Below are 131,242 nucleotides of genomic sequence, written 5' to 3' on the forward strand. Positions count from 1 at the left end.
TGCAGGACCGGGAAGGGTGGCTGGGACGGCCCATGCAGCGGACAGAGGACCTGCTCCTGAGCACCACTTGCAACGGGCCGCTGAGACCGGTAGGCCTGCTGCTGTGCGTGGGGGGGGGGGTTCAGGGTGCTGAAACTCAACCTGCGTTCCTTCCAGGCAGGACCTTGATCATCCCCGCCTGGTGCCCGCCACTGCCGCCGCGGCTCCCAGCCATCCGGACCAGCCACCTCCTGCCAGCCGTGTTTGTCCGAGCGGCCCTCAGGCGGCGCCGCCTCAGACGCCGCCGCCGGTTCCAGGCCAGGGTGCCATCCCTGCTCCTGGGCGACATGACTTGCCTGGACCGCTTCCGCCTGGACAGGGCAGCCATACAGGCTCTGTGCGAGGAGCTCGCGCCCGCCCTTCAGGGGCAAGCTGCGGCTCCCCGGGGCATCCCCGTCCTCCAGAGGGTCCTGCTGTCCCTCCGCTACCTTGCGACCGGCTCCTTCCAGGGAGTCATGGCTGAGGCCTTGGAGGTCTCCCAGTCATCCGCCAGCCGCTGCCTGCATGCCTTCCTGGACGCCCTAGTTGGTCGGATCCGCGAGCACATCCACTTTCCCACCTCGGAGGCAGAGTTGGCACCCATCCGGGCTGGCTTCTCCTCCTTTGCAGGCTTCCCCAATGTGATTGGAGCAGTCGACTGCACGCATGTGGCCATATGCGCTCCCAGAGAGGAGCCGCAGGTCTACAGGAATCGGCACCGGTTCTACAGTATCAATGTCCAGGCAGCCTGTGACCACCAGGGGATCTTCACGGACCTCGTTGCCAAGTTCCCGGGAAGCGTCCACGACGCACAGATCTTCACCACCTCCGGCCTGAACAGGCTCCTGTCATCATGGCCTGAGGGGAGAGGCTGGCTCCTAGGTCAGGAGTTGGTGGGGGAGCTGTGAGGGGACGGGGATGGGAAGGGAGATCCTAACTCCGCCTCCCCTTGCAGGTGACCGTGGCTATCCATTGCTGCCTTACCTCCTGACGCCATACCCTGCGGATGAGCCCGCCGACAGAGCCAACTACAACCAGGCCCACCGGCGCACGAGGATGGTGATCGAACGTGCTTTCGGTCAGCTGAAAATGCGCTTCAGATGCCTCCATCACACGGGCGGCCGCCTGGCCATGCAGCCGTTCACCGTCGCCAAGCTCGTGGCTGCCTGTGTCATGCTGCACAATATTGCCGTGCGCCAGCAGCTCCCCTTGCCAGCCACAGAGGGCCCAGGCGAGGACCCCTGGCTGCCGCCCGCCGGTCGCCTTTCTCCTGACGCCCCGGCAGAGCCCCAGGAGCATGACCGAGCTGTGCGAGACAGGGTCGCGGAGCACCTGTGGCATGCTGCGCGCTGAGGGCCATGCCTGGCCATGGGGGGCTCGGCCGGCCAAACACTCGCCCTTTACGCCCCTATGGTGTCCCAGGCGGCCCCTCCGAGTCCCCGCTCCCTCAACCCCTGCATGTAGAGAGCATGGGAAAGCCGCCCCGGCCAGCAGCCACCGCCCCCCATGGACGGGCTGCACGGGAAAAGCGGTTAATGAACTTGGCTTTATTCCCAATCGATTCCAGGGCCGCATCAGGCGCCCAGAGAGCAGCTTGCCAACCCAGAACCCCGGCCTCAGCAGCCAGGAGGGTGAGGGCTAGGTAGCGCGTCGGAGCAGGGGGAGGCCAGCGACCCCGCCACGGCATCCCCGTTACAGAGCAGGGGCCCGGCTGGGGTCCAAGATGCCTGTGCCTGGGATGGCATATCGGCAGCTGCCCGGCCGTCTGCGGGGACGGGCTCCAGCTTCGGCCGCTTCCTGCCAGGCCCCTCCACTGGGTCACCCTCTGGGTCTTCAGCGGGTGGCGGGTAGCGGGGTGGAGACCAGGCGGTGAAGCCCCTCCCAAGTTCCTCCTCATCTGGCGAGGGGCTCCGGGCGGGCGCCGCTGTGGGGGCAAGAGGTGGGGGATGGGAGCGTCAGGGCCCCTGTGGGCTCTGGGGTTGTTGTCGCGGCCGCAGGCCGCCCCACCCCACATGCCCGTGCCCCTCCTGTTGGCGAGACTCACATGGTGCCGCTGCCCGCGCCTGCTGGAATGCCCCGTGAACCCGGTCCATGGCAGCCATCCACCTGTCATTGATGGTCCCTGCAGAGGGGGGAGAGAGGGAGGGGGGGCACCCGTTGGTGGCAGCCCGGCATCTGCTGCAAGCACCTGCAACCTGCGCCTCGACGGAAGTGGCTGGGACGCCTCCGGGCCCTTATGGCCTGCCCTCTGTGGCAGCGGAGGAGGCTCCCTGGATGGCGCCGAGGACCCTGACTTACTGCGCGCGGGGCCCGCAGCCACCTCCTCTTCCAGGAGGTCATGCTCCACCTCGCACAGCGCCGTGTCTAGCCACGCTCGTATGAGGTGGGCCTCCTCCGCACGGCCAGGGAAGAGCTCCTCCAGGTAAACTGGCCGTGCAGTCATTGCACCCTCATCTGCCAGGAGGTCATTCCCGGCAGCCTTGGCAATGAGCTGGGCCCCGAGCCTGGCCGCCCACTGCTCCCGCCACCCGTCGCCCTCCATGCAGCCGGGACCGCTGTGGGTATAGTGTTTCTGTGCTGCCCACCGAACTACACCGCCCACCGGCATGACCTTGGAGGGTCTGAGATGTAACAATTCCCTATCTTCTGTCTGGCAGCTGCATAGTTCATGGATAGGTTCAGCACAGGCCCCCCCCCCGTCTCAGACCTGTGGGTTGGAGGGGAGGGGGCCGTGGTGGTTGGCTTCCTATGGCCCCAGGGCCCTCTTCCCTTGCGGGGATGCTGTGCTGCTCAAGTGCATCCTTGCGGGACGTGAACCCTTGGGCCTGGCTGTACGTTGCACCGTGGGACTGGGAATAAAGCTCATCTACACATGGACCCGTGTCTGCCTGCGATAGTTTGGTGAACTGCCAGCCATATCCTGCCCTGGCACCATGAGTGCATGACCAGGCCCGCGGTGACAGCGCATCCCTTCCAAGGGGGGGGGGCTTAGGATGCACAAGGACTGGCCAGGGGCCGCTCTGGCATGTCTTCCATATTGCCCTAACGCACCTGCCCTGCCTGGCATGCCGCCCTGAGCTGGGGCAGTCACGCAACCTGCCATCAGGGGGCCCTCCCGGGCCTGGGGTGGCCACCCAGCCTGCATGGCCCGGCCGGGGAAGGGGCACGCTGTGGCAGCCAGCCGGGAGGCCTCGGGCTCCCGCATTTTAGCCACTTTGCGCAGCTGATGCGCTCTTCCACTGCCCCTGTGGGCGGGGCCAGCGGCCTTCCCTGCAGGATTGGCGGGGCTGGCAGCCTCGGAGTGGTTCCCCCCCCCCGGCAGGGCAACGCGAGTGGCCACAATTGCTGAACGCAGGAGACGGCGCCGAGCCAGGGCGGAGCCACGCGCAGCCTCGGACACACCCCACCCCTCCCAACAACCATGGCCTGTTGGCGTGGGAGGCTGGCAACTGCTCCACGGGATTGGATGCGAGGCAGGACGCCCTGGGGTGGAATGACCAATGGGGCTGCTGCAGACGCCCGAGGGGCTGGACCCACTCTGGGAGGCGGCCGCTCATGGGACTGTGTTGCTGGGGCTGCGGCTGCGATGGGGGCGACCCTCCCCAGGCGCGCGAGACCTCCTGCCCGGGATATGGCATCCGCCTGCCACCACCCTGGATTCTCCATTGGTGGGGGCTAGGATTCCCGCGAGTGGACCGTTTCCCCTGCCATCTCCCGCTCCCTTGCAGCGGCAGCTCGCACCACCCTCTCCCTTGCTTATCGGGTGCCAGCTATTCTCCCCACCGGGGATTGATCCCCCTCCCCGCTCACATGCCCCGCCCCAACCCTCTACCTGGCCATAGATGCAGGGGAGTTAGCCGTGTTAGCCTGTGGTAGCGAATTCAAAAAGGGTCCCATAGCACCTTTAAAACTATCCAATTTTATTGTGGCATAGGCTTCTGAGAATCAAGTTCTCTTCAGCAGATGGGTGGTACAGACACTGGTCAAATACAGAGGAGGAGGGGGGGAGGAGGAGGGAGGGGGCGGGGAGGCAAGACGGGGTGTGTCGGATACATTTGTGGCAATGTGCAGGTGGGGAGATGTGACGGGAGTGTTGGGGGAGGGGCGGAGGACGAAGTCAGACTCGCAGACACAGAAAACAGTTGTTGTACATCTCGTTTTATTGCACTGGAAAGAGCGGGCTTGCGTTTAGGCTGGCGAGGGAGCCGGAGCATTCCACACAGCCCTCCTTCCCGCTCGGAGGGGCGGGGCTGGGATGCAGGCCGCGGCGCGACGGTGCTTCCTGGGCTGCAGCCAACCGTCCGTCAGAGATGTTTGGGGAGGGCGGGGCGCGGGGGAGCAGCCATGCCCTGGACGTGCCTGTGGGGGAAAAAGACACGTGTGGGCTTTGCCTCGTTCCACTGGCAAGGCAAGCCCCACACTCCGCCATCCGGGGGGGGGTTGCACATGGTCGAGGGCAGCAGCTGATGCATGACGGTCTGGTGAGGATGCACTCGGCCTTGGCAAGCCTTTACCTTTAAGGGAGAGAATGAGCTGGTCACAACAAACACCTGGCCACATGTGGTTTTCGAGGCGCCTGCCTCTGAGGCAGCCAGGGGCGGGCATGGTTGCCCCCCACCCCTGCTGGGCCTCACCCAAAGCGGCAAGTGAGCGGGTGGGTTCAGGTGAATGGGCGGTTTGCACTAATCTGCGGAATGCCCCCCCACCTCCTCCTTACCTGTCAGCGCTCTGTCGGTCATCACCAGGTGGGAGCGCAAGAGTCAGGGCACCTGCAAGGAAACGGGAGAGCATGCGGTTAATTTGCAAAGTGTCATTCCCTTCTGCCACGGAAGGGTTAGTTTGTTTGTGCTTAGTTAGAAGCAACTAGCATGCATCAGTTAGCTGTGGAGTCATTCTTTCTATCACGGTAGAAAGAGAGTTAGGCAGTTAGGCACCTCTTCCCCTTTATGCGAAGTTCCCCCAGTTTTTCGCAAAGTCCCCTGAGTGCATTCTGCGCCTGCCAATGTGAATGCCCTCAGCCCGTTTCGGTTTTCAAAGGGGCAATGCCACTCAGCAGACGGGCAGAGCCTCCGGCCGAGTGCTCACTTACCTGGGGGTTTGGGCGGTGCTGGCCGGATGTTTTGTAGGACGCGGTCGCAGGTGATTGGGTGCAGAGAGGGGGGCTCGTCCATGCCGGGCGCGCACGCTGATTGGTCCCCGGGATAGTTCTCATCCTATGCTCCTTCGGGCCATAGGGGCGGGGCGAGGCGCTCAGAGAGGGGGCTGATTTTTCGCCGTTCCATGGACGCCTATGGGCTACGCCTTCTTTTTCCGTGGCGTAGCTTTTTTGCGCCGCTGTGGGCGTTCCCGCTTCTGGAGGAGCTTAGGGAGCGGACTAACTCCGACCCCGCCTTGCTCCCCGCCCCCCCCTGCGTCGGCGTAGGGCTCTACGCCACTTCTGCGCCGCCGCCCGGGCGCCTGTGGCTTGCACCGGTGCTGGCCCGCCGGCGGGCCAGCGCCGCGTCCCAGCGCGGGCGGAAGGCCACTTACGCGGGCGTACGGGCTAGATGCGCCCTCGCAAGCCTTAGTTCGGTTCCTGTTCACTTTCCGTGCCCTTCTTAGGATTGGGCTGCCCATGCTCCAGTAACAGAGGAAGAAATCATACAAGCAATAGAAGCAGCAAAGATTGGAAAAGCACCAGGACTGGATGGGATCACTGCTAAATTTTACAAAGTAATGAAGGAAGACCTTGTACCGATATTAAAAAGTATAATGAATGACACACTTCAAGGAAAAGGACTTCCAGATACATGGAATGAAGCGAGTATTGCTTTGATCCCGAAAGAATTACAAGATTTGACAGATGTGAAAAATTACAGACCAATTTCGCTTATAAACAATGACTATAAAATAATGGCAAGAATATTAGCAGAAAGGCTTAAAATATGGCTAGTGGACTTTATAGGAGAAGACCAGGCTGGATTCCTACCAAACAGACAACTAAAGGACAACTTGAGAGTGGTTATAAATGCCATGGAATATTTTGATAAGCGACCAGACAAAGAAGTTGGCTTTTTCTTTGCAGATGCAGAGAAGGCCTTTGACAACTTGAACTGGGACATTATGTTTGCATCAATGGAAAAGATGGACCTAGGTAAAGAATTTATAGAAGCAGTAAAAACAATATATAAGGAACAAAGAGCGACAATCTGTGTCAATGACGACCTGACAGAGAAGTTTGAAATAAGAAAAGGTACAAGACAAGGATGTCCACTATCACCGTTGTTATTTGTGATGGTCTTAGAAATATTACTAAGGCAGATCAGAGAAGATGATGACATAAGAGGAATAAAAATAAAGGGATCTTCCTATAAGTTAAGAGCATTTGCAGACGATGTGATGTTTATAGTAGAAGATCCACTACAAACTCTGCCAAGACTACTGGAAAAAATTAAGGAATTTGGAGATTTGGCAGGCTTCTATATAAATAAAAAGAAGTCAAAAGAAATAACTAAGAACATGACCAAGAAGAAACAACAGGAACTAAGTGAAATAATAAACTGTGAAGTGGTACACAAGACTAAATATTTGGGAATAGAGCTGACAGCTAAAAATATTGATTTATTTAAGAATAACTATGAAAAGCTCTGGATACAAATTGAAAGAGATATGATAAAATGGAATAAACTAAACTTGTCGTGGTTAGGTCAGATTGCCACAGTCAAAATGAACATGTTGCCTAGAATGATGTTCCTAATGCAAACAATACCAATTGTAAAAGACAGAAAACAATTTGAAAAGTGGCAGAAGAAGATATCGGAATTTGTGTGGGCAGGAAAGAAACCAAGAGTAAAGATGAAAGTTCTTTGTGATGCTAAGGAAAGAGGTGGAATGCAATTACCTGATCTTCGACTTTACCATGAAGCGATATGTTTAGTCTGGCTAAAAGAATGGGTGTCTTTAACCAATCACAAACTACTAACTTTGGAAGGTTATAATAAACTATTTGGATGGCATGCATATATGTGGTACGATAAGTATAAAATGGACGCAATGTTTCAGCACCACTATTTGAGAAGAAATTTATTGTTGACTTGGCTAAAGTACAAAAAATTTATAGACCAGAAGAAACCACTTTGGATTGTACCAGCTGAGGTGATCAACCCAGAATATAAAGGAAAAGAATGGCTTACTCTCAAAGACTTAACAGAAATAACAGATAATGAGCTGAACCTTAAACCAAATGAGGAGTTGCCATTCAAATATGGTTGGTTGCAATATAGACAAATCAAAGACTTATTTGATTCAGAACAAAGAAAAACAGGCTTTAGAACCAAGAATTCAGAGCTAGGAGAATTACTGTTGGGAGATAACAGTAAAATAATTTCGAAAATGTACAAATTATTATTGAAGTGGTTTACAGAAGATGAGACAGTCAGGGTGCAAATGGTAAAGTGGGCTATAAATTGTAATAATGAAATAACGATGGAAGCATGGGAACAATTATGGAAAAATACTTTAAAAATATCAACATGTACCAGTATTAGAGAGAATGGCTATAAAATGTTATATAGATGGTATTTAACTCCGAAAAAATTAGCCATAGCCAACAAACAGCTATCTAATAAGTGTTGGAAATGTAAGGAGCATGAAGGTTCTCTATTTCATATGTGGTGGACTTGTCGTAAGGCTAGAGACTTTTGGACCAAAATATGTACTGAGATGTCTTTGATACTTCGTTATAATGTTGCAAAAAATCCAGAAATGTTGTTATTATCATTGCATTTGGAAGATGTTAATAGAAATGATAAGATATTGATATATTATATGATATCAGCAGCTAGAATAATATATGCTCAGTATTGAGAGAAAAAATACCTGAAATTGAAGAATGGACAAGGAAATTGTTGTACATGGCTGAAATGGATAAACTAACAAGAAATTTGAAGGAGCAAGATCCAGAAGTATTCTTGGAAGATTGGAAAAAGTTGAAAAAATATATGGAAAAGAAATGGGATGTTAAGGGACAATTACGGTCTTTCAAAGGGTTCTAAAGAAATTAAGTAAAATAAGATATAATTAAGATCTTTACTAATAATAAGAAAAGAACAACTTTAGCATAGAAATAAGGTATCATTAATAACGGGGGGTTGGAGTGCTGTTGGAAGTCATTATCGAAAAGGGGGGAAGGGGAGGGAGTGGGGAAATATACACAGGGGAATTGAAATGGAATGTATTTGTATTTGAAATTGATTACATATTGACCCATCCAATAAAAATCTATTATATATAAAAAAGTAAATATTTGAATGTTTGCATGTATAAATCCATATTGATTATTCTCTTTGGTATTTATTGATACCTTTGATATTCTTCTGGCTGTGGGTATTCACTTTTTGTAATTGTGCTTTGCTACCGGGGGAGCCTCCTTGTTGGTTGTTTGATGCAGCCACAGAGGCATCTCCTACCTGTTCCTGTCTTGGTTCCCCTCTATACTCTATACTACTGTGTACTGTCTGTTGCTGTTAAGTATGCTCCTACTGGATAGTTTCTGCATCGTTTAATATGTCATGTTAATCTGTTTATGTTTTGTTTCAGCTCTGTATTGCATTGCTGCTCATTTTCAAATGTATGCAATCTTTACCCTATTGTATTATTTATTGAGTGTCCCAGCCGTTGATCCTATTGACTTATATTGTATAATCCACCTTGAGTCTCAATGAGAAAGGTGGACTATAAATAATGTTTTAAAATGACATGAATTCAGAAAGTCTCCTTTTTATCATAATAGAATGCAGCTAAGAAGCAACAGCACCAGTAATGGTCAGGAAATGTATGACTTGGGGTCCCAAAGGAAACTTGGAAGGAGCTCGGTGACCTCTTGGCCTTGGAGTTCATTAATAAGGCACTGACTTTCCTTGAACAAAATCCATAAAGGGACTTCTTGGGGCAAGATGCATACTGCCTGGGACAAAAAGAACAATTGTGTCAGAAAAAGCTGGAACTTCATGCAGCTCAATCGGCCACCCCATAGTTTAACAAACCCTATCTGCTGCCTCAAAGAATCCCCAGTGGTTGGGTGGGCAACTTTTTTCAAAAGCCTTCAAAACAAAAGATACCACAATTACTTTAGCCTGCTAGATTTTTGCAAGGAACATCACGCTGTCCAATGAGCCAATTTCTCCCAAAATCTACAAAGAGACAAGGAAACAGGGCTAGTCCTGGCATTCTAGAGGGCGAGACCCAAATGGCAGTTTATGGAGTACTGTTTAAGGGCAGTGCATTACCAGTTATTTATTTTATTATTATCAAGGCATTTAAAAAATAGTTGATTGACCATATCAGTTTCAGTAAATAATAAACTGATGGTGTTTGCATGCATTTATGAAAAAATAGCTTTAAAGGAAAAAGCATTTCTTCCATCACAAAGATGTATCGACTTGATGCCCATATACGTCCCAGCAAATAGAAGAGGCATTCCTCCTTCTCTCAGGGAATGCCTCTCCTAAGATGGTGCTTCCCAACTGCAATTTTAATAAGTACTCATTTTGAATTTTTTATTGCTGCGGATTAATCCAGACCCTTATAGTCAATCAAAATGGTTTCGATTGATTAAAAAGGATTATACTTTTACCATCTGGGGGCAGCATTCTTTTGGCTTTCTGTCTGATGCGCAGAACTATCTCTGGCTGCCAGTGAAGGGAGGGTAACTTTGCTGCCACTGACATACAGTTGTGAAGTGATGGAATGTTGAAAAGGAGCGTGGAAATGTTGTGATGGCTGTCATTGGTAATGTTATTTACTGTTTTTATTTCCAGGGCTTGTAATATTTTAAGTTGTTGTGTAGTGCTGAGGGAGGCAACTTTTTAAACGGAGAAGGAAGACAGGGCATTCACCGTAACACTTTCTTTTTTCAAATTGCAGGTTTCTTTTAAATATATATATATATATATATATATATATATATATATATATATATATATATATATATACGCACACATGCACAGCTAGAATTTATTTATGAGCGCACAATTTGTCACAGTAAAGCTGCTAGCAGGATTTGCCTTTCAGTTTTAAATTGGAGGGTTGGACGGCTTGCTGTCTTTTCCCCTCTCTGTATTTGCAACCGTGAGCAAGCCCCCCCCCTCCCACCCCCGTCTTTTAAAGATTGCATTCCCTAGCTGAATGGCTGGGGATGGTGTTGCTCTATTTGTGAGGATTTCACAGAAATCCTTTGAAGCAGCCTTGGCACCAATTAGGGCTTACAGTGGCTTTGGAGGATTCTATAAATAACATTTCTGATGAGCCGGGTTTCTAATGCTCTGACATATTTTTTTTCCTTAGGTCTATATCGCTTGGGCACCTGGAATACATTTTGCAGTGCATTACTCATTTAATTTATTGATTACAAAGGTAGCCCACTCTTCATTCATGAGGATCAACACACACACACCCTGCTTATTCCCACAACAACACTGGGACGTAGGTTATGGTTACGGGGTCAATCGTGGTATCCCTCTGGACAACCTTTTGGAGTTGGTACTGGGAGGCCCTGTTCTGAAGTGACTTTGGTCTCTCTCAAAGGCAGGTCAGAGTGTAGTACTGGGGGAATGCTGCTCTGCCCCTTGGCCTCTATAGTTCCATCTCCCCCCCCCCATGCTTATTTACATAAAGCTGCTGGGAGAGACCATGCCAAGATTTGGACTGAGTTGCCACCGATATGCAGATGACATTCAGCTCTATCCGGGGCTTTTTTTCAGCAGGAATGCGGTGGAACGGAGTTCCGGAACCTCTTGAAAATGGTCACATGGCTGGTGGCCCTGCCCCCTGATCTCCAGACAGAGGGGAGTTGAGATTGCCCTTGCGGAGATTGCCCTTGCCCTCTGTCTGGAGATCAGGGGGCGGGGCCACCAGCCATGTGACCATTTTCTCCTAGGGCGACCCACTGAGTTCCACCACCTCTTTTCCCAGAAAAAAAGCCCTGGCTCTATCTAACGCTTTCAGTAGATCCCAGGAAGGCTGTGGAAACCATGGACAAGTGCCTGGAGGCAGTTTGGGAATGGAGGAAGGCTAACAAAATAAAACTAAACCCCAACAAAATGGAAGAGCTGCTACTGGGGGAGAAAGGCTTGACCCAGGAATAGGAACATCTCCTGTTCTGGATGGGGTTACATTCCCCCTAAAGGAGCAGGTTTGCAGCTTGGGGGTGATGCTGGACTGGGGCCTCCTGTTGAATAAATAGGTAGCAGCACTGGCCAGGGGTGCCTTTCACCAGCACCACCTGGTGAGCCACCTGCAGTCCTACCTGAGCAATAAAGTTCCCCATGTGTCCCAGCATAAGTTTGGTGCAGTGGTTAAGAGCAGTGGGACTGTAATCTGGAGAACCAGGTCTGATTCCTCACTCCTCCACTTGAAGCCAGCTGGGTGACCTTGGGTCAGTCACAGCTTCTAGGAGTTCTCTCAGCCCCACTCACTTCACAGGGTGTTTTGTCGTGAGGAAAATAATAACACACTTTGTAAACTGCTCTAAGTGGGCATTAAGTTGTCCTGAAGGGCAACTTAACAAATGTTGTTACTACCTTTGCAGGGATTTGAATGCAAATATGATATTAAAATTGACACTGAGAGCCAGCGGTTAGAGTGTCAGACTAGGGTCTGAGAGGTCCAGGCTAAAATCTTCATTCTGCCATGGAAGTTTGCTGTGTGACTTTGGGCCAATTGCATGCACTCAGGCTGACCTGCCTCATAAGTTTGTTGTGAGGATAAATGGACGAGAACAGAATGATGTAAGCTACTATGGGTCCCCATTGGAAAGAACAACAAGGTAGAAATGAAGTAAATTAAGAACTGCAAATTTTGAGATCAGCCAGGAATTCCAATTCTGTGTCTTCTGTGTGCCAAGTTTATGCTATGAAGGCCTACTTCGTGGCAGCCCCAGAAATGTGGGACATTATTCTCCTGTGGATTCCTGTCCTCTGGAGACTGTAGAACCTCTGCTGCAGGGCTGCCAAGGTTTCATTTATCCCCACCACCATTGCCTATGCTGCATGCCAGCAGTGAAAGAAATTTACATTTCTTACTGAGAGTGTAGCCCTGTTCACATGTTCCAGAGAATGCACATACCTCCTGCATGCACATGCAGGGCTTTTTTTCTGGGAAAAGAGGTGGTGGAACTCAGTGAGTTGCCCTCGGAGAAAATGGCGGAGCAGAGGGCAATCTAAACTCCCCTCTGTCTGGAGATCAGGGGGCGGGGCCACCAGCCATGTGACCATTTTCAAGAGGTTCCAGAACTCCGTTCCACAGCATTCCCTCTGAAAAAAAGCCTTGTGCATATGCATCCACATGTTCATAAGAAAGAGCCAAGGCATTTCACAAATGAAATGAAGGACCAGTACCTGCAAAAAATGTGGGATTTAATCACGTGTTCAGCTGCACATGTGTTGAATGCCACACGAGAGCTACTCAATGCACATCCAAAGAACAAACAAGTGTGTGCTGTATGTGTGGTCGCAGTAACCTGTGAACAAGACTTGTCTCTCGGGGGCTCAAAGCAGACGCTGGGAATGACTTCTCCAGCCACATTCTTACCATTATTCTTTCACTCCTGCTGCACACAGAGTTTCACCGGATAGCCTCATGCTTTCAAAGTTGGAGATGTCACAAGAAAGCCATGGCTGGAATGTTTGCTTTTTTTAACCATCCTTCTCAATAAAGCTAGTATGAAACATGAACTCACGTAGCTGGTAATGGGCTTAAAACCAGTAATGTAACCAAGGTGGAACTAAAAGGTCACCTGCCCTGGCTCTAAACTCAGCAGGAGTACAAAGTGGGCATCATCTCAGAACATATATTGAATTACTAGGAAACATTGTTAGATTTAGGCAAGGGGTTTCTTTTCAGTATGGAACAATTCAGCACGTTTTGAAATTGAAATGTTAGATCAACTTGCTCTGAGGCTTAGTGAGAGCAGCAGACCAACACTGTTGCTGCTGTATACAAATCGAATGTTATTATTCTATTTTTTCTTTTTCTTTTTAAAAATATTTTAATTTGTTTTAGTTCCATCTTATTCTAATAACAAAATTAATCAACAGTCTTACATTCTTTGGATACATATTATAAATCATACATTCCATTTCATCTCTATAGTTCCATCATAATTATACTATTTTCACTACGCTATTATCACTATAAGTCTGCATTCTTTAATTCTAGTACTTCTTTACCCTGTTCATTCATTTGATTGTATTCTGCAAACATATAGTCTCTATTTTATAGTTCTGTTTAACCCATCTATAAAACGAGGTCCATTTTTGTTTTCCATTGTGTCCGTTTATTTCTTTTATTAATTCTGTCAGTGTGTCCATTTCTGCCATCTCTAAGATTTTCTCTATTAATTCTTCTTTTGTTGGTATATCTGTGTTTTCCCAGTATCTGGCGTATACTATTCTTGCTGCTGTTATTATATGTATTATCAAATATCTATTTTCCCTATTTAGCTCCTCCGGTATTATATTTAACAGGAGCATTTCTGGTTTATAGGTATGTTTATTTCTAGCACCTCTTGCAACAGCTCATGTATCCCTTTCCAATATCTCTTTGCTTTTTTACATAGCCACCATATATGGAAAAAGGTGTTATTATTATTATTCTTAGTGACTTGTTACTGCAAAGAGGAAACCTACACGAGATGCCCAGGTGCGTGTCAGGTCCTGCAAGGTTCCCTGGGTAATGTAGTCTTTCAAAAAAACAGCTGCTCCATGCAGTTCTTTGCTGGGGGAAGAACAGTGGGAGGAGGGATTCTCTCTGTCTCTCTAGCAAAAAATCTCAGCTCAGGTTTTCCCCTGGGAGCTCAGGGGCAGGGGCTGGTGGTGGACATAACAAGAGGTAGGAAATTCAGGGCGGCCTTTTGCAAGAGAGAAAGAGCATCCACTATGCAATTCTCCACCAAGGAGAAGAGCTGAGGGGAGGGTTCTCTCTCCCCTCTCTCTTGCAAAAAGCAACTCTGTATTTCTTGCCTCCTGTTACATCCACCACCACCCCGCCCCCCAAGCTCCTGGAGGAAAACCCGAGTGGAGGCTTTTTGCAAGAGACAGAGAATCCCCCCCACACACACACACTGCTTTTCCCTTGGCAGAGAATCACATGGAACAGCTATTCTTTGTAAGACTACACTACCCAGGGAGCCTTGCGGGACCCAACACATAAAGAACACTTGTCAGGCGTCTCATGTAGTTTGGTTCACAGTCAAGCACATTCAGCCAGTGTGGTGTACTGGTTAGAGCAATGTTTCCCAACCTTCTTTTCCATAGATGAACCCGTAAATTAATTTTTCAAATACTGAGGTACCCCTACCTATGAAAATGTTTACAGGTCAGAAGTTGATGGCAGATGGCACAATTTAAGGGATATTTGGATTTTGTGTGTGTGGTATTTCAAGATTTTTATTTATTCCTTGATTTCTAATAGAACCTGCACAACCCTTGGGCTTCATGGGTTAGAGTGTTGCACTAGGATCTGGGGGACCCAGTTTTGAATCCTTGTTGTGTCACAGAAGCTCATTGGGTGACCTTGGGTCAGTCACACACACTTTCACCCTAACCTCCCTCACAGGGTTGTAGTGAGGGTAAAATGAAGGAGAGGAGAATGAGTCCCCAGAGACAGTGAGTGTAATGGCTAGAGTAATGGACTAGGATCTTAGACACTCATGTTCAAATCCCTACTCTGCCATGGAAGCTCACTGGGTGACCTTGGGCCAGTCACACACTCACAGCTTATCCTACCTCACAGGGCTGCTGTGAGGATAAAATGGAGGAGAGGAGAATGATGTAAGGCGCTTTTGGTTCCCATTGGAGAAGAAAGGCAGGGTATAAATGAGGTAAATTTTAAAAATAAAATACATGTAAGAGGGAAGGAGAAGAAACAAGGGCTGCCTCCTCACTTCGCTGGATAATGCACCATAGCAGCCAGCCACAACTGCATTCTCCTGTGTGTGCATGCAAATGATTGCTATAGCGCACCAATAGCATACATGGATGCAGCCTCAAAGACCTGTGTAACAGCTTTGAACAGGAGCAATCCCAGTAGTGAGCCTTTCAATTATTAAAGTGCCCCCATGTCAGATTCTGGGTAAGGGATATAGATATGGTCAGGTAACGGCACTGTTTTGGAGCTGGGGGGAAAGAGGATCTTAATGGTAGAGTGAATGCTTTGTAGGTAGAAGGTCCCAGGTTCTGTCTCTCACATCTTCTTTTCACCTCCCAATATCTCTTGTTAAAAGGAGGGCTGGGAAAGATCTGAGAGCCAAGCCACAAGTGACGCCTGACACAGGTTGGACACTTGTCAGCTTACCTCAAGTTTTGATGGGAAATGTAGGCATCCTGGCCTTGCAGCTGTAATGGAGAGCCAAGCTGTAAAACCAGGACGCCTACATTTCCCACCAAAACTTGAGGTAAGCTGACAAGTGTCCAACCTGTGTCAGGCGTCACTTGTGGCTTGGCTCTTAGAGAGCTGTTTAGAAGACAGACAATGGGTTGCATACAGACAGGGCTTTTCCCCCACTCAGGGTTTTTATTATAATAACAACAACAACAACAACAACATTTGATTTATATACCACCCTTCAGGACCACTTAATGCCCACTCAGAGCGGTTTACAAAGTATGTTACTATTATCCCCACAACAAAACACCCTGTGAGGTGGGTGGGGCTGAGAGAGCTCCAGAGAACTGTGACTAGCTCAAGGTCACCCCACTGGCTTCAAGTGGAGGAGTGGGGAATCAAACCCGGCTCTCCAGATTAGAGTCCCAAGCTCTTAACCATTACACCAAACTGGTTCTCAGTTTCCCCTCCTTATTACAGCCCCCTCATAGCACATTGATTTGTCCCTTTATACCCACCACTGTCTTTTTATTTTTTCACCAACAGGAAAGTTGATTGAAGCCAACCCATTGGTTTAAATGACTTTGTATAAGGTGACTGCATGGGTTTGTATGCAAGAGGCCTTCCTTCCCTCCTTTTTTGGCAATATGCCTTACCCATCTCTGGTCTCCAAAAACCCAGAAGTTCTGCTGAGAACATGGTATCCTCTAGTGGAAGACGGAGGGATTACAGATGTCATACTTGGGGCTTATGGACCGGGTAGGTACATAGGTTGAACAAACTTCTTTCTGGGTTATCTTCTGGGTGAATGGAAGTAACATCTGAACTCTTGCCCTTATATTGCACATCTCTTCCCCCTCTTTGGAAGCTAGCAGTTAATCAAAAACATAGTTACTGCACAGCGAATAAAAGGAGGTGTAAATGGAGCCTCATAGCCTCAGAGTTGGTGTAGTTCCACTGGTAGATTTGGAATAGAAAACAAGATACATAGAAAATCTAAACAGAAGTCTCATGGTACCTTTAAGACTAGCATGTTTTTATTCTAGCAACAGCTTTCAGGGACTGAAGCCCACTGCAGCAGATGCAAGTCCTCATTGAACAGGCATTTCTATACTTATTTACTTCATTTATACGCAGCCTTTCTCTCCAATGGGGGCCCAAAGCGGCTTTCATCATTCTCCTCTCCTCCATTTTATCCTCACAACAACCATGTGAGGTAGGTTAGGTGGAGCGTGTATGACTGGTCCAAGGTCAACCAGGCAGAATAGGAATTTGAACCTGTGTCTCCCAGATCCTAAACTCTAACCACTGCAAGACACGGGTTCCCTATGAGGTTATTCAGGAGGGGGAGTTAATAACAGGGTCAAAGTATTCCGAATACAAGTAATTGGTGATAACACAATTTCCCTACTTTTCTTATGCTAGTTTGTCATGACTGAAGTATCTAGACTCTGAGTTCCAACTTTAGGAGCATGGCACGGATATGTCTCTGTCTTTGCCCCTTCCAATAATACCATGCCCTTACAAATTAGGGTCTGAAAAGCCTTTCACAAACATAACGACACAAGATATATGCCCTCATGTGCCAACAATGTCCATCTACTCTGTACATTGGACAAACCAGCCAACCTCTGCGCAAAAGAATAAATGGACACAAATCCGACATTAAAAATGGCAACATCCAGAAACCAGTGTGAGAACATTTCAATCTACTAAGACATTCCATCAAGGACTTAAAGGTCACCATAATTCAACAGAAATATTTCAAAAACAAAATCCAATGGGAAGCTGCTGAATTGGAATTTGTATATAAATTTGCCTCAGACTTGGATTGAACAGAGACTATGAATGGTTATCTCATTATCAGAAGCAATTGATTTCATTATTAAAAGCTACTGATTGCATCTACTCCCCCCCTCACCACCCATATATATATCTGACCAGTTTCTTCATACCCTCCATGCATCTGGCGAAGAGAACTGTGGTTCTCGAAAACTTATGCTACAGTAAAGTTGGTTAGTCTTAAAGGTGCTACTGGACTCCTTTCTATTTTGTTACTGCAGACTAACATGGCTAACTCCTCTGGATCTATACACAAGATATGACATACTTTGCTAGGTACAACCCTCTTCACTTTACACTGAATGCATGAACAACCTGTATGTACATACATATGTCTGTTTGTAAGAAAGAGCCAATGCAAGTTCATTTTACAAATGGAACCAGGGACCAGTTCCTGGATAAATGTGGATGTTTTAATCACACGTTCAGCTGTACATTCCTTGAACGTAACATGAGAATGACTCAATGCACATATAAAGAAAAATCAAATGTACAGTGCACATGGAATTTATACATGTTCACTATATCTTGTAGACAGATAAGATGGATAGTCGTGTTAATTTGTCTGTAGCCGTAGAAAAGAGCAAGAATCCAGTAGCTCCTATAAGACTAACAAAATTTTGTGGTAGGGCATGAGCTTTCGTGAGTGACTCATTCATGGTAGGCTCATACCCTACCACAAATTTTGTTAGTATTATAGGTGCTACTGGACTCTTGCTCTTTTCTACTGCATACTGCAAATACATAAAGAACATGCTAGGAAATCAGCATTTTTATACAGTAACATATGGATTCAGTTAAACACAGGAAGCTATGTTCTACTGAGAATCAAACTACACGAGAAGAATTACTCACAAACAATATACGAATGGACTTACACGTGTCTCCCCGTTGCTTTCCTGTACACGCGCCAGCGCAGCCAGGCTGCACTTGATCCTGTGTTCATGCTGGCATGGGTTTCTTCTGCGCTCCTCCAAGATGCAAGAATGCTATCCCATCATGCAGTGCCAGTTTGTGCATACTTAAACCATCCCCTGTAATCATCCCCTGTCCCCTATTGCCCTTTCTGTGTGGGAAGAGGGAAGCGGAAGCAAAACAGAATCATCACTCTGCAACAATGACTTGATGATATGGTCCACGGACACTCACCAATATGACCACATGTATAGCGGACTGGAGCTAAAGGACGCATGTTCACCTCAGTCCAAATGGACACAGGCAGTTAAGAACAGACATGATTCTAGACACTCGCATAGACTCGTGTATTTTGTCTTGTCTAGTTCAGCTCTGAGTCAGACCACTGGGGCGTCAAGTTCAGTACTGTCTATCCTGGCTGGCAGCAGCTCTTCAGAGTCTTAGGAACAGGAGGGCCTTTTCTAGCAGCTGTCATGTGAGCTCCTTTTAACTGGAAATGGTAAATGCAAAGCAAGCGCTCTACAACTAAGCCAAAGCCGTTCCCCAAAAGGTATGTTCGTGTAACAATTGCTATATACCAAGCCAGTTTGTTGGCTAGCCTCCTATTGTCTCTTTAGAGTGATGGCTGCTCTCCTGGGTCTCAGGCAGAGAGGGGGAGCTCTTTCCTTTCTAGAGAAGATGCTCCTGTTGCTGGAGATTGAAGTTGGGGCCTTCTGTGTACAAAGCACATTATCTACTGTCTACTGAGCCACGATGCTTGCCTAGTTCAAACAGTAAAGCAAAACAGACTCCAGCTATTTCTCTAAAGGTTAGCTTTGCTAAGAATAGACTACTTATTTATCAAAGACATCTCCGATATCATCTTCATTTAGGACTCTATTACTAGACATATTTCAGGAGTCTACAACCTATGGCTCTGGAGCCAAATGCAGCTCCATATGGAACCAAATAAAGCTGTTTTTTTTTTAAAATGAAAATTTTAGGTTAAGATATATTGCAGGGGTAGATGAGATGCTAGAATAATCAGAACAGGAAGGGAAAGACAAAGATTTTTATGGGTCTAAAAGGCCTACTAGAGATGCTCTGCAGAAAAGGAAACGATAGAGGGAAACAGCTGCCAGTAAAGAAAACTATATACAGGGTTATCTAGTGCACTACGACAACTGTGCAGAATACTTATTACTTACCGTGATGCCTCTTGTGAACTTTATAAAGGACTTGCAACAACCAGTGTTTAAGCTTCAGAAACTTTATGGATTTTTAATCAACTTATCCACTTTCCATAATGTTAAACTGTATCATTTCAGTTACGCAAATGGCCTTTCTCCTACAGGCTCTTTGGTAAGCACTTGCTTTGAATTTTGACATAATTTTGCTCTTCCATTATCAAAGGTTACTGACCCCTGCCATATTGGTTTCTATCCTGCCACTCTGATCAAAAAATTTTACGTCTTTCTGCAGACTGAAAAGTCTTCCTCCAACTCTAGTGGCTCTTCCTCTAACAAAAGAGCCACTTAAGTAGGAGGAAAGCTTCAGACATAGCTGTGAGGAGTGGTAGGATACAGGCCATTCACCGCACAATGCATCCACAGGGCACTTGTGCAGGCATCTCTGTACGAGGCAGGCTGCCGATCAAACGTTCACAAGGTGGTCATTGCACAAGCCCAGCAGATTAGCTGCAGGAGCATGCACCACACTGGTGTGATCAGCCCAGACTTGCGATGTGGGGAAGGTAATTGCGTACAACCCACTCTGTCACCTAGAGGTCATATTAATTGCCGATTCCCAGAGAGCAAGAGTTCAAGGAGGACACAGAGGGCAACAGCTCTACTGCATAGGAATCAATCTCTCTCTTCTTGCAGCCAAAGCATAACAGCTGCTCCTAGAAATAAGAGGGGAAGAGAGGGCTGAAGTGCAGAGCCTGGAAGGATCTCAGGAGAACAGTAGCTGCAGTGTTGCAGGAGACCAGGTGACCTTCTGCTCCTCCTCAAGCCAATCATGACATTATATGACCTTCAGTTCCAGGAGTCGGAAAGTCTGGTCTGATATCTGATGTGCCATCTTTCGCCCTCAGAGACCATCTTTGGCCCTCAGGCTAGTTTACAAAACCAGAGGCCTCCTTATTTGTTTTCATGTCCATTTTCTCCCTGAGACATGAGTGTCCGGGGTCTGGGTCCCAGCCCCCAGACTTGGTAGGAGGGAACAGCAGGTCAGCCGGGCTGACGGGCAAACAGAGGGGGCAGCCAGCAGCCAGCAGGTCAACTGGCCAGCCAGCAGACAGCAGGTCAACCCCTCCCATGGGCAAATGGAGCCAGAACTTGCCGGTGCCAGGGGCAAGGGGCAAAAGCCCAGGGCCTCAGGAGGCAGGGGGAGACAGAGAGAGGCCAGCGAGTCCCACTCCCCTAGGGAAGGAAAGGGGACTAAGCAAGGCGGAAGGGGGCAAGGGCAGAGGGATTGGGAGCCCAGCAGTCACCCACCCAAAGACCTTACCTGAGGAGGAGAAGCAGCAGCAGCCCCAACAACCCAAAGCCACGCCCCAGCTAGAAAATAGTAGCCTGGCCCAGGAGTTGCCAAAAGCCAAGCCACTCCAGGTGGGGCTATTGGAGGCACTCTGCATGAAGCCCTGGGCAACCAGCCAAGGAGCTGCAGCTGGACCCACCTTCAGCCATCAGCTCAGCCAGGGAGGCCGGGCTGCTAGCCAGGGGACTGCAGCTGGACAGGCCTTCAGCAATCAGCCAAGGCAGGGAGGCTGGGCAGCCAGGGAACAAGGCACAGCTGGTGCTGGTCAGTGGGGCCAGATCAGCTACCCCAGCTGCAACTGCTTGGTGCAGCCCAAGACCAGGCTGGAAGAGGGGTGGGGCAGTAGAAGGAAGCCCTATAAAAGCTGGCTGGGAAGAGCCCTGTGGTGGTGGGTGTGAGTGAGGAGTGATGATGTGGAGTGAGAGCAGTAAGATGCAGGGGTGGTGGCTTGGAGGAGAGTTCTGGAAGGAGGAGATGAAGGAGGATGCAGAGGGTAAGCAGGCCAGGTTGAGCAGGCCAGCGAGTGGACTGAGAGGGAGTCTGGGTGAGGTATACTGCCCCTCCTTCCACAGAGCAGGGTCCTGCAGAATCCCTGGCCCCCCTCTGATGTCAGGAGCAGACCGCCCAGTGCCACGCCCAGCGGCAGCGGTGGCAAGCCCTGACAATGAGCAAATGGTTCTTTTCCTGCCCACAGTAAACAGTGCTTTATTATAGCTCTCCTGTTACCATGTACCCAAGTTGTTCATACAATGAAGTGCTCAGAGCTGGATAGCAGGGGAGGAAATTTGGGAACATCTCCTGGCAGCTGGATGAGATCTGTACCAAGCGTCTATTTGTTACTGGTATTTAAGTCTCTGTGTGACCAGAGGCGCTGTGGAGGGTGAGGAAGTTTAGGAACATCTTTCTCGACTGAGATCTAGAATCTCTCTACATAAGACATCAGGCACGTGTTCTTCAAGTGTTGGGTGATTGCAATGTTTTCTGGGAACTGTAGTTTTAAAAGAGCTGCTTGGGATCGCTTTTCAGAGGAAGGTTCAAAATGCAAACAAAATTAGGTTAGAAGCATTTTTCTAGTGTAGTTTATAGGTGCAAGCAGGGCTTTTTTTCAGGGGGAATGCAGTGGAACGGAGTTCCGGCACCTGTTGAAAATACTTGGCAATAGTGCTTGAAAATAATTTTATTTCAAAGAAACCCGTGTGTGTGTTCCTCATTTCCCTCTTGAGAGTTCCGCCACCTCTTTTCCCAGAAAAAAACCCCTGGGTACAAGCCTTTCCTCTCCTCCCCCTCCCCTCCCCCCGCCACTCTGGGTAGAATCGGCCCGGTCTTAAAATAAAAATTTTCAAAGATGGAGCAGTGTGAGATCACTGGGGGAGAGGAAGGTTGCAATTCCACCCAGAGTGCAGAGGGTGGTGGTGGTGGTGGTGGTGGAGAGACTGGGTGGCCATGAGCTAGCAGAGGGCCGACAGCCAAGCAGAGACTCTTGGCCGATCTGCTCTCACCAGGCCATGGTCCCACAGGTTGCCGTCTTGACAATCTTCTGTTTTCTGGTCTGAGACACTTTGGAGCTTGAAGAGCAGAAAGAGAGAGGACGAGGCACTGTTTGTGGGTGCGTATGAGAAGCCACCTCACCTATAACCTGAGGCTCACAAGAAATGAAGGATTTCCGTGGCTGTTAGTAGCAAGTCAGTGGGAGTTAAGGAGTCCAGTGTCACAGCTCTTGCGGAAGCAAGTTCCTAAACGCAATGCAGGAGATCCATGAGCAAGCTCCTTTAAAAAAAAAAAATGCAGGATTCAGGGTAGGCTTTGATTTGCACAGCAACACTGGAAGAGCAGGGCTTATCCCTCCCCTTCAGTCATTATTGTGATCAAACTCTCCCTGCTGCACCATCAAAACCTGCTTTCTTCCCATACTTTCCCGAAGTTCCCATGCTTTTTTCCTCCATTTGTGAGAATAATGCTCGGAGTGTTGATCCCCAAACGGCCCACAAGGAAAGAGTTAGATACCCTGTGCCACTGCTGCGATCAAATCCATGCTGTCACAGCCCCCCACTGCACATTTCCCTTTAAAAACCATGAAGAGGTCACAGACCTCTGGCAAAGCCAAATGTCACTGGTCCTTTGGCCTTTGCTCAGTTCATAACATGGCCTCTTCGCAAAGCATTTGCCACCTGGGGCCACAGAGCTCAGCCAAGCCGGTTCCTGCTAGCCAGAAGGCAGCAGATCAATCTGATTGGGGAGTTATGAGAAAATTAAGCTCCCATCTTGTCTCTCCATCATAACAGAGTGTCTTTCTGAAAATTAAAAAAGGCTTTACTATGCTATAATTAAACCTCATAAAAAAGACCGTTCTTCTGACAGATATATTGCAAATTTCCAACTGCCCAGGGCCGCCTGACCCAGCAATATGAATCCCCATAATAATTAGAGATTAAACCTATTTGCCAGCTTGTCTGCTCTTTCTCCTGATTAACTGTGAAGCTAATGTGCCCCTCGGAATTTGCACCTAGGCTGGGAAGCAGCCACAGACGCTAGGGAAAGGATTATTCTCCACTATGGTCTCAAGTTGCCCCAATGTGGAAATGCATTTTTTTTAAAAAGATGGAGATTTGCATACCTAAGAGAAACACAGAAGAATAGCATCAGAATATAAAAGTAGTCCTTCTGAATCAGACCAATGTTCTGCTTAGTCCATCAACTTTTCAGACAGTGGCCAACCAGATGGCCCCCCAACAGGGCTGCCATTTGCCCACCACCAAATGGGGAAATCCAAGAGGCACTCACTTCCCCATCCCCTGTCAGCACTCAGTGGGGCTGCAGGAGAACAATCAGGGAGTGGAATAGCATCCTGCAGTTTTAGGTGACTCCTAGAGTATCCTGTAATGCAGTGATGTCACTTCCTGGTTGGCATCTGGAAGTGACGTTGCAGCATCATATAACACTGTTAGGATAGGTCCTGTCTCCCAAGAGTTGCTAGCCAAGGAGCCTACAGGCTGGACAAAGGGGCCAAGACCTCTCCCTGTTGTAGCCCTCCAGCATTCACTGTTTTACTGGCTTTGAACACAGCTGTTCCATTTAGCCACTGATGGACTTGTTCTAGGCGAACTGTTCTAATCCCCTTTTAAAACCATCTGTATCTTTGGTCCTTACTGCATCCCATGACAGCAAAGTTAATTCCTCATGGAATGAAGTACTTACTTATTTGTTTAGAACATTTTATGCCACCTCTCCAGGGAAGCTGGCTGAGGCAGCTTACAAAATAAAACATCATAAAAACATAACACATTAAATGTTGTTAATTAAAGCCCAGATTTAAAACCCCAGCCAGAGCATAAAAACACCAAGCAGCTTTAAATGAGTTTAACCATTTGCAGGCTAAACACACACTGTGTTGGAAGCAAGTCTGCATTTCTCTTCTAGGGCCCAAAATAGAGCACTCTTTCTCCAAAATATATTGACAGAGCCTTCTTGCATATTCTACTACTTCCCAAATACTATCATACCGTATCTTCGACATATAGTCCTTTCACTCTCTAGAGTACTCCAAAATTCCCAGCCCGCTCTCTTATTTATCAGTATTGGTTTTTGCCACAGTTTCCATTCTCTGGGTTAGATCATACATCTAATTTTGCAGTGGATTCAATGAAGTTGGGCTACGAAGGGGCAGGAGAATTTTATGCCCATGTAATCCATGGGTACCACTTTAGGGATCTGGTCTAGGAAATGCCTGGTTTTGGGGGCGGGGATCATGCTAAAGGCTTTGTACATTCTATGGCATACTTTAAAAAAAATTAAAGTACAGGCCAAAAAGCACAATTCTGAAACCTGAATAAATTATGTAAATTAGAGGAGTTTGTTCTACTTCAGCAAGCCAAAGAAAGGAGCCACATTGCTATGTGTTCAAGCCCTGTCCCCTGAGCACCAAATATAATTCCTCTCTGTCTTCTCGGGCTTCAAGCTCAGTGGTGGCTTCAAGCTCAGTGATGGCCATGAGAGCTAGAAACCTGGCATTTTGCTTTTAAAAGAAAGCCAAGGTTCTCAGCATACCACATTTGGAAATCTGAACAGAACAGATACAAAATACCCAGAGCCATGCTGGTGGGCTCCTAGAAAGCTCCAGTTCCTGAATGCTATTGATTGTACTCAAGGAAAGATGTCTCAACAAAACCTCATTTTTGTTTCAGCCTTTAAGAGCTCAGGGCAGCAGCTCTGCCGCTTATCACCAGATGCTTCCATAATTCAACAGCAGAGGCGTTTATGAGCCGAGGCCTCGTCTAGACACTTGCCATAAACGTTCCCGAGCACAGCTTTGCAAGACAACTCCCCATCCTGCCTGTACTGTCAACTGACAAAAAAGCCCACGTTAAAACTCCATAAAGTTAATTGGATCCCACCTCTTTTAAGCGTCTGATACAGGCATTTTAGGGTGATTTAATTAAAAGACAAAAAGCTGTACAGGATAAAAGCAAACCAGACAGGAGCCAAACTATGAAAAGAAGCTTCATTGACCAGGCAGGAAGGAGTCTGCTGGAAAGAACTAAGTAGGCACTGTGAGCTAAAGACATCCGCAAAGAGAGAAGCAAAATTCTTCTTAAACGTATGCACCATTTTTTTTCATTGTCTTGCCCAATGGTGAGCATGTGGGCGCTCTTGGAATGCTGAGAATGCAGAATGGGTACCACCAAAATCGGTTTCCCGGGGTGGGGGGTGGGTGTCACAATATAACTGCCTGGGGCCAACCATAAAATGTTAGCAGGTTGCAAGTCCATGTGTCCACCTATGAAGCCGACAGCAGTTTCTGACCAAGTGTTCCCTGTAGAGCCCCTCTGAAGCATCTCATGGAGGAAAGTCAGGACTGGCTCTTTGCTTTAGTGAAGAGGGTTACCAGGAAACTCATTGGCAGGCATCATATTGTCCACAGGCACCACCTTGGGGACCTGGCCAAGGAAATGCATTACTAACTTGCTGTTTCCTTCTCCATACATTTCATGACCTCAACAGTACCTGAAGGAACAAAAGGTCACCTGGTTTAGCATCCTCCTCTGAAAATAAGCAGCCTTAACATCAACCAGTGCCATCTAAGCCAGAAGCAGCATCTCTGCAAGAGGGGCTTACTGAACAATATCTGCAGGTGACTCAAGTTGGGTACAGCAGGAGAAGCAAAATTCCCACCGCTCCACACTGTCAGTCACCGTGACGTGGGCAAGAAGTTCTTTTCATCTCCAATTCCATGCCAAAACAGTGTAATAAATTCTGAAGTAAAGCAACTTAGGTTCTCTGCTAAGCTACATCCTACTACATGCATGTGGTGGAAAGGGCCATCAAGTTATGGGTGACTTATGGTGACCCCTGTTGAGGCTTTCAAGGCAAGAGACTAACGGAGGTGGTTTGCTACTGCCTGTAGCAACCCTGGTTTGCCATTGCTCTCTGTAGCAACCCTTGGAGGACTCCCATCCAAGTACTTACCAGGGCCGACCCTGCTTAGCTTCTGAGATCTGATGAAATCAGGCTTGCCTGGGCTGTCTGGGTCAGGGCCCCACATGCATAAGTCATGCAAATAAATAAATAAATCTTGTAAATATTTATTTTGCACAATAGATTGTGCTTTAGTTAGTTAGGGGGGAAAGGTAAAGGACCATATAGGGCATTGTTCATTTCACCATTCATTCCCGCCACATCATTCATGGTGGCTACTGAGATTTCATCTGTATCCAGGGCTTTTTTTCTGGGAAAAGAGGTGGTGGAACTCAGTGGGTTGCCAGCACAGGGGGCAACTCTTGGCAGGTGGTAGTCGTGCCCCTGGAACTACATGCACGTGCACAAAGTGTGTGCACGCTCCCAGGACTGCACAATGACGTCAGTTTGGGTCAGGTGGAACAAAGGGGTTTTTTAAAAAAATTTAAAATGGTCACATGGCTGGTGGCACCACCCCCTGATCTCCAAACAGAGGGGAGTTTAGATTGCCCTCCACACCAGCGGGCAATCTAAACTCCCCTCTGTCTGGAGATCAGGGGGTGGGGCCACCAACCATGTGACCATTTTCAAGAGGTGCCAGAACTCTGTTCCACCGCGTTCCCGCCGAAAAAAGCCCTGCCTGTATCTGTCATGTACTTTCAAGCTTATATTTGCAATCTTCAGGACTAGAAACATGCCCTTTAAAAAGTATATGATAAAATCTTTTCAAGATGATATTTCACACCATAAAAACTTTATTATTGTAAAGTAAAAACAAATCCCAATTGCTAGAAAGCCTTGTGGCAACATTGGATCATTTATTCATTGCTGGTGCTCCTGTCCACATGTACAAAATGCTGGAATAAAATTCTAGAAGTTATAGAAAAGATCACAGGACACAAAATAGAAAAATGTCCAGAAACTATCTTCCTCAACTTATGGAACGATAATGGTGTTTCAAAACTGAGAAAAGATCTTGTTTCTTTGTTGTCAGCAGCTAAGACTGCATTCGCTCAAAATTGGAAGACAGGCAAGATCCCCACTGTCAAACAGGGGTTGCTGAAGGTTTGGGAACTGTTGATAATGGAGAAAATAACTGATCAGATAACATCTATGAATAATCCCAATGATCTACCTTTGAATATAGAAAAAAGGTCCCCTTTTTTTAAATATGTAACCAACTATGCTACAACTGACAACTCTGTACCAAAAAAAAAATGATTTTCTTTTATATTAATTTTATATGGTATACAAATCTGTATATCTGGTTGTTCAGCTCAGTATCTTAAATGTTCTATACATCACTTGTTTGGTGTTAAAAGTTTACATTTTGTTAATGTTGGAAAAATATAAAATAAAAATAGTTATTAAAAAGCAGGGGTCATTTCGTAGAAAAAGAGCTGGAGGAACTCATTAGCATAACTCATTAGCATATGCCACACCCCTTGACATCACCTGTCCTGGCTGTTTTGGACCCAATCCTGGCCATTCAAGACCAAAATTGGGCCCAAAAGGGCAGAAAAGGGCTGAAAATGGCCAAAAAGGGGCCCAAAATGGTCAGGATCGGGCAGCTGCTCAGTGGGAGAGTGATCCACCACCCCTCAGAGGCCGAATCCAGGCCGTTTCGTCCCCAGTCCAGGCTGAAGGGCCCCAAATGGCCGAGACTCAGGTGGGCGGGGCCACCTGACATGTGACCTCTTTGGGGAACTGCCAGAACTGTGTTCCTGTGTGTTCCCCCTCGAAATGAGCCCTGTTAAAAAGTATATGATAAGTTGAGATCCAGTGCTCCAAACTCAGTTGGATACTCGCATGGGGGACAAGCCTGTAATTGCAGGATATATTCAGCCCTTCATTAGAACACTCTGCTCCCAAGAGCATATCCATGATCCCAGGGCAATGTACACTAATTGGAACTCAAGAACCACACTAACTGGAACCAAAAACCACACTAATTGGAAAAAGCAGGTATATTCCCACCTCTCTTTTCTTCACTAGTCTAGTTGTCCAATTGCTACTTTCACACATGCTGACAGGCAAGAGCTCAGAACTGGCAGCAGCCTTGGGGACCAGAGGGGATCAGCAACAAGGTACCAGGGGTATCCACGCTCCATAATAATGAGATAGAATTGTGCCCAAGGCATGAATTTGCATTGCTTGTTTGCATTTATACTGCCCCCCCCCACCCCGCAAATCCTACGTGCGTGAAAACGCTGCCACCTTCTGCCCGCTAATTGTAGTGACAATGAGAGACCTCAGCTAAGATTTCCTTTCCCTCCAAAATATGCATCCTTGGCCACGCCGCAGAAATCTGCTATTTAGCAACATCCTGATTTCTCCCATTCCAGAGTAGATGGCAGATCTGAAGCAGAGAGGTTTTACTGACGATATTTTGGGCAGATCTGAATCCATCTGGCACTGAGCCCCAGAGCAATGCTAGATAAGCTTTCTAGAATGCCTGGTTCGCTCAGCTGTTCTCACCTCTTTTTTTCCCCCTTTGTGCTGAAACACCCAAACCGAATCAGAGTCCATCTCAGGCCTCCTTTACTGCAACTCAACTTCACTACTAAAATCTCAGTCAGGAGATAAATTGGGCTATTTTGTTTTTTTACTGTTCTTCACAATCAATCTTTACCATGTACATTTTAAGCCAACACTATTCTGGGAGGGGGCCTAGATAATCCCTGAGTGGGCCAAGTCCCCTCTGATTATGTTTGTGCTTCAGACTACTTCTCCCTGAGTAAACTTCTTCACCCTGCTTGTCTGTTTATAACTGCTTAATCTAATCAAGTCATTTACACAATGAATTTACATCTGAAAGATTCAGGACAGAATTCACACCCACCTCTCTGTCTCATCCCTTCCCTTTGTAGCCCCTGGACACTTCCTTAAGGAGGCGGCCATTTTTGGGTCTCCACTTTGGTTCTAACATAGGCTTAGAGATAGAAAATGGATTTTGCATCCTGCTAAAGTTAACAGAAGTGGCAGTGGACCATGCCAAAGACAAAGCAGGGAGTCGTAAAACAGCAATGGAATGCAGGCCTGCCCCCCCCCTAAAGCCCACCTCAGGCTGATTAAACCAGAGGGCCATTCTCCCCAACGGCTTTGTAGCCCCCTCCCTGAATAATCTGACCCTAATGAACGACCCAGTCTCCAAGACAATGAGCAAGGGACTGCCCTATCTAGTTCCGCCCCTTATCTTAGTGATACAGGAAGATCCCTACCCTCTCCTTGATCTTGTTATTCACCACCACCTGTGTTTCTCCAAACCTCCTCTAGGAAGCATTTTAACTTTTATACAAACTAGGAAAACTCCCATTGTCAATATCAGCTTCCTCCCTGCTTTAAACTTGGGTGATTCTCCAGAATTAGGTTTTCTGATAGCCTTAATGCAGGATGCTCAGCCTTATTATAGACTCATCCTCCTCCGGTCTTTTGTTCACTTATCATTGCCCCACCTTTTGACCAGCACATTCTAAATCATGAACATCTGTACTATAAATGTAGCCTCCAAATCCCCAATACTTTGCAGCAGTTTTTCCTGCTACTGAGCATGCATAGCAAAGGTTCCTTGGAGACACAAGCTGGTCTCTTGTCTCTACACCCCACTCTTCTGCTCTCCACATCAGGACTCTACAGGATTTCCACACTCTACAGGACAGGTTGTATGCCTCCCATCCCCGCCTTTCTTTTCCCTTATAGGTAGGTAGCTATTAGAGAAAGGTTTTTGGTTTGCAACTTTGCAGTCTCTCTCTCTGTTTTCTGGTAACGGTTGCTTAATTTGGCTTAAGTTATCCCAATAAAAACCCCATTTCAGTTTGAGCCAGTTTGGTGTAGTGGTTAAGAGTGCGGGACTCTAATCTGGAGAACTGGGTTTGATTCCCCACTCCTCCACTTGAAGCCAGCTGGGTGACCTTGGGTCAGTCACAGCTTCTCAGAGCTCTCTCAGCCCCACCCACCTCACAGGGTGTTTTGTTGCAGGGATAATAATGACACACTTTGTAAACAGCTCTGAGTGGGTGTTAAGTCATCCTGAAGTCGTCCTGTTGTTGTTGTTATAAGAGTGCTTATTCCCCCTAATTATTCTGAGTTCTAGGCTGGATCTAGACTTTGGTATACACAGGTTAAAGATCCCAAAATATTGTTTTAAATACCCTGCAATGCATGTTTTTATTCTGGGCCAGCGAGGAGATGCCTTTGCCTGTTATAGGGCCTCCCCATGTATAGCAATTCAGTTAACACCCCTTTGTACCCTTTCCTTTAATTAAATAGAATTCCCAGTTAGATTTCCCTCCACACATTTGAGGAAGTGAGCTGTGACTCACGAAAACTCATATTGTCATAAATATTGTTAGTCTTTAAGGTGCTTCTGGACTTTTATTCTCCTCTGGTTATGCCTCTGACCCAAAATTTGCTCCCATCTTGGCTGCTAAACAAACAATGGGCAAAGCAAACCCTTGCATAGCTGTGCTAGTGGTGGCGAGAGTTTCTGTGCGCAGTGGAACCTAAAACAACTTCATTCATATTCATGGGGCCCTAATCTCCAGGGTCGCTGGAGCGAACAGATGAAGCCGAAAATTTACTCCCTGGCTGCCATTGGTGATGGAGCACTTCGGCTACCCATCAGCAGTTATAATTAAACAGGAAATTAAAAATGTTAACTCTGGCTGTTGCCTCTGGAGGCTTCTTCAGGCATAAACTGTACCTCCTGTAAGCTGAAGCAGGCAAAAGAGAAACCATTACGACCCCACAGAATGCCATCTGAGAAGCATCTGGGTGCTTGTAGCCCAGCATGTGGTTTTATGGGACTTCAAAAGCACTTGAGTGATCCGCTGAGATTTGCTTTTGAGGGCAATTCTGCGAGTTCAAAGAAAAGATTCCATAGCGATCATCAGACCTGAGATTTATTATCCTGTATAAACCTACTCCTGGACAGAGATCATATTTTTAACCCATCCTTCCTCCAAGAAGCTTGGGCAACATACAATGGCTCACCCTGTCTCTATTTTATCTACATAACAACCTTGTGAGGTAGGCTAGGCTCAAGGGAGAGTGACGCTTTTTGATTTTGCTACTACAGACTAACACGGCTAACTCCTCTGGATCGATGGCTAAACAGAGATGTGAACCTGCTCCTAGTTTAATGCTCTAACCACTATGCTACAATGGACATTTGAAGGTCATCACCCTCATTTCCTAATTGTTTATCTGCCCCCGTCCTCACAATTCCTCACAGTCCCCCACCTTGTCCCCTCTGCTATCAGACTTGATGGGTGAATGCTGTCATACCCAAAGGGTCCAGCTTGTATGAAGCTGCTTTCTTTAGGTTCAGACAAAGCAGGGTGGGGATTAAGTAATAATAATAATAATAACATTAGATTTATATACTGCCCTTCAAGATGACATAACACCCACTCAGAGCAGTTTACAAAGTACGCTATTATTATCCCCACAACAAAACACCCTGTGAGGTGGGTGGGGCTGAGAGAGCTAGAAGCTGTTGACTGACCCAAGGTAGCCCAGCTGGCTTCAAGGAAAGAAAATGCTTTTAAAGCTACTACATCAGTTCAGTGTAAGAAAACCTGAGACAATGGAGTAAAGACTTTGTAGGCTGTGCCTACAGTGGTTAGTGTATCAGGCAAGGATAGGAGACCGAGTTTGAATTTCTTTCAGCCATGAACTTCAGTGGAGGCCTCTGGCCCAGCCACTCTCAGCCTAGCCCTAACATACACCACAGAGTTGTGAGGATAAAATGTGAGGGAAGTCCATTACCCTCAGATGAAAGGCAAAATGGAAATGTGATAATACAGACTGTGATTCTCACAACTCAGGGCCTTGTAAGAAACTAATTCAGAGAAGGGTTGCCAGCCTCCAGGTGGTAGCTGGAGATCTCCCGAAATGACAACTGCTCTCTAGGCCACAGAGATCAGTTCCTGTGGAGAAAATTGATGTTTTGGAAGATGGACTCTATGAAATTATACCATGCTGAGGTTGTTTTCCTCCCCAAACCCTGTCTTCTCCAGACTTCATGCCCCAAGTCTTCAGGAATTTCCCAACTTAGAGCTGGCAACCGTAGTTCAGAGGCAAAGGGAAAGCTGCAGAGAAACACCACTTTGTACGTGGCCATAAAAGAAGGTACACAACCCTTCATTTTGTTGGTTTATATTATATTGTGAATATTTCATGGGGCGTGTGTATAAGTGTACAAGTATGGCAAATTTAAACCTTTTTTATTGCAATAATGTTATATCCACAACCCTAAATAAAAACCCATCTGAAGTTAACATTGACAAAAATGCTAAACACAAATATTTATTGTAAAGGAAAATAACATAAAAGGAACAACCATGCTAAGAACCACCTAGTTTTCACCTTCCAACAAATACTGTGTAAACGCATTTGTTCCGCAGAGTCCCATTACAGACTTCCATGCTTATTTTAAGAGCAACGTCCAAAGGTGAAAATGTGCCTTGTGCATCAGAGGGGAACGTGAATTGTGAATTTAATACATTTTAAAAACAATAATAACAACTTGACATGACAGAATTGCAGCACAAGAAAGGGACTTATTTTGATTTCCTTCCTGTCATGCTATGAATCTTTACTGCTCATGCACTGCAGGTATAAGGGAACAGAAATCCCTTAATTTGTTCAGTAATGATATAAGGTGGGAGCCTACAAGGAATGCTAGGAGGGGAAAACTATTTGGGAGCCCCACTTCACCCCCCATTATCTTCTGGAGTCTATAACCTCTCCAGGGCTTGAGCATTCTTCTCTCTTTCCCCCCCTTAACGGACTCTTAGCTGCTCACAACAGTCTGTTGCCTCCTAGAGCATACTCAGTCCTGAATATACCCATCTGCCTTTTCTTTTCTTTTTTCTTTTTCATTTCAGAGCAGCTTCTCCTTTTATATAAGGAGACGATGTCAACTTCAGGGCTTTTTTTCTGGTGACCACTATGAGAAACATTCTACAAACTCTGTTTCTGCTCATGTGGGAGTTTGGAAGTTCTGCAGCTGTCCTGAGGTTAAATAATCTCCCTGTTGCCCACTCCTCATGGATTGTTGTATCTTTTCCAGTCCCTGAAAGGAAGATCTGTTCTGTTCCTTAGATTGCCCCCTGCCCCAAGTTTTGTGGCTTAGCTATGATTCTAGTCCAGGTAGGACCCTGGCTGACTTTGTTCTGGGTCATCTACGAACCTATGGTGCCAGTGCTTGATGGCTGTGTGCTTGGAAAGTGACTCGTCTACACCTGTCTTTCCCTTGATGTACCTACGAACCTGCAAAAGGGACCTTTGAAACATCTGAGCTTATACAGAGTGCAGGCACAATTGTTGCCACCCTTGGAATGAATTCTGGAATGGAAGGCATTTCATCACAGCTGCTATGTTGTGGAATAGGCTGTCATTAGAGATACTCAGTGCGTCCTCCCTGCCTAGCTACCCAAACCCCGTCCTCTCCAGGCCCCACCCCTAAAATCTCTAGGAATTTCTCAACTTGGAGATGGCAACTCTACTTTGAACCATCATTTTGAGAAAGGAGGTTTTATAAATAAATATATAAGGCAAAGGGGCCTTTTTATTTTGTTTAATGTGCATTGTTTTGTTATCCTCCATACGTGAAGATTCCCAGTGTGGGTAGAGAATGCTAGCTTGTCTGTGGGAGGCCAGCTTTTGCTATATTGGGGATGGACAGAGGGGGCAACCACTTGTTGAGTTGCTGTCTGTCGGGAAAATGCCCTGTCACGTTAATAGAGGCTTGCTGAGATATAACAGCATACATACGGGACATATCATGATACACCTTTGATGTACCAGTTCATGTTAGTTCATGTTATTTATCTCCATGCTGTGTAAAGTTTCAGCTGCCCATACGCATGCCTTAAGCCAAAATTAAAGGGACATTTTTCTCTAGGCAGTTGGCAACCCTTTCTTCCATCTCAATGGTTTCCCAGAGCATCCACCTTCTCTTTCTCCCTTGTAAGTGTAAAAATCTCTTGTATAGGTTCTCACATAGAGCTATGGTGCATTTCCATATGGTGTATTGAATATAGTTGTGGTTGCAGTTTCTCAGAAAGGACATTGCAGAGCTGGAAAAAGGGCTGAAGAAGGCAACAAAAATGATTAAGAGATTGGATCACCCAGTGTCTGGGGCTTTTAACTTGGGGGGGGGGGATAGCTAAGAGAGGCCATGATAAAGATTTGAAAAATTAGGTATATGGCAGAAAAAGTTAATAGAAAAGGCTTTTGCTCTCCCAGACTAGAACTGGAGGGCACCCAGTGAAACTTACCAATAGGTTCAGGACAGACAAAAGTTTTTTACTTAGTAAGTAATTAGAATTGTGGGATTCACTGCCAGTAGACATCATGACTCCCGCCTGCACAGAAAGCTTTAGAAGGGAATTAGACAGATTTGTGAAGGATAGGTCCATCAATGGCTACTAGCCATGGTGAATAAAGGGGCAAGCAGATCTCTGAATCTGCTAGGAGTAGAGTTGCCAGCTCCAGGCTGGGAAATTCCTGGAGATTTGGGGAGTGGGGCCTAGAGAGCATGGGGTCTGGGGAGAGGAGGAAGCTTATCAGGGTATAATGCCACCAAGTCCACCCTCCAAAGGAGCCACTTTCTCCAGGGGAAATCATCTTTGTGGCTTGGAGTTCACTTGTAATTCCAGGAGATCTCTCCAGCCACCACATGGAGGCCAGCAATCCTAGCTGAGGCAGCATCAGGGGAAGGCCTTGGCCTCTGTGCCGTTTGTTGGACCACAAGGGCAACTGGCTAGGCCACTATGCAAATTAAGATGCTGGACTACTCGGACCCCTGGTCTGGTCCAGCAGGGCTTTTCTTAGGTTGCACACTGCTGCATTTGAGGATGGGATGTGTGTTTGCTTATACAATGTGCACTACAGCCCCCCGGCACCCAGCAATGCTCACAAAAACAAGACTTGCTTCCACCCACACCATGAAGGATGTTGATATCAACAGCGGTGGCCAAAGATTAATTTTAGTTAGCATACAAGAGTCAAAGGAAAGCCAGATGAGTATGTTACCTCGTGTTGCGGCAGGGGAGCCCATAAACGGGGCCTTTTCACGGGTTCTTTCTGTGTTGTTAATGCAATGGCTACCACATTGTTTCCTCTCTTTGCTGCCTGGTATTAGAGAGGTATTGGTTCAATGCTGGTTTGGGGATTTTCAATGGGACGTATCTGTTTCTCGTTTCTTCCTCTCAGAAGGCCAAGGTACTACTTGATACCAGCAGCGCTATTTTAAAGAGCTCTGGAGAATCCAAATGCTTGTACACTGTTCTGAGTATTTGGTTAGGTCTTAATCAACATTTATAATTTTTATCTTAAATTTATTTGGTCCCAGTAGAAAAGAGCAAGAGTCCAGTAGCACCTATAAGACTAACAAAATTTGTGGTAAGGCAGCTTTCATAAGCCACAGCTCACTTCTTCAGATACAGCTAAAATAGGAGTTCACCTGTCCTTATATCTTGGAGACTGGAGTGATTACAGAAGCTGAATGATAATAGCCAGTGAGTGACAATAGCAGGCATGATTGTATGGGTTGGGGTATGCAGAGGGGTAGTAGGTGTGGGGAAATCAGCATTGCTAATGAGACAGGAAGTCTAGGTTTCTATTCAGTCCAGTCTTCAGCCTCCTCATCAGTTGCAATTCAGCAGGCTCTCTTTCTAATCTCCCTTTGAAATTCCTCTGCAGAGTAACTGCTACTGCTACAAACACAACTACCTATCTTTATTTGCTCCCAATACAAGATATACCACGGTTTTTTTTAAAAAAATCCTTTAGACTAATGTGACTACCTCATGCGTAAAAATGCTTAAAATTGCACTGACTGGAAAGGTCATACAATAAATAACAACAAGATGTTGTAACAGGTAAAGGCGGTGCTGATTTTTGCAGGGGCGCTCCCTTCGTCCGGGTCGGGGGAGACCCCAGAGGCAATCTCCTTGGCTACAAGAACGAATTTTTGGCACTGCAGCTGCTGTAGAATTACCTTGGGTGCCTTTGCAAAGAATTTTATTTTTTAAAAATAGTTGCAAGCGGGGAGCCTCGCCGGTCTACGGTAGAAAAGCCAGACTCGAGCCCAGAGGCAGCTTAAAGACCGACAAGGCGGCGGCCTCCGGCCAGCAGGGGGCAGCAGAGCGGACGGAGAGCCGGAAGTAGCTCCGCTCTGTCCCCACCCCCGCGGCCTGCGCTCGGCTCCTCTTTCGCGGCCTCCGCTGTGCGCGCGCCCGAAGGTCGCCGGGAGAGCGCGCGCGGTGGGGCCCCGAGGGGAGCGACGCCTCCCGCGCCCCTCCCGCTTCTCAGTGGGGCCTGGCCGGGCCATGGAGCCTGTCGCTCGGCCTGGGAGCAGGAGCATTGCCGTATCCTTGTGCTGGAAGGGCCGGGAAGGGGTCGGGGTGTGTGTTGGAGGGGGGAGACTGCTTGAGGGGGCTCTTCAGGGATCCCCTCATTGGCTGGTCCTGGAGTCGCCGGAGGGGGGATCCAGGAGGGAAGGGGCGTCAGTTTGCCAGCCTCCGGGTGGTGGCTGGAGATCCCCCGGATTGACAACTGATCTCCAGGCTAGAGGAGTTTTCCCCTGGAGAAAATGGCTTCTTTGGGAGGGTGGACTTTACGGCATTAGACTCTGCTGAGGTCCCTTCCCAAACACCCCCCAGGCTCCTTTTCCAAAAATCCCCAGGAATTTCCCCATCTAGATCTGGCAGCCCTGTGAGAGGCTAAGGGGAGCAATGAGAGGCGTGGGGTCCTTGCTAGGATGGAGTCAGTGTTGTGTAGTGGTTAGAGTCGGTGTTAGGCGTGGAAATGCTTGGTTCCTGCTCTGCATTCGGCAATGAGTGCTGTTTAGCCCAGGAAGGACTTGTTTGTCTCTGGAATCTACTTTCAGGATTTGGCGGGTTGGGAAGATGCTTCATCGACTTTCAGTGATGTGGAGTTTCAGGAAGGGCTTCCTGTTTCATTAGGTTCAAATCCCTACCCAACCATATAGTTCAGTGGTTGATTTGGGCCTGTCACAACCCTGCTGGGAGGAAAAACTGCAGAGGAAAGGAAGATCCATGTCACTCTAAACTCCTTGAAGGAAAGGAGGGATTAAAACGTGTGTGTGTGGGGGGGGGGATGTCTTTTGGAGCACTCTGCTGGTTCAAATCCCACCACTGTCATGAGCTCTGCAGGTGGCCTTGGGTAAGCCCCTCCCCTGATCCCCAGTTCTCCTGCTGTATTGAGGGGGTAATGATAACACTGACTTAGATTAGTGCCCCACTCAGAGCAGTAAACAATCTAGAAGAGGTATATAAACTCAGTTATTATGGTGATTTGCTACAGGCCAAATCGTTTTTCAGTTTGCAGGGGATGTTGCTTAGCTTTGTGTGCCATTACATGTTTAACCTTGTGATTTCTGCTTAGAACCAGGCTAGGCTGGGTTTTTTCCTAATTGGACAATGGCAGGTTGCTATGGAGGCTGGGGAGGACATAATGTGAGCCATGGTTTGGACCTGGGAATGCATAATTAGTGTTTGGAAAGTGGTGCTGTGCCCTGGATCATCCTGTTGAAGACAAGAGAGCTGCTGACCATGTGCAGAGTGTCTTCTCTTTTCTGCTTAAGCAGCTGTAGTTCTGTGAGCTGGAGTTTTGGGATGGGCTTCCTTTCCAGGTAGCTTACAACTTGTGCCTTTTACACAGATACATAACTTTGGTGTTTCCTGGTTTAGCTAGTAAACTTGGAGAGGAGGATAGGGTAGAGGAAAAGGAAAGCTTGAAGGAGACATTAGAGCCACAGAAAGAGGGATTAATATCTCTGAGGCTACAGAGTAGCATAATGCTGCACAGTGCAGGTGGGGCGGGGGGCTAATCATGTCAGACATTGATGCTGAGAAAATAGATGGCTGGAACCATATCAAGTCCTTTGAGAGGGCTGGCCTTGGAGTAGGCTTTTCCCTTCCCCCTCATTCCTTAACTGGCTCTCAGGGTGTGGAGGTGACTGCGGGCCAGCGAGTGCTATGTGAGCTGAGTCTGGTCCAGCGTGGTGCGGATTATGAGTAAGTTTGGGTTGGATTGTGGGGATTCTGCTCCCTGCCCTTTATATTTACAGCCCAAGAGGAGCAGCTCTTCCCACGGCCTCTGCTTTTCCCCCCAGACTGGGGGGGGGGGAGGATGTATTGGGAGCAAAGTGCTGGACGGACAGGACTTGGACAGCTCCCTCCCTGCATGTTCTGTGTTGGGCTGTATGTTGTCATGGAGCTCTAGCTTGACCAAAAGGCGGATGTGGAGACACAAAGGGGAGACACAGGCACCCTTCACAGGGCTGGCAGAAGTAGCTTTTCCCGAGGCAAGCCAGTTACAGTGTTGACTTCATCAGTAGCTGCTTGTCACTTTGGTAGACAGCAACTTTTAGGGTGAGAGTTGGTGCAGAACCACTTCCTGGGCTGATTTGAAGAGGGGATGATTGTTATTTCTTGCCTGATCTATCGGGTTATGAAATGTCATTTGGCAACCATCAGGAGCAGTGGAAGATTTGTGCAATTCCTGCTCTGCCGTAATGCTTCCTCAGTGATCCTGGACTAGTCTTTCTTGTCAGCTTTCCTCACAGAATTGGTGTGAGGATAACGGAACAAACCGCTTTTCCAAGACTACCCGTGGAGATCCTGGATTTGAACCCAGTGCTCTCATATTTAGATCCAGCACTGTAGCCATGATATGTGTTGCGAAAGCACCTTGCTGCATTCCTGGAGAGCTGCATGCATCCTCTGCCTTCTAGTTTGAAATCAACATGAGCCTGATTCTCTCTCCTAATTGATGTAATGAGATGGAACTGTCAGCAAGTCCACCTTCAAACCAATTGTTTTGAAGGATTCCCAGTGAGACCTTGCCCAGAGACTGCAAGGGGAATGCATTCCTGTCTTTATGTAGAGATTATGATATCTGTAGAGTTGGATTTCATCATTATTTTTGCCTTCTGGGAAAGGAGAAGGGTTTGTTCTCCCCCGTCGCTTACTTAATGTACTGTTATTTAAGCCTTTTGTTGTATTTCCAGTTTGGTTATCCATTCCCGGGAGAAGGAACCACCTGTCCAAGAGAACATTCCCATCAACAGCCGCTTTAAATGTGTGCAAGGTATCTGGCCTCTTCATCCCCTCCGTCTTGGCAATTCTTTGCTTCCTGGTAGCCAGGAGGGAGAAGCCTCAAATGGACACTGTGCCTCAGTCACTTGGGCTTCTAGACTGGCATTCTGGGTGGACTTAAGACCCCTGTGCAGAGTTTTTCTTATGCACTTTTTGGCAAGAGAACCAATTATTTGCACCCCATTTTTACACTCTTTTCCTGCTAGATAATTCAGTCCTCCAGACTTCTTGCAGCCCAAATTGCTCCTCTAGCATGGTCTCAGTATTGAACTTTTGTAAAAACAAGAGCTGTGCTGTGGTCTCTCTGTTGTGGAGATCCCAGATCTGGGTGCTGTGCTGTGCCAGTACTTGGGGGTCTCACTGCAGCTAGGTCAGTTGTGATGTTTCCTAATTTGCACCTTTCAGCTCTGTAGGCACTTAGCAGCTTCCTGATCCTCTTTCCTCTTCTCTTCTAGAGGCTGAAGAAACTCTGCTGATCGACATAGCAGCAAATAGTGAGTGTCCTCCTGCTGGATGCGTCTGAAATAGATTCTGCCCATCACTGACATGTCGTCTTTCCCACTTGACTCATCCTAGTCTGGATGTCTCAGGGTGGCTGTTCTCTGGCAGCCACTGGGCAGGCTTTATGTTAGTTGAGGAAGACAGAGAGGTCCTACTGCTGGCCTCTTTGGTCTTGAAGTGTGAGGTTTCTTCTAAGGCTTCTTTTTAAAAAACATAAGAGCCTGTTCACAAAATGCACCGCTTTCTAAGGCCCAAAGTGCAGAAAGCATTCATTCATTGTTTCTGTCATGCTAGATACATGCACTGAAATTCTGAATTACATTTGTTCGTGCGAGAAAAGCAACCCTTTGGCATTTGTTAGTCCTGAGCAGGGCGTTTTTTCTAGGAAAAGAGGTGGTGGAACTCAGTGGTGGAACTCAAGACCACAGTGACGTCACTTTGGGTCAGCTGGAACAAGGGGGCGGGTTAAAGTTTAAATTGCCCTCAGCAAAAATGATCAGTGGTCCTGCCCCCTGATCTCCAGACAGAGAGGAGTTTAGACTGTTATCCGTGCTGCTGGAGTGGCGTGGAGGGCAATCTAAATTCCCCTCTGTCTGGAGATCAGGGGGCGGGGCCACCAGCCATGTGACCATTTTCAAGAGATGCCAGAACTCTGTTCCACTGCGTTCCCGCTGAAAAAAAGCCCTGGTCCTGAGTCCTCAACAGCCTGTGTTTGGTGTAGCCAGGAGTTCATGGCTTCCTTGTTGCAACCACAGAAGAGAGGGGCCTGCTTATTGGACGGGTGTGCGCACACGTTGTTTGTTGATGTCTGCACTGCTCTCTCCCAGAAAAGTGCACAAATTCTGGCAAATAACTGTTTGCGGGTTTCTTGGGATGTGTGACCAGGTCGTGGGACAGGCTTGGATTGTGATTTACCTTATTTCTTGGAGAGAAGCAAATACAAATATGTGGAATTACAGAGAGAAAACAGTGAGTAAAACCAGAAATGTAAGCCGTGTTGCATTGGTGGTCTAGATTTTGGTGCCCTGCCCTCCTGTTACGGGATTTCTAAGATCTGAAATTCTACATATCCCTTTAAAGGATCAAATTATTGTACAAGGAACCTGGAGCAAAAGAAAACAACTTCAGACCGAGTTGCTGACAGGCCTAAGCTGCTTCATACTTGGTTTCTGCTGACCCTTCTATGATTTCTAGGGCTGGATTTCATTTGACTTTGAATCTGGCCTTTGTTACTGTTACAGTGTCCCAAGTGTTTTCTTTTTCTTCTTACTCGTTTTGGTTTGCCGTTAGTGCTGCACCTGAAAAGACCTGCAGTCCTTGAGATTTGCAACTTTGCAAGGGAGGAAAGGGCTAGTTCCATCCAGTGTGATGTACTGGAGGAAAAGAAGCACCCCCAATTTAAACTTCTTTTATGTGAGCTGCTTTGTTAAACGTTCTGGATTGAAATGTCAGGTGGCAATCAAATAAATTCTGCCATGTGCAAAGGACTTGGAAGCTGTGTTGTATTAGGCACTTCACTTCAATAGCCAGACCTTCACAGGGGGTTTGCAGTTGTTAGGAAATGTTCCTTGTGTTATTCCTTTTGCTGCATAAAGGCCCATGGAACAGTTGCTTGCAGTGCAGTTCTAACCAGAGTCTATGTCCCTTGAAGCAAGTGGCGTAAGAGGGGTGTAACTCTCCTTAGGACGATGCTGTTAATCTCCTATGAACTCTCACTCCACCCCAAGATGGAACTTATGCTGTGTCCTCCTGGCCCCCGTATGTTCTTTGCAATTTTTTGGAAAAAATGGGATCCTGAAGCTTCCCATTGTGTCTCTTGTTTTAAGATGTGGTGTTAAAAACATTTTTAAATGTATTGTTGTTTGATTGTTTATATAGGACTTTCGATATGTATAGCTCTTTGCAGAGCACAGGAAGACTGGGTCTCTGCCTGAAGGAGTTTACAGTATAAAAGTTGCCATGGGAGGATGAGGAGGGAGACAGAGACATTATTAATTTTGGTAGGGTAGGGGAATTAGGGTGTTGTGTCCAAAGATTCAAAGGGATTGATGACGGATTGGAAAAGTGGTGTTTGGCTGACATTTTTGGAAGCACTTTGAGATATTTTCTCTAAGGGTGTGTAAAACATTATTTCCTTTTATTTGGGAAAAAGTAGATAATTTCAAGCAAATCTGATCACTGTTGGAAGGGAGTGTGGTTATCTAAATAGTTTCAGATGGATAGTCATGTTGATCTACAGTAGAAGAGCAATATTTTGAGTCCATTAGCACCTTAAATGCTGACAATATGTCCAGGGTACAAGCTTTTGAGAGTCAAAACTCTGATAAAGGAGCTTCGACTCTCAGAAGCTTATACTCTGGAGATTGTTGGCCTTTAAGGAGCTATGGGACTAGAATCTTGCTTATCTAGGTGTGGCTGTTTCTCAGACCAAAGTCCTCTTGAATAACATTCCATTGTCTCTAGAACTTGATAGTTTGCTGTTGGCAATGCTTCCTGAATCAGTGGTTTTTGAAGCAAGAACCCTCTGCTCTTTTCTGTGTTTATACACCGAAAGTTTATCACAAGCTTTCAGGTTAACATTCATCAGGGCAAATAAAGCCTTCCAACAGCCAGCGCTTCTGCTTAGGTTGGTTGATATTCATGACTGTCTCCCATTGCGAAGTCTGGATGTTAAGCCACTTGAGCTCTTCAGCTTAAGAGTGCGGTGCCGTATTCCTGGGCGTCTGTTTTTCTTGTGTGTGTCTGAAGCTGGCTGCAAGATCCGGGTGCAAGGCGACTGGACAGCAGAGCGGCTCTTTGAGTTCCCAGACGAGGAGCGATGCTTGGGGTTCTTTGCTGAGGTTCTGAGAGTTCAGGAAGGTAATCAGCTCCCCCAGTCCCATCTTGGATGCCTAATGCAGCAGGTGGCCACTCTCTGACCCACATGCTTTTTTTTTTTTGCAGTTCGGGCAAAAGCTCCTTTCTGTGATCTTGTGGACCATGCCTCCTGGCAACAAGTAAAAGGCCTCTCTGGGCCTGCCGAGCCTCCTGCTGCAGGTACCAGCCAACAGCCTCCTTACATCTGTTATGCTGTGTAACTTCTGATTGGCAAATGCTTGGAATTCAGTGCTTATCTTATGGGAGGGTTGGTGGGGGGGAGTTAATTGATTGTGGCCAAATAATGTGCCCCCCTCCCAGTCTTCTACAAACACCAGGTCTGCATTTTTCTGTCTTCGCTGGATCGGGAAGCTTGTCCCTTACCTTTCGACCCACAACCTAGCTGCAGTGGTCCATGCAATGGTCACCTCCAGATTGGATTACTGTAACTCGCTCTACGCTGGACTGCCCTTGGGCCTGATCTGGAGGTTGCAACTGGTCCAGAATGCAGCGGCACATTTCTTGACAGGGACTCCATTCCGGTCACACCTAACACCCGTCTTGCACCAGCTGCACTGGCTTCTGGTGGAGTTCCGGATCAGGTTCAAGGTTTTGGTCTTAACCTTTAAGGTTCTTAGTGGAGTAGGACCAACATACCTGTGGGACCACCTCTTACCTTATGTTCCCCGGAGGGTACTCTGTTCAGCAAATAAACATCTCCTGGTGACCCCTGGGCCCAAGGAGGTTCACTGTGCCCCGACCAGAGCCAGGGCTTTTTCAGCCCTGGCACCAGCCTAGTAGAACTCCCTGTCTGTGGAAACTCAGACCCAGCAGGACTTGTTACTGTTCTGCTGGGCCTGTAAGACGGAGATGTTCCGCCAGGCTTGTGGTGACTGAGTCTGGCGAACTCTCCAAGTGGCTCCTGCTGAGGGGTGGGGCTTGCATCCCCTCCTGGTTTTGTTGTCCAGTTAACAGCTCTACCCCCCCCCCCCGCCCATTCCACAGGATTTGAGATAGGAGTTGTGCAATGTAAGTGCTGTAGCAGATGCTGTTTTATCAAATTTGAAATACTGATTTTATTGTATTATTTTATTGTTGATTTTATCTTTTTATGTATATTGCTTATTGTTGTGTTCCGCTCTGAGCCCGCCTGCGGGGAGAGTGGAGTTCAACAAAATAAGTTGCTAAGAGGACATCACAAAAGATCCTCCCCCGTGCCTCTCCCTGGCCTCCTGCAATCTGAGTACTGGTCTGGACACTGGCCTCCTTCTTGCAAAGTAAAGTCTCTGCTGGAGAACTTCCAGACTAGTCCTCATTGAACCAAGAGGGCATTCTCCTAAATGAATCTAGAGCCAATGAATCTGCTGCCTTTCTTGTGATAGCTGTTTTTCCACATTCCTACCATGAGGTTTCTCCAAAGGGTTCTAAAGTGTTTGAAGTGAGGTGGGAGGGAAACCGGGATAAGGTCTTTTTGGTGACAGCCCCCCACCCAAGGAATGCTCTTCCAAGATAGAGCTCTCTGGCACAATCTCTTTTATCTTTTCGGTGGCAAATTAGAATGGTTTTACTTACCAGGCCCTGTGAAGAATGAATGTGATGTTTACTTTGCTGCTGTATAGCCATCCTATATCTACTGTTTGCAGTTACTTGCTTTGGTTTTGCTGTAAGCTACCTTGGAGGAACAGTGGACTATCAATATTGTAAATAAGCAAATGATCCAGGAGTCTTTTCCTGTGTCAGGAATTCTGGGATTTGAGGATAACTTCAATGCCATGAGTTTGGAGAAGAAACGAAACTTGCAGAATCAACAAATGAGTGCCCGCCGAGAGCCTCCGCCGCCGCCACCAAGCAGGCCGTAAGTGTCCTTGGAGATCTGCCGTCTCCCCCCCCCACCCCCCGCATCAAGATCTACTTGAGTTCCATCCTCATCTCTCTTTAGGTGTCTCCGAGAGAAGGAGGCTGTTGTGACCAAGGACCAGCCCAAAGTCAGCAACACCATGCGCATGCTTTTCGTACCCAACACGCAAACCGGGCAGAGGGAAGGGCTCATCAAGCACATCATTGCCAAGAGGGAGAAGGAATATGTCAACATCCAGAACTTCAGGTGAGCATTTTTCCAGCCACCATCAGCTCTGCAGATGAGAAAGCATCTTCCTCACCTTTCTACCATGTAGCTTGCAACTTAGATGGGTTTGCGCTGTGGGGAGAGATGGGACTTCATCTTTCAGAACCTGTGGCTGTGGCTCAGGGGAAGAGCCTCTGCTTTACAAGCAGAAGGTCCCAGTTTCAATTCCTGGCATCTCCATTTAAAAAGAACAAGATAGTAGTTGATGAGAAAGAGAAGAGCTGTCCATCTGAGTGGACAATACTGACCTTGATGGACCAAAGGTCTGATTCAGTATAAGGCCACTTCATGTGAACAGTGGACTATGGAAAGACCAAGAGAAACCTGTGCCCTGGCAGGGTCTCAGCAAATCCATTGAGGCCTCAGAGTTATCTGTGAGCAGCCAGTAGTTCCTAGTGTGGGGTCTTGCCTTCCGAGTTGTGGTGGCCTTTTGTTGCTCTTGGTCTTGTCCTTCTGACTCTGTGGTCTGATTTGCTGGCCATCCTATTACAGCAGCTCGGTGCCCTCCTTTGTATTGCAGGTTTTTCGTGGGGACATGGAATGTGAACGGGCAGTCTCCAGACGGTGGCTTGGAACCCTGGCTAAACTGTGACCCTGAGCCTCCAGATATCTACTGCATTGGGTGAGGCGCAAAGGCCTTCTGCACTGCCCCATTTTTGCAGGCTCCCCCTTTTGTTCCTTTGTCCATAGTTGACCGTCAGGATTCTTGCTAGATAAGTTAGCTTTATACTATAGGGAGGAGAATTCCTAGAGTGAGCGTCTTTAAGAATTTTAAGCCAGGAAGCATCTCTTTGTCATTTTGAATGCCGCAGCGCCAACCTGTCATCCTCTGGGGAGCCAGTTACTCCCCGGAGCATTACCCAGCACACTTAACTCCAGGTGTCGTGATGTAATTTACTTCTTCATTTAGAAATTATTCTTTGCTTGAAGATCTGGTTAATTTCAGTGATTTGCTTAAAACTATCTACCCACTCTCAAATCCAGAGAAATTTATTGTTTGCACAGTGGCAAAATGTGTAGTAACAGCTGTGAAGTTTGTACAAGCCTACAGTGCTGAATGTAAAAAAAAAATTGCACTTGCAATAGGTTGCTCCTAGCTGCTCATCTTTTTACAACTTGATTTATTGCTTTCCTTTATATTGTGATGATTTATATCGTGTCCCAGTTAAATAGGAAACTCGCAGCTACCCTGATTGCGCTGAGCAAAGAGAGGAGAATGCTTAAAACTGGAGTCTTAAAAACAGGGAGCACTCGTTCTGCCATCTGCGAGGTGGCAGATAGCCAAGGCCTCTCGATGACTCTGAAGGGGTCAGCCCCGGGCCAGTGCCCGTGTGCCGTGTCTTGAGAACTCTTTGGCTTTTCAGGTTCCAGGAGCTGGACCTGAGCACAGAGGCTTTCTTCTACTTTGAGTCAACCAAGGAGCAAGAGTGGCTGACCGCTGTGGAAAGAGCTCTACATGCCAAAGCCAAATATAAAAAAGTAAGCCCTGCTTTTCTCTTCTCTGCCTAGGATTTACCAGCAGGTCTGAAGAAAAACGTCTTGTCCATTTAATAGAAGCTTAATTGCAGGGTATTTACCAGGTGACGGTAAATTCATCTCCATGCTATGAAAAGTTTCCACTGTTCATTTCCACACAGTATACCTCCACTGATGAGACAGGTCATTTTTTTTTCTCCAGGCAGTTAGGAAGCCACACACATCACACCCTTTGTGTGAGTGTGTGTGTGTGTGTGTGTGTCTCTTTCACATATGCGCACACACACACACACACACACACACACACACACCTATCACTGTTGTTTTCAGCAGGACAGAGCCAGGCTTATACACCGAGGCACAGCCCTGCTAGCATGTCTCTTGCATCTTGCAGGTACAGCTAGTGCGTCTGGTGGGCATGATGCTGCTCATCTTTGCCAGGAAAGATCAGCTCAGCCACATCCGGGATGTGATTGCCGAGACGGTGGGCACAGGCATCATGGGAAAGATGGTAAGTCCCCAATGGCAGCGCTCCTTTAGTTCTCTTTGTCTTTGCCTTCCAAGCTCCAGTTTCTTCTTGGCTCCCCCCTTTGCAGGGTAACAAGGGAGGCGTGGCTGTGAGGTTCATCTTCCACAACACCAGTTTTTGCATTGTCAACTCGCACCTCGCTGCCCACGTGGAAGACTTTGAGCGCCGCAATCAGGACTACAAGGACATCTGTGCCCGGATGAGTTTCCAGCCCCCAGACCAGGGCCAGCCGCAGCTGACAATCATGAAACATGAGTGCGTCTCCAGGGCTTGGCGGGAGGGAGCCCTGGCTAAGCTGTGCTGCTGGCCTCCACTGTTTGAGAAAATGGATGAAGTCTTGCCCCTGCTAGCCCCCTTGCCTGCAGAGGTACTGCAGAAGTATCAACTGAGTAGTTGTTCTGCTCCTGGCAAGGGGTTCCCTGCATAGTAGCTTCTGGCTTCAGTTGAGGCAGCCAGCTGTAAGGGGGCAAATTCAGCACTGGAATTCTTATCGCAGCCGGTGGGCAGCACCACTGGGCTGTTCTCAAAGCTTGCAAAGTGCATAATCTTGGGGTTTTATACCTTGTGTTCTCAGCATTGTCATCTGGCTGGGAGATTTGAATTACAGGCTTTGCCTTCCTGATGCCAATGAAGTGAAAGTTCTGATCAGCAAAAATGAGCTTCAGCAGCTGTTGATGTACGACCAGGTGAGACGACTTGGTGGCGGGGCAGCCACATTTTGCTCTTTCTGTTGCACTTGAAGATCCCGACTTGGGCAAGCCCTCGAATCGGTGTTTGTTTCACAATACCTCACCAAGGGTGATTATGTCATCTGGAAAAAAATTTTAATTACACAATTGCTAGATTCTTTCAGCACTAGCCACACCTTTTGCTGCAACCAGGAACTTTTGCATTAATTGTGTTTCCTGCTCGCAGCTTTGCACTTTCTGTTTTCAACTGATTCTACCCGAGGTTGTGCATTTGGTCTCATCCTTCCCAGAATTGTTTAGTCTCTTTCTCTCCCATGTGCTGCTACGAGGAGATGATGGAACAAAAGAAGATAGATTGTTCTGTGTGTGTATGTGAGTGAGAGGGAGAGAGAGTGTGTGTGTCTGTCCCCACTTCTCCGGTTCCCTGGCTCCTAGCACCTGCAGGATTTTGCATTGAAAAAAGAGCATTTAGGAAGTTGCAAGGAGAAGCAAGGACTTTTGAGAAATCATTGGGTCCCCAGCTATATTCAGCATCACGTACTGCTGGGATGTTTCCGCCACAGCTCTTACCAGCCCAGTTGTCTGATCTGTCTCCCATTATGTGTCAGCCAGTGTGGAGTGCCGTCCCTGCAGCTGGTTGCTACATATCCTGTTTCCACAGTACAGCCTGGCACCTCACTGTGGTGTCCATTGCTGTGCTGGCTGTGTATGGGCCCAATGTTGGAAGACAGAGAGGCTTGTTTCCATACTGATAGGCTTTTAAAAACATTTTTCTTCAGCTGAATATTCAGCGCACTCAAAAGACAGCTTTTGCCGATTTCACAGAGGGAGAGATTAAGTTCATCCCCACATACAAATTTGACTCAAAAACGGATCGCTGGGATTCCAGGTAACCATCTGCATGGGAGTGGCTGTAGTTCATCCCTGATTGGGTTCTCCGTGTCTCTCCACGCAGGCCCTTTACCTCTGCAGGCTTAGAAGCCAAAATAACATTTCCCAAGCCACCAGCTTCTCCCTGCTGTGGCAAATGAGTGTTACTGTGATTAATGCCACAGGAAGTGGTCTGGGGTTGGGTGGGAAACCTTTTTGTTTGCCACATTCTTACCCCATCCTTCCTCCTGGGAGCTCGGGTTCTGACATGCTTCCTTCTCCTCTTTCATCTTCTCAGTAACTTTGTGAGGTCATTTTGGCTGAGAGGGAGCAACTGGTCCAAGTTTCATAGCAGAGTGAAAACTTCAACCCCAGTCTTCCTAGTCCAAGTCCAGTGTTGTAAACACTACACTGGCTATTTACTAGCAGGAAGGCCTAGCATAAGATTTGTTGTATCTTCTTGGGTAACTAGCAAGAGATCGTTGCAGGCTTGTTGCTCATGACCTAGGAGCATCGTAGAGGTCTGTGGACAACCAGATGAAGCGTTCCTTGCTATAATCAGAACCAGTGGAAGGAGCAGACAGGATTTGAGTTGCTGGAGCATTATTTATTTATCTAATGCCATTTATAGTCCGCTTTTCTCACTGAGACTCAAGGCAGATTACACAGTGTGAGATTAGTACAATCTATTTCAAGAACATTTCCATAAACAATGCCATAGGGTAAATAAACACAAGTTTACGAAGACATAGCATTAGCAAGGATCCAATACAGAGGTGAAGAAATGCTGAAACATAAGCAATTCTAGGGCTGACATTAGACCACATGAGGCACAGGTAGCTCATAGAAGCACGTATTTAAGACAACAGGTAGTATGTAAGGCAACATAGTGGTGAGGTCTATGGTCCCTAACTCATTAGCAAAACATCTGAGAGCCCCACCTACAATACAAAAGCCTTTTTGAATAATTCAGTTTTGCATTGTTTTCAGAAAGCTAGGAGACTCTCCTGACCTCCTCAGGCAAGTTGTTGCACAGGGTAGGGGCCACCACAGAGAAAGCCCGTGTACGGGCTGCTGTTGATTTCACCCATGTGCAGGGTGGCACCTGCAAGAGAGCCTGTTCAGATGAGCAAAGCTGCCGTGGAGGAACATAGGGAGGGAGGCGGTCCTGTAGGTATGCCGGGCCAAGGCCATGACGAGCTTTGTTATGTGATAACCAGCGCTTTTTTTCAGCAGGAATGCGGTGGAACGGAGTTCCGGAACCTCTTGAAAATGGTCACATGGCTGGTGGCCCCGCCCCCTGATCTCCAGACAGAGGGGAGTTGAGATTGCTCTCCGTGCCACTCTGCGGAGTTTAGATTGCTCTCTGCGGTGCGGAGAGCAATCTCAACTCCCCTCTGCCTGGAGATCAGGGGGCGGGGCCACCAGCCATGTGACCATTTTCTCCGAGAGCAACCCACGGAGTTCCACCACCTCTTTTCCCAGAAAAAAAGCCCTGGTGATAACCAATACCTTGAACTGAGCACGGCAGCTGATAGGTAGCCAATGGAGTGACTGCGGAATGGGGGAGATGTTCATGCTCCTGCTCGCTCCTGATAACAGTTGTGCCACAGCGTTTTGTACCAATTGGAGTCTCCTTGTTAACTTGGAGTTCTGGTGCCAGTTGGGGATTGGTATAGTTCCTGAAGCCCGCAGAGTTGAAGGACAGCGTCTGAGAAAATGACTTGGAACCCAGGGCAGCCTGTGTGCTTATTAGCTAGCTTGCTAACACGATAGTATGCATGGTGGAAACAGGTAGTGTGTGGGGTCTGAACAGGCAGCAGGAGCATTCTTTGCAGAGGCAACTGGCCCAGCAGGTGTGGCATCTACTCTTCTCTCCTTGCAGTGGGAAGTGCCGTGTGCCAGCCTGGTGTGACCGAATCCTCTGGCGAGGAGGCAGCGTCAATCAGCTCCAATACCGGAGCCACATGGAGCTTAAAACAAGTGACCACAAGCCCGTCAGCTCCCTCTTCCTCATTGGGGTAACTCTCCTTTTGTTTTCACAGCTATGTTAAGTTGCTAAGTGGCCGCTATATGGTAGTTCCTTGAGGCTGGGCTGTCCTCTGTCAAAGAGGCCTCAAGCCCTTCCAAGCTGCCACACTTTTCAGCGGCATTTGGCACAAAGGATGGGCACGTCCTGATTTTAGTTGTACATGTTTCAGGAACAACTGTACATGTTGTGAACACATCTCTTTCCTCCTCATGCCACATGAAGCAGACAGAATTGTCTGTGAAAAGTTGACCTAATTCTCGCAGCAGGCTTCTGGGCTGCTGTGGGATGTCAGCATGCAACTGTTGCACCCGTTTTGTGCATCAGCCGTCATTTCTGCATTCGAGCTGCTGCCTTGTGTTGCTCAAGGAGCTGTGAGGAGCCGCCGCCTTCAGTGCTGAGAATTGGGAGGTGGCCAGATGTCGGCTTTTGTCGCGTACTTTTGTGCGTGCTGGGAGGGGGAGATCCAAAAGTAATGGTGCCTATTTCTCATAGGTAAAGGTTGTGGATGAACGACGGTACCGGAAGGTGTTTGAAGATATTGTTCGGATGATGGACAGGATGGAGAATGAGTTCCTTCCATCTCTGGAGCTCAGCCGGCGGGAGGTGAGGCTTGAACAGGTCTTATCCCTCCCCTTGCAGAGAAAGGGCTCCGCAAAGGCTGGGATTCCTCTCGAGGAGATCACTGCCAGTTGAGTGGTCGTACGTAACAGTGCTTTGCATCAGTTCTGTGTAGCATCCCCCTGCTGAGGGCAAACCCTGGCAGATGTTCCCTCGCCAGCCACCGAATGCCTGCCCTTCTGCTTTTGTTCTGCAGTTTTCATTTGAGAATGTGAAGTTTCGGCAGCTGCGGAAGGAGAAGTTCCAGATCACCAACAACGGGCAGGTCACCTGCCACTTCTCCTTTATCCCCAAGCTAAACGACAGCCAGTACTGTAAGCCGTGGCTCCGAGCCGAGCCCTGCGAGGGTTACTTAGAGCCAAGTGAGTCTAAGGGGGGGGAAGTGCCTTGGATCCCTTTCCCTCCCTCCCATTCCCTTTTCAACTCCCCCATCTTGCTTTCATGACTCTCTCGAAAGTGGGCCTTCCCAGTCTTTGCCCCGTCTCTTGCTGTTTGTGGACAGGGGCAACAGTCTTAATGTCTCCCTGCTTCCTTCCCGTTTCAGATGAGACTGTGGATATATCCCTTGATGTGTATGTCAGCAAGGACTCAGTGACCCTTCTGAACTCAGGAGAGGACAAAATTGAGGAGATTCTTGTTCTTCACCTTGACCGAGGCAAGGATTACTTCCTCACCATCAGCGGGAGTTACCTGCCTAGCTGCTTTGGGACCTCCTTGGAAGCACTGTGCCGGATGAAGCGGCCAATCCGTGAAGTCCCCGTCACCAAGCTCATCGATCTGGTAAGAAGCAGAGGAGGAGCTCTCTGGAAGTCCCCAGCTGCTTAATCCACTGACCGTTTACTCTTCCCTCCTACCTGCTCAGAAAATGGCCGCCCCTTCATCTTAGGGAGGAAGCTGACATCTCTGCCTCGGCCCATGCTCTGGGCCCCCAGTGCTCATGCTCCACCCCTGCAGCCATGCGCTTCTTTTCCTGCGAGCTGCCCAAATCCATGCCTGCCGTTTGTTGGTTTTTCTTCATTTGAGTCATCCCAGATTTTGTAACCCAAACTTCCCCTTCATGCGGTGGCTGAACTCTGAGTGTGTGTGCTTTTTCCATCCTCTGTCCAGTTGCTTCGATTGTTTCCATTTCTTCTTCAGGCCTCTGCCGATGGCTCACTTTGTCTCTATCTTTCTCTTCCCCTCTTTTGCTCATGCTTTATTGCTCTGGCCTCAGGGAGAAGACAGCTTCCTAGAAAAGGTAACCATCTCTTAAGTCTCTCTAGTGGTTCTCAGAAAGCTTGGTCCAGTCCACATCTTATGTGCTGATACATGCTTCAGAAGCCAGGCTGCTCAGCCACTGAGTGTGTGGATTTAGAAATAGTCCCAGGCAGGGCTTTTTTTCTGGGAAAAGAGGTGGTGGAATTCAGTGGTGGAACTCAAGACCGCACAATGACGTCACTTTGGGTCAGCTGGAACAAGGGGGAGTTTTTTTAAGTTTAAATTGCCCTCGGCAAAAAAGGTCACATGGCTGGTGGCCCCGCCCCTGATCTCCAGACAGAGGGGAGTTTAGATTCTAAACTCCCCTCTGTCTGGAGATCAGGGGGCAGGGCCACTGGCCATGTGACCATTTTTAATAGGTGCTGGAACTCCATTCCACCGCGTTCCCGCTGGAAAAAAAAGCCCTGGCCCCAGGCATAGTTGGTGTATCAGATTTTGATCTTTCCTGAAGTTTTGGTGTGTCAGGGAGGGGCATAAGAAGGCCTGCTGCTGCACTTCCTTCCCTTTTTCAGACTTCAGGATGACAGACTTTCCTGACTGCTGGAACTCTCTTCCAGTGTTGCAGAAAAATTATGAGGCTCAGAGCTCCCTCATTTTCTCTGCTTTCTCCCTGGCATTTGCTTCCACTGTTTAGAATGTTTCCCGGTGCCTGTCCTCCTTGGTTATGGCTAGCCACTTCAGTGCCACACACACCAAGCAAGCTGTCTAGGGTTTGGCAGCGCTGTGGCCAAGTTCTGGTTGCCCAGGCAATCTATGGTCATTCATCTTCCTGGCCAGTAAGGTAATCTCAACACGGTATTTGAAAGAAAGTCACAGACTCTTTGGGTGGGTCTGAATATCAAGGAAGCTCAGCTCAGGTTTTACCAAAGAATTGCAACAGATGCCCAGAACGGCTCAGTCACATTTCCCTGGTAACATACAAAGATGTTGACAGCATTGTTTTGCAATGCCAACAGGACTCTTCCCCCAGTCCAGCCTCTAGCCTGGGAAGGAGTTACGTAATGTCCCAATGAGATAAAGGCTTACTGAATCACACAGAAGCACTGTGTTTTGGTGGTGTCTGGTCACAGCAGGCTCAGCCCTAAGGATCAGTTTTGCTGTGTGTTTCAGGAAGTGGACTGTGGCAGTACCTTGTTTCCTTTCCACACACACACATGGAATTTGAATATAGGAAAATGTCGTTTAGTGAACCCAGACCATTGGTCCAACTAGCTGTCTACACTGAGCAGCAACTCAGGCAAAGAATGGTCTTCCCCCAACATCTTCTCCCTGATGTCCTTGATATGAAGATGCCAGGAGCTGATCCTGGGACCTTCTGTTTGCAAAGCTTGAGCTCTGCTGTTGAGCTGCGAGGGAACTGGCCATTCATATGACCACGGGGTGAGGTGGAGAAGGCAGTTGCCAGAGCCTGGTCCCAGTTGTGCTTTGGGCTCTGATGTTGTGGCTGAGGGGAGAGCTGGTGAATTCTGCTTCTGCTCTCTTCTCTCCCCACCCCCACAGCACCGTTTCAGAGCATCCAAGCTAGATTCGCTGTTCCCCATTGCCTTGGCTTCTGTCACAGCATGTTAGACATTTATCCCATGTCTGTAGCAGTAAGGGAAGAGGGGCGTTGTGCACATCTGCAGGAGCTTCTTTCTTAAGATGGCATGTCCAGTGAATCCAGATTTCACATACGAGAGATTCATTAAACAAGATAATCTGTTGGGCAAGGCAGGACAGTGAATGCAGCAAACTAACCACCTAATAGGAACTGGGAAGGTACACTCCCCCCGTTCTTGCTTGCTCTCATCCCATCCTTGCTGGTCTTTGAACCTCAGGAGAAGTCCCTTCTGGAGATGGTACCGCAGGACAGTGAAGACTCCGGAGATCGACCTTTGCATGTACCAAAGGAGATCTGGATCTTGGTGGACCACCTGTTCAAGAACGCTTGCCATCAGGTGGGTGGAAAGAGACTGTCTCAGTTAAAGACTGCCTTTCTAGAATCCAAGATAGATCAGCAAGGAAGGCACACAGCCCGCCTAGGACGAGCGTTCACATGTGGGGCGTGTTCATTCTCAAGAGCCACTTCCCATGCTGTGTTTTCGAGTGATTGGCTTATTTCGGCAAACCACTCATGTGACTCAAGTGGTGATATGGGAAGAACTCTCATATATGCACAAGGTTATTATATGCTTGTTTACGAGGCTTTTGCAGAGATGTGAAAGCGGCTCAAAAATGCACACGTTTTACAACCGAGTCTGCCCCTGAAAAGTGAATTCAGTCGTGTTGCCACTTTGATCAAAGGAATAACTTAGCCACAAAGTCATAGGATAGAAGAGAAGCAGGGAGACGTCTTGCCGGGGTGGACATCTCTAGGATTTCCTTGGGGTGCTTGTGGGAAATGAGGAGGGACCAAAATCTCCATCTCTGCAACTTTTCCTAGTTACGGGATTCTCTCCCTCACTGTATCACTAAAGCACATGTACATGTACAAACTGGTGCATCCCAGGGTTCAAACCCCTTCTGTCTTTCCTTGAGCGTGTGTGCACACTCTGATTCTCTCCGGCAGGAGGACCTCTTCCAGACCCCAGGCATGCAAGAGGAACTGCAGGAAATCATTGAATGCCTGGATACTACCATTCCTGAGACGATCCGTATCCTTGTTGTACTCTGGGGTTGAGTCTCCTTTCATTTATCTGTTAACTCCAGCCATCCTTAAGGCTTGAGGCAGTTTGACTACAAATGCACACACTAAAAAATACCAGCAGTCAGTCTCAGTGGGGCATCCCAAAAGCTCACCTTTGCTTAACAGATTAACTCCAGTCTGCACAAGTCAGCCCAGGAAGGTCTGCAGCTTTTGCAGCTTTCCAGGGAAAGGAGTTCCAGACTTCAGCAGCAGCCTCTAGAAGATCCTCCTCTCTAGGAGTTCTTGCAGGTCTACGGTCTTCATAGGTGTCCTAGAGCACCTCGGAAACCCCTCTTCTTTACAGCTTGTGTCTGATCAGGGGGGAAAAGCACTTTCCTTTACCCACGTAATTAATACTTAGCCCTGATTTCTCCAACACCCCAAGTGAATACAGATGACCCCACTTAACCTGATGTGTGTGTGTGAAACTATGAAGCTGCTTTATAGAAAGACCAGACCGCCAAGTTCTGTCTTTTCTAACAGAATGGGAAGTCTCCAGCAGAAGCCCTGCCCTGCCCTGCCACCTGAGATCCCTTAACTGGAGATGGTTCTTCTGCATGCAGCCTGTCTTCTCTGCATTGGGGCTGGGGTCACTCCCCTTGAGTTCATAGCAAAGATAATTGTATTTCAGTTCTGAGCCGATTAGAAATCCAGGTGGGTGGGAAGCAGCAAGAACAGCGAAGCCCTCAGTACCTAAGTATTAGAAATGATCAGCTTTCCAGATGGTTACATGGACTTATGGGGGTTGGGGGGGGGGCACTGGGCTCATCTTCAGTCCCTCCCAGATCACTTTGTTCTGGGGTCTATGGGAATCCAGAGCTGGAAGGACAGACTAGCCCAAGAAGAGGATTGGCGGGAGAAGGCAGAATGGAGGTCAGCAGGATGCTCACCCTCCTTGACAATATCCCACTAGCTGGCAGTAACCACTCGGTGGCTGAAGCCCTGCTGATCTTCCTGGAGGCGCTGCCGGAACCGGTCATTTGCTATGAGCTGTATCAGCGCTGCCTGGACTGCTCTCAAGACAGTCGTTTCTGCCGGCAGGTAGGCCCTTGGGCTTCCGCTCTGGGTGCATTGGGGTCTTTTCTTTCAGCATGTTGTGCAGGAGCACTTTTGGGGGCTAGCTGACGGGGAAGGGAGGCCATGCTGATGTAGGAAGAAGCTGTTCAACGCTGTAGATGTTCTCGGGGTTACTTGCCTGCAGCAAAAAAGGCAGAGCATGAGCTCTTCCCGGGCTGCGGTGCGACCCTGCCTTCCGAATGAAGTGCTTTTCCAAAGCAAATTTAGGTATGAGTGGAGTTAGGAAAGCTCCAGGACACAAGGTACATTGCGCATGTGACGGATTGGCAGACAGATGGCTCCACGGCCAGCTAATACTTTGGTAGCTTTTAAGGGAGACTGGAGTACAGGAAGGGGGTTGGGATGCCAAAACAGCACGGTGAGCTTGGTTTGGGCACGGGGCGCTTCTCTTGTGCTGTACTGTCCACGTAGTGCAGTAGGCAAGAAGCAAAGCCATTCCAAAGCATGGAGGGCTGTGTGCATCACTTTTTCATGCTTGCCAATGAGATTGGCCAAGACCTCAACAAAAGAATGTGGAGGTAAAACTCACCCCAGTGATGCTGGACCATGGAAGTAACTGAAGTGGTGTGTGCCTTGATGCTGTAATCTGAGGGTGGCCAGTCTTGCCAGTTGCAGTCACTCTTGGGCAGCAGGTTCCCCAGGTCTCTCCCGCTCCAGTTTCTTGAGCCCTTCTGCGCCAGGGAGTGAACCTGCAGTTCTTTTTACCTGCAAAGGATGTGTGCTGGCAAGCTGTTCCCTCCTACCCTAAAGCTGGGCTGTCCCCTTTTTGCCTTGCAGGTGATCTGCCAGCTGCCCCGGTCCCACCGAAATGTGTTCCGCTACCTGATGGCATTCTTGCGGGAGCTGCTGAAATATTCAGAGGATAACAACGTCAGTGCCAACATGCTAGGTAAGGTCTTAGCTGGGTTTTGGCCTGGAAGGAGGGCAGCCTCCGGCCCCTTTTTGTGCTCTTTTCATGTGGATTTTTTTGCTTCCCTGCAGCCACGCTCTTTGGCAGCCTCCTTCTACGGCCTCCGCCCAACCTTTTGGCAAAGCAGACCCCGCAGGAGCGCCAGCGGGCTATTAACTTCATCCTTGTCTTCCTGCTGGGGGTGGATGACTACTAAAGGTGCCAAAGCGTGGGCTCTGCGCCAGCTGAGTGGCAGCTTGGAGCAGGGAGGGGAGGAAGGGAACGGCCAGGCCTCTTTTCTCTGGCTAAGTGCCGGTGGAGATGAGGCAGCTTCCCGGTCTTCCTTCAGGGAGGGAGTCCATCTTGCTGAGTCCCAGCCCCTCTCTGTGCTTCATCGATTCTTTGCCAACTTTCCCCCCAACCCGAACAGAGCTGCAGACCCAATTTTCCCTTGGGCCACCGATCTATGGAAGTCTGAGGGTGTTTGGAGGAGGCAGGCTATTCACTGGGCATGGAGCCAGGAGGATGATCTCTTGTTACCGCCAGGGGTTGCTGGCAGTTCCCCTTGATCCCGTTGCAGAAACACCACGTTGCACCCCCTCCCGACCCGACCCAGCAGAGCGTTTGTTTGATGCTCTCGCTAGATATGAGGCCTTGAAAGGGGCCCGTCTCGGCCTGGGACTGCAGGCGAAAAAGACTTTCTTCCTCTGCCCTTGGAACCTGGTGCTGGTCAAGAAGAGGCAGGGCAGCAGCTGTGATGCGACACACCGACTTCCTCGCCCGCTCTGTGCCGATCAGCTCTCTGTCCTCATTCTGTCCGATAGTGTGTGGCACGCATTCCTGGCCCTGCTGGTCTCTAGTTCTTTATGAAACACTAAACACTGCCCAAGGGGGAGGGAGGAAAGGCAGGCGGGATACGCCTCAAAGCTGGGGCCGCGGATAGGGCTGTGTTGGACTTCTCTCCCCCTTTCACAGTTCTGCACTTTGTCTTTCTGGTTGTCTGTCCTGGATTGCTGTACTTCGTGGTACGCACTCTTTCTCTCTTCCTTTTTTTTTTTAAACTGTATAATTTATTGGGAAACCTGTTTCAAAATAAATCTTAATTGTGCAATGAGTGTGCCAGTGTCAGTCTTTGGGAAGGAGCAGCTCTTGCAGTGGCTGATCTCCCTGTGCTTCCAAAGCCCCTCAAGCCAGTTTGAAGGCAGCTTCAAGGCCTACCCCATAACATGCCGGGAAGGGAGGTGGAGGTGTATTACTGTAACGTCTTTGCATGAACAGCTAAAACGAATTCTACAAGGTGGCCTGCAGGTGGAGCCAGAGGACTGAGTATCTCTCCCTAAGGCAGGCATTTTCCTAAGATGCATCTCCTCTCCCTGGTATCCTGCTGTAGGGAGAGCTGCTCCCTGGTGCCTATCCCTTTCCTGCTTACCTTTGAAGCTGCCTCATATCAAACCAGTTCACTGATCCAGCTGTTCATAAAAGTCTCAGGCAAGAAGTCTGCCTTCACGCCAACTTGATAAGAGGCTTTCCCTGGAGACGCCGGGGATGGGGTGCTGAGCCCTGGACCTTTGTTCATGTGACACACATGCTCTGTCTTTGAGCTAGTGAGTTACACATACACACACACCCAAACCCAACAGCTCTGAGGCTAGCACACTTCGGTTGAGCAGTGGAATCACAGCCAGGAGGAAAGACCAAACCAACCAGCAGAAAAAGAAGGCAAAATACGTGGGCGTACCAAAGGCTTGTTAACAATCTGGTTTCCCCGATTTCCTATTTTTGACCGTAAATGTTCTTCATGGGAGTGTATTCAGCTCAAGAATGTAAAATAAATACATGCAAATCATTTTATAGTGTGTACATATGCATGATTTGCTTGAATCCAGTCCCTTTGACCTTATTTTAAACTTTAAAAGGTTATACAGTTTTAAATTCCGTTTGCACTTCCTGAGTGTATTTATTGCACTTTTTTCATGATGCCTTTTCGAGGAGCTCAAGGTGGATTGTTTCCCCACCACCGCCACCACACCCTTTCCTCCATTTTTCTCTCAAAACATTTCAGGCTGAAGGAGAAGTCACCCAGTGAGCTGTATGGTAGTAGGGATTTGAACCTGGGTCCTGCCGCTCCTAGTATGGCCATTGCTCTGACCACTACAGAGCACTGCCAAAACGCCATTCCAGGTTTTATTAGAGATGACGCAACGCCCTGTGATAAAGAGCAGCCACTGTAGCTTGCTTGCAATTCAAAACACCTACAGTGGTCAGAATTTGAATGCACGGGGTAGGGGGAGACTGTTAGTGCTGGTTTGGGGCACCAGCAGGGTTGACTGGGTAACAGCAAGGTTATATTTTAAAGTTTTTACTGCTTTATGGAATATGAAGTTTGTGTTTGCTATTTGGCAAAATAGATCTCAGCAATGAAGTGTAGGGGGAGTGGATTTCCTGCTAACCTGCCTGTTGATGGAGCTGTTGAGGATACCTGACTGCAAGGATGCTGTTGTTAATTTTGAGAGGTTGGCTGGAATGGTACTGCAAGGAAGCTGCCAGATCTCTGATGAGAAGGTCAGGGGTTAAAGCTTGCAGCTGCACAGGACATGAATACATGGGACAGTGGAAAGTAGCCTTATCTCAGCTTGGAGCAGGCAGCTGGGAGGGCAGCGCTTTGGATCACGGCAGGAAGCCAGATGCTGTCTTGGCATTTTCCTGACACATTCTTTTCCATTCTTTTTTGTGTGTGTGTGTGTGTGTGTGTGTGTGTGTGTGTGTGTGTGTGTGTGTGTGTGTGTGTGTGTGTGTGTGTGTGTGTGTGTGTGTGTGTGTGTGTGTGTGTGTGTGTGTGTGTGTGTGTTAGAGAAAGAGAAGTGTCTCTAGATACTAAGTCTGATGTCAGTTGTGGAGATAAGATGCATCAGCACTTGCTGGATGATGGATGAGAGATGGTACCCTAATCCCCCGCCCTGCCACCTGAGAAGTTTGTTACTGAGACACTACCTAGGTATTAGTGGATCTTGTCTTCTCGGGCCTCTCTAACCAAATTCTATAAAGACAGCTTTCGAAAATGAGGCATTCAGTTCCTCCTTCCTGCCCCCTTCCAGAACTGGGGTGAATTACTTCTGCCCAGCATTTTCCTTTACCACACGTACTGTGCCTTGTTTTATGATATTCCAGTGCTTCAGAACCCTGAAGGCCAAAGCGCCAGAGTGCATTGCTGTATTGAAAATATGGGCATCATTGGTCCCTCCCCACTTTTGGCACAAATATCTGGGCCAAGTGTTCTTGAAGGAAGCAAAGATAATTTGGGGGGTAATGAGTATGACTGGAGGTGCTTAAGATGTTGGTTTTCTTGCTCTCCCATTGAAGCTGGCTGAGATTCTGAAGAAGAGCTCTGATTTCACTAAGAATGTTCATTAGTCCGTAACAAGCAGGTGACCCTCAAGGACTTGCTGGGCACGGGAATTTTATATCTATCACCCTCCCCCCAAGGCTTTTTTTCAGCTGGAACGGAGTTCCAGCATCTCTTGAAAATGGTCACATGGCTGGTGGCCCCGCCCCCTGATCTCCAGTCAGAGGGGAGTTTAGATTGCTGGAGGGCAATCTAAATTCCCCTCTGGAGATCAGGGGGTGGGCCACCAGCCATGTGACCATTTTTGCCGAGGGTGATTTAAACTTTTTTTAAAAAAAACCCTTGTTCCAGCTGACCCAAAATGACATCATTGTGCAGTCCTGGGAGTGTGCACACACTTTGCGCGCATGGGGTACCAGGGGCACTACCTCCCGCCAGGAGTTGCCCCCTGTGCTGGCAACCCACTGAGCTCCACCACCTCTTTTCCCAGCAAAAAAGCCCTGCCCTCCCCTACTCCCATCCCTGGCAGCCCCCCTAGCCCTTCCCCTTTTCCTGCTTCTTTTTCTCCTTCCGCCCACTAGCCAACATACCTTTATCTGCTGCTATGTTTACCTTTCCATCCACTTGGCAGCCTGTCTCCAGGAGAAGTCTGGCCCAGTTCCACAGTGGCTGCCAGCCCCACTGGGATGTTTTGTGGGTAGTAAATCTCCAGTGGTTGCCGCCAGCTATTAGGGTTCATGACAGGCGGGAGGCGCATTTTTCAGGGCAGTCTTGGCCTCCAAGTCAACCCTTGCTCTCTCTGGACCTGCCTGCCAGACGTCACTTTGCTTTATTTTTATTTTATGTCATTTATAGTCCTCTCTCACGGAGACTCAAGGTGGGTTACATAGTATGAGATTAGTACATTCATGCTGTAGGGTATATACATGCAGATTTGCAAAGATTTAAAACCAACAATAATCCAATACAGTGTTGGAGAAATGATGAAACAGAGCATAAGCAATTATCAGACTGACATACAACATAGCTCTACCCAGTAGGATCATACTTGAAGCAACAGATAGTATATAGTATGAAGTCTAGGGTCCCTATCTCTTCAGCGAAACATCTCTTTGAGACTAACTCTACAGTACAGCCCTCCTTTCTGAGTAAAAAAGGCCTCTTGAATAATTCCATTTTGCCTTGTTTGTGGAAAGCCAGGAGAGTGGGGGCAAAAAAAGCAAAACAATTGCTTTTTTCCCTTGGATTGGTTGGGCTGGTACTGCCAGATGGTAACTACTTGGTCATAGTTAGCTGTATGAGGCATCTGTACTTCTTCAGATGTCCCAAGAGATTTCCTGTAGGTTTGGGGCACTCACTCTGGGCCATCATGCACAGCAGCTATCTAATATTGTGCATCATTTCTTTTTCTCCTTTTGCTTCAAATCAATTTATACCAACTGTGTGTCATTAGAAAGTGCATGGTGCCTAGGCAACACTTTATGCAGTATGCAAGTTATTTACAGAGCTCGGTGTTTGAATTCTAAGGCTTTTTAAGTTCTTTCTGAGCACTGAGCTGCCCGAGCCATCTGTGACATCAGAGCAGTTCAACCAATAGCAGCAAGAGCAGCCATGCCTGCAAAGTCTCATTGTGACATCAGAGGATCAAATAATAACATCACGAAACTGACCGTAAGAAATTGGGCAAGAATCTAGAATAGTAGATGAGAAGAACAAGAGAAAGGAAAAAGACATGGAAAGAGAGGCAGAGTCCTAGTGAAAACATAAGCCGAGCCCACCCGCAGTGAAAGATTCTGGCTCCGTGCCCAATTCATAGGAAGCAGGACTAATGGACTGGGCCTTATGGATGGGAAGCTACATGCCCCAGTGCCATGAGAGAGGCTGAGCTCAGCATCTTCAAAGCTTGCAACCGGCAGGGAAAGGACTTTGGAGCACTGGCGATAAAAATCCTCCACCTGCACAGCCTTGAAATGACTGTAGGCAAGCAGCCAAGCCATGCAAAACTTTCCGGAGATTCCGATATTCCCTGTGGTGTTCTCTTGGGTCTGAAGAGGAAGCTCCATGCCTACCACTTAAGTTGGGGGCTTCCTGCCTTATGGCTGATCTGGGGCCAGAGCCACAAAGAATGGTTTTCACAGTACTCCAGAGACCTTTATTCCTGCATCCCAAATCCCTAAGACTAGGGGCGAGGTCACAACTTAGAGCCTTCAGTGGTTGTAAATTCACCAAATGGCCTCTGGTAAATTATCTTGATGGTGTCAAGAAATCTGTTCCTGTGCAGTCGCAGGGTTATATGCAGAAAACAGCCACTGCGTAACCCTTAAGTCAGTCGTTTCTGCAGAATTTGGACAACTTGGGCTCTCGGGGTTTTTTTTGGTAACTGGAAAATTGGTAAAAATTGGACTGTGGCTGACTGGGCTGAAGCTGCCTAGGGGGTAAGCTAGAGTTGCCAGCTCCAGGTTGAGATTTGGGAGGTGGAGCCTGTGAGGGGTGGGGTTTGAGGAGAGACCTCATTGGGGTATAATGCCATAGAGTTCACCCTGCAAAGCAGCCATTTTTTCCAGGCCCAGTGACGCCTGGTGTGGGCTTTCGGGGATCACAGTTCTCTTTGTCAGATGCAGCTGGCAGGGAGAGCTGTGGTCATCGAAGGCTTATGCTACATAGAAATTGGATACTTTCACTGCTACAAATGAATACGGCAAACTGACTACACACCAAAAGGAGATGTTTACATTTCCAAGCAAAGGAATGTTTTGACTGCCTCCACGTTAATTGCATTCTGTCTCCTTGTGATATATGTCCCCTTCTTTCTCCCCTCTCTCCCCTCCTCTTCTGTATTTGACCAGTTCGGATCATGCATCTGATGAAGAGAACTTGATTCTCGAAAGCTTATGTTCATCTTCGTTCTTCTGTGCCTCCACACATGGGGACTGTGCAGGCGCAGGCCAGCCGCCGGAGAATTTTCTAGAGCTTCCATGGCTCCGAAGGGGCCGTTTGTCGCGCGCCTCAGCGACCGTTTTCCCGCCCAAACGGTCACGTGATCCTCCAGCGACCAACGGCCCCTTCCCTCAGTTCTCTTCTTGCCGCCGCTTGGAGAGAACGTGAGCTTCGTTGCTCTGTGCTTTTTTGTGCTTCGTGCTTTATTCTGACTGATTGCTTGGCTTTTGACTTCGGACTTCGTGACCTCGACTATTCTTCGGATCTCGTTTTGGACTTTGTTGTGGACTCGGTAATTTGACTCGGACTGTTTTTGACCTTCCTTTCGCGTGCCCCTGAAGATGGCCTCAAAGGCTCTCTTCAAGCATTGCCTCCAATGCCACACGAAAATGGCCAAGACCGATGGCCATGAACTGTGCCTGTTTTGTTTGGGGGAGACCCATAATGTGTCGGCCTGTAAGATTTGCCAGGGCTTCACCAGCAAGGCCCGGCAGGAGCGCAAGGCCCGACTGAACTCCTCCCTGTGGCAGAAGGTCATGTCCAGAGGCGCTCCGTTGCCCTCCCCCAAGGCCAGCCCTAGCCCCTCTGCCGAACAGCATTCAAGAGCTGGCTCAGTGGCCTCCGCGAGGTCGGGGTCGAAACCGCGTCCCCCGAGTACCTCGGCGTCGAGAGCGGCCTCTCCAGCGCAGGGACCGGTGCGGCCGCCCCGTAGCGCGTCATCTACCAGGTCGGATCCGAGACCAGCTTCGGAACCGAGGATCCTGGTACCGAGTCCCCGGTCGGAACCGACGACCGGTTCGATCCCGATCAAGGCGAAGAGGTCGAAGCCGAGGTCCCCTTCGAAGGCGAGGAGCGCGTCGGTTCCGAGGTCTTCTTCGGAACCAGCGAAGAAGAAGAAGAAGACCAAGCATCATCGGTCGCCGCGTCCCGCTCCTCAGGAGGAGGTCATCGTGCTTCCTCACACGCCTTCCCCTCACCTGGGCTCCCCTGAGCCAGAAGCCATCTCCGTGCCGGTGCCGGATCCGATGGCCTTCGAGACGGTGCCCGCGGAATTCTCGTCGGGGCCGGAGCCGAGCCCGCACCGTCGGAGCCGACCATCGCTTGCCCTTCGGTCGCCGAGGCTGGAACCGAGCCCGTCTCCTCGTCGGAGCCGTCCGTCGCCGGTCCGTCCGTCTCCACCTCCGGTCGGTCGTGAGCGGCATGGTTCCGGGGACAGTGTCCGATCAATCCGGTCCACTGCGTCCCGGCATCGTCAGGCTTCCTACCTCCCCTCGCCATACCGTTGCCAATGGGAGGGGGCACCTGCGGGCTTCTCCGTGTCGGAACCGAGGCCTTCGACATCGAGGTCGGCGTGGGCTCCCCCTCCGCTCCAGGTTCCGGAATCCCAGCTCAGTTCCGATGAGGGGGATGTGGAGAGTTTTGACGGCTACCAGTCGGAGTCCTGGTCCGAACCATCGCCAGCTGAGGAGCTAGTGCCATCTGCGGACTCGCCATTCGAGGACCTCCGCATTTATGCCGACCAGATGGCAAGGATGGCCAAGGCTCTCGAGATGGATATCTCTTCGGCAGTCCCCCAGACCAAGGACAAGCTCCTCAAGCGTATCTATGGGGATAATCCAGCGTACGTTGGCTTCCCCATGCTCGAGGGTATTGAGGAGATTGTGGAGAAGGTGTGGCAGGTGCCCTGTGATCAACCTCCAACATCCAAGCGCATCGAGCAGCTTTACAAGATCAAGCAGGGAACCTGGCCGGCACTGGTGAAGCACCCTCCACCTTCCTCCTTGGTCACGGAGGAATTCAACCCCCGACGGTCGGGTCACTCCTCGGTGCCTGCCGATAAAGAGGGCAAGAAGCTGGATGCCATGGGCAGGCGCCAGTACATCGTCGCTTCGCTGGGTCTGAGGATCGCCAACTACCAGACCATCATGGCAGGGTACCAATTGTACCTCTGGGAGAAGTTGGCATCCTACACTCGAGACCTCCCACCTGAGCAGAAGGCTGTCATCTCCCTGTTGCAGACAGAGGCTGTCCGGCTGTCTAAACAGCAAATGAATGCTGGGAGTCACGCTGCCGACACTGCTGCTCGGGGAATGGCTTCGGCGGTGGTCCTCAGGCGCCACTCCTGGTTGCGGTCTACGGCCCTGTCCCAGGAGGTGCGTTCCAGGGTGGAGAGCATGCCCTTTGAAGGGGACTCGCTGTTCTCCAAATCGACCGACGAGACCCTGAAAAAGAAAAAAGAGGACAGGCAGACGGCGCGGTCCTTGGGTCTGGCTCCAGCGGACAAGCCCTCCTCCAGGCCACGGTACGCTCCCCGGTCCGGCCCTTACCACTACCAGGGCAGATACCAACAGCAGCGACCGGGCTACCAACAGTATCCTGCCTACCAGCAGCGGCCTTACCCTCCCGCACAACAGCAGAGGAGGCGTCGGCCCTTCAAGCCTCGTCCGGCACAGCAACCGGCCCAGCAGAAAGATCAGCAGGGCGCTGGGAGGCAGTACTGACGGGTCACGCCAGCCGTATCCCCGAACTTTTCGGACAGACTGAGTCCACTCCTCTCTGAGTGGGAGTCAATAACATCTGACTCATGGGTCTTAACTATTGTTGAACTGGGATACGGGCTGGAGTTTGTTGAGCTGCCTAGATGCAGTTCACCCCTGACAGCTGTCAATAACACTATGGCCGAGCTGGATGCGGAGATCGTGTCGCTCTTGGCTAAGGGTGCTGTGGAAGAATTGCCCTATGAGGACTCTGTAAAGGGTTTCTTCTCTAGGTTCTTCCTGGTCCCTAAGAAGGATGGGGGCTTACGTCCCATTTTAGATCTGAGGGGCCTTAATGCCTTCCTCAAGGTGACCAAATTCAAAACGGTTACGTTGGCGGCTGTGATCGCCTTGCTGAAACAGGGAGATTGGTTTGCGGTTCTTGACTTAAAAGACGCATACTTTCACGTGGGCATACGGAAGGAGCACAGGAAGTACCTGAGCTTTGTTTACCGGCAAAGGGTTTTCCGGTATAAGGTGCTCCCCTTTGGCCTGTCCACTGCCCCACGAGTGTTCACTAAATGTGTGGCCCCTGTGGTTTCCTTCCTACGGGAAGAAGGCTGTACCATCTTTCCGTACCTCGATGACTGGCTCATCGTGGCTGAATCGGAGTCTAGGCTGGTGCAGGACATTGGCTTGGTACTTAGCACTTGCCAACGCCTGGGGCTCCTGGTGAACTTGGAGAAATCCAAACTGGTGCCCAGCTGCAAGGTGTCCTACATTGGTGCACTGTTAGACTCTGTGGAGGGTAAGGCTCTGCTCCCCTTGGAGAGGGCTCGGTCCCTAAGGGGTCTAGTGTCCGTGTTTAAAAGAAACCGATTCCAGTCTGTGCGCACTATCCAGTGCTTACTAGGGCATATGGCAGCGGCCACCTCTGTGGTGCCTTTCGCTAGGCTGCGTATGCGCCCTCTCCAGAACTGGTTTGTGCGGAGGTACGATGCTCTACTGCACCCTCCGTCCCTCAAATTCTCTATCCCGAGGGTCATCCTCTCCTCCTTGGACTGGTGGCTGTCTGATGACAACTTGTTTAGAGGGACCCCTTTTGGGTATCAACACCATGACATCACGGTTACCACTGATGCCTCTCTGTTGGGATGGGGGGCTTACTGTGGTGATGTGTCTGTGCAAGATGTCTGGTCTGACAGGGAAAAGACCCTCCATATCAATGTGCTTGAACTAAGGGCCATTCGTTTCGCACTTGTGTCTCTTACAGCACTGCTGAGAAATCGTCAGGTCTTGGTGCAGACGGACAACACGACTGCCATGTACTACGTGAATCAGCAAGGGGGCACAGTGTCCATGGCCCTGTGCCGGGAAGCCACACTCACTTGGCAGTGGGCTATCAAGAACGGCGTGTCGCTCCGTGCTATACACGTGGCTGGGTCAGACAATGCCCGGGCAGATGCCCTCAGCAGGGCCCCTTTACTAGACCACGAGTGGGAACTGAACGGAGAGTGCGTTGGGCCGATCTTCCAGATGTGGGGTCATCCGGTGATAGACGTGTTCGCCACTGCGGCGACCACCAAGGCCCACACGTTCTGTTCCAGGGCAGGGAGCGACCCCCTCTCTATTGGGGATGCCTTCCAGTTTACGTGGACGCAGGGCTTGCACTACATGTTTCCTCCGTTCCCCTTGATTCCCAGGGTCCTGTGCAAGATAGAGGAGGACGGAACGGACTGCATCCTGGTGGCCCCCTTCTGGCCACGGCAGGTTTGGTTCCCGAAGCTCCTGCGGATGTCCCAACGGACATATGTGAGCCTGGCCCCTCGGCAAGACCTTCTCTTAAACGGGAGCCTAGTCCACCACGATCCCAGGAAGCTGCACCTGACGGCTTGGCGGATCGTTCCTCCCCTGTAGGCTTTACTGACGAGGTACAGAGGGTCCTCCTGAATGCTCGTCGGCCATCCACTAGGCGCGCTTATGCGGCCAAGTGGCGTAGGTTTGAGCTTTGGGCACTTGCTAAAGGAGTGGTGCCTGACAGCAGTCCCTTGGGGGTTGTATTCGAGTATTTGTGCCACTTGCGTGGTATGGGCTTGAAGGTTTCCTCCCTCAAGGTCCACCTGGCAGCGATATCAGCTGCTCACACCCGAATTGAGGGTGCTACGGTGTTTTCTCACCCACAATCCCGCCAGTTCCTTAAGGGCATGTACAATCTTTACCCACCTGTGTCGGCGCCAGTGCCTCAGTGGTCACTGTCCTTGGTGCTCTCACGTCTCATGTTGCCTCCATTTGAACCTATGGCTACATGCCCCTTGGATATGCTATCCTACAAGGTAGCATTCTTGGTGGCCGTCACATCGGCCAGGAGGGTCAGTGAGCTGTCTGCACTGCGGTCTGACCCTCCCTTTCTTGTGTTTCATCCCAACAAGGTGGTCCTGTGTCCCTGCCTCGGGTTCCTGCCCAAGGTGGTGTCCGCCTTCCACCTCTCGCAGGATATCTCACTGCCTGCATTCTTTCCTCAACCTTCCTCTAAGGGGGAAAAGGCCCTTCATTCCCTAGACTTGAAGAGGGCCCTAGCCTATTACCTGGATAGGACGAAGGAATTCCGCTCCTGTCCTCACCTGTTTGTATGTTTTGGGGCCAAGGACAAGGGTAACAGGGCTTCCTCACAGACCCTGTCTAGGTGGATTGTGACGGCCATTGGCAAGGCCTATTCCCTGGCAGGGGTGGCTTGCCCGCTTCATGTCAGAGCCCACTCCACGCGGTCCCAAGCATCCTCTTCGGCACTCCTCAGGGGGGTGCCCCTGGTTAACATTTGTAAAGCAGCCACATGGTCCTCTGCAGACACCTTTGTCAGGCATTACGCCGTTGATGTCAATGCGGAGCAGGATGTATCTGTGGCCAAGGCTGTCTTACACTCCCTTTTTTCCTGAGGGAGTTTTGGAATGACTTTCTTGGCGTACCTGCTGGGTACCCTTGAGTGAAAGTGTGTATATATGTACCTGGGGGTGTGTATATATATGTAAATATTGAGTATTTATGTGTCCTTACACAGTATTTTTACATAGATGTATATATGCATATCTATTTATTGTTGTTCTTGTTTGCTTAATAAAATTGTGTTGGACTTCACCCCCGCCTTCCTTATTGTGTGAAGCTTGGTACACTCCCATGTGTGGAGGCACAGAAGAACGAAGATGAAAACAGGGTTAACATACCTGTAACTTATGTTCATTGAGTTCTTCTGTGCTGACACACAACCCTCCCTCCTACCCCGCTGTGAACTCCAATGCACGATAATGTGTTGGCTGTAACGGAAATTGGTGTTTTTAAGGTGTTCTGGCTGAAGTGTGTTGGTCAAGCGGCGGCAAGGGAGAACTGAGGGAAGGGGCCGTTGGTCGCTGGAGGATCACGTGACCGTTTGGGCGGGAAAACGGTCGCTGAGGCGCGCGACAAACGGCCCCTTCGGAGCCATGGAAGCTCTAGAAAATTCTCCGGCGGCTGGCCTGCGCCTGCGCAGTCCCCATGTGTGTCAGCACAGAAGAACTCGATGAACATAAGTTACAGGTATGTTAACCCTGTTTATGCTACAATAAAATTGGTTAGTCTTAAAGGTGCTACTGGACTCTTTTTGATTTTGCTACTACAGACTAACACGGCTAACTCCTCTGGATTTTTTCCAAGGAAACTGATCTCTATGACCTGTAGATCAGATGTAATTCTGGGAGATCTCCAGCCACCACCTGGAGGCTGGCAACTAGGATAATCATGGTTCTTAATCTGTTCTCAAACATTGGCACATCTTGTTCTTTATGTTTATTAAATGTTTCAAGTATATAGGACAGGAAAACTAGAATGTCAAAAATTGAAACGAGAAAGGGAATTGTATATGGACATAAAACAAAAATGAAGTATGGTCTAGGAACCTGACAGAGAGATGAAAATTGCCTAAATAATGACTATTGAACTATTTATTCTCTTACAGTTCTAAATTCAATTACTTCCACATCAGCAATCAAATAACATTGGAACAAAGAAATGCATTTTATGGCTCTTCTGTCCTTCACAAGTATATAGAGGAAAAAGGCAAACTATAAGTTGTTAGGGGGAAATCTTATTTTCTTTCAGCTCAGACACCTCAGACCTGATGAGTTAATTGATGGATAATTGTCACCTTCTATATGGTAGGTTGTTTATGATCATGGAGGTTTGGTCTATCTTCATTTTACTGCACCAGCATTTTGCAGTAAATAGTAAGGGGGGGGATTTAAAGGCCATTTTGGGAAGAAAAAGGAGTCCTTTGTTCAAGAAAAAGCAGCAAGACTACCATGGATGCTTTGCCTAAAGGTCAGTGTTACATTTTGTCCCATGTATAGGTGCAAGCACCGAGTCGTTACTGACCCATGGGGGGGATGTCGCATCACAACGTTTTCTTGGCAGACTTTTTGTTACGGGGTGGTTTGCCATTGCCTTCCCCAGTCATCTACACTCTACCCCCAGGAAACTGGATACTCATTTTACTGACCTCAGAAGGATGGAAAGCTGAGTCAATGAGCTGGCTAGCTGAACCCGGCTTCTGCCAGGATTGAACTCAGTTTGTGAGTAGAGCTTGGGCTGCAGTATTGCAGCTTACCACTCTTCGCCACAGGGCTCTGTTGTCCCATGTACAGTACATAAAATTGATCTCCCTATATGCTTTGTTTAGACTTCAACTGACAGCTTTTCTGGCTTCTAATATGGCAGCAACATCTTATTTGGTATCCCTTCTTTTCCTTAAGCAGCCAGGATGGCCTGCTTATGTTGTTATCTTCATATCTCTGTGAGAACAGTTAGGCTGAGAGTGAGACCACGAAGTACATGAGAATTGATTTCTGACCTCCCTAATCCAATTCCTTCACCATCCTTTGTGTATTTATCCTATCCTTGATTCTCATTTAATTCCTTTTATATGCTCTCAACAACCTTCTGAGGTAGGTTGCGCTGAGAGACAGTAATTGGCTTTGTGGAGATTTGAACCTGGGTTTCTCTAGTCTCTAACCACTGTACCACGCTGGCTTTCACTAGCAGCTACCATACACAGGCCCCCATGTTATCCTCTCCACAGACTGAGTATGAGGGGGAGGGAATGGAGGGATACTGACGGAGAAGGGCGTTAGCACTGGAAACTACACCATGCGGTCACTATGGCAACACCTCCCACGAGCTGTTCCTATGCTTATAACAAAGCCTGGCCACTTGAAATGGCAAGATATTTTGTGTGTGTGTCTTTTGAAATGTGCTTGGTTTGTATGGAGGTTTGTGCCTCCTTTACACTTGGAAAAAAGCCTAACAAAATTTGAAAGTGTCCTTCACAACCTTCCCAGCAAACACCGGGGACCTTAATAGCAGGTTATCACAACAGCCTCTTCCTTTGGCAGGCATATCAACTGCAGGCTGTTCCAGATAACCTTGAGCCCTTTTGCTTGAAGGAGCCCCTGATTTAGGGCAGCTTTGGATGCCCATTCAACCACACCAAAAGGTCATCAAATTTTGCTAAGTATCTCACGAGGAGTCTACATGTACAGGCCTTTCACTTTTGCAAAAGTGCATCTCACGCTCCTTAAGAAAGAGGCGTTGCCTGAAGTTTTTAAAACAGCCGTGAAACTCACATCACTGGCACATTCATTCAGTGCGATGGGGTAAAATGGCACAAGCGCTCAGCTGGAGTCCCCCCTGGCTGCCACTAGAGAGCGCTCCAGTCATTTATAATGTCAACATCTTTTTCATTTGGCCTTGTTTCATAGTTATTTTATTATTAATGCATGGTTTTAAAAACTGGAGAGTATCCAATGCTCCATTTCTACACGGAATACAAGGGCTTGGAAAGAATCTGATGGTCAGTTCCTTAAAACGCTACACTTTGGCTTCCTGACCACTCTTGGATCCAGCTCAGAGCTCTCATCCTTTCCCTCAGAACCCTCCAGGGCTTTGCTGCCCCTTTTCTCTGTGCTCTCATGTCCCCATAAGTTCCTGGCCATGGCCATTCCTCCTCTAATTCCACCACATTCATCTGTCCAAAGGTTTCCTGATCCATCAAATGACTCAACCCTTCCTCCCTTGCTGCTCCTTATACCTGGACATTTAGATGATGCCACCTCTTCCAAATCCTTCAATAGCCACTTTTTGGACAGAACCCTTTTCTCCTACTAAGGCTAAGCACATGTAACTGGAAAGAACCCATATTATTCCTCTGTTTAGCCCCACCTCCTTCCCTTAGTCATCTCCCTTATGTCAAATATTACAGTGTATGCTTTGAGTTTCTCGTACTGTAAAACACGCACACTGATGAGACTACATAAATAATAGATGTTGTTGGTGTAATTTAAAAAGCAATAATGTAGTTAGGTTTTTCCTTGTACTTTGTATATCTTGTCTATTTTCCTAAATGCAGTAGCATCCAAAACGGGGGATATTGAACCCCTTCCCCATTTGCAGGCAAATTTACATTAGGGTAATCTGCTTGACAAATTCCTCCCTTCTCTCCTCTGCACAGCCTCTCGCGATTGTATTTTAAGCAGCTGCCCAAATGACTGCTTGCAAATGGGAATGGGAACGAAGGCTGAATTTCTGCATGCCTGGCTGGTAATTTTGCGAGGGCACCATTAAGGCCGCACCAGCATGAGCCATCGAAGAGCAGCTTCTGGATCTTGCTTCAAGCACAATGTGTTTCGACATCGAGGCCATGTGCATATGGATTTGTAGGTCATCCAGTTAATGTTTTGTGGAGAGCTGTGCCTGCATGTGTGAATGAGAACCTTCCAGTTTCAGTTACAGCTACTGCCTTGGTGCTGGGATTTTGCCTCTTAAGTTAATCTCCAGAAACCAAGTCTGGGCCTCATGTTTGCAAGCAGCCCGGCGTATTCCCCTAACAGTTCAGTCTCAAGACAGCCCTATCAATTAAATAACTGTGCGAAACTGAATTATTCAAACTGGCTTTTCACACAGTAATAGGGACTGTGCTGTGTCCTGACCTGGATAGCCCAAGCAAGCGCTATCTTGTCATATCTCAGAAGCTAAGCAGGGTTGGCCCTTAGTTAGTAACTGGACTGGAAACCTCCAAAAAAGACCAGGGTTGCAGAGGCAGGCAGTGGCAAACCATCTAGTCTATTGCCATGAAAACCCCGCCAGATGTTGCCGTAAGTCAGCTATGATTTTATAGTACTTTCCACCACCAGGACTGTGTACAAGAAAATGGTTCAGAAAGATGTTTTGTTAAAGGATAGGGACTGTTGACTATACTACTGTGTACTGTCTTTTGCTGTAAATATGCTTCTACTGGATAGTTTCTCCATCTCGTTTAATATGTCGTGTCAATTTGCTTATGTTTTGTTTCAGCTCTGTACTGGATTTCTGCTTGTTTTCAAATGTTTATTGTATTGTTTATTGAATGTCCGAGCTCTTGATCACATTGACTTACATGGTGTAATTCACTTTGAGTAAAGGTATTATAAGTAATGTCAATAAATAAAAATATAAGTCCTTGCTTCTGAAGGTGGAGAAGTTATCTCTAAGGTCCTGGCTCTTACTGGCATCCATAGACACACTCTCTCCTAAGGAGGTAAGGCCAAAGAAGAGGGAGAAGAAAGGAGTAACATTGCCTCAAACTCTAAAAATAAGGATTTATTGTTTTCATCTGTCTTTATTATAAAGCCGTATTTACACAGAACAAATCTTTACAGACACGCACATACAAAAAAAAATTACCAACAAGGATTTTAAACAAGATGTTCCTCATTGGTATAAATTAGTGGTTTTTTTATACAAAGAATTTAACAGCCACCTGAAAAAGGTTATACAGATGTGAGCTCCTACCCCAGGCTCTCTAAAATCTCCACCATTTGCCCACAACATATCCAGCCCCAAATGTCCAAGTGCAAAAGATAAGACAGTGAATGCACCCACTTACCCCTCTTTCCACTCAAGAGAGGAGCAGACATCCTCCCTCCAACACACTCCTTGACTGCATGATAATACCAAGGCCACAGACAGGAATTTTAAAACAAGATAAATGGCATCTCCAGTTCAATTCACCTCTTAATAACAGTTTGCAATTACATAGCACATTGCAAGGGTTCAAAATGTTATTACATACATCATCTAAGTTACAACACCCCTGTAAGATAGGCCTGAATTGTAATCCTCCACCTTGCAGAGGTGAGCCTGAAGCAGAGAGAAAAGTCACTTAAGTAAGTCAGTGGCTGATGTTAACATTTGAATCTGGATTTCTCAATTCATGGCTTATGCTTATGGCTGTACAGGTCTTTCTGGCGAAAGAAAGTGGGTGCTGCACCCTTTTGGCCTGCTATAGTGGCTGTTGCTTTGAAGACAAGCTGCCAAGTTAAGCACCAGGAGATCTTGCCAGGAGATTTATATCCTGGCTTAACTCGTTGAGAAGAGTGCTGAAGTGTGGGAAGGGCAACATGTAACAGACAGGCACCTGCCCAGGTTGGTCAAAACTGGCTTTTGGGCAAGGTAGAGAGGCGGTCCTGGGCAGGGGAGGTTTGCAAATTCACCCATAGTTACACGCAGGGCTCTGCCTTCCTGCCCCTCCCTCCAAAAGTCTGAATTTTGCACCAATAAAGGCCAAGACTCATGAAACAGGCCAAACTAAAGGCAGACCCCAGAACAGGATCGCCACCTCATGCCTCGAACAGTTTGCAAGGAAATCAGCACCTGCAGCTTTTCTAGGCAAGAAGCTGCATCTAAGGGGAAAGTTTTAGCTGCTGCATTTCTGCATACGTTGCAGCAGGTAAAAGCATCAGAGTTTTTTTTAAAGAGGCGGCTACCCTATTGTGAATGTTCAGTGGAGGGGGCAGATGCAAAATGGGATCCCAGAGACCCCGGGGAGGGGATTCTCCATCTGACAAAGTGCTTCTCGCAGGCCCAAAGGCCTTGTGCCAACTGCCTCCTCTGCAACTGCAGTGGCTTAGCAGCTGGGGGGGGGGGCACTGAGAAGGATCACAGCTCCTCCTCGCCCCACTGGAGGAGTGTTTTCACCACGAACCATGCCTTGGAGCATCCCTCAAAACAAAAATGCATTGTGCACCTTCTTCCATGAGGGACATAAACAAGGAGTAGGCAGGGACATTCAAATGGCCCCAGCGCAAGCTGAGCCCAAGAGAGCTTTGCCAGGCTGGCCGCACTGAAGGGTCTGCTTGGATCAGGCCGGGACCAGGACAACAGAGACCACAGTGTAGGCTCAGCCGTCGGACAAGCCTACACTGGTTCTTTTCACTGCCAAAGCTCACATCAGTGCTGCATGGCAGCTGGGGCCTGGCCAGCACCATAAGGGCCACTTGGTTCAGCTTACCCCAGGCCACCAGCGGGCTCCCTAAGGCAGTGGCCCCTTGGAAACCTTCCCAGTAAGTTGAAGGGCCAGTCCGCCCCTGGATGCAAAACAAAGGAGAGAGCACCCTTCCAGCTCCATTGCTACCAGTCTCTTTCCCATCACCTGGTAATCCCAGCATCCTCTATTTCTCAAGTTCTGCAGATGGCAACATGGCAAGGCAAAGAGAAGAGGTGCCACCAACTGAGACCAGCCTGAGTAGGAAAAACAGAAACATGGGAGGACGAGGCTGCACACGCAGCCCTTATGCTCAGTGCTGTCCATAGCAACAGAGCAGACGGGAGGGGCCACATTCTACCACGGGGGGGAAGCCTTGCACAAGCGGACGGTTTATCAAGCAGAGAGGTCACAGAAACAGGGGGTGGCTTCCCAGAGAGGGCTTTGACCCTGCAAACAAAAACAGAAAGTCAGTTGGGAGATGCAAACCCCTCTAGGAATTCCTTTCCTTGAACCCTTTCCCAGCCAAGATGCTTTCTATCTACTGCACTGATCTACTTGAGGTGCCAGACTGCTGTTGAGAGCCATTTTTATCACCTTCTTGTGGAGACAGAGCACGAGTCCAACTACCCACCACCTATACCCGATGCCAACTACCATCGCTTTTGCGCTAATCTCAAAGTCTATAGAATACTTCTTACATGAGGGCGCTCAAGTGAAGGGAGATGCAATGTTAGCCAGGAGGCATAGTTTAAAAGCCAAAGGCTCTGTCCAACTTCCCCTCTGCACAGGAGGGTAGTTTGAAAAGACAGAGCCCCGTTGCTCCTCAAAGGGATTGTTACTTGCCTCTAATTAACAGACTCTCTGAGAAGCATCTCTGCCGGCTGTCTTTTTAAACTACCCTCCTGTGGAGAGGGGGAATAGACAGAGCCTTCTGTTCTGTCTTTTTAAACTACATGTCCCGGCTAACATTGCATCTCCCTTCCCTTGAGCATCCTAATGTAAAAAGTCTCGAGTAGAGAGACTCTCAGAGGATCATGGCTTTGATAAATCTTCCATAAAATGTCTCATCCCTTGTTAAAGCCAGCTAAAAGAGTGGGTATTGCTGCTCGGATGATTTGAGGACAGAAAAAACGAAGTACTGCTTCACACAATGAAGTTAATTAACTGGCGGGACTCGCTGCCACCAGAGATGATCGTTACTAGCCCAGGTTACTAGCCCAGGTTACTAGCCCACCATGAACCCCTACTGTAATTGTGCTCTTCCTAGTCATCTCATTTAGAATGCAATCTGTTACGATTCAGGCTTTATGTGTTGCTGCCCTGCTCCAACAGAACAGCCTCCCCAAAGGGGTGAAACAGTTGCCTATCCTCCAGACTTTTGGGCAAGGTGGGTTCTACCTTACTTGTTTAATTATGTGTTTTAATTATTTTAATAGATGACTTTTGTATAGTATTGATTGTCCTTAGCTGCTGTGGGTCCTGACAGTGTTGGAAAAAAGAGAGATATATACGAATCCTAAGTAAATACAATTGGTTTAGATGCATTTATAGAAGACATATCCACTCAAAGAGTGACTGGCTGTTTAGCTGTGAGTCGCGATGAGAGCCAGGTCCAGGGGCAGTATGCCGCAATGCCAGCAGCGGGAAGGCAAGCAGAAAGAGACGTCTATGCCTTCTTCCCTCCTTTGTGGGTTTCCCAAATCCATCTGCTTTGCCACTAAGGGAAATACGATGCTGGACTATATGTACCTTTTGATGATCCAGCAGGGCTCCTTTTATGTTATCTTTCTGTTCAGGCACAAAAAGTGGCTATCAATTCATTTTTCCCATTTTATATTTCTCCCTAAATCTTGGGGAAATCTGCCATAAAGTCTGTGTTCCACTGCGCCCGATGCAAGAAGACCACAACCCGCTTGCAGCTATACTCTAGATACACCTGACGAACAGGGCGTGTGATGGCCCACTCCACCTGCATTCTCTACCTGTGCTAGAAAGGCATGGGTCCCTTATGGGAGAGGCGAGGGCGAGGGCGCCGGTATTTCCGCCAGCCAGTCGCCCGATGTCCCATAGCACTCCGGAATCCTTTGGGATGATGCACCAGGTTCCGGATGGGCCCTTCCCGGGGCTCCTTCCCGTCATCAGATGTTTCAGTCAAAGGCCCTGAAACAACACAAAGGAGAAAGCGATCATACCAGCGTGTGGGAATGGGGAACTCTGCAGCATTCCTGATCTCCCAGAGATTGCCAAGATGTTCTACAATGAAGGTTTCTTTCCTGAGGGGAAGGCAGATGGGCATATAGCATGTACACTGAAGCTTTGTATCCTGCTCTTTTGCCTTCTTTCACCAAGCATCGTGAGCATGTCTGACAAGGATCAGGAAGAACCAGGTTCGAATCCTCACTCTGCCAAGGAACCTTGGGCCAGTTACACACCCTCACTCTAACCTACCTCACAGGACTATTGTAAGGATAAAATGGAGGAGAGAAGAAGTGATGTAAGCTTCTTTGGGTCCCCGCTGGGGAGAAAGGCAGGATATAAATGAAAATCAATAAAAATGAACTCAATAGTCATTTTGAATACATGTATAGTCTCATAGCGCAGAGTGGTAAGCGGCAGTACAACAGCCCAAGCTCTGCTCATGACCTGAGTTCGAGCCTGGTGGAAGCTGGGTTCAGGTAGCCGGCTCAAGATTGACTCAGCCTTCCGTCCTTCTGAGGCCAGTAAAATGAATACCCAGTTCCCTGGGGGTAAAGTGTAGATGACTGGGGAAGGCAATGGCAAACCACCCGGTAACAAAAAGTCTGCCAAGAAAACATTATGATGCAACGTTCCCCCCCCTCCCACCTCCCATGCGTCAGTAATGACTCAATGCTTGCACAGGGGGACTACATTTAACTACTTTTTACATGCCCAGAAAAACAGAAAACAGATATTATGGTGTAAATAATCTCCTCCCCAAAAGATTATGTAAAATAGTTTGATATTCTACTATGCAAGACAACTTTTTAACTTTTTAATAATGGTGTATTTCTCAGGATTGCACAGGAATCTGTCTTAGGAGTCAGGCCATTGGTCCCTGCAGCTCAGTACTGTCTACACTGGAAGCAGATCTCTGTGATCTCAAGCAAAGAAGTCTTCCCTTCTGCTCCGCCACTGACTCTCCTCGAAACTGGAGCCTGAACCTCAACCAAGTGCATGTGAGCTATGGTATTTTCCCACTGGACATCCCTTGTTTATCAACAGCTGCTTAACACAGAAAGTGAGGCCAATATTCTGGGATTTTAATTTTCTCCACTGAGCAGGCTGCATAAGGATCCAACAAGAAAATCTGTCAGCTTTTTCATAGCTACAGTACCCCAATTGCTGGTGTGGCTTTAGAAACCTGAGCGTTTTTTGAGTGTTGAACTAATCTTAATTATTAACAAATGAGTTAAAGGATCTCTGCAGGTATAAAATTCCATTATCTTCCCTATTACTATTCAACAAGATTAATACAGAGCATATGTTTTGTGAACTTTTTAAACTGTTCCTTGGCTTTCAGGGCCGAAGATATCCCTTAACTCCTACAGAGTGTTAAAAGTGGTATGAAAGCTATATCTGTGGTCTGTACACTCATCACATTATCAACATTCACCTCCCCCCGCCCTGGGGTTGTATCCTTTCCATCAGACCCCATTTCTGGACTTTTTCATACTGTTTCGAAAATCTGTCTGAGCAGCAATGACAAGAAATATGTCTGTACAGAAAGGAAATGACGCCATTCTTAGTCTACAGTTAACCCTCAAAAACTATTGTCTGCTGTAATAAAGACTAGAACCTTTTTGTTGTTATTATTTGGTGAGGGATAGATAGGAGGCCTTATCAAAATGAACTGTGCACTTGATTCGTAATTGTTTCTATTATTAACATTTTTCTACCCCTCCACCAAGAGCTCAGGGCTATGCTTACCAACGAGCGGCTCAGTGGGATGTTTTTACCTGATGATCAGGGCTTTTTTTCAGCTGGAACACGGTGGAACGGAGTTCCGGAACCTCTTGAAAATGGTCACATGGCTGGTGGCCCCGCCCCCTGATCTCCAGACAGAGGGGAGTTCAAATTGCCCTCCGCGCCACTGCACGGAGGGCAATCTAAACTCTCCTCTGTCTGGAGATCAGGGGGCGGGGCCACCAGCCATGTGACCATTTTCTCCGAGGGCAACCCACTGAGTTCCACCACCTCTTTTCCCAGAAAAAAAGCCCTGCAGGTGATATTTACTTCCATTCAATGTAGGGTTGCCAGTTCCAAGTTGAGAAATTCGTGGAGATCTGGGGGGTGAAACCTGGAGAAAGTGGAGTTTGGGGAGGGAAAGGACCTTGGGCATGGCATAATTCCATAGAGTCCACCCCCCAAAGTAGCCATTTTTTCCAGGTGAACTGATCTCTGTGGCCTGGAGACCAGATGTAATTCCGGGAGATCTCCAGCCACTACCTGGAGGCTGGCAACCCTAATTCAATGAAAAGCTTCCATTGCTCCTTAATTCTCTATTAAAGGGCCACATTTTTTCCATGTTGCTGACAACTCTAGAACCAGGGCCTCTCTCATTTTGGTCTGGGGCTCTAACCAGTTCAATACATTAGCACAAAGTAGAAGAATATATGCCACACACACACCATCTAGGGCAAAAGTCAGGATCTGGCCGAACAGGCAATCTGCCAGCTATTTCAGGCTGACATTGTTACCCTATACAAGTACCCTTAACTGGTACTCAGAAGACAGACTCTGTCAAATGGATATTAGAGACTGGCATGCTATTGTCGCCCTAAGGGCAAACTGGCCCATTCAGTTTGCAGTTCTCAACATCAAATAAAAGCTTGCATGTGCCAAAAAGCTATTGCAGCCCAAACACCACAAACAAGCATTTTTGTATCCCCCGATGCCACCTCACAGTATTTTTCAGTAGAGCATATGGTGAATGTTTAAAAAAATAAGAATAAAAATTTCTGCCCCCCAAAAGCTGAATTGTGTGATCTCAATTATGCAAATGTGCATTATCTTTTTGGCTCCTGCTGGTGATGTAACAAGGAAAGGAGCTACAAGGAGTAACAAAGACCTGCTCCCTAGAAATCCCACTTAATCTATCCCTGTGGGAATGGAGATTTCACCTAGCAGGGCCCACACATGGGCCGTTTCCACACGGCTTACCTTCCCTCGGAACAACCTGGAACATCGCACAAAAAACACGGAAGATCCCATTTTCTTGTGCGAGATTTGCACAACATCGTGCAAATCTCACGCGAGAAAACGCGACCTTCTGCGTTTTTTGAGCGATGTTCCGGGTCGTTCCGAGGGAAGGTAAGCCATGTGGAAACGGCCATGGTCAAATCTATTCACCATCTTAAGAATTTGAAGATTTTTTTTGTTGCTTTAAAATAAAAATTAAGGTTCTCTAGATGATTCTCAGGATACTGAGATTCTCAATATTCTCCTACCCACATGGGTTTTAATTTCATAATGAGATCATGAAACAGCCATGCAGCTCTGGTCAAGTGACGTATGCCTCTGTGAGCATCAGCAGCTGGATTTCAACATTTTCTTAGTGAGCACTGGATTTGGCAGTGGCACACACACAGCTATTTTTTAAAAAACTGCATAAGCAACACGAACACTTACATTCTGCTGTAAAGAATTGTGTTATTTGGACATAAGTGTTTCCAAAAGGAATGCTCCTACAATCCACAAACAGTGGTTACTCATTTGACTGGCTCATTCTTGTGATACAAACTCTTTGTTCGCTAAATGTGTGGCTGGCCACACAAGAGACATTGGCAAGCCAAGAACAGGAAGGAGGTGGCGGGCAATATTAGATGAGGGGCCCCACTCCCATGCCAGGGCAGATTCTTACAGAAAATGTTGCTGGGCCTCCAGAAAGGAAGGACTTTGATCCTGTAATCTCAACTCAAACGGGACACCATCCTTTCCTTCCTTCTTTGGAGGATGCATGACGTGAAGGGGGAAAGAGTGGGGGGATTCTGTTGCCTCCTGGAGATATCCTGATGTCACTAGGTTAAATAAACTCCCCTCCCCCCTCCTCACTATTCATCCCAAAATACCACTTCCTCTCTTCTGCATCCAACTTGACATAGTACATGCTCTACATGTAGAAAATCTCAGGTTCAGACCCTGGTATCTCTAGAGAAGAGATCACTGTTGGAGAGGTGATGCCAAGCAGATAAGACAGCACTAGCTAGCTGGATTAATGACTCCTAGTATCTTCATCCAGGTCACAGAAAGCCCGAACTGGGTCTGCTATTACTCCAGCATCTAAAGCAACATATCTATAATTAGATTTTTGCACTCGGTATTTGTTAATATGGAACTAGTACCAACATCTGGCGACGTGCTCCCCATCACCAACATGGAAGGGTTAATTTTCTTGGGGAAGGAGAAGGAGAAGGGGCAAGGAAGCCATAATCATCCGTCTGGAAGCAGCATCCCTTTCATGCAAAATTGGGAGGAATGTGCCAGTTCAGTGCAGGGAGAGCCAGTTTGGTGTAGTGGTTAAGAGCAGCAGGACTCTAGTCTAGAGACCCAGGTTCGATTCCCCACTCCTCCGCTTGAAGCCAGCTGGGTGACCTTGTGTCAGTCACAGCTCTTCCAGAGCTCTCTCAGACCCACCCACCGCACAGGGTGATTGTCATGAGGATAACAACAACACACTTTGTAAACTACTCTGAGTGGGTGTTAAGTTGTCCTGAAGGGCAGTATATAAACTGCGTATTATTATTTAGTGAGGAAAGAAGCACCTTTCATATTGCAGTGATGAGTCCCAGAACACTGTGAATTTACTTAGTAAGTACCGTTAAATACTGTGTATTTTGGAAGGGGGGGAGGTATCGTGGAACTGTAAAAGGTGCAAAAAAGGCTCTCAAAAAGTATGGAGCATCTTCCCTATGAAAGTTTTTTTTTTCCATTTTGGAAACAAATATGAATGGAGATACGGTAGTGGTTTATAACGTTATGTATGCTGTGAAGAAAACAGAGTAGGAAATTTTTTGCCCCTCTCATGGTAAAGCCAAAGAAACTGATGGGCAGTAGAGTTAGGCCAGGCAAAAGAAAACATTTCTTCACACAACACGTACTTGATTTGTGGAATTCGCTGGCTTGAGATAAGGTGATGATGACTCAAGCTTTAAAGGGGAAATCAGACACATTTGTGGAGGAGAGGTCTACCTAGTTTTTGGTTATTCAGCTCTTCACCATAACTGAATAATAGCTAAATAGACGGTTCTGAAGCAACATGCCCTTAAATGCTTGTTGTTGGGAGACTGACGGAAGGGGAGGCGCTGCTGCCTTCATGTTTGTCCTCTGCCTGGAGGCATGTAGCTGGCCGCTATTGAGAGCAGGCGGTAGAAGATTTGTGGTCGGACCCAACCAGCCGCTTCCCTAATCTGGAAGTTGGGCTCAAATTAAGCCCTGCTCAGATTCCAGTCCCAACTCTCATCCATAAACATGTATGAAAAGAGGAGTTTAATGCCTTTCTTTGACAGTAAATGCAAAAGGTTAGTAAAGGTCACTTTCACAAATGGAGCCAGAAAAAGGTCAGTGAGGGGATCTCTTACTAGGCCCTGGCAGATCCCTCAGGAAGCCCCCCCTTCCCCCTACCATTTCACTGGCTCTACCGAAAGAAAGAAGTTGCTCTGATTTGAGATGACACTGTTCAACCACAGCAGGCACGGTGGCTGGCTTCCTCAAAGCTTCCCTTCCAGAGGTTCCCCCATCCCCACCCTCAGAACAGGACTCACTGCACCCAGAATCCTTCTATCTCACCAGCTAAAATTAAGGCCGGGCTTCTTTTTTGAGACAAACTACTCAGTAGCCATGGCATCAGGCCCAGGTTGAGTTTCCTGAATTACCCTGAACAGGAGCCATCCAGTTGCAAAGTACTTCCGGCAGGCCCGGCCATAACAGAGAGGATCCATTTGGCCCCATAATATCCACAATTGCTCTGTTTGCCTATAACTGCACTAAGTGTTATATGTCAAGCGCCTGAGTGATATGGCCCTTGACCCGTGTCCTCAGTTCTGAGCTCAGATGGAGATCTGTACAGCTTCCATTCCTGCTCTCCCAAACCTATTGCCACCAAAGCCTGACACCCCACCCCCTACAAAACATCCCCCCGGTCTCTCAGACTGGTTGAAGGAGTGGGATGCATCCATTCCCAGTTCTCCAAGCCCTGTGCATGTTCCACATAGGCAATGCCAGATGATGCAACTCTGCCGTGCGCATATCCAGCATGTGTACAAAACTCAAGAATCCAGACCCCTTCTGACTAGACTGAACTGAGACCCTCTCTGGCAAGGAAGTAGCCTCTGTCTAGGTCAGACAAGGCAGTAACCCACCTCTGGAGCTGGTGCCGACAGCGTTTTTGGTATCACTTCCACAAGCCCCACCCTGTCTCCTGTCCCGTCCCACGATGTTGTAAATTAATCTCACTCACAGCATCCAACATTCCAGCACAGCCATGCAGTCCTTAATCCCCTGAAGGAGATTCAGGACAGTACAGTAGCTGAGACCCTTGGAAGCGCCAGGAGGGAGGGAGCAGAGCAAAAAGAGCTCGGTCACCAACAGCTCCTGACAAAATGGGCTCTACTTGACCTCACATTAGCCAGCTAGATAACTTTTCTGACAGGCTATGCTTTCCTTGCACTCCAGCTGTATTGCACTATATGGGTGCCAGACTAGGACCTGGGAAACCCAGGCTCAAATCCCTGCTCAGCCACAAATCTGCAAATGCATGTTCTGCAATGCATACTGTGCAACTTCACTGAACATGAATGCACATGCAAAGTGCAGCCAACCTGTGGCACAGTGCTGTGGAGACTGATCCAAATATTAGCATGCATTCAAAGAAAAAAAATAATTGCGCTTAAAAAAAAAAAGCTGTAAGGCTCATCCATACGTTGAAGACTGCAATACACCACAGAAGATTAGGACCAGGAAGACCCCATGTTCAAATCCCTACTGAGCCATAAAGCTCAGTAGGTGATCTTAGACCAGTCCTTTCTCTCTTGTAGGAATGCTATGAAAACAAAATGATGGGAAGAGGCAAGCGCATTGCCCTACGCTCCATGGAGGAAGGATGGAATAAAAATGTTTAGATGGGTTGTTGAATATTGAGCATCCTAAATCAAGGAGGGACGCACCCCAGACACTGCTGCTGACACAAGATGGTTGTGGCAGGAGAAATTGCAGAGCTCTGCAATGTTGTGCAACTTCAGTGCACATGAAAGAACACTCTATGCGCAATCAACCCTTGGCACAGTGCTATGGATACTGATCAGCTGCACGTTAGCATTAGCTTAAAGTAAAACAGGATTTGTACTTCTTCCAAAAAGGCTTTAGGGATCCTTCATGCACTGCGCACCTACTTCAGAACTATGCTGCATCACCAGGAACATGGGCAGTGCCCCAAGGAAACACAGGTTTCTTCTCTCCTGGGGTGCTTCCATAGCGAATGTAAGATGTGCACTAAAATTTAAATAATCTCTATCTTTCCCTGTCAGTGCAAGGGACTCCTATGAATTGGGCTGGGGGGAAGCAGCAGATCTTGAATTCAGACCTATCTTTGACAATCACCGAGGAGCAATCTAAGGAAAACTACCCTTTTCATACACACTTGAAGGGTTGAAAAAGAGGTAGAACCTAATAGTATTTTGGTGGTATTAGACAGCCAGTTTGGTGTGAGAGCCAGTTTGAAGTAGTGGTTAAGAGCACGGGACTCTAATCTGGAGAGCCGGGTTTGATTCCTCACTCCTCCACTTGAAGCTAGCTGGGTGACCTTGGGTCAGTCACAGCTTCTTGACGCTCTCTCTGTCCTACCCACCTCACAGGGTGATTGTTGTTGTGGGGATAATAATAGCATACTTTGTAAACCGCTCTGAGTGGGCGTTAAGTTGTTCTGAAGGGCAGTATATAAATCAAATGTTGTTGTTATTATTATTTTCTATGGAAGAGATTCTCAGCAGTGAGAGGAAATGCAGCCATCTTCATGCCATGGCTTTAACCCTGGAGCTGGCTGCCAGCTGGTGTAGGCTGAGCTGCCCCCTGCTGGCCGTGCCGTGGCGGAGATGGCGCTCTGGTCCAGCTTGGAGCTGTTGACCTGACCGCTTTCTAGACTGTGCTGTGCAGACAGGATGGGGTTTGTTATTGTCATGAAAAGCGCTTTGTCCATGCTGTTATTGGGGTGGGGGAGGAAGAACATCAAATTCCTGTCAACAAAGGCCCCTCGGCGAGACCTGCATGGCCGCAGGCATCCGCCTGACACGCACCAGAACTAGACATGTCACATCAGAGGCTCTTTTCTTCAAATTGTGACCCACGGCAATGTTCCAAGCTGAGTCAATGACAGAAGAGATTGGGAAAATTAGTACACTGCCTAGATTATACTGCTGCTTTGCTTAGAAAAAAAGAGTATATTTTTCTGTTAGAATGTATGTTTCATTTCCATGTGGAAATATCTCCCAGAAACAATAATATCCCAAATGGTGGTCTAAACGGCCTGGCATCACGCCCTTCAACAGTGGAAATTATTATCCATCCCTGTTAAATCCAGCATCTTTCAATTAGTAGTATTTGATCTCCGACACAAAAGGGAGGTCGCACCCTCGGATCTTTTGGAGCTTAGCCAACTGCAGAAATCATCTACTTTCAAAATCCATCAGTTCTAGTGGCCGCATTTTGCTATGTTGTGTCAATGAATTCCACATACTAATGATGTGCTGTGGGGTATGTACCCTCTCCCTCTCACGACTGTTAAAATTCCTGCAGTTTCATTATAAATCTCATGAGTGTAGTAGTTAATTGAAGAGGCCTGTGAAATTATAACACTCGTAATAAGATGCAAACATCTCTGATTTGTTTCAAGAGGCTTGCATTCCTGGATGTATAGAACAGTTTCAGTGTAGGACAGAAGTGTATACACGTCAAATACCTGAACACTAGAAGCGGGGGGGGGGGGGGACACCTTTAAAATTTCTTGATTAGAAAGCCATTTCTTGGTCCAATGTAGGCAGCCAACAACATGGAGGGAATGTCCAGCTCTTTTAACAGAAGCTAGCGGGGATGTTATTTACCCCCATGCCGTGAAAAACTTCCGCAGCTCATTTCCACACATTGAGCCTCTGTTAAAGGGGCAACACATTTTCACCCCAGGTTGTTGGCAACCCTATCTATTAAGAACTGATGCCACGCTGTTGGCAAAATTCAGTTGGGATCTGATGCTACGTATCAGTGTGACAGCCCTTTACTCCAACTTAATTCACTCAGAATTGCAACCAGCTACTGGTTCCAGATTGATATGTATCTGGATCTACTCTCATTTTTTGCGTACAAAGGAAAAAAGGAGAGGGAAGCAATCTGTCCTTGTACCAAACTTGACAAAGAGAAGTGCATTCACCCAACATAGATTCGATACTCTGCATTCAAACACGTGCAATGGAAATGCAGGGCTTGCAACTGGAGTTTCCGAAGAAACACCCACACAGTCCTCTGATACGGTCTATGCCAAGTAAGTGCTACGCTTCACTGCAAAGGAGAGGAGCAAGCTATACCTCGATTCCAAGTGCCAGAACCTGCAGGGACCTCCAAGAGGATTTTCTTCCCCTCTTGCGCTTCCTCCAAGTGCATGCTTTTACTTGCGTACTTAATGAAGGGGAATCAACCATTTCATCAGCAGCATGCTGCCACTAATCCTGGAAATCCCCCCCGAAATACATCTGTACCTGCTTCAGAGAAAGAGCGTCAGTTTGGGGCTTCAGAGCTGCAATAAGGTAAACATCCACATCACAGTGGATTTGATCTCTGCCCACATCACCAATCAGAACTATTTATTGGCAAGTTCTGAATGGGAGGCTTTAAATCACCATGTGCGGCCATCTTGATGGGGACCAGATCATGTGAGACCTTTTGTTTCTTAGAAGCACTTACCATGGAATACTACACAGGGTGTGACTTTGCTGAAAGGTAGGGTGTAGGCACACACACACACACCTCCAGGGAAAGCACTGGAGAGGAAAGCACATTTGCACAAGCAAGGCCTGGCTTATCTTTAAGGGGCCCAGTGCGGGGAGTGACCACGGCAGGGCTGCCCTCCCATGCTCTACCACTCATTAAAGCATCTATTTGTCTTTCTAAGTGGCTTGGGTCTAACCTGACCTCTTCCCAGTACTTATTTTCTACTCCCTCACGGTTCTTTATCCAGCATGCCTTGCTCCATCCTGGTTCACACATGCAAGCGAATGAGCTGGTCGGCTGGAATGCTCCACTTCAAATTGCAGGGAGTGAATTCCACATCTGAGTGTTCCTTTGCATTAAAAAAAAATCCCAGCCAAATAGAAAATTAGGGAGAAGAAATGGTCCACCCTTCTCTTTGTTTGTTGCGCTGGTTTTCTGTTTGCAGGGAACTTCTTTTACATAGGGGGATATTGCAAAATATGATGTTCCATACACAGTCCATGCTACCCTCTGGTTCCCACAAACAGTTGGGGTTCCGAGCCTCCCACAAAAATGCTAATACTCAGGAGCATTTGTTCATGATACAGGACATATCCACCACATTTTTATCCCACCCATCGTCCAAGGAACTCAGTTCACCGTTGCTCATTTTACCCTCAAAAGAATCCTCTGTGGTAGGTTAGGCAGAGTGGCTGGCCCAAGGTCCCCCACTGAATTCCACAAGCAAATGAGGCTGTGAACCTGGGTATCCTAAGTCTTAGTCAAACACACTAACCACTACACCACACTGTCATTCTCCTGTACAAGTATTTGTGTTAAGTACACTTGGCTAAGAGATTGCCTGGTGAATAGGGTTGGCAACCTCTATGGCTGGAGATCCCCCAGAATTACAACTGATCTCCAGGCCACAGAGTTCACTTCTCCTGGAGAAAATGGCTGCTTTGGAAGGTGTAGTCTATGGTATTATACCCCACTGAAGTCCCTCCCCTCCCCAAAACTCACCCTTTCCAGGCTCCACCCTCAAAATCACAAGGCATTTTGGCAACCCTACTGATAAGCCAAGAAATACGCAATTCTTTCTCTACCTTGAGTTCTTTCGGTGGCCTTACACAATTTGCATAGTCTCAAATAATACTATTGGCCTACCTTACAGGGTTGTCATTGTAACAGATTGAGCATGTGAACCATTTTTAACCCTGTAAAGCACCCTATAAATGATACTCAGGACATGATGGATAATGATGTTTTGCCACCTGTGCACACAGTCAAAAACCCACATGCCTGAGAACTGCATCCCATTCTATCTGCCTGTATCTGCTGCACACAGGAAACCTGGACACCTTATGCGTTAGTAAATTTGACCAACAAGCGTCTGTGCGATGACATGATTAGTATTCTTCTCCTCTTCAAGAGAGACAACACTGAGCCCTGTGCTTTAACTTTGTAACATATATGTTGCTTTTACTAACGGCTAGACCCCTGTCCACCAACTTCTCCCTTCCACTAGAATGCACCCTCACTTCCCAGTGGCTGCAAGATCCATACTGGAGACTCCGTACGCAGCCACCATCCCCATTTCCCACTTAGGGGAAAGACTGAAGTCATGTCAGAAGGAAATTCCCAACAGGAGGGGCCCAGACAGATGGCAGGTAGAGCGTCACCAGCCTCCCTTGAAGTCAAGCCCTTTGCTCCAGAATCTCTCACCCAGGTGCGTCTAGAATCAGCTGCAGTTTCCCAATAGAAAAAGCAAAACCCGCTTTGTCCATGCTCAGAGGCACTGTTATTTATTTCACCAGTTCCACAGCTGAGTTCCAGTACCAGAAATGGGTTTTGAAAATGACCCCCTCCCCCCCCCGCCTCAAATTAACCCTGCCCTAAAAGTGGGCAGATGCACTGGGCACAGGCAGGCAGGCTCCATCTGGAAAGCAACACCTTTTTTAACAGTCGCCAAGGAGCAAACTGGTGCCAGCCTCTTTCCACTGCAGCCTGGTCATGAAGTGGCACTCGAAAGCTCTATGCTGGGCAAGCCGGACCTGGCCGTGCCAAGAGTGGGACGTGCCGAGCTCTAGCATTGGCTGCAACTCTTCGGCATCTGCTGACAGGGGGTGGAGAGTCAGGTGTTCTTCCCTCCTGTCAGCTGCTGCTTTGGCTGTTATGCTTAACCCACAAGGACACCAGAAGCCTCTCCATCACCCGCATCTCGGGGCAGGTGGGGGATGAGCCGGCTAAGAGCAAACCTCTCCCCCCACCTGGAGAGACTCTCTTTGTTAATAACCTGCTTTCCAAGCCCACCCACGCCATCACCTCTCCCCCCCCACCTTGCTGTGCTTTCAAACAGAAGAGGCAGGCATTCAACAGGTCTAGCATTCTCTGGCTTGGACAGGCAGCATTGGAAGCCGCTTCACCTGTTGAAATCCTGCCAATGGAGCAGCTGCTAAAGGCTAAATGCTTCCTCCCTCTCAACTGGAGGTTCTAACAGTGCAATCCTAAACAGAGTTGCTCCAATTTAAGCTGCCTGAAATCAATGAGTTTAAAGTGGAGTACTTCTGTTTAGAATTACACTGTTATTTAGGGAGGGTACCCAAATATCAGGGGAAGGTGGCACGGTCCAGCCAGATCTGGCAAGCGAAGCAGAGGCAATGCTTGGAGGGGGGCCACCAAGGAAGTCTACAGAGGAAGGCCACAGCAAACCACCTCTGCCTCTAGCTTACCTCGAAAGCCCCCTGCTGGGGTCGCCATAAATCAGCTGCGACTTGACGGCACTTTACACACACACATCCCCAAATATCAGCAGCCACTGGGGGTGCCCAGTGGGGCAACAGCCTGCAGCCGCCGCCACCCACCTCACCCGGCGATCTCCCCCCAACCAGCCGCGTAGAAAGGGTCGATTCCCCGCACTGCCTCCTCGGGAGGGAGCAACCCGCTTATTTTTAGCCGGGCTTTCCCAAGCCTGCAGCAACAGGCTCTGCCTCCCAGGGGCGCAGCGCGCAAAGCCGGGCACGACCGCCCTCCCCACGGCGGCCCTGCCAGCCAGCCCCCCCCCCCGCCCCATCCAGACCGAGCCCGCCTGCCCGCCATGCCGCCGCCCGTGCCAGCCCCTCTCCTGCCCCGGAGGCCGGCTGCGCGCCGCCTGGCACGGCCGTGCGCCCCGGCGAGAGCGGGGCTAGGGAAGGACGGCGGCGCGGGCGGCAGCGCCCACTGCAAAGGGGAGAGAGCCCGGCCGGGCCCGGAGGCTTCCCCCAGCCGCAACAAGTGCGAGGCAGCCACCCACCTCCGTCGCCGGGGCTGAGGGCCAGCCAGAGCAGCAGCAGCGCCAGCAGCCAGCGCCGCACGCCCATCGTGCCGCCGCGGGCCGAGCACCGCCAGCCGCCTCCCGCAGCAGCAGCAGCAGCAGCAGCAAATGCGCCCGCTCCCTCCGGGGCCCGGCTGCATTTGTAGGCGGGCGAGCGGCGGCGGCGGCGGCAGCGCGGGACACTGAGACCGGCCGCCTCGCCTGGCAGCCCGCCCGGTCATGTGGCCGCCTCCACGCCCCCCGCCCCGGCCGCCTCCCCCCGCCAGCCCCACGACCCGCACGGCAGCGGCACACGACGCCCCCGCCAGGAAGATTCGCCGCCGCCCCTCCCGCCTGGGCACTGCCTCTCCCCGCCGGGGCCATGCACCTCCCAGAGAGGACGCCCCTCATAAGACGCTGCCACCCCCACCCCGTCAGCGCATCCCAGATTCCCAATGGATGCCACCGCTGAGCAAGGGTTGCCAACCTCCAGGCGGGGGCGGGAGATCTCCACGAATTGCAACTGATCTCCAGGCGAGGGAGATCAGTTCCCCTGCAGAAAATAGCTGCTTTGGAAGGCGGACTCTATGACATTGTGACATCTCTATGACATCTCCACTGAGATCCCTCCCCAAATTCCAACCTCCCCTGGCTTCACCTCCAGATCTCCCAGAATTTCTCAGCCTTGAGTTGGCAACCATACGACATCTCTCATTCTTGCCCATCCCTCCCTAATTGCTTAGATATTCCAACCCTGCTACAGGAGTCCCCCAACTCCGAATCCAGACATTCTCCATTAAGGCATAGATCCAGAGGAGTTAGCCGTGTTAGTCTGCAGTAGCAAAATAGCAAAGCGTCCAGTAGCACCTTTAAGACTAACCAACTTTATTGTAGCATAAGCTTTCAAGAGCCACAGCTCTCTTCGTCAGATGCATGATGAAGAGAGCTGTGGCTCTCGAAAGCTTATGCTACAATAAAGTTGGTTATTCCATTAAGGCAGTATCCGGATTGGTCTGCAGTACAACAGAAGGATTTGAGTCCATGGAGACCCAGGAGTTTTTCAGAGTGTAAGCCTTCTACAGTCAAAGCTCCCTTCTAATGATACCCGATATCTTCTTCACATACCAGTTATCTGAAGAAGGGAGCTTTGACTCTCAAAAGCTCATACCTTGAATATCTTGTTGGTCTCTAAGGTGCCACTGAACTCTAGTACTAATGTTCCATTAAGGCAGCCACTGAGCTACTGTCCCTTCCCCAGCTACAGGTAGCCCTTCCATTTGTTCTGATCTGGTTGATTCAAGACAGCAGGAATCCTCCTCCAAGTTTAGACCTCTCCCCCTGGAGAGTATCCACACGCTCTCCCCAGTTATGAATTCCATAGGTAAAGTCTCCCACCACCACCCGACACACCATGCAGCTCTCTGCCAGGAAAAAACTTCAGCTGCTGGCCGCTGCACATTGGACGGTTGCCAGAAACACAGAGCTTCTCTGGACTGGTTCAGGGGTTCACAGGCATCATGTGACTCCTGCAGAGACTTGCATGTGTGAATGAGCCTTGAATCACCCACGGGCAGAGCTTTCTCATTGCCTGCTGTCAACACCAACTTTTTTCAATGGAGGTGGTTCTCAGTTTGGCTAAGAACCATCAGGAGATGGGAGACCAAGGCTTGTGCTGTATGTATGAATCAGCCCACTGTGTCCTTAGAAAAAGCTGTAGCTTTATTTCCTTCACCCACAATCTTTTGATTATCATATCTCTTAATCTCTCTCTTTTTATACCTCACCGTTCCCTCCACATTTTGTATTTTGACAACCTGATTGTTACTGATTGTCACCCCCAGTGTGGAGGCTGCATTTCACCAAATAACAGGCCCAGAAGGATATATGTGTCCTGCGAAGTACGAGTAAAGATCCATCTCATCCAACTCTCTGTCTTCAATTATGGCCAGCCAGATGTCTCTGGGAATCACACAAATAGGGCAAGCAGGAACTCCCTATTAATTTGTCTCCCCCCACCCCATCTAATAATAATCTGAGGAATGTTTCCTCCGAGCATAGAGATTCCACTCTTAACTACCATGACTAATAGTCACTGATAGATCTGATCCTTTATGAATGTGTCTAATCCTAATTAAAAACCATCTAAAAGCTAGATTCCATCACCATCTCTTTGAGCAATGAATCCCACATGTTAAGCATGTGTCGGGTGTAAAATGACTTCCATTTGTTTGTTCTGAATTTATAGCTGATCAGTTTCATTGGATGATTTTTTTTTTTAGTGTTTACAGAGACAAGATCTGATAAGTAGACAGAACATAATGTGTAGCTCCATGATCATTCCAAAGGACATTTTAAAATGTGCAGTTCCCTGTATCTCCCCCATCCCCAGCAGAGGTAAAAGCGGCTTGTAGGAGGCAATTTTCAGGGAGAGGGGAAATGTCACACGGGAAGGATTAGAAAAGTCTCTCCTTTGACAGTCCCTCCCAGGAAATTGCAGTCTCAGCAGCTGCAATCTCTTGAAGAAAGAAAAAAAAACCCTTTAAAACAATCACAGCTGTGTAGTTATGCCCTAATTCTTAACATTTATATAGCACATTCTGTGTTCAAAGGACTTCTGATTTATTATCTTTTGCAGTCCTTACAACAGCCCTGTGAGGCAGGACAGTACGTTACTGTCACCAGTAACTGAGAGCCAGTTTGGTGTAGTGGTTAAGAGCGTGGGACTCTAATCTGGAGAACCAGGTTTGATTCCTCACTCCTGCACTTGAAGCCAGCTGGGTGACCTTGGGCTAGTCACAGTTCTCTGGAGCTCTCTCAGCCCCACCCACCTCACAGGGTGTTTTGTTGTGGGGATAATAATGACATACTTTGTAAACCACTCTGAGTGGACGTTAAGTTGTCCTGAAGGGCGGTATATAAATCGAATGATGTTGTTGTTATCCCAAACAGAGAATGACATTCCTAAGGTCATCTAGTAAAGTTTTGGCAGAGGCAAATCATTTCTCTTCACCACCATACCAACTTCTTATAGAGCATTTCCACAGGGATTTGATTTTCGTAACTAGACTGTTTTAGTAACCAAAAGAAGCATTGCCACAGCATTTGGGATAAAAGCCCTGCTCCTCTTCTAACCGGACCCCCACACTTTCACACATTTGGCTAAATAACAGCCTGCAATTCTATGTAGAGATACTCCAGTTTGAGCCCAGTGGTTACAGTGGGCTTAGAATGGAGTAACTGCCTCGGATCCTGTCATTAGGAACTCAAGCTATCCACAGTGTGGTCTTTTACCTGCATACACTAAGGGAGAAATGAAAAAATGAAAATACAAATTTGCAAAACAATAATTTAGAATATGAACCTTTATAACATTCCCTCTGGGCTATCTTTTTTCCAGGCTGAAAATACCACAGCTTGTTGAGGCTTTCTGCATAATTGTCAAGCTGTCCACAATTCCTGACCGTTTGCAGCAGTTAAGAGCGGCAGGACTTTAATCTGGAGAGCCAGGTTTGATTCCTCACTCCTCCACTTGAAGCCAGCTGGGTGACCTTGGTGACCTCAAAACAATCACCTCACAGGATGATTGTTTTGAGGATAATAATAGCACACTTTGTAAACCGCTCTGAGTGGGCATTAAGTTGTCCTAAAGGACGGTATATAAATCAAATGTTGTTGTTATTAAATTACCCTTTTCTATACTATAACACCTTTTAGGGTGGGATACAAACCTGCTTTACTGTGCAGACATGCATTTTTACCAGACAGCTTCTCTTTTTGTATTTCTGAATGTATAGCTTGGCAGTGAAACACAAATGTACCTCTGTACCCATTCTGAAGTGAAATATTCACCTGTCTTTAGACACAGGTTAACTTCAGATATTGGGGTCTAACCCATTGCTAAAAACTGCTGGTTATAAGGTTGCTGGCAGAGTAATAATGCTCATCCATAATTCTGATAAATTATTTGAGGAGTCTAATTCTTTGTCTAAATGCTGGACAGAATTCCAGGGTAGTCAGAATGTGGTGTAAAGTCCAGAATGTGGAATCTTTGCCTCGAGGCTTCAGGCTGAAGAGATGCAGGGCTGAGCTGGACCTCCAGATGATCTTTTTCAGAAGTTTGGTGCTTTCTGGCAAGCAGCCAACCAAACAGCTGTGCTCCAAAGGGAATGGGATGGAAATGTAATGGCTGTGGGACCGCTGGAAAGATCTACCCTGGGTGTTGCTGGGCTTAACTGAGGAAAGGCAACACTATTCAGAAGTCTCAGGCCTCAAGCTCATGTCATAGAAAAAAGATGAATTTTAAAGGTTCATGGTTTCTCAGGAATGGGAGCATATCAAAGATTTCTTTGACAGCCTTTATAAAATTGTCCCCACAATGGAGATTTTAACAGGAGTTCCTTTATTCTCTGGTCTCAACTGACAACTGATGAGATTTTTGTAAGAATAATTTTATGTTGGTGTATGTGGGGTGTGTGTGTTAAGCCTCTATATAATAATAACAATAACAACAACAACATTTGATTTCTATATCGCCCTTCAGGACAATTTTGCTCCCACTCACAGAGGTTTACAAAGTATGATATTATTATCCCCACAACAATCACCCTGTGAGGTGGGTGGGACTGAGAGAGCTCTGGGGAGAGCTGTGACTGACCCAAGGTCACCCAGCTGGCTTCAGGGGGAGGAGTGAGGAATCAAACCTGGTTCTCCAGATTAGAGTCCCGCTGCTCTTAACCACTACACCAAACCAGCTCTCTCTGTTGTCTGTCTGGTCTGGTTTATAGCTACTGTTTTTATGGTCTATGACTGTTTTCTAAGCTTTTAACGGTTGGTTTTTATTGTTTTAAGACTGCTAGTTTCTTATGTTTTGAGTATTTAAATGGAAATGTTATAAACCATTTTGTAAATGTCTATGTTGAAAGTGTGGGGTATAATTATTTAAAATAAAATACACAAATAAGAATTTAGTGGTTAACCTTTGCGTTTAGGAAAAACGATATTGCTCTGATGGAAGCGAGGGCTCTTCTTTCTTGTTCTTGCTGAGGAAATCTTGCACAGCCATCATCTTCCCTGAATAGATGTTTGCCAGCCACCAGGGCTTTTTTTCAGTGGGAACGCTGTGGAACAGAGTTCCGGCACCTCTTAAAAATGGTCACATGGCCGGTGTCCCCGCCCCCTGATCTCCAGACAGAGGGGAGTTTAGATTGCCCTCTGCGCCGCCAAGTGGCATGGAGGACAATCTAAACTTCCCTCTGTCTGGAGATCAGGGGGTGGGGACACCGGCCATGTGATTCTTTTCACTGAGGGCAATATAAACTTTAAAAAACTTCCCCCTTGTTCCAGCTGACCCATTGTGCAGTCTTGAGTTCCGCCACTGAGCTCCACCGCCTCTTCCCCCCCCCCCCCCAAAAAGCCCTGCCAGCCACTATTGTCTGTGGCCTTTTCTCTGAGGGGTTCTGAGTGGTGTTTTAGCTGACGACAGGCAGGGAGGCATTTTAGGGTGCCTTTTAGCTCATGAAATAGGAACTGGGCACAAAGGCCTCAGCACAAAGGCCAGGCATGGAGAAATTTAACTGAGAGCCAAGCTACACTTGACGAATGACACTTGAACGGTGAGTGAACAGACTCACGTGTATTCCTCCCTGTTCACTTGCACTCCACTTGTGCTCCACTTGATCACGTGATCAAGTGGAGCGCAAGTGGAGCACAAGTGAACAGGGAGGAATACACGTGAGTCTGTTCACTTGCCGTTCAAGTGTCACTTGTTGCTTGGCCCTGAAACTAAATGGGATCCAAGCTTAAACTTCCTGGAAGACCCGGGCATGTTCTGTGATATCATATCGGACAACTAATATTTTTCACTGAGGGTTTAGGGTTGCCAGCTCTGGACTGTAAAATTCCTGGAGATTTGGAAGTTAGAGCCTGCGGAGAGTGGGATTTGGGGAGAGATCTCAGCAGGGTGTAATGCCATAGAGCCCACCCTCCAAAGCAGCCAGTGGAATGTATCTCTGTAGTCTGGAGATCGGTTGTCCTTCTGGTAGCTCTCCACACTCCACTTGGAGGTTGGCAACCCTATAAAGTAGTGTCTGGGCACCCTGTGCCACTACAGGGTGAGGCTCACATGATTGCATGCTCTGTGTATTAAAAAAATACACAGAGGAAAAGATTCTAGCCTAGAATTCTCCTTGTTCTTTATATACAGGGATTTTTAAAATTAATTTATTTGTCATGGAGGAGCACTTTCATATGGGCTCCCATCTGCATTCTTAAATGGTGCAGCTCTCCCCCTTCATGAAGGCCAAGCTACAAATGATACTGGCGTTTTGCGACTGGATCCTACCGGAACATGCAATTTGGCTCCAGAAAGAAGCCACAGTTAGAGGTAATTTGGCTCAGGGACGCAGCACTGCGAAGGGAACGTTAACACTTCCTTGCATGTGTTTCCCTTCAAACCACAGCAGAAAAAGACAGGCACAGTATAGAAACTTCTTTTTTTCTCTCCGCTTAGATTAAAAACATCGGAGGGTGCCATTTTTAGTTGGGAAAACAATGCAAGGGAAAACTCACTACCTCCACCCCTTTCCTTGGTGGTATTGCAGCTCCAGTCCATGTGGGGAGCCCTCCATAGCAGCATTCGAAGGCTCCAGCATGGGTTTCCAGTCACAGCACTCCAACATAATGTGTTATTTTCCCTGAGGTGAGAACCAGGCCATACTGAGTGACAAGCCACCTACTAATTTTTGCAGCTGAACAGGATTTTGCACCTGGTTTCGTACTCTATAAGCAATCACTGCAGCACTCAGAAACACAAGATTACTGATTTTCCTAGCTTCAGGCAAAACATCCCTCTCTTTACCCCCCCAATCAACTCTTGGGACAATCATCAAGGTAAACATGGAGGGGTGCCCCCACATTGAACCTTGGACCCTGTCTTTTCATCTTGGATTGATTCATCTGAACAGGTACCACTGCTTACCTTGCTTGGTGCTTACAATCCCTTGTGCAGATGAGAACACCTGCACTACACACAAGTATGCATGAGAAGAGTAGAGAAAATTATGCCACGTACCAAAGAGCGCTAAAAAGTATTCACAAGTGAGAAATTAAGCATGAAATGAGTTCAAGGCAGCGCATCGAGCTGTGGCTGAAATGCTAATCAAGTCTTGGAATAAGATCTCAGACAACTCTGTTATGGGAAGGACTCAAAGATATCAGCTATATCAGGAGATCACTCATTTGCTCATCGTCCATCATAAATGCCATCGCTCTATGCAGTATAATACGTGGACATAGATTGCCCTAAAATCTAAAGATTCTGGTCAAGACTTTTACAAAGAGACACCACAGGATATGCACCCATGCATCATTTTGCTAAATATCTTAGGGCATCTGAGCTTACCTGAACCACATAAAGAAGGTATTATTCTCATAACAGCAGCAAAAATATTGCAGCTCAAGGGATATTTAAAGGATGTCCGTTGATACCGAAATTAACAACACTAGGGGCGTGCTGGGTTATGACTAGAACTGCAATCCTGAACAGTTACATTCTTCTAAATCCAGTTATCAATGGGTGTACTTCTGCTTAGAGTGGCACTTCTTATATGCTTCAGTCTCTGTCACCTGCATAAAGTTATGCTAACAAAATGCTAGCAGGTATAAACACACTCATTGAACTCCATGGGAATGAAAAACAAAGCTTCCATTCCCCCTACCCCCACCCCATACCTTCACAGCCATGGGTATGGTCTTCGTGTTTCTGGGATGTGGGGCAAAATTCAAGGATGAAGCCCCAGAATTGCACAAGCAGCATGGCGACGGTGGCCCCCAACCACCCTACAGCTGATTAGCAGCCCTCTCCAACCTCTGCCTAAGTCTCCAGTTGTTACCAGAACTGCTCTTTTTAATGGGGAAATCAGCTTGCAGTCTGGGTTTTAATTTAGTGCGGATCTTAACCAACTATACCGGGGTCCCTCTCCAGACACTCATATAATAAAGAGGCAGACTAAATAACAATAAAACGGGTCTTTATTAAATGGTGTTGTGTATGCCTAAGTTAGCACACACATACAAGAAACACACAAGACCTAGGGAATACAGAACAGGAAAAGTAGAGACGGTTGCACGAGCAGAGTAACCCACTTGAGAACGACGGAACTGGGTATACTCACCAAGTCATGGCGTGGAGCAAAGACGTAGCAGCGAGATGGGGTGGTCTAATGCCTGCACCAGATCCACAGAGAGAGTGACAGCAAGGAGTCTGGATAGGGATGGCATGCGCACCACATGGCTGGGGAGGCCGGCTTAAATACCCCAAAACGTACCCTGGGGCTGGTGCCTTACCCTGTGGTTCTCATGGGTGAAACAAAGGTTTTAATGGCTCTACAACTACCCTAGATGGGCGACTTTAGAATCTGATTGTTATTGTGACACCTCGGGAAGAGGGGACAAAGGAGGGAGGGGGAATGCCAGGCGGGCTGAATGGAAGTTCCAGGACACTGGGCTTGGTCGTGATGTCATCATCTCTGGAATGCGGAAGCTGCTTTGAGATGCGTCCATTAAGTGCTTAGGATGGCCGGCACTTAGCTTCCATTCCGGGGCAGCTATCAAGATATGCAGAGCAGGGCGAGGTTGGCCGCTGCGGACGTGGTCTGCTCGCTTCTCCGAAATGGCTTCTCTAAGCAGGCTGTTCAGGCTGGTCTTCTGGCTGCCTGGGAACATGGCTGCCGGCTGGGCATGACTGGGGCTTGCTAGCAGGCTGCCCGGTAGCGAGGGCAAGCTTGGTGACCGGCCCGCGGGAGGCTCCCAGTGGGAACTGACCAGGGGGTGCCTGGCCAGGCTCGCTGAGGGTCTCCCCAGCCGGCTCCTGGCTGCTAACAGCATGGCTCTGGGCCCAGGTGAGGCAGACGTCCATGGAGGCAGGAAACCATAGGCAACACAATCCATAGCAGGGATAGGAGCAGCCCAGTGTAGGTAATCCGTGGCAGAGAGTGTAGGCAGGAAACAGACACGTGTAGTAGAGTCCAGACACGCAGGAAAATCAGGATACAGGCATGGGCAATGCTGCCCAGAAAGAGAGTCTTTAAGTGTAGCTTTAAATAGCAATGCAGGAGACAGAGACAGTTCATTGCAGGCCTTAGAGCAGGAGAGGGGGGCTCCTGGGCAACACAGTAGTGCACGGGATTTGTGGCACTACGGTGGTGGCATCAGGGTAGCATCTGGGGCAGCTGGCTTCAAGGCAGTGGGGGCTTCAAGTGTGGGGCCACCCTCAGCACAGGGCCTGGAACAGCGGCTTTGGATGGGTCAAGGCTAAGACCAGCCAAGGCACAGTTTTAGGGTAACAAAAGGCTACAGCCAATCACAGCACATCTAAGCACTGTATAATCCCCAGCCAGGGCACCCCTACCTCAGACGATGGGGCACATGGACTGGTCTCATTTTGTGCACACTTTAAAAAGGTAAAGGTAGTCCCCTGTGCAAGCACTGAGTCATTACCTACCCATGGGGGGGACGTCGCATCATGACATTTTCTTGGCAGACTTTTTGTTACGGGGTGGTTTGCCATTGCCTTCCCCAGTCATCTACACTTTACCCCCAGGAAACTGGGTACTCCTTTTACCGACCTCGGAAGGATGGAAGGCTGAGTCAACCTTGAGCCGGCTACCTGAACCCAGCTTCCGCCGGGATTGAACTCAGGTCGTGAGCAGAGCTTGGACTGCAGTACCAAAGAACCAAACTAGATCCTTCATTCATCCAACCAGAGATGCGAACAAGGCACCCAACTAGGGCTGCCAACTCCAGGTTTGGAAATGCCTGGGAGTTTAATGGTGGTGCTTGCAGAGGGCAGAGGTTGGGGAAGGGAGGGGCCTCAGCAGGGATATGACGCCATACAGTCCACCTTCCAAAGCAGCCGTTTCCTTCAGGGGAACTGATCTCTGTGGCCTGGAAGTTAGTTGTAATTCCAGAAGAATTCCAGGTCCCACCTGGAGGTTGGCAACCCTACAGCTGACTTGCATTCAGTTAATTTTTGGATTGTTTCCCAGATGTGTTTGTTTTAATGGGGTTTGGTAGATAGGGATCTATGCTCCCCACCCCAACTCATTATCCTCAGCAATATTCAGGGAGCTGAAAGTTTCCTCCAGTGTCCCCCCATCTTCCCAGGTCATCCTATGGTTTACTTGAAAGTCAACATTTTTCAACAAAAGAATTTCAAAGGTAATTTATCAGTAAATTTGATTCTGTTTGCTTAGGGCACACTTGAGACCAAGGTTTTCTCTCCCCCTACAGGAGTTAAATTAGCATAGCAAAGCTAGAAAGATTGCATTATCACCAATAACTGCTGTTGTGAAAGATCACTTGCTTACCATAGATATGAGCATCGCATATTAACATCACAGAACAATTTCTTGCATTTCATGCTCTAAATAGTGAATTATAACGATGATGATTATTTTTAAAATGCTACTTTTCTCTTTTGCTGCCCCTTGTGCCTGGAACTGCATCCTAGAACATATGCACAAATGCCTGCCTTCAGATCCCTCCTCACAACCCATCTTTTCCATTAAGATTTTTGCACAAGCCATTCTCTGCTGAAACCAAGATCACTTCTGAATAGGTGTTTTTGGTCCTGCTTGGCTCTGGAACTGCAACAAGATTTTTTTAAAGAGCTTACACACAGCAATGTAGCATCTTTGTGCAGCTTCCAGGTTCCGCCCTGCTCCGCTTTACCATGATCTTTCTGAAACCTGCTTAGCTACAACTTTTTTTGGGAAATGTTTGTTTACTTACTTACTTACTTACTATATTTACAGCCCACCTTTCTCACAGACTCAGGGTGGATTACATCATGTAAAACAAAGTGGGGGTGCCGTGGGCACAGGTTTTTCTCAGTCTTGCCCACAGGGCACCATTTTCCGTGACCTACACCACAGGAGGATTTTCTGGTGTGTGTTTTAATTCATGTATATAGCATTATAACTATAGCAAAATGTTGATTACCAATAAAAGAAAAAAAAACAGGAAAAGCTCTCTGGTGGCATGATTGGCATGACTGGGGCAGGAAAAGCATATGAGAAAACCCACTATGTGTATGCTTTGTGGTCACTGAAGCAACAGGCAGCCCCATTGCCATGTGGAAGTAGGTTAAACTTACATGTGTGTATCTGAAATAAATACACATTCTTCTCTTCCTTTCCATGCCCCCCCCCACACACACACACTGTTCTCTAGCTTATGTCAGACTTGTAGACTGTAAGCTCCTCAGGGCAGGGACCCATCTTCTAGTATTTCATAAAGCATCATGCATATTGACGTTGTTGGATATTAACCATCATAGACCAGTTGAAAACTGACGCATGTGCTGTCTCAGGTATTAATTTTCTCCCCCAACACTTATTAACAACCTTAAAATCTGAAGGCTAAAACTGGCTATTGGATACTGGCCAATAGAACCCAACTTCATGAGTCTTGCCTAAATTGCCCCTGCACAGGTGGATCTTGGATTTTGCTGACAGTTGTCTTGCACGACTTATTATGGGGGAAAGACACCTGACAGAAATGACACAAGGAAAAGTGTTGTTCGCATGGAAGCATTTTTTCAAACTGAGCTGGCAAGGAGGTTGCCAAGTTCCTCAGCAACACAAACATCTGCAATCCATCCAGAGCCAGCCAGCACAACAGAAGTATGGAGGGGAAAATTAGCCCTTGAGTGCCTCAAGGTGTCTCTGCAAATGGCCCTTGGAGTCTGGGGGATAAACAGGAAGCCTCCGAGGAAATGCTCCTGGAGGAAGGATGCCGTGACAGGGGTGTTCTTGAGACAGCTCATGCTCTTGGAATGTCAGCACTGAAGGATAGGACCTGGCCGGAAAGGGGGGGGGGACGCCGCAAAACACATCTGCACAGAAGCTCCATTGGCTCAGCGCCACATCAGTGGCTCATGAACCATGCACTCTTTATCTTGATATTCAAAAATGCCCGTTGGAATATCTGCAATCTCCCCAGTATTTTCAAAATGTCCCTACTCCTGACCTAGGGCTGTGTTGATCCTAGCAATGTACGGATGGAGTTGTTATGTGCATAACCCACTTCTCTGCAGAGTGAGAAATTCCAGGGGCTAGCGCTTAACCCAACTGATTCCCTTTGGAGGGAAGAACATTTTTCTAGCATTTGCTTTATTTACAAATATTTAGGTAGAACACGGGTGGAAGCACAGAGTGACTCTGACAGGGTAACAGGTTCCCTTTACCAGATCTCTAGAGAGAGAGTAAAAGATCTTGCTCTCCCCGCCTCTGAGGTGTTTCAGTCAGCGCTTCACAGCATCGGCTGTTCTCTGGGCCCCCTTTTCAGTCTCAAAGGCTGCCTTTTCACATGGACATCAATCTACTCCCTAACTGCAGTGAGGTGGGAGGCTCCCCTCTTCCATCTCTAATGGGCACTTGAACAAGCTATGTTTCTTGATGCTCAAAAGCCCACCTGCAATGGTTGAGACACGCCACCCAGCAATCCCTTCACTGTATAGGACAGAATGAGCCATAGTGATCGGAAGACGAGGTCAGGTAAAGTCTATTGGACAGAACCGCTCACATTCTCAAGCTCCTTACAGGGTATTCTTGGGAGGGGGAAATACCCTTTGGGAAGTGTCTTCCCTACCATTGAATTTACGGTTCAGTTGTGTTAGATTTCCATGACTGAAACGCAGATGTTATTTGACAGATATGGGGGATGTTATAGAGGGGGACCATGGAGCAGGCGATGGGTGGGTTTAACTCCTCCCCATGTCATTTTCCCATTCAAAAATCCTCCCTCAAGCTATTTTAAGTCCTATAAGCAGGGGGGATCAGATCAACTCACATTCCCACCAACATATAAAATGGACAAAATGCCAGTTTTTTGTATGTGTTAAATTGAGGGACGTGATTACGTTTTTGAGTGATAAAGGACAGCTACCAGTACAGCTATGGTTGTGTGAATTAGCACTAGACCCAAACATTTTATGGGAATCAACATAAAAGAGGCACTTTAGTCAAAAGAAAGAGCCGAATAAAGACATATATAAAAAGACTGCATCCTCTTTGTTTTTTTTTCTGTATTTAATGCAAAAGAATTGGAGCAGAGAGAAATGTATTCTGCATCACGGAAACATTTTCAAGCCCTGGTCATCTAAACGGCTGCTATTTATTTCCTTCCTTTATACCATCCAAGGAGGACCCAAAGCAGCTGACATAATTCTCCTCTCCTCCATTTAGTGCTCACAATAATCCTGTGAGGTAGGTTAGAATAAGAACATGTGATTGGCCCAAGGTCACCCAGCAAGCTTCCATAGCGGAGTGGGGCTTTGGACCCGGGTTTTTCAATCATTTACTTGCAAGTGTGCAGCAATATGTGGGCCTCGGGGACAGAACTGAGCTCTAAGGGGAACAGAGCTTTAGTGCCCTGCAAAACACTCTTCTTCCGTTCCTTGTCTTGCAAAGCCAGATGAAAGTTATGTAAATTGCTATTTCAATTTAAGCCTCTCCCTGGATTCTATGGAAGAAACAGACACTGGCTGCTGCCTGAAACTTGCCAAGTCACAGCGCTACTCAACTGCCTAAAGCTTTTTATTAAAAACTAGCAACAAAGCCCATTGTGGGGAAAAATACAACAGGCTCTAGAAAGAGGAGGGCAGGCAGGTCAGACATTGCAGCCTCTGCCGTGCCCCGATCTGGGCGGAGAGAGGGCAGGGCAGCCAGGCCTGGCATTGCCCCCTCCCCAGCGCCATCTGATTGAGTTTGGGAAGGGCTGGGAGGTGTGCATGCGCACGCATCCCGCCTCCTGCCCCCCCTGCTCTGGGGCCGGAGGCTTGGCAGGTGGGCGGGCCCTTCCCCTCACCAGCCTATCGCAGCGACGAAGGGCTGTCCTTCCCGCAGGCACTGTGCCTGCGCCACATAAAAGGGTGAGTCATCAGGAATATGGCTCCCCTTTTATGTTTAAGGATGTGGTAAGCTGTAACAGCTGTGAGGCTCCTGATGCACCTGGTTCACCACTTGCTCCTCTGCCACAACTATTTTCACTGCCTGAGAGCACGCTCAACCTCACCAAAGAAAGAGAGGAGGTTGCAACATTAGGATGATCCTGATGCTCTCCACGGACCTCTGCTCCCCGGCAATCTGATCAGGGTCAGCTACAACCTCCTTGGCCTACTTCTGGTCCTTCTTTCAATAACCAGTGGGATGGTAAGGTTGCAAGCTCGAAGCTGGGAAATACTAGATTTGGAGGATGGAGCCCAGGGAGGGCAGAGTTTGGGAGGGGCTGGACTTGGCAGGTTATAATGACATACAGTCCACCCTCCTTTTTCTCAGCCTTTTTCTCAAAGGGACCTGATCTTGGCCATCTGGAGATCCGTTGTAATTCCAGGAGATCTCCAGGCCGCACCTGGATGTTGGCATCTCTGTCATGTCCTCTTGGCCATTTCCATGCTACCCGTGTGACCTGGAAGTCCTGGGGTTGGAGGAAAGCTCTCATTGGCCAGGGCAGATGCTTCCTATCCCCATCAATTTGGTGTTCACTAGTTGTCTTTCCCCTCTCCCTGTCTGCTCCACTGCCTCTTTCTTCAGAGGGCAGCCTTGCCCATTACCTTCCCCCCACCAGATTTCTGCTTGGATGCTTCTTTAGTCAGGAACCAGCCCTGCAGCCTGCTGATGCTCCATCTTCCACAGGCTTGCCCTGGCTATTGCTGTGGCCAACTTCTCTCCTGGCCCAGTGAGAATACATCATCACCGCTAGGGTTGCCAACTCCAGGATCAGAAATTCCTGGAGATTTGGGGGTGTCGTCTGGGGAGAACAGGGGTTGGTCAGGGGAAGGTGCTCACCCTCCAAAGTAGCCATTTCCTTTGGGGGAACTGATCTCTGAAGTCTGGAGATCAGCTGCAATTTTGGGCGCTCACCAGGCCCCTCCTGGAGATTGGTGACCCAACTGCTCCAACAGAGCATTGCCTGGCCAGGGGTGCAGAAGGAATATCCTAGCTGGTTGCCGATGTTGTGGAGGAGAAAGGGGTATTTTGTGATGCTGCCACTGAGCTCTGCCTTCCCTCGTAAGGTAGGGTGGGGTCCTGCCACCCAACGACAGCCATAAAGTAAACATGGTAGAATTTATTAGTCAAGATGAAAGGGGGAAAATTTAAATTATCATATTTTCAAAACATCATATATGCTTAATCAACATGGTGTTGCGGTCAGAATGTCAGACTGAGATCTGGAAGACCCTGATTTAAATCCCCACTCTACCACGGAAGCTCGCCTAGTCACTCTACGCATAACATACTTCACAGGGGAGTCTCCCTTCGCAAGACGTCTTGGCGTGTGTTCATCAAGTGCAGGGAGATGCAATGTTAGCTGGGGAAGTGTAGTTTTAAAAGACAGAGCTGACGGAGATTGCTCCTCAGAGGGTTTGTTAATTTCATCTTCTCATCCCCAAAGGCTCTGTCAGTTTCACTTTTCCAGTCTAAAATTGTCTGGAACAGCAACCAGATGGCAGTGAGGAATGGAAATGGGCTGGAGCTGCCTTCCAGAGCTGGGTTTGGACCTGGAGAGGTTATAATGGGCTGCAATTTCCCTTCGGGCATTTTACAGCCCCTTCACACAGCTCCAGTGTATAGCAAAGCCTTTGCCCTGCCACTGGCTCTGTCTTTTTAAACTACCCTTCCAAGCTAACTTTGAATTCCAATTGGTGAGAAAAAGGTGGTAGAAATATCTTAATTAATACAGGTTGCAGAACTTACAAAACAGAAATGGGATGGGCTGGTGACAGAATTTGCATTTTTTTAAAGCATGAGAATACTTAATTCTGCCCATACCTCTTCAGTTGATTCAGAATGTCTCTCCAAGAATCACCTCTCACACCTGCCCACTGTAATTGTGCTATGATGATACCTCCCTCCACAACAACTGGGATCATTGTATCATAGGAATTCTTGATTAATTCTTTTTGTATATCTATTTTTAATAAAATGGGTCTTATGTGTACTCTGGAAATTATAGATTTTTCCTTCCCAAGTATAATTTTGCCTTGCTTTAGACTGAGAAGATATAGCTATCACAGGAGAAAAGCCACCTATTGATTTTGGGGGAATTGCTGTCAGTGCTCTTAGAGGGGTTGCCTTGCCACACAAGCCTGCTATTAGCAGAATTGCACAGCTAGGCACTGATTAAAAACTATTAAAATCCAGCCCATGTAGAATACTGACATTGATTGGAGCAAGTGCGTGCTTCTTTGCTTTGCCTGATGGCTACGTTTCCTGTAAGTAAGGACCACCAGAAACGGATTAATGGGCTGGCCTGCTTTGGGAATTTATTTGGAACATTCAGATATATCCCTTCTGTACAAATAGCGGGTGCCAAATAGCAGCTGAGGGAATGAGTTGTGAATTGTGATTTGAAAGGCTGCAGGTTCAAACCTCATCTTAGCCAAAAGTGGAGGAGGTGGCCTCAAGTAAGCCCCTCCTTCTTGGCCTACGGGATAATAATACTGGCCTACCTTCTAGAGCTGTTACAAGGATTATAGTGATAATGCACATGGAGTGCTTTGAACACTGAAAGCACAGTATCACACTGTTGTTATGAGGTCCTTTGGAGCAAATTTTGACTCCTGTTGGACTTAAGGAGCTCCAGGCTCACTTCCTGCTCCTGCTACCTGGTGCTCAGCAAGTTAATCCATTGTTGTAGCAAACCAGAGTTTGCCATTGCATCTGAACCAGCAAGCTATGATTTTCCAGGGTCCTACAGGCCAGAATTCAGAACTGTAAACAAATCACTGTTTTGAGTATTGGTTTGGAGGAAAAATGCAAACCATGGTTTTCTGGTTGAGGTGCAACAGCGAACTGGTTTGCCATGGAAGCAGAAGGAACTCCAATTTACTTGCCTGGGAAAGAGTGAGGAGAAGGAAGGATCACACATATGAACTTGGAGCTCCTTTATGGCATATTTACGTAACAATTCCAAGCTCCTAGGGCTGGATTCTGACCGGGAACCACACAGGCAGCGACTACTTGGAAAACTTTCTGTGTGATGCCTTTAATCACAATTTTTCTTAGCTTTTGATTTGCAAAGCAAAAAGGAGTCAATGGCGTGAGAAATACAACAGTGAGTTGGACAAAATAGGAAAGAAAATTGTGTGGAATTTTCACCTGCTTAATCAGTACAGGTTGTAGATTTTAGTTCTTCAAGGGCCGAACAAGGAGGATGCTTTGAAAAACCTTTGTTTTTTGTACTGTTCATCTACACTTTGTCGAGTTTTTCACCACCCAGGTTTCCTCCTGCTTTGCAAGGCAACTCCACTAGACCAATGACTGGGCTTCAGATAACTGGGAGCCGCACATGCAGTAACCAACTACTTTAAAAGCTTTTTGTGTGATGCTGCTAACCACATCAGGATCTGATCATCAGTAGCCTTCAATTATGGTGCAGAAGCACACCGTTATCGCCCCTCCACAGCAGCTCAGAAACCAGGAGAAGGAGAGACCACCAACACAGCCAAGCATTTTCAGACATCCTGCTGAGGATCTCTGGGGGGCAGGCTGAGTTTTGCCCATTGCCTAAAAGGGTTGGCAGCAGCTCCTGCCAATGTGCTAACTGCCCATCTGGCTCTGCTGCTGGGAAAGAAATGGGGGGGGAGGGTATTGCATCACATTCTCTTTAGCCACAAATCAGGGAAATGTCCTTACTGGCATAAGAAATTCTGGTATTCTCCAATATACACAGTGCTATTTGGTACATTCAGCTTCTTACACTTTTCAAAATCAAAGAATGCTTTGCTTGTGTGTAGCTAGCAAACACAGGAAATGAGATGGTTGCAATGGTTTTTGTTTCTCTGCGCACTTTCACTTTTGGTGTATTTGGTGAATACCCAGAGCTTTATTTCTGGGAAAAGAGGTGGTGGAACTCAGTGGGTTGCCAGCACAGGGGACAACTCTTGGTGGGAGGTGGTGCCCCTGGTACCACATGCGCACGTGCAAAGTGCGCACATGCTCCCGGACGTCATTTTTGGTTAGTGGAACAAGGGGGGATTTTTTTAAAGTTTAAATTGCCCTCGGTGAAAATGGTCACATGGCTGGTGGCCCCGCCCCCTGATCTCCAGACAGAGGTGAGTTGAGATTGCCCTCTGCGCCGCTGGAGCAGCGCGGAGGGCAATCTTAACTCCCCTCTGTCTGGAGTTCAGGGGGCGGGGCCACCAGCCATGTGACCATTTTCAAGAGGTGCCGGAACTCCGTTCCACCACGTTCCAGCTGAAAAAAAGCCCTGTGAATTCCCCTCTCCAAAACCACAAGCAAAAATTAGGACATAAAAATAGCATTGCAGGCAAGGCAACTGTATTTATATAGGCATAATTATGATGCAAGTATATTATATGTAAATCTCAGGCATGCATTCATCGAGGCCCTGATGACTGATGGCCATCAGACAACTCCATAGTGTCAGGTTTGAGTCCTATTTGCTGGTGTGCTACTTTTCTCTAGAGGGGGACGTTGAGGGGTACAGGGCCTGGTGAGCAGCGTAGAACAATTCTTCTCTGCTTGCTGTCAGAAACCTTTGCAAATTGGGAGAAGGGGATTTCTGAAACCCTAAATGACTATGCTGCCTCCAAAAGTTCTGAATGCCCCCTCCCCAATATTTGTGGTATGCCCCGAGGCCCCTGCCAAGAATTACTGGGCTAGTCATTCTTTTTCCTTGCAGCCCAGTGGCAAAGAAAAGACAAGCACAACAAGCAGACTGGCCATACAAGCATCACAGAAGTAGAACATTTTAAAGCTGAAGTTAATAACAACAACAACAACATTCGATTTATATACCACCCGTCAGGATGACTTAACACCCACTCAGAGCGGTTTACAAAGGATGTTACTATTATCCCCACAATAAAACACCCTGTGAGGGGGGTGGGGCTGAGAGAGCTCCAGAGAGCCGTGGCTAGCCTAAGGTCACCCAGCTGGTTTCAAGTGGAGGAGTGGGGAATCAAACCCAGCTCTCCAGATTAGAGTCCCACGCTCTTAACCATTACACCAAATATGGGAAGTAAATTTCCCAAAACAAAAGCAACATAATACTTTTAATTGGGACCCATCAAAGTATCTTGAAACTGTATCACGAAACAGTGTGCTAAACAGCGACGCACACGGCTTTGTGATACTTTGGTGGTTCCTAGTAAAAAAGAATTACATTGGTTTTATATATTGTCGAAGGCTTTCACGGCCGGAGAACGATGGTTGTTGTGGATTTTCCGGGCTGTATCGCCATGGTCTTGGCATTGTAGTTCCTGACGTTTCGCCAGCAGCTGTGACTGGCATCTTCAGAGGTGTAGCACCGAAAGACAGAGATCTCTCAGTGTCCAACTACGTTGGTTTTGGTTTTTTAAATCCATCTGAAGACCAACTTGCTCCCTTGGTTTATTACTGAATATAAATTACATCTATGTGCAAAACAACAGTCGGATCACAAAAAGAAACAGAAGGGACAAAATTTAATCCAGCCCAGCTCTAATGAAAAGACACATAGCATGGGCATAGTATTGCCAACCTGCAGGTGAGGCCTGGAGATCTGGAATTCCAACCGATCTACAGACAACAGAGATCAGTTCCCCTGGAGAAAATGGCTGCTTTGGAGGGTGGACTGTATAGCATTGTATGCTACTGAGGTCCCTTTCCCACGCAACATCTGCTTGCCCCAGGATCCAGAAATTTCCCAAGCCAGAGTTAGCAATAGGGTTGCCCAAATCAGCCCCCTGCAAAGCGTGGGGGCAGCTCTCAAGTGGCGCAATGCAATCACTTCCAGGAGTGACGTCATCACACCACCCCAGCAGTGTGCACGGGAGGGCAGTTCGCCCGCCTTTCCCCGCAGGGGCTATGTGAGTGGTGGCAGGAGAGTCAGGGGTGGGGGGTGGGGGATCCCCTGCCCCCACTGGGGAACTGGCATCCCTAGAGCAACCCTACTGTATGCCATACCCCAACTGCTGATTGTATTGAATTACATTGTACAATCAGCCTTGGGTTACAATGAGAAAGGTGGACTATAAATAACATAAAATAAAAATAAACACACACACATATTCAACATCTGCACTACTAAGTTAGGGTCAAACTAGAGGGGGGTGGAGGCCAATCTATACGCCAGAGCCAGGTCGCCTCCAAATATATACAAAATAAAGTAGATGAAGGTGAATGGTGGAGGGCTGCAGGAACGATTTGAAGATCACTAGTGAGTGCCTTTCCCTTCTCCAGATCAGGGCTCATTTTGAGGGGGAACATGCAGGAACACAGTTCCAGTAGTTCTCCAAAGAGGTCACATGTCAGGTGGCCCCGCCCACCTGATTTTGGGCCATTTTGGGCCCGTTTTGGCCTGGATTGGGCCCAAAATGGCCAAGATTGGGCCTAAAACAGCCAGGATTGGTCCCGAAACGGCTAGGATCGGGCCTCTTATGGGTGGTGGATCACTCTCCCGCTCAGCAGTGGCCAAATTCTGACCATTTTGGGCCCCTTTTCAGCCATTTTCAGCTCCTTTTTGTCATTTTGGGCCCAATTTCAGCCCTGAATGGCCAGGATTAGGTCCAAAACAGCCAGGATAGGTGAGGTCAGGGGGTGTGCCATATGCAAATCAGTTATACTAATAACACACTTCCAGTGATGTCAAGGGGCGTGGCATATGCTAATGAGTTAAGCTAATGAGTTCCTGCAGCCCTTTTTCTACGAAATGACCCCTGCTCCAGATTATTTCTTGTCTATGAAAACTAACTCCTGCCTGGTGAAAAATGAATAAGAGAAGTAGTTTCTGGGGAAACCATGGGTGAGTAAAGTGTCCATCCCCTTCTTCCTATCTGCCCCAAAGGCATAATCATGAACCAGTTTCAGTTCCCAGTATAGCTGCCTAGGATATGGGGGGGGGGCAGAAATGTTTCAAGCCATCAACAAATGAAGAGCTCTGACCCAAGGCCAGTGAAAGCAAATGCTAAATAAATATGGTTTTATGTGCTTTTAATATTTTTTTTAGTTTTGGTTTTAATTGTTTTTATGAATTTTTATGATACGTTTTTATAATGCTTTGTTTCAACTGTTAGTCACCTTGATGGTGCTGATTGGTCAGAAAGTCGAGATATACATTTTGTAAATAAAATAAATCGACCCAAATAACCTGAGCCAGCTAGCCAAATCACATGTTAGAGTGTAAGGAGGCCAGGGCGGGTGTGATTGAATTTCCCAGCATGCCAAGTGATCCTTGCCGTTTGTGGTAGTCCTGAATGCCAGATTCTCTTTTTGTGCCCCCCCCCCGCATTAATCATGTTTCCAATATTATAAGGAGTTCTTCCTTCCACCACCCCACCAGCTTCCGCATTCCTGCGTTCCTGGGCCCTCTCCCCAGGCCACTGCACTGCCATATATCCTGTTTCCGAAAAGCGTAGCAAGAATCTGAGTCACGGCACCGATGGCTTCTGCAGGTGACGGAAGGCTAACAATAGCCAACAAAGGGAGGATGTCTCCATTGCGCACACTCCCAGCCCAACCTGGAAAGCATCCTGCCACGGGCCTTCGAGGAAATTCCTAATGAAAGAAGACAGCTGCCCCAGATGAGCACTGCAGCTTGACAGACGTGCCTTTTCCAATGAGATTTTTTTTCCTGTTTGCAACAGAATGTTTGCTTGGAGATGGGTGAGACACAGCTGAGCGAGTATTAAGGTTTAATTAAGGTATTAATATTAAGATATTAAGGTCTCTCTTTCTGTGATCCGATATCTGTAGGATGTTTTGCTGACTTTGCGAGCCCACGTTGCTGCTAGCTGGTAACAGACTGGGCCCATGCCACGCGGTGAACAAGAAGCAAAAATGGAGGCCAGTCAGTTGAGAATATAACTACTTTTTTGTCTACTTTGGGAATACAAGAAAAAAGGGACATGTCAGCTAGAGGAGGCCCTGACCTGGATAGCCCACATGTGCCTGATCTCATCAGATCTCAGAAGCTAGGCAGGGTCGGCCTTGTTTAGTAACTGGATGGGAGACCTCCAATGAAGGCCAGGGTTGCAGAGGCAGGCAATGGCAAACCACCTCTGATAGTCGCTGGCCTTGAAAACCCCAGCGGGGGGTTGGGTTGTCACCATAAGTCAGCTATGACTTGAGGGCACTCTCCACTACCATCCAGAGGAGAAATAATCTCATTAGGTAATACTACCATAGTTTGACTTACATGGACTGTTAAAGTAACAACTAAAATTATTCTTCAATATTATTAATAGGAAGATTACCGTGTTTATCCTTTCCTGTCATTGAACAACTATTGGTTGTTGTATTCTCAACTGGATAGAGCTGAAGTGCTATGTTTGATCCAACTGGGGGTGAGGAACCCTGTGAATTCCTCAAGAGTGAATACAAACCCATTGTCTAATATAAGAGTGTTTGGAAGTCCATGGATACAGGATAACTTATGGAGCTGTTCAGTGATTCTGGATGAAGGAGCCATTTCGCTTGGGAAGACATCCAACCCCTTGGTGTACGACCAATACTATTACACCCATAAGTGGACAAGAATAACTGATGTGAACTCCTGGGTGACCAGGCCAATCCCATGAACAAAAAGGTGCATCAGGTGGTAAGGTAAAAGTAGTCCCCTGTGCAAGCACCGAGTCATTACTGACCCATGAGGGGACGTCGCATCATGACGTTTTCTTGACAGACTTTTTGTTACGGGGTGGTTTGCCATTGCCTTCCCCAGTCATCTACACTTTACCCCCAGGAAACTGGGTACTAATTTTACTGACCTTGGAAGGATGGAAAGCTGAGTCAATCTTGAGCCGGCTATCTGAACTCGGCTTCTGCCAGGATCGAACTCAGGTCGTGAGCAGAGCTGTGCAGCTTACCACTCTGCGCCACAGGGCTCCTGCATCAGGTGGAATAACCCTGAATTACTGACATACAGAGCAAAAGTCTTCAATAGCAGTGTCCATTTTTGGCCCCTACATGTAACTCAGAGCTGCTGCCTTCATCCAGGTCTCAGAGCTGCTCAAAAAGCGTGACCCAGCCTTGGGGTGGTATTACTACTGGTGCAAACAAAGAACATTTATTATCCAAGTATAAATTCCCTACATGTTTCATTATAAAGCTCCTTCAGGAACATCTGTAACATAATAGATTAATATAAATATTAAGTTCCCATAAAATTTAATAAATTATTAAATTATCCACATAAAATTACACTGAAAGATCAAACATACCTTAATAAAGATTAAAAAATAACTATTTAGAAGAGCTAAAGGAATAACTATGTATAAGAGCAACTAATTAAAACAGAGCTTATTCCAATCTAATGATCGTATACAGAAGGGAGAAGGAAAAATCCCCGAGAGCAAGAGCGATCAGATAAACAGCCCTGTGTTGGGGAATTTTTACTTGGATATTAAATACCCTTCTCCACCCACACAATTAGCTTTTGTCTATTTTAATTTTCTGTGATTGGTGCCGTCCTTTTATTTTCCTCGTACTATTCTCATCCTCCACATGTCCCCCTCACAGCACTGTTCATATTACATGTGAATACACATACATCCTGTGTGTATATCTGTTGTAAGAAGAGCTTTTTTTTCTGGGTAAAGAGGTGGTGGAACTCAGTGGGTTGCCCTCGGAGAAAATGGACACATGGCTGGTGGCCCCGTCCCCTGATCTCCAGACAGAGGGGAGTGTAGATCTCAACCACGCCACGGTATGGAGGACAATCTAAACTCCCCTCTGTCTGGAGATCAGGGGGCGGGGACACCAGCCATGTGACCATTTTCAAGACGTTCTGGAACTCCGTTCCACCGCATTCCAGCTGAAAAAAAGTCCTGGTTGTAAGAAAGAGCCAATGTGCATCGTAGCATGCTCTCCAGCAAAGATCCAGATGAGCAACAGGTTACGAAGGGTCTCCATATTGCCCCAAATACAGCCACAGTTCCCCCTTGCGCTCTGCAACATGACATCAGTTTAAACCGTTGCACCACTGCAGAAGGCTTGAGGTCATAGGAATTAGCCAGCGTCTCTAAATTTTAGCAGCGGATGCTTTATCAAGAAACTTAGGAGCCAAGGGGTCCTGGTGAGCTCTTCTTTTCATCATCAGCTTTCTTCACACGGGGATTTCCCCTCACAGCAGCAGCAAGAAGCCTCCCAACAGTAAACTGCAGCATCAAGACAGCATCATGCTCAAACCACGCATGACTGCATCCCATTTCGTCCCTTTGCAATGGAGAAAACAAAAACCACACTGCAGGGTGGCTGTGGGCAGAGTCCATTGAGACACTCAACCCAAAGCCACTATGCTGGGGAGGGGCTAAACTCTACTTTCAAAATGGAACAGAGCACAGGGTTGGCAATGTCTGGTTGGGAAATTCCTGAAGATTCGGGAGTGGAGTCTGGGAAGGGCAAGGTTTCAGGAGAGGAGGGACCACAGTGGGCGATTATAATGCCGCCGAGTCCACTTGCCAAAATAGCCATTTTCTCTGTGGGAAATGAACACTGTTGTCTTAAGATCACTTGTAATTCTGGGAAACCTCCAGATCTGGAGGTTGGCAACTCTATGTTGGGGCAGCTCGCTGCTGCTTACCACTCTCCCTCTTTTTAGCCCTTTTCCTTGCCTTCCCAAGTCACACTGTATTATTATGCTGCTGGTGGGTAAGAAAAGGAAAAGAGGAGGGTAAAGGGGGATGAATTCTGGGTAAGGGTGCCAATCTCCAGGCAGATCCTAGAGTTCTCTCAGAATTACAACTGACTCCCAGATAATGGAGATCAGTTCCCCTGGAGAAAATGGCTATTTTGGAGGGTGGACTCTGTGGCATTACATCCCACTGAGGTCCCTCTCCTCTCCAAACCCAACCCTGCCCTCCCAGGATCCACACCCAAATCCACAGGAATTTTCCAGCCTGGCGCTGGCAACCCTAGTTCTGGGGCAGGGGGGCCCTCAGAAATTGCTGTACCTCCTGCCCAGGTACAAGACAGGAAAAGGGAAGAAGCAGGGGTGGGGAGTGGCATGGCAGCTGCATGCAGAGTGAAACTGAGTGTGAGCAGATCTTGTTCTTGCCTGTTCCCATCCTATTTGCTTCTGTGGCATGTTTTTGCACCCTATATAACATAACAGAACATCATCATCATCATAAACTACACTTATATACCACTCTCCTAGACAGATTAGTGCCTCACCCAGAGCGGTGAACAAGTTAGTGTTATTCTTATCCCCACAATACAGCTGGGGAGCTGGGGCTGAGAGGAGGGGCTTACCCAAGGCCATCTATTCATGGCAGTAGTGAGATGTGCTCATGGTCGTAGTGGGATTCGACCCAGTAGAGTGCTGATTCACAGCCGGACCACTTAACCACTGTGCTACATCAGCATAAGAAGAGTCCTGGTGGATCAGACTTGTGGTCCATCTAGACCAGCATCCTATCTTGCTCATCCCATTCCAAGAGTCTTGCCAGTGCAGTAGCCAACCTCCAGGTGGGGCCTGGAGATCTCTCAGAATTACAACTGAACTCTAGACTACAGGTATCAGTTCCCCTCAGGGTGGAGTCTTCAGTGCTATACCCCTTCCAGGCTCCACCCTCAAATCTCCAGGAATTTTCCAACCTGGAGCTGGCAACCCTGTGCCTTAGGCCAACCTTCCCAAACTGCGCCACATTCTGTAGCTTTTGCTGGCCTTTCCCTGCTTTTCTTTATACGAGATGCAGTTTCCCTTCTTTCTCTTGCTGGGCAGTTTCAGGGCAAGGCCTCAAACAGAGTTGCTGCTTTATTGAGTATTCACAGTAGAAAAACCAGTTTGAGAGTCATCCTGCCATGCATCTATTCCGCTTTCCAGTTTCCTCCTTCCTCCAGGCCTTAGGGTGTACAAACCTGCAGGAACAGGGCAGGTCAGAGACGGCTAGGAAGGAATTGCAAGATTTCTACATGGTTCCTGGGTTGACAGAAACTATAATTTCACTGGGGTTACACAGACTGCAGTGGCGGCTGTTGCGGTTACCCTGCCTTATTCCGTCAACAACACTTCAGCCCTGAGAGAGGAAAAAGAAGAACGTTTTTAGCTTCGATACCATACATTTTAAACTACGCTTAATTTACAAGGAGCATTTGGAGAAGAGACCAGACACAACCTTCTGGTAGGAACCAATTTTAATAACATTTAACCCCATCCCCAGCAGCCTGGTATATCACCTGCACAGCAGAAATTAGTCCTTACCTTACCACAAATTTGTGGTAAAGCAGAAAACTGCAGTTATTCACAAGTGAGAGAATGGCTCTTTGTGTATCCTCAAAGGTCATTTTCTCCCTAGACTAAACCCTAGTATTAAAAAGCAGACTGGGCCCTGGTGAGGCCTGGGTGCAAACTAAGTAATGTAGAGTCTCTCTACATGACATGCCTCAGCATATGTTTGTCAAGTGCAGGGAGACGCAATGTTAGCCAGGAAATGTAGTTTAAAAAGACAGAGCTGGCGGAGATCACTCCTCAGAGGGTTTGTAAATTTCATCTTTGCCTCCCCAAAGGCTCTGCCAATTTCACCTCTCCAGTCAAAAACTGTGTGGGATTGTAACCAGAGGGCAGTGAGGAATGGAAATTGGCTGCAGCTGCCTTCCAGAGCCACACTTGGACCTGGAGAGGTTATAATGGGCTGAAGTTTCCTTTCTGGCATTTCACAGCCCCTTCACACAGCTCCAGAGCATAACAAAGCCTTTGCCATGCGGCCGGCTCTGACTTTTTAAACTACCCTTCCCAGCTGCCGTTGCATCTCCTAACATGTGTTCTTTACATGTCAGATATCTTGCATAGAGAGACTGAGGCTGCAAATCCTATGCATGTTTACCTGGAAGTAAGCTTTATCAAATATAGTTCTGAGTAAACATGCCTAGAACTATGCTGTAAGTCAAGGGGGAAGACAGGGAGAACTTTTTTTAAAAAAATGTTGAGGGCACAGGGAAAATAAGGAGTGAATTCTTGCTAGAAGCGAATAAAATGAATATATACTCTGGTTTCATGTTAGTGGTCTGTGCTAGATTTTCTTACTGAATGCTGCTGGAGATTTAACCTATGTGGGAGGTATGGAGAGGCTTCGGTTCGGTGGTTAGAAGAAAAGCACCTGGCTTATGCTCAGAGGTAGAGTACTATTAAACTTTTACTTTTCTGCTTAAAAGCTCTGTGCCTAGGGTTGCCAACCCCCAGGTGAGGCCTGAAGCTCCCCGGAATTGCAACTGATTTCTAGACAACTTATATCAGTTCCCCTGGATAAAACATTGCTTGGGAGGGTGGACTGTATGGCATTATACCCAGTTGAGGTCCCTTCTCAGGCTCCACCCCCACATCTCCAGGAATTGGCAACCTTATCTGTGCCACAGATGTGCAGACTGATGTTGGGCTAATCAGTTATTGCTGTGCCTCAGTATGTGTGAGTGATATAAACAGTATAGTGTATAAATGCATGTGTATTATGTATTAGAGTTGCCATGTTGCTTCGGTTGTCTCATCCAGAGCCACCTGTTTGCACGATGCAGTTCGAGTTCCTGCTTTCAGCTTGTGACAGGCTTGCGCTTGGTCCCACCATTGTCTGCTAGACTGCTTGTAGCTCCACATGCTCATGAACAGGGTTGATGTTATTTTGCGCCATGCAGGTGATGAGTCCTATTTTTGAATGCTTTCCTACATTAAAAATGTAAAACATCCGGCCTATGGAAAACAAGGGTCAGGAGGATCTAACGGGACTATTTTTTCTCTCTGAAGCGCTGGTTTTTTGTGTGTCTTTTACTCACGGAGATTGACACAAAGGAGAACATTCAAAAATATCCTCCTCCTCCTCCCGTCTGAAGTGATATAGTGTATTCTGCCACCTTGTCTTGCAGAGCAGGCCAGATATTTATTTATTTTTAATATTTTAGATATTTAAAAGTTCCTTTTCTCCCTAATGGGTATCCAAAGCAACATACAACACCATTCTCTCCTTCACCATTTTATCCTCACAGAAACAACCCTGTGAGGTAGGTTAGGATGAGAGAAAGTAACTGGCCCAAGGTTACCCAGCAAGTTTCCATGGCAGCGTCAGAATTCGAACCTCAGTCTCCAAGATCCTAGTCTAACTCACTCTATCATGCTGGTCAGATAGGACCTTATTAGTGGTGGTGTCCTGCCTATGGGACTTCCTCCCTAGAGATGTTCAACTCTTGCCTTCCTTATTGGTTTTGGGTTGGCTGGTGAAGACCCTCTGAACTTTAAACTGGACGATCTGTTCGGCTGCTGTTGATGTGTGTTGCCATTTTAATTGCTGATCATTGGACTGGTTTGATCGTTAACTATTAGTTTTTATGGATGCTGCTGTTATTTGTTTCTGTTTGGTAACTGCCTTGAAGATTCTCTGAAATAAAAGATGGGATATAAAGATTTTCAATGAATAAAAATACACAGTATGTACCAATTGAAAATTGCTAACAGCACAACAAAGGGTGGCGACTTCTTTAATGCACTAACATTAACTAACTCCCAAGCAGAGTTACTCCAGGCTAAGCCCACTGACTTCAGTGGCCTTAGACTGGAGTAACTCTGTTTAGGATTCCATTGTAAGACTGTGCCTTTATTAGCTCTAACGGGGTGGTCAACGCATTGGACTAGGATTAGGGAGATCTGGGTTTAAAGCTCCAGTCATCCATGAAATTCACAGGTTGTCCTTGGGCCAGCCACACTCTCTCAGCCTGACCGACTCCACAGAATTCTTGTGAGGACAGCATGAAGAAAGACCCATATACAATGCTCAGGGGAAAGATAAATGTACTGAGAGGTAATAGGCAGGAGTCAAGAACAGAAACTTTTCTTTTTGGGGAGATGCCATTGTTGTGCAATGAAAAGCAGAGTCTCTGTCTACATGTACATAGATCCAGAGGATCTACATGTAGGAGGGGATGTCTAATTTGTTTTTAAACCCTCCCTCTCCTCCCCGCCCAAAATCTTGGTGTGAACATATATGTAGTCAAATTCTAATCTACATCTGGTTCAGACATACATCTATCCCTTGATAGGGCAGAGTTATGCCGTGTGTGTGTGAATGAAGCCAAGTCACAAATTTGGCACCGAGGACAGAACATTTTGTACAACCCACAAACACAAGGTTTTTCAGAGGACTGCATTCACACATTCATTTGCAAGCGTTGAGTAACCAAGCTACGTGAAACCAGAGAGGTACACTCATGAAAGAAACATCTTTAGTGTTCTTGGCTTCATATGGGGCCTAGAAAGCAAGACTTTATTAGGTCACAGGAAGAAAGGGTAGGGCAAGTTAAAATCTACCTCTTTGGAGTTTTCTGACATTAACGGGCTTGTTGGAGAAATGAGAAAATTGGTGATCTCTCTGAACTTTAACCCTCCTCCCCTCTTTCCCCTAGAAAAGCTTGTTAGAGAGAAGCTGAACCCCTGAGATGTAAGGCTATTAACCAGCCGTGTTTGAAGCTTAAGGGCAGAAACGTTGAATGTGAATTAATGCCTGGGAGTGAGGGATGCTTGTCCATCCCTGTGCCCCTGTAGGCTATGACCTCTGATCTGCCTGTGAGTGGTGATACACTACAGACTGAATGGCTGGCTCAACCGAGCAAGCACACAACCACTTTTGTGATATTTTTGGCCTCGATCAATGACGTGATGCAGCCTGCCAGGAGGACTTCTCCTGTCTCCAGGGCCCCTAGCAAAGTCACCTGGCTGCCAGGGGAAACCCTTTTTGTAATCCTCCCAGGTTCTCACTGGAAAATCTGATAACATTCCCCTGATACAGCCCTATAACGAAACCTGGCATTTATGCTGCCAAGAGCCGAGTTGATTTATGCTGGCTTCGCCCCTCTCCTGTGGCCATCTGTTTGTTTTCACGTCAAGCAGGCCAATATTCATGGCTCCAGTCTCAAGCAGGTAAGGATAAAGGAAAGGCATTCACCACGGACCCCTAGAGACACTCCTGAAAGGGACCCCAGTCTCTCCAAAGGAGGTTCTCAGATCTGGGCTTTCAAAATCCACCCCAAATGCACGGCTTGGAAAAATACCAAATGTGTTGGTTGAACAAGTTATTCCAATCAGGCCAAGGTGCATGCACTTAATAATGCCATGTTTTTACTGGCTATGTAATTTGAAGAGGGTTTGTGTTAGTGCTTGTTTTCAGAACAGGGACATTCTGGCAAGATATTTAGAGAAGGGGGGTTTGATCTTACTGAAACTCAAGGTGCAACATCCATTTGTGCGTGTCATTGGGAAATAGAAGAGAAAATTGGGAAGCCCACAGGAACTTATTTGGGGGGGGGTGGATAGGGGAGATCAGTTTCCCAATGGTGGCTACAGAGTGCCACAATTGCCTCTGCTGTATATTGCAATGGCACTATTGTATTCAATTTCAGTCTTTAGCAGTGCAATCCTAAGCAGAGTTACACTTTTCTAAGTCCACTGAATTCAATAAGCTTAGAAGGGATTAACTTTGCTTAGGACTGTACAGTAAATTTCTCTTCCAGCAACTCATTGGGCGGGTCAAAGTTGGCTCTGTGAGGTAGCACGATGACAAAGAGAAGTTCGAGGGCCCTGAACCTAAACTATGTGGGGTAGGGGTGGTAAGAATAACACCTTCACATGGGAATTCAGGTGAAAATTGGACTTGCGGTATGTGCATCTCAGAACACGCAGCCCTTCTTCACCGTTGTCCCTTCCCCCAATCTTTTAGCTATTAGGGGTTTGACTCCTTCACAGTTTAAAAAGCCTTTTAGAGGAGATTAACTTGGATCAGAAAAGGCACTGTTGTCTCTGATCTCAATAACAACAACAATTTTCAATTAATATTATATATTAATCGTCTTCAAGCAGTAAACTTGAAAAGGTTTAAGGATCTGGAAGGCAGCGGGGAAATTGGGGGTAGGGGGATGAAATTTGATGCAATTAAAGGCCAAAAAACACCGAATCCCCTCGTTGCCTCTCTCCTCATGTTTAGACTTTTATAGATATTTACCACAATACTGCCCCTCACCCATGGATGAACTGTCTGGTATATAAGGTTCTTCTCCATGGCATGCTGGGAGCAGGTACCATAGACTGAGCATCTGGCCTATCATCTTTGGAAGGAAGATCTTGAACCTGCAGGCTGGTTACCATATGGATAGAAGGCAACCGAAATGGCCGGTTCACTTGCTATTTTTAATTGCAACAGCCGTGGAAAGAAACCTCGCCTCCCTTGTTGCCACAGCAACTTCAGTTCCCACTATCCTGAAACTTTGGTTGCCATAGTGATACGAACTGCCAAGCTAACTCCATCAGGCCTTGAACAAGATGGCTGTGGTGAGCGACTGGTTGGAGGCTCTGAACTCCACATCAGCTCTCCAGGGGGTGAAAAACAAAGCCATATGCTTTCTTGCACTTGTTTATTAATAGTGATGAATATTTCAAAGCCATCCCTGCCTTGAATTGAGGTTTTTCTTCAAACTACTTCTTTATTTCTTAAAAAATGGTGAGTGTAATGTCTCTTGGCTAGCACCCCTTTTCCAATAGGACAGCAGCCCATTCTCTCTCAATGGACATCCCATAATTTCTGAATTTGTCATTCCATAAGAAAGACCCACAGATTCTTATTACTCTATTTCCATAAAGCAGATACTTCCCCCTCAAATATGGCCTTGAAAGATTCCATCAAAGAGGCACTAGATATCGTATACTAAACCTTCTCCCTCAAACTAGATATGGGGAAGATAGTTTGTGGCTACTCGGGTGAAAGATTATCTGCAGATGTACATAAACACTCTTATTTATTATGACAACTTGTAATGTTCTAGGTAAGGTTGTCTTTTGGGGATAGCCCTTGTCATGGCTGTATGCCAGGAAGGAGTCCAACAGATGAAGCTTTTTCTCAGCATAAAAATTCAGTGATGAGGAATGCTTCATCTGTTGCATTCCTGTCTGTGATGCATCTGATGTTTCATTTCTAGAAAATGGCTGTTGGCATTGAAGTCTGTCTGATCTGGTAGGGGAAGTAGGGATGCTACAATTAGGTAGTGATAAGAAAAATATATTCTGCAGTTGTTGAGTGGCCTTTTAATCTGTTTTTCATATGATCCAGGCGTAACCCTGCACACTTTTGTTAATTGTGAAGGTACCTGGTGTAGCAGTCTGACCTGGATAGCCCAGGCAAGCCTGATTTTGTCATCTTGGAAGCTAAGCAGGGTTGGCCTTGGTTGTTAGTAACTGGATGGGAGGAAGAGGAAGGGTCACTACACATAGATAGCCAATGGCAACCCACCTCTGTTAGTCTCTTGCCTTGAAAGCCCCAGCAGGGGTTGCCATAAATCAGCTATGACTTGACAGCACTGCCCACCACCACCTAGCACAGCATAGGGGCTGAGAATGAGCTCATATTTGAACCCGGAACCTCATAGATCACATCTCTGCTACAAACTCACTATAGGAAGCAAACTACTATGAGGATCAGGGCTCATTTTGAGGGGAAACACCTGACTCTTGGCCATTTTGGACCCCTTTTCAGCTTGGATTGGGGCCGAAACAGCCCGGATCAGGCCTCTGAGGGTTGGTGGATCACTCTCCCACTCAGCAGTGACCCGTTCCTGACCATTTTGGGCCCCTTTTTGGCCATTTTCAGCCCCTTTTTGCCATTTTGGGCCCAATTTCGGCCCTGAATGGCCAGGATTGGGTCCAAAACAGCCAGGATAGTTGATGTCAGGGTGTATGGCATATGCAAATCAGTTATGCTAATGACACGTTTCCGGTGATGGCAAGGGGCGTGGCATATGCTAATGAGTTATGCTAATGAGTTCCTCCAGCTCTTTTTCTACGAAATGACCCCTGATGAGGATGATAATACTGACCTACCTTGTAGGGTGGCTGTAAGGATGGCAACGAGATCATGCAGGGGTTGACATGGCTCTATAAATGCAAAGCCTTATTTAGGTAGAGGTACCTTGACAGAAAAAGGGAAGCATTTAAAAACATTTGTCTCCCATAAAACTTGTTTCATCCCTGATTTTAAAGTTGTATGCGGGAGACGCTGCAAACTCCTCTAGGCAATAGGAAGAGGCTTCTTGTTCTCTAGGCAATAGAAAGGGTCTTCTTGTTCTTATGCAGCCACCTGCCATAATGCAGCCATCTGACAAAATGGTCCCTTGGATGGGAGCTGGACATCCTTATATGTGTCTTCATTTCTTTATTTTATTTATCCCCCATCTTTCTCCCCAGTGGAGAACCAAAGCTGCTTAGTCGGTTCTCTTTTCCATTTATCCTCACAACTTTCCTGTGGGGTAGGTTAGGCTGATAGAGTGTGATTGACCCAGAGTTATCCACTGAACTTCAAATCTGAGTCTCCTAGATCCTGATCTGGCTCTCTAACCATTGCACCACACTGGCTTTCATGAAAGCAGGGCATACTAATACCCTGCACATCAACACAGTAGGATGATGTCCTTATATCATTAACATTCCCCAACTCGCCTGCCCCCCCCCCGCCCCGCAAAGGATTCAGCGTACATACAAATGCAACTGGAGCGCCACCTTGTGACATGATGAAAGCAATACACAGTATACAGGGCTTATGTCAAAGAACTTGTCACTTTGGAATTCCAGAAAAGCTGCTTTGTGGTCATCTTTTGACTGATACAGTTATATTCTTTGGTATCTTTCCACTGCTTGTTAATCATAATAAAGCACTCCTGAATATCACAGCGTAATTTTTCCAATACGTTTACAGGATAGCGGGACATCTTCACAGATACACAACAAGCCCAATGATTGCTTTTAAGTCCACTTCTTCTGGAGTAAAAATATGCAAGCTTAAATTACGCAGAGGGAGGGAAGGCAACATGGGATAGCCTGATCTCATCAACTCTTGGAAGCTAAGCAGGTTTGGTATTTGGATTGGGGGACCACCAAGGAAGACTCTGCCGAGGAAGGCAATGGCAAACCACTTCTGCTTCTCACTTGCCTTAAGGCAACCCAAACAAGGAGCTTTCAAGTCAGTTGCAACTTGATGGCACATTTGTACATAAATTATGCAAAAGCCTTTGCCAGGCAGCTTGCCCACCAAGATACTTAAGAATTACGGGAGTTGGGAGTTGTACCATTCCCCCACAAACAATCTTCTTCCTTGTGTACCATCATACGTTTATAGGAATTGTTCTGTCTTACCTCCAACCTTGGCTTCATCCTAGAAACTCCCCTCACCTTGTATACTTTTGGATGGGATTTCTGGGTTCAGTGGAAGATTCCTATCCATCAAGGACAGGATTTCAACCAAGCATTCTGAGATTCCTCCCCAGTCATTGTTGACCTAACCCAGAGGTGGATTGGGATGCTAAAAGAGCCCTGGAGCAGGCTGAACCAAGTGGCCCCTGCAGCTGTGCAGGGTCCACTTTGATCAGATCCAGGCCTTGGTGGTGGAGGCGGGGAGTGCAGGTGTCACCGTGGACTGCACGTCCAGCACTGCAGGGGTCACTCGGCTCCGCTTGCGCCTGGCTGCCAAGTGGCCCTTGAGGGCAACATCGCACTGGGAACTTTCCCAGTAAGTTAAAAGGCAAGTCCACTCTTAAAGGCTTTGCCTTGTTCTTTCCTTATCTCAAAGCAGCAACGTAAAAGGGACGGCCACCCCGTCTGGTCCCTTTTCAAGTGATCTTTGCAGTCTCTCGAGCCTCTGTTTCAGTTTCAGTTGTTGGAAGCTCCTCCGTTTTCAAGACTCTGCTGTGCAAAAGGCTGAATCTCCAGCGACGGCAGATGTTTGGCTAAGGATCAGTCCTGCCGCCTTGCCCACATCTTTTGTTTTCCAGGAAAGCAAAATGCTAAACAACATTAGACGGAACCGTTCCAATTGCAAGCTTTTTCTCTCTCTGGCAACCGGCAGGCCCTCCACTTTGCTCAGCACAGAGCAATTAGTGCTACATATTTCCAATATGAGGAAATGGTCAGCAGGCCCGTTTTTTGCTGCAGCGCCGAGAGGGAATGCCAGTGGCCATTCCTGCACAAGGACGTCAGGCTTCGCAGAACTGCAGCTGGACTTGTCTTTCTCTGTCAAGCCCAGCCCCTCCGCCTGGAAGCAGGTGGCCCAATGTCAGTCCCAAGGAAAGAGCTGAAGAATGCCCTTGCAAGACCTTGAGGAGCGGCCACATGTTCCAGAAGTCTCCCTGACCCTGCAGGTTGTGCTGGGGACCACCGCATAGCATATCCTGCTGGGAATGACACTCTTGCCAGATCAGCAGGTACACAACTTGCAGATATCTCTGACTCAAAGCTTTTATCACTGTCCTCTTACAGTAAGCAATACCAGGGGCGCTGCGTGCACCATTACTGGCTTTGAAGCAGGCTCAGCCCCTGCTAGGGGTGCCAACTTTTCAGCTAGCTGTTCATTTGGCAGCAGCTGGATATGCAGATGTTAGCAGGCAACTGTGTGCATTTTGGCACTATGAAAAGCTTTGGCTGCTGATTTCTGCAGATCGAGCTCCTGTTAAAAGCACAGGAGCAAGCCCATGTATTCCATTTGGTCAGTTGGCAACCCAAGCCACAGCTAAGGCACCTGAGGCATGGATCCTCCTCTAAAAGAGAACATTGGTGGCTCTGTCGTTGGTGGCTCTATGCATGATCAGGTCTGCATGTGTGTTCTCGAAGAGGCTGTGATGCATCCGGTGAGCCGTGAAAATTGAGCAAGTGACAGAGCAGTGAAGAAGGCAAGCTGGCTTAGCTTGAGGCTAGCAGTCAGGAAGGAGCTGGGAAAGCGGCTGTGCAAGAATCAGTTTCTCTTCGAACGAATTTTTGACCAGGGAGGGAGGGGGGTGTTTCAACAGAAGCAGTTGCTGTACATCCTCGGGTCAAACCATTGTTTTGTCAAGCCCTGTCCTGTCAACTATGACTGGTGATAGTTTTCCAAGGGCCGATTCCAGACGACTAACCTGAAGGCGCTGCATGCTGCCATGTTCCGGATCGCGACGGGGAAAACGCGAAATATCACGTTTTCTCGCACGATGTCGCGCCAAACTCGCGCGAGAAAACGCGATATTTCGTGTTTTCCCCATCGCGATCCGGAACATGGCGGCATGCAGCGCCTTCAGGTTAGTCGTCTGGAATCAGCCCAAAGACCTTTTCAGCACGGCTGTCTGGCATCCGTTTTAAGTGGAGATGCCAAGGGCTGAACATGGGACCTTCTACATGTAAAGTATGCACTGTGCCACTATGTCATGGTTCCTGCCAATGCTTTTGAAGGTCTGAGAAGGGTAAGAGTCGTGGCATGGCTGTGATAACAATAAGTATATTCAGTTCTCCTGGAGCATTCGATAAAGCAAGCTCAGTTAGACCTTGCTAGGGGGCTGCCTTAGACAGCGCTTCATCAGGAACGGAAGCAGGTGCAGCACCCTGAGAGTCTGCTTCCACATGGGAGCATGAAAATGTGTCCTTGCCACAGCATCAAGCAGCACTGGAACGGGAGGGAATTTATTTCTTATTTTACACCATTTATACCCCACGTTTCTGCCCTCATCAGGACCACCAAAGTGGCTAACGAATTAAAACATGCATAATAATAGCATCTTAAAAACCATTAAAACTGGCAAAAACTAAAATGCATCTAAAACATAAAAACAATTAAGACACTGGGCAGGGAGGGGGGCTTCACTGAGGGAACACCAAATGAAACAAAAAAGTCTGTACCCTCTGGCGGAAGATGGCAACAGAAGAGAACAGGTGAGTCTCTCTCAGGAGAGAATTCAAGAGTTTTGTTGCCACAACTGAAAGGGCTCTCCCCCGAGTAGTCACCCCCCTAAACTCAGAAGAAAGGAGCACCCAAAGCAGGGTCTCCAAAGATGACTGTATTTACTCAGCTATTTATACCCTGCTTACCTCCTCAATGGTACCCAAAGCAACTTAAAATGTTGTTCTCCCTTCCTCAGTTTTAGTCTCAAAACAATCCTGTGGGGTCAGTTAGGCTGAGAGAGGGACTGGCCCAAGGTCACCTGACAAGCCTCCATGGCAAAGTGAGGACTTGAACCTGGGTCTTCCAGCTCCTAGTCTGCCACTCTGACCACTATGTGACACTGGCGCCGTGCTGGCATTGTACCACAACAGCATCTACACACACACTCGTTCTTGTGTCTCTCGTTGCTGCTGCCACTCTCATTAATTTTCACCCAGTTGTGCCTGAGCAAAAGCACAAGCATGATGACAATTGCACTAGGACCCCCTTGCGGACCTTTCCCTACAGAGCTACCTACAGCATGGCTGAGCAGGAAGGGAAATAAAGCCCTTTAAAGGGCTAACATGGATCACTGCAGGGGAGCAGATGGAATGGAGGGGAGAATAATTAGAGGGCCTTATACCATGAGAGAGAGAGAAAATGAAATATATTAGGTATCCCCAGGGCTTTTTTTCTGGGAAAAGAGGTGGTGGAACTCAGTGGGTTTCCCTTGGAGAAAATGGTCACATGGCTGGGAGCCCCGCCCCCTGATCTCCAGGCAGAGGGGAGTTTAGATTGCCTTCCATGCCAGTCAAAACTCCCCTCTGTCTGGAGATCAGGGGGCGGGGCCACCAGCCATGTGACCATTTTCAAGAGGTTCCGGAACTCCGTTCCACCGCATTCCCCCTGAAAAAAAGCCCTGCTGCTCACACATGGTTCCTGCTGTTAAAAAATAAGAGAGCCCAAATGGCCTCAGAATGCCTCTGCAGGAAAGAGGAGCTTCTCCTTACCCCCTCAAACCATTTCCCCATGTCATAATAACTCAGGAGGAGTCCCCCCCCCCGCTGTTTTTACTGCTCCATGTGCACAGAATACTCCACGTGGAGCAGAAAAATCAGGGGAAAAACCTCCCTCCCCTGCTATTTTGACAGGGGTAAATGGCTTGAGTGGAGAGGGAGGAGCCCCTCTGCAGAGGCATTCTGAGGCCATTTAGGGTCTCCTTTTATTTTCAGCAGCCATTCTCCAAAGCTTCTGTGTAGCTGCATGGAACTTGCGTTGGGTCTGGTAAAATCTGCACATCCATCTTGGCCCTAAATGAAGAAAGGAAAAGGAATTTTTTGGCTGCTGATTCATGTTATTTTTATTTTGGGATCAGCTATCATGTGGACTAGAGTAGGGCTGTTATCTGTAGTGGGTGTTGCTTATAGTTCTGTAGAAAACCACAATGTTCTATGAACCTGAGAGCAGTGTAACCGGAAATACCTTGAAATAAATAACCTTTTCAAAGTTGGTGAAGAATGAGACTAACAGTGCAGTCCTAAGCAGAGTTACACCCTTCGAAACCCCTTGAAGTCAATGGGTTTAAAAGGGTGTAATTCTGTTTAGGATTGTGCTGTAAGTGTCTTAGAATGCAGTCTGGCTTTTGATTGGATAAGCGAGCTATCTTGGCACTGTGCTAGAAGCGAAAGCAAGAGCCGAAAAAGATGATTAATTCTCTTTGGGCAGCAGAATGTCACAGAAAACCAGAGAACGGCTGACGGAAGCACTTCCAGGAATTTGTGCATGCCTTTTTGCACGTTAGCAAAGTCATAGGAGGCTTCCCGCAAGGAGGGAGAGAAGGAGCGTGCTGCTCCATGAGTGAGGATTGCTGTGTCTAGCAAGGATGAAATGGCACATTGCTGCCCTCTGATTGCAAGTGCCTTGGCATTGCCCACGGAAAGGAGAGCAGCTGACTCCCTTCTGCTTCCGAGAGGGACTATGGCCCATGGGCATAGTCAGCTCTGGTGTAATTTGAGTATTTATTACACTTACATAACCTTGGTGGGTCTTGGCACTCTACGCCAGCTGCCTTCATGAACAGCAAGTCGAGTGAAATCTCTTGCTGTTGAATGTCAATTTGCAAAGGGCTGGGAAGGGACTTGAGAGCAGAGGTGCCTGCTCTCCCTGCTGCTATACAAGCAGCAAAGAGGGAGGAGTCAATACAGCAGCATGTACCATTCATAGGAGCCAATGGCAGGCTGCTGGTGCAGTTCTCATGGTAACAGCATCCCTGAGGATGCTCGAGCAAGATTGTTCCCTTTTGCCCATCGAGATGTAAGTTGCAATCCTAGCATTATTGTCAGTGCTGGGCTCATTTTTGCCAATTCTTCCCTAAAATTACGTGTTTGGCAGGTTCAGGCCCTGCTACAGCATAGCCTTTAAAACACTTGAGTTTTGCAAACCTGGCAGCTGCCTATCCCCGAGCTCCAACTGAGAGTAAGAATGCTCTGCTATTGATACTCTTGTAGCCCAGTCAGCAAAACTCAAGTGCTCCAATCTGCCCCCCATTTATTGGAATTTTACCAATTAAGATATATGCATGGTGTGTGTGTGTCATCAAGTCACAGCCAATTCATGGCAACCCGATAGGGTTTTCAAGGCAAGAGATGTTCAGAGGTGCTTTGCCAACTTCTTCAGTGGTCCCATCCAAATACTGACCAGAGCTGACCCAGCTTATCTTCCAGGATCTGATAAGATCAGCCTAGCCTGGGTCATCCAGGTCAGGGCACAAAATAAGGTACACACGAGAATACTAACCCAGTAGAAATGATGGATTAAACTACAGGCAGAGATGATGGGGGCGTGGGAAATGGGAATTAGATTGTTGTGTACATTTAATGTGAAGCTTTAAGCTAACGAGTATCAAAAAGGAGAAACCACATCCCAACAAGAAGGCCCTGCCTGGAGGTTGGCAATGGGAGCCTTATGTTGGGAGTAGCTATACCTATATTGAAGTAAACTATACTGGAGTCTTAGGGTTGCCAATAGTGGCTTGGGAGATTCCTGGAGATTTAAGGGTGAGTCTGTCCTCCAAAGCAGCCATTTCCTCCAGGGGAACTGATCTTTGTAGTCTGGTGTTCAGTTGCAATTGATGGAGAATTCCAGGCCCCACCTTGAACCCTAAGGATTATCTTTGCTGGAATACACTTCTTACCAGGGCTTTTTTTCAGCTGGAATGCGGTGGAACGGAGTTCCGGAACCTCTTGAAAATGGTGACATGGCTGGTGGCCCCGCCCCCTGATCTCCAGACAGAGGGGAGTTTAGATTGCCGGCGCGGAAGGCAATCTCAACTCCCCTCTGTCTGGAGATCAGGGGGCGGGGCCACCAGCCATGTCACCATTTTCTCCAGGGCAACCCACTGAGTTCCACCACCTCTTTTCCCAGAAAAAAAGCCCTGCTTCTTACACATATTTTGTGGGAGGAAAGTACATATCTAATTTTTTTTAAGTATATCACCTGTTCCAGATTTTAGGACTTTAGGTCATATGGAAGCTACTTTGCAATTTCAAAACCTTTGCAATTAGCACCTTTAATATATAATAAATGTATATATTTAATACTTCAATAATATATAAAACACCATAACATGAAACACCAAAAGAGTGTGGTGGAAACTGAGTTCTAATAAGACCGGTATGTCAGTGAACTGTGAAGAAATGTGAGCTATTCCTGCCCGGGCAAATGTACAGTCTGTGCTAAAGAGTTGTGAACCCCATCATCATTGTTGCTCATTAGATTAAACAGATTCTCTGAAATGGCATTTCCAGAATGTATTATTCAACAATTGCTTCATACTCCATAACCCTTATTGTAGTACGATCCTTCTCCTTACACTCTTTTACTTTAGGCTGTTTAATTTTTTAAAAAAATCTGGGGAGACTACCACTAACATCCTCTTTTAAGTTTTAGGGCATTAAAGGCTAATTCCTTCTGTTTATCTTCCACTCCTCTTAAGTGACTGCAGATTTGTTGAAATCAATTTGTCATCTGAATCTATGAACCAGTTGAGCCAGAGTATATTGGGGGGACAACATCTTTCCCAGCTTGAGTATAACAGGTGCCCAAGATCATAAACCTTCCGCCTCCTAGTAATTTCCTGTAATCTCCCTCTCCCACTGGCTGTTTTTGACATGTATCCCTCTCCCAAGTCAGACTCTTGAAACAGTAAAGAAACTTAGAAAGGAGAGGGGGAGAGGAAATGGCAGGCAACATTTTCAGAAAGAAAATCAGTAGGCGTGGGACAGTTTACGTCCCCCTCTCCTGCCTGCCAGTTTTCCCCTACCAGTGCCCCTACCTCACCCGCATTAATATTACATCAACACATCTGGGTTTGGAAGTACTTATTTGCCAA

At 47.7% G+C, this 131,242-nt stretch overlaps 1 protein-coding gene and 2 long non-coding RNA genes across 4 annotated transcripts; 1 reads left to right on the forward strand and 2 right to left on the reverse strand.

The window, feature by feature from the left end:
* Window positions 1–4,199: 4,199 nt before the first annotated feature.
* Window positions 4,200–5,368, reverse strand: LOC129341755 (uncharacterized). Its single transcript, XR_008598139.1, has 3 exons — window positions 5,108–5,368; window positions 4,736–4,787; window positions 4,200–4,377 (listed from the first exon to the last, which is right to left on the reverse strand). It is a non-coding gene; the product is annotated as an uncharacterized LOC129341755 (long non-coding RNA).
* A 30,942-nt stretch (window positions 5,369–36,310) lies between these two features.
* OCRL (OCRL inositol polyphosphate-5-phosphatase) lies at window positions 36,311–57,926 on the forward strand. 2 transcript variants are annotated; one of them, XM_054995998.1, is made up of 24 exons: window positions 36,311–36,485; window positions 38,086–38,156; window positions 39,152–39,231; window positions 39,695–39,733; window positions 40,626–40,709; window positions 42,489–42,599; window positions 42,684–42,776; window positions 44,337–44,451; window positions 44,536–44,700; window positions 45,242–45,343; window positions 46,086–46,200; window positions 46,592–46,708; window positions 46,794–46,981; window positions 47,301–47,412; window positions 48,195–48,304; window positions 50,171–50,306; window positions 50,810–50,920; window positions 51,132–51,297; window positions 51,480–51,715; window positions 54,010–54,129; window positions 54,741–54,825; window positions 55,771–55,898; window positions 56,712–56,823; window positions 56,916–57,926. In XM_054995998.1, the coding sequence occupies exons 1-24, from the start codon at window positions 36,447–36,449 to the stop codon at window positions 57,038–57,040; spliced, it is 2,760 nt and encodes a 919-aa protein (XP_054851973.1). In that variant the 5' UTR covers window positions 36,311–36,446; the 3' UTR covers window positions 57,041–57,926. The 2 variants fall into 2 exon arrangements, with proteins under 2 accessions (XP_054851973.1, XP_054851974.1); XM_054995999.1 differs by lacking the exon at window positions 40,626–40,709.
* A 15,292-nt stretch (window positions 57,927–73,218) lies between these two features.
* LOC129341411 (uncharacterized) lies at window positions 73,219–90,304 on the reverse strand. Its single transcript, XR_008598124.1, has 3 exons — window positions 90,168–90,304; window positions 76,888–77,065; window positions 73,219–75,352 (listed from the first exon to the last, which is right to left on the reverse strand). It is a non-coding gene; the product is annotated as an uncharacterized LOC129341411 (long non-coding RNA).
* Between the last annotated feature and the right edge of the window lie 40,938 nt (window positions 90,305–131,242).

Source organism: Eublepharis macularius, chromosome 13 (assembly GCF_028583425.1).
Source record: "Eublepharis macularius isolate TG4126 chromosome 13, MPM_Emac_v1.0, whole genome shotgun sequence".
NCBI lineage: Eukaryota > Metazoa > Chordata > Lepidosauria > Squamata > Eublepharidae > Eublepharis > Eublepharis macularius.

What these genes read in the sequence shown, in the direction of transcription:
- OCRL (XM_054995998.1), top strand. Translation starts at nt 36,447, where the DNA reads ATGGAGCCTGTCGCTCGGCCTGGGAGCAGGAGCATTGCC. An exon ending in CCAGATATCTACTGCATTGG is followed by an intron (nt 45,344 to 46,085) that starts GTGAGGCGCAAA and finishes TTGGCTTTTCAG; the next exon opens with GTTCCAGGAGCTGGACCTGA. An exon ending in GCTCCCTCTTCCTCATTGGG is followed by an intron (nt 50,307 to 50,809) that starts GTAACTCTCCTT and finishes TATTTCTCATAG; the next exon opens with GTAAAGGTTGTGGATGAACG.